The sequence below is a fragment of the Ipomoea nil genome, unplaced genomic scaffold, assembly GCF_001879475.1.
Source record: "Ipomoea nil cultivar Tokyo-kokei standard unplaced genomic scaffold, Asagao_1.1 scaffold0100, whole genome shotgun sequence".
NCBI classification, from domain to species: domain Eukaryota; kingdom Viridiplantae; phylum Streptophyta; class Magnoliopsida; order Solanales; family Convolvulaceae; genus Ipomoea; species Ipomoea nil.
Window position 1 is genome coordinate 527077 of NW_017616528.1, and position 133983 is coordinate 661059.

The window sequence follows — 133983 nt, forward strand, 5'->3', positions numbered from 1 at the left end:
GTGCGGTGCTCAAAGAGAGATTCTAAACATGCAACACATTAGAAACATTTGATATGGTTCAAAGATGATGTACGTAAAGTTTGGCTTGCATGCAAACGTGGGAACTATTAAACCCAGACAGATAAAGATATGTGATAAAACGTAATTGGGTTAGTTCGTAGTTAGAATAAGCATGCACAAAATATATGAGCAGTAAGTAAAGAGAGAGAGAGAGGGAGATTTATAGTGGTTCGGAGATGGTGTAATTCTCCTACTCCACTCCTCTCCTTTCACTTCAAGGAGGAAATTCACTATTCTTCGATCACCCGATACAATAGTGAATAAGTGTCCACCGACAATTCTCTGAGTGCTTCGCACAAAGCTACACTCCTCCAAGGATTTTCGCAAGCTCCTCTTGTTACTCCGCTTTCCCGAGTACTTCGCACCAAGCTGTACTCCTACACCACGAGAACTACGCACAAAGCTACGCTCTCATAGGGTTTTCACAAGCTCCCCTTGTTACTCTGCCCTTTACAACGAGTGCTACGCACAAAGCTACACTCAACCAGGGTTTTTCACTCTCTCTAGTTACTCCGCCCTCTTTCTACACTTAGTAGAGAAATTTACAAAGAGATAAAAATTTTCTCTCACTCAGACTTGAATTCTATCGTATATAGCTCAATATATCACTTCTTGACTGATTTGAATATTGCTTGCTTTTCTCTTACTTGTGTATCTTATTTGATCAGCCGTAATTCAAATCGTTGTTGTCTTCAAGTCTGCTTGGACAATTTATAGCCAATGAAAGCTATTTGCCCGTTGATCAACTTTCGATCTCGATCGTCCATCTTCGTATGTAGACGATCAAAATAAAATTGTCAACTTGATCTGAAATAATATGTAGAAGTCTTTTCACCTTTTGTCAGATGATTTGAATATTTTGCCCGTTGCCGTGTCTTGAATTTTGTAGCCTTCAAAATTTGAATATGTTCGGCGCGGCAAGCTTGACATTTCTTGTCATTCATAAATATTCTGACATGTCAAGTTGATCAAATAATTTATCTGCTGATTCTTGCTTGAGTATGAGGCAATATCTCCGTGAATCAGCCTTCTTCGAGCGTCTCCAGTTCCACCGTAAAAAGGTTGATGTTCAGAAGAAAATATATCTGTTTATTTTCTTCTTCATGATCCATGTAAAATGATATATTGGAACCTCTGTAAAAATTTCATTGTTGTTCATGGTGAGATGCTCTGTTTCGATTTTGAGTTTGGTCCACCTTACTTGGTGTGTTCCTTCATTAGGTGCATGGCTTTTGTGAGACTTATGCATTCAACTTGGTTAGTCTCCCTTTTTGCTTAGTCTCCACCTTGCATAGTCTCCTATTTTTGCTTAGTCTCCACCTTGCATAGTCTCCTATTTTTGCTTAGTCTCCCAAGCTGCTATAGTCTCCTATTTTTGCTTAGTCTCCCAAGCTGCTATTAAGCTGCTATTTTTGCTTAGTTTCCTATTCGCATGGTTGCTTAGTCTCCCATTCGAATTTTTGCTTTTTTTCTTAGTCTCCACCTTGCATAGTTTCCTATTTTTGCTTAGTCTCCCAATTTTTGCTTATTTTTGCTTAGTTTCCTATTCGCATGGTTGCTTAGTCTCCCATTGGAATTTTTGCTTAGTTTCCTATTCGCATGGTTGCTTAGTCTCCCATTGGAATTTTTGCTTAGTTTCCTATTCGCATGGTTGCTTAGTCTCCCATTCGCATGGTTGCTTAGTCTCCCATTGCTTAGTCTCCCATTCGCATGGTTGCTTTGTCTCCCATTCGCATGGTTGCTTTGTCTCCCAAGTAAGGTAAAAATGCTTAACTTGAGATTCAAACTTAGGATCATTTGGCATAGCTATCACGCGCATCATCCAACTCTTCGAACATGGTTCTTAGCGACTTATCCGCATCATAATTGTGTTAATCTATAATCCCGCTTAACTTCTTCAAATAAATTATGATCTTCCAGGCTTGTACATGGGTTGCATGATATGGGTGCACCATACTATGTAGACTCAAATTGACTCAAATAGAATAAAATTGGGGACTACTTGATTCTTTAAAAATTACATTCGGCTCATCAAAATTTACATTTTATTCCTAACAGTAAACTATCGCCTGTGATCGGAAGATAAGTTTACTTCTCGGTCATACCGTTGAGGGGCACACTTCTCGGTCAGAGATGAGCTTCTGGCACTTCTCAGAACCATGAAATGCGCTTCAGTTCTCGATCAGTGGCAAAATGTTGAAAAATAATTTTGAAAAGTTGGTTTAACTTAACCCGCAAGGCCATCAATTCCATTACAAAGTTAGTACAAACTATAGCTACCACTTTCAAATCCCTGGCTACCAAATAGTACATCATGCTAAAGGGAGTCTACAACTATGACTACCAATCTCAAATGTGTTAATGTACAAGTAAAACAATCCAAATGCTAAAGTAATTATTAGTATTATTGAGTGTTAATATTAGTATATATTTAATATTTTATTTCCTAATTTTATGCATAATATTTTATGCACCGTTAGTCCCACGACTATTATTGAGTGTATTAGGCACTAAATAGGAGAATGGGTCAAAATACCTTCCATTTTAACACTGAGTAACAGAATACCTAACGGAGGACTAAATTGGGTGAATTTTTAAAAGTTGAGGACCACATTTGATACAATTGAAAGTCAAAATGCAAAATTGAGAATAAACAATAGTTGAGGGACCATTTTGGAAAAAAAAAAACTCTTAAAAAGTGTAGAATACAAATACAAATAAAATAAAATATAATATAATTCAGAAAAAAATCTGCAAATACAATAAGAGCCAATAATGTCAGGCCCTTAACTGGAACAAAAAAATATCGGTGTAATAGTTTCTTAAAATGAATGGTTCATATTATTTTGATTTTAGTATTATTTAATGATTTTCCTTATTTACCCTCTATTATATTATTTTCTTCCATTAAATAACCCTAAATCCGTTAGTATAAACTTTAGTAACGGAATATTCCGTTAACTATTTATTATTCTTAACTTACTCATTAATTTCGATAAAAAGGTCTTTGGTTCGAACCTCATCCCAATTAGAATTAACATAATTGTTAAACATATACTACGAATATGTTAAAAGGTATTAAAAATACTAGTGTTTTACGTGCATTGCACGATTGGATAATGCCCAATGTTTTTTTTTTTTTTTTTTTTTTTTAAATAAGTACTTCAAAGTATATCAAGGAAAGATTATATTGGAATTGTTCATGCATAGATAATTGAATATTGATTTTGCGTATTTAAATAGGTAATTCTATGTTTACAAATGCAAGATAGTATAGTCAAGATTGATTATAATTGTCAATAAAATAATTGTATGAGTATGGTTGAAACCAAATACGGGACATAAGGGAGAGCAAATAAAAATTAGGGCATCAAATATTAAATATTAAATATATACTAATATTGTTTTAGGAGAGGATTTGTGGTTAGAGTTCTATTAAGACTTTAATATTAGAATTAGACTAACGGTGAATTAACGGTATTTAATGGATGAAAAAGTTAACGGATAATCATATAATTAAGGATAAATTAAGAAATCTCAAAGAAAAATTAAAATATGAACAATATGAACCATTCATTTGATTTAATAATTTGAAGGTCATTTTTTTCTACCCAATGTTTATAATTAAATAAATATTTCAAAGTATTTCAATGCAAGATTATATATGAGAAGTTCATACATAAGTAATTTAATATCGAATTTTTTTATTTAAATATGTAACTCATATTATATGAATACAATGTAATAAGGAAAATCATTAAATAATACTAAAATCAAAATAATATGAACCATTCATTTTAAGAAACAATTACACCGACATTTTTTTGTTCCAGTTAAGGGTCTAACATTATTAACTCTTATTGTATTTGCTGATTTTTTTCTGAATTATATTTTATTTTATTTAATTTGTATTCTACACTTTTTAAGAGTTTTTTTTTCCAAAATGGTCCCTCAACTATTGTTCATTCTCAATTTTACATTTTTACTTTCAATTGCATCAAATGTGGTCCCTCAACTTTCAAAATTCACCCAGTTTAGTCCTTCGTTAGGTATTCTGTTACTCGGTGTTAAAATGGAAGGCATTTTGACCCGTTCTCCTATTTAGTGCCTTTAGTGCCTAAAAATTAGGGCATAAAATATTAAATATATACTAATATTGTTTTAGGAGAGGATTTGTGGTTAGAGTTCTATTAAGACTTTAATATTCGAATTAGATTCATGGTGTAGTTATAATTTTATATTAGACTTTAATATTAGAATTAGACTAACTGTAAATTAACAGTATTTAACGGAAAAGTTAACGATAATCATATAATTAAGGATAAATTAGAAAATCTCAAAGAAAAATTAAAATCTGAACAATATGAACCATTCATTTAATTTAATAATTTTGACGGTCATTTTTTCTACCCAATGTTTATAATTAAATAAATATTTGAAAGTACATCAATGCAAGATTATATATGAGAAGTTCATAAATAAGTAATTTAATGTCGAATTTATTTATTTAAATATGTAACTCATAGTATATGAATACAATGAAATATAAGAGATTCATTATAATTGTTACTAAACTTTTTTTAAATAGTAACTAAATATTTCTGTTGCAAAGGGTTCTAATATATTTAACGAATGCACAAGGTCAATGAATGAATCAACGGTACCAGTCCTTTAGTTGTTTTGCTCAGTGTTCATTTAGTTCAACCATTATTGTTGAATAAATTATTATGGATAAAGAAATTCCTAATTTAAGGAATTTAGATGTAGTAAAAATTTAAAATCTTTAATTATAATGTATCCTAAAGATGTTGAACGATTGGCAATATGATTGTAACCCAAAAATCAAAATGCTAAAGAAAGTGTTTGGTTATTTAACAGTTTGAAGCAACAATTTGTTTCAAACCACTGAAAATACAAACATTGCAATTTACAATATTTTCACTTAGCGTTTTTGAGAATGATTTCCCCAAAACACCTCTATATTTTAAAAAAAAAAAAAAAATTACTGTAGAGTCATTTCGACATAACAAGAGCCAGTTTCGCTGGCTCACTGCTTGCCCATCATCGGATGGGCAAGTTTAATTTTTAAATTGGAGCCTTAAGGCTCCTTTTATAGGAGCCTCAAGGCTCCCATGCCACTTTTTCCACCAATGTGAAAAAAGTGACTCCCCTTATGTTTTATTTGTTTTATTTTTTTAATTTTATTTATTTTATTAAATTATTATTTTTTTATTCTTTTAAAACAATTATTATTATTATTGGCATATTGCATGATCATAGCTTATTTTCTTCTTCTAATCTCATCCTTAATGACATTAGAGATCTAGCTACTGTTTTTGTTAACGTTAGTTTTTTGTTTGTAAAACGGTTTGCGAATAGGGTTGCCCACTTCTTAGCACGGAAGGTCCTTTCTTTGTCTGACTATACGGATTACTCTTTGGTTCCCTTCCCTTTCATTGCTCGTGCTTTGAGCTTGGACCTTACATAATGAATTTCTCGCTTTTGATTTAAAAAAAAAAAACAATTATTATTATTATTATTATTATTATTATTATTATTATTATTATTATTATTATTATTATTATAGCCTTATGTCATTTTACATGTTAATCTAAACAGCTAATTTTTTCAAATATCTTTTTACTAACCATTGATATAATTCGCTGGTCAAATTCGCTAATATAATCCGCTAACGATAACCGCTAACTGCTGATTGTCAAACAAAGACATTGCGAGCTAGTTTCTCACTTCAATTTGTTGTGTGATTTAAATACTCTCTTTGTCAACAAATCCCTCAAGTGGATAATATGATTGGCTTTATTAATTAAAATTTTAAAAAAAAATTCATAGTATTAATAAAATAATTGGTAAATAAATATATAACATTATTTTGTATTATAACTTTGATATTTAATTAAAAAATAGTGCACAAAAAAAGATAATAGCCAATGTAGTGAATATAATCCATTGATGAATTTCAATGTAAGGAATTTTTACATTGGAGAAAAATAAAGAGAATATAACTAATGAAATTATTTCTCTTAATTAATTTATTGATAATGAATTTTGTTTTTTTTAATAAAGACATTGTAGGGACAATGTAGCGAATATAATCAATTGATGAATTTGAATGTAAAGAATTTTTATATTGGAGAAAAGTAAAGACAATATAACTAATGAAATTATTTCTCTTATTTAATAATTTATTGATAATGAATATTTTTTTTTTTTGAATAAAGACATTGTAGACACATAATTCTAAATTAAAGAAATGCATATGTATTTTTTTTTTTTTTGTATCTACTAAATTATTATTTAATTTAATAAGAGTAAAATAGAGTATTAATTATGCCAACTTTGATTGGGATGATGTTCGAACCTAAGACCTTTCTCATTGAAATCAATGAGTAAGTTAACGGTGAACTAACAGAAATTAACGGAAATGATAATATTTAAGGGGAAAGTTAACGGATAATCATATTCATTAAGAATAAATTAGAAAATCTCAAGAAAAAATTAAAATCTAATCAATCTGAGCCATTCATTTGATTAAAAATTTGACCATCATTTTTTCTACCCATTATAGGATGAGATAATTGTTTCTGATAATTCAACCCAATAGGATAGGAGTTACAATATAAAGCAAATAACAACTAACGTAATACTATCCTATCTAACAGGAAGACTATAACAAAATAATCCTATTACAAGACTAGTCAAATACAATAATAATAATAACTTATAATATGGTTAACACACCCCCTCAAGCACAAGGTAGGTGAGACACCACATTGAGCTTGTCACATAAAAGAGCGAACCGCGGGCCAGGAAGCAGTTTGGTGAAGATATCCACCAGCTGGTCCTTCGTTGACACAAAATTAACCACTAGATCCCGGAAGCAACCTTATCCCGAACAAAGTGAAAATCAATCTCGACGTGTTTAGTCCTCGCATGGAAAACAGGATTGGCACACAAATAAGTAGCTCCAAGATTGTCGCACCAGAGAGTCGACGGTTCACCAGAGTGCAGGCCAAGTTCCCGTAGAAGATAAGCAACCCATGTGACCTCGGCGGAGACATCAGCGAGAGCCTTGTACTCAGCCTCTGTAGAGGAGCGCGCCACTATCCGCTGCTTCCTGGATAACCACGAAATAAGATTTGCACCAATAAAAACAGCATAGTCACTCGTACTTTTTCGGTCTTGTGAGCAACCGGCCCAATCTGAATCTAAAAAGGCATGTATAGCAGAGGATGTGGAAGCAGTGATCCGTAACCCGTAATCCAATGTGCTCTTAATGTACCGCACGACCCGCTTTAAGAGAGCCCAGTGATCTACCGTGGGAGAGTGCATAAACTGGCACAGGCGATTGACCGCATAAGACAGATCCGATCGTGTAATAGTCAGGTACTGTAGCGCTCCAACAATGCGCCTGTATTGAGTGGGGTTATTAAAGAGTTCTTCAGATGGAGACACAGGTTGACTGACAGCAGCTGGGGTGGTCAACGGTTTGCAATCAGTCATGCTGGCGCGGGTTAGGATGTCTTTCATGTAACGCCGCTGGGTGAACATGATCCCTGTATCAGTCTTGAGAGTCTCAATCCCAAGGAAGAAGGTGGGTGTGCCAAGATCACGTATCTTGAAGGTTGCAGCCAGACAGTCAAGTAAAGTGGAGACTAGAGCCGGATCATCTCCCATCATAATAATGTCGTCAATGTATACTAATAAGTATACACGTGAAGTGCCGGCGGAGTAATGGAAGAGGGAGACATCAGTATTGGATGATAAGAAACCTGTAGTCAATAAGAAATCATGTAAATGCTTAAACCAGGCCCGGGGTGCCTGTTTAAGCCCGTATAACGACTGTTTCAGATGACACACGTGATCAGGGTGAGCGGGATCTTCGTACCCCGGTGGCTGTTTCATATAAACAGTCTCTGCCAGATGCTCGTTAAGAAAAGTATTGTAGACGTCTAGTTGGCGTAGAGTCCAGTGTTTCGTCACGGCCAGAGAGAGCAAGAGACGAACTGTAGTCGGTTTGACTACCGGACTGAAAGTATCGAAAAAATCTTCTCCGGCGACTTGATTGAACCCTTTGGCAACTAACCAGGCTTTATAGCGCTCTATCGAGCCGTCTGCAGTCCGCTTGGTTCTGAACACCCATTTACAACCGACAACATTCATGTGTGGTTCAGCCGGGACCAATGTCCATGTACTATTATGGACTAGAGCATTAAACTCTTGATCCATAGCGTCGCACCATTGTGGCATTCAGGGCTTGAAACTCCTCGGTCGTGCCCCGAGTCATGTGTCTAAGCCGCATTGTAAGCGGGTGCGATGGTTCTCGAGCCTTACGGCGTCGAGGCTGAACAGGCCCTTCAATGGCCAAAGCTGGGGGTTCTTGGGCCAGAGGCGTTGGATCGACTGGACCCGGTTGAATAACGGGCTGAACAGTGTCTGACTGGGTCACTATCGGCCCGGAGGCCCACGGGGCTGAACTTTGAATTACGGACCCATTAGCATGTTGATTTAAGCCTGTAAAAGGGAAAACAGTTTTATCAAAGCGCACGTGGCGGCAGATATAGATCTTTCCACTTGTTAGGTCCATACATCTGTAACCCCTATAGAACGTAGGATACCATAGGAAAACACAGGGTGCCGAGCGGTACTCTATCTTGTGCCGATTGTAGGGCCGAAGATAGGGGTAACACTGACACCCGAAGACTCGAAGGAAGGTGTATGGAGGTGGGTTTTGTGTAACAAAGTGTATGGAGTTTGAAATTTTAAGGCAGATGTGGGTAAGTAGTTTATTAGGCAAGTGGCTGTTTCGGAGGCATAATCTCAATATTGCTGTGGGACTGAACCTTCGGCCATTAAGGCTAATCTGGTTTCAACTATGTGCCTGTTTTTGCGCTTGACTCTCCCATTTTGTTCGTGCGTATATGCACAGGATTGTCGGTGAATAATACCAAGTTGAGTGAAAGTATGGTGCAACTTGCGATATTCGCCGCCTAGATCCGACTTAATAGACTTGATAGAACGCGAAAACTGGCGTTCTACCATGACACGAAACAACTCGAAGATTTTATATATATCAAATTTTACCCGTAAGGGATAAAACCAACAGAAACGCGAATAATCGTCAACAAATAATAAAAAATATCTAAACCCGCTAGCCGAGATTACAGGAGCTGGTCCCCATATATCGGTATAAAGCAAATCTAATACATTTTTGCTAGAATACGAAACTCTATCTAATGGAAATCTTGATACTTTCCCGAGGTGACATGACTTGCATGATCCTGTTGACTCGGCTTTATTTGGTGCAACTAGACAAGATATGAGAACACAGTTTTGGACATGTGAATGCGGATGACCCAGCCTGCGGTGCCAAATGATAGGTGACGCACGAGCAGAAATATAGGCAAAATGGGATTGCGAGACCGGAAGCCGGTATAGGACACCAAACGTGGGCCCTTTAAGCAGAACCTCCCTGGTTAATGAATCCTTCACAATAAAACAATCACGGTGAAATTCAAAGAAAACATTGTTTTCATTTGTAAACCGATTTACAGACAATAAGGGAACAGATAATTGCGGGACACAGAGTACATTAGACAGAACTAGAGATTTAGACTCGGAAGGTACAGATGCATAACCAACTCGTGAAATTCTCAAACCTGCGCCATTGCCAACACGGAGGACATCCCCGCCGGTATATTCGTCTGATTGCGTTAGCATGGACTGATCCGGTGTGGCGTGGGCCGTCGCGCCTGTATCCGGAAACCACCCGGAGGCCGAAGCTGTTGGGGTTGCCGCCTCATCACCTGAGACCACAAGATTGGCCTGTGCCGGCGGTGGACCGTACCTTTTGTAGCAATACAGCGCGGTGTGACCCTGTGCCCGGCAGATTTGGCATCGCGGGGCATTTCTGCGTCCACCTCGACCCCGACCGCCATTGTTCCGGCCACGACCGTCATTGTTGTTTCGGCCAGAATTGCCGAAGCCACCACGGTCGCCTTGACTGCCTCGGCCTCTTCCAGCGTACATGGCAGATGGCGCCGGCAGCAGTCCCCCATCGGCGGCAGTTGGGAAATCATCTGCATGTATGAATTCCTGTGCTTGTAAAAAATCAGAAATTTGGGGAATGGTTACCGGACGTCCAGCCGCTGTGACTCCTGTGAGAGAGGAAGCCATTGCGCGGAACTCCGGGCGTAGTCCGCGAAATACGAACAGATTTTGTTCGTCCAATGACACTGGCCGGCCAGCGTGTGCCAATGCCTCGACTAGAAGCTGGGCTCGCCCCAGGTACTCTATCGCGGTTGCATTACCTTGCCGGAGTGCGTGAAATTGTCCAAGCAAGCTTAGACATCGGGCCCTGGTCGAACCACCGAGAGCAGTTCCAATAGACTCCCAGACTTCCCTAGATGTAGTCTTGCCAACTGCTAGGTACATCACTTCATCAGATAATGAAGAGATTAACAGAGACAATAACGCTTGGTCCTGTTTAATCCACGCACGGTAGGCCGGATTCGGGGCGGAATTGACTGTTGTCGCGACGGAACCGGAACCGGATGGGGTGACCTCGATCGTGGGTGGCGGGCAAGGCGATTCTCCGTCAACAAATCCGAGAAGTTCTTGACCCCGGAGAAACGGGACCAATTGCGTTCGCCAGAATAATAAATTCCGAGATGTGAGCTTTATGGATACGAAGTGGTGCGCATGGGAAAGGGAGGGTTGGGCGACCGGCGGTGACTGTGCGCTCGAATGAATTGGAAGCACCGGACATGGTGGTCGCCGAAAGGGGTGAGAGGGGGTCGACGGATTTTTGGGGAGAGGAGAGAGAGAAAACTACCCGGTCTAACTGATACCAGATGAGATAATTGTTTCTGATAATTCAACCCAATAGGATAGGAGTTACAATATAAAGCAAATAACAACTAACGTAATACTATCCTATCTAACAGGAAGACTATAACAAAATAATCCTATTACAAGACTAGTCAAATACAATAATAATAATAACTTATAATATGGTTAACATATAGGCCTAACTCTCTTTGAATCTTATTAGTATATACTAGCTTTTACGCGCATTACGCGATTGGGATAATGCCCAATGGTTTTTTTTTTTTTTAAATAAGTACTTTAAAGTATATCAAGGCAAAATTATATTGAACTTGTTCATGCATAGATAATTGAATGTTGAACGTATTTAAATAGGTAATTCTATCTAAGTTTACAAATGCAAGATAATATAGTCAATATTGATTATAATTGTCAATAAAATAATTGTATAGGTATGGTTGAAACCAAATACGGGACATAAGGGAGAGCAAATAAAAATTAGGGCATAAAATATTAAATATATACTAATATTGAAGAAATAACTACTGATTGCGAAACAAGGACATTGCGAGGAAATTTCTCACTTCAATTTGTTGTGTGATTTGAATACTCTTTTTGTCAATAAATCCCCAAATAGTTAATATGATTGGCTTAATTATATTTTTTTTATTTTTTACTTTTTTTAAAACGATTATTATTATTATTATTATTATTATTATTATTATTATTATTATTATTATTATTATTATTATTATTATTATTATTATGTACACCTTTAGGTCATTTTACATGTTAATCGCTAATTTTTTCAAATATTTTTTTACCAACCATTGATATAATTCGCTGGTCAAATCTGCTAATATAATCCGCTAACTGTTGATTGTCAAACAAAGACATTGCGAGGTAGTTCTCACTTCAATTTTTTGTGTGATTTGAATACACTCTTTGTCAACAAATCCCTCAAGTAGTTAATATGATTGACTTTATTAATTATATTTTTTTAATTTTTCATGGTATTAATAAAATACTTGGTAAATAAATATATAGCATTATTTTGTATTATAACTTTGACATTTAATTAAAAAATAGTGCACAAAAAAGATAATAGACAATGTAGTGAATATAATCAATTGATAAATTTGAATGTAAAGAATTTTTACATTGGAGAAAAATAAAGATAATATAACTAATAAAATTATTTCTCTTAATTAATTTATTGATAATGAATATTTTTTTTTAATAAAGACATTGTAGGGACAATGTAGCGAATATAATCAATTGATGAATTTGAATGTAAATAATTTTTATATTGGAGAAAAATAAAGACAATATAACTAATGAAATTATTTCTCTTATTTAATTTATTGATAATGAATAATTTTTTTTGAATAAAGACATTGTAGACACATCATTCTAAATTAAAGAAATGCATATGTACTTTTTTTACCTAATAATTATTATTTAATTTAATAAGAGTAAATTAGAGTACTAATTATACCAACTTTGATTGTGATGGGGTTCGAACCTAAGACCTTTCTTATTGAAATCAATGAGTAAGTTAACCGTGAACTAACTGAAATTAACGAAAAAGATAATATTTAATGGAAAAGTTAACGGATAATCATATTCATTAAGGATAAATTAGGTAATCTTAAGGAAAAATTAAAATCTGATCAATCTGAGCCATTCATTTGATTAAAAAATTTGACCTCCATTTTTTCTTCCCATTATAGACCTAACTCTCTTGGGCTCTTATTAGTATAGTATCTATATATATATATATATATATATATATATATATATATATATATATATATATATATATATATATATATATCAAATGAATGGCTCAGATTGATCAGATTTTAATTTTTCCTTAAGATTACCTAATTTATCCTTAATGAATATGATTATCCGTTAAGTTTTCCGTTAAATATTATCTTTTCCGTTAAATTCGGTTAATTCACCGTTAACTTACTCATTGATTTCAATAAGAAAGGTCTTAGGTTCGAACTCTATCTCAATCAAAGTTGGCATAATTATTACTCTATTTTACTCTTATTAAATTAAATAATAATTATTAGGTAAAAAAAATACATATGCATTTCTTTAATTTAGAATGATGTATCTACAATGTCTTTATTCAAAAAAAAATTATTCATTATCAATAAATTATATAAGAATTAAGCTGAGATTTATTCTTAATTTTCTTCTAAAAACTTGTTCTCATATGATCCAATACCTATATATGTGTGTTTGTGTGTGTGTGTGTCTATGTCTAACTAATTCTAACAATAATATAATAATTTTTAGAGTTAATTCCACAAATGATCCATTGACTATTTGACATTTATCAATTTTTATCATATATTTTCAATTGGACCATAAATGGTTCATTGACTATTGATATTTACCAATTTTCATCCACAGCTTTCAATTTAACCATAAATAGTCCATTAACTATTGATTTTGTTCTAAATTTAGTCCTCCAATTAAATATCTACGGAGTATTTAGTAAACATTAAATCTAAGGGTAATTTTGTAAAAATTGGCTTGTCGTTAAGATTCACAAATTGAATTCATAAACTTAATACAGTAGGTTCATCATTAGTGAAATGTGAAAAATTAAAATTTTACATTATTACCTTTAAATTTAATATTTACTAAATAAATACTTAACTGGAGGATCAAATTTGAACAAAATCAATAGTCAAAGGATCATTTATGATCAAATTGAAAGTCGTGAATAAAATTGATAAATATGAATAGTCAAGAGACCATTTATGGTTCAATTGAAAGTCGTAAATGAGAATTTGTAAATATGATAGTGAAGGGACCATTTCTGGAATGAACTCTAATTTTTATTATAATGTTTCCTTAATTCTAGGGATTTCTAGCATTACAAAATTAATTCTTCCTGTAATTAATTATAGATGTCTAAGTATGTATTATATTCTCGGTTAGATATAGACTTGGGAATTATGGATATGACCCATTAACACGATACGAAACCGAACACGAAAATAACGGGTTAAATTAATGTTTAGTCTTAATGTGTCCGGGGTCATTAACGGGTTTTCCCGTTAAGGATTCGTTATGTTACGTGTCTTAATGGGTCAACCCGTTAAATCTATTAAGAACACGTTTATTTCGTTAATATTATCGTGTTAACCTGTTTACATGAATCCGTTTACACAAACTTGTTTATAACCCGCTAAGAACAATTGTCATTTAGGTAAGAGCCATTGTCATGAATGAGATTACAAACGATATCGTTAACATGACTAAGGATGAATTTACTATATCAAGATCCTACATCAATTATTGATGTTCAACAATCTGAAATTTGAATTTTTATTGTGTTCAATTTTATTCTAAAAATTAGTATGAACTTCTTTAATTATGATTTTTGGATGTTATTTTATAATTTTGTGAATGTTATAAATTGAATATATTTTATTTTTGTTTGATGGATTGAATTGTAGGCTTTATTTCTTTTTTATATAACTTTATATTTTAGTTTTTTTTTTTTTATAAATATATTAATAGGTTTAGCGGGTTTAAACGAATTTCGTGTCATGTCATGTCGATACGATCCAAAACTTGTTAACAAAACGTGTCTATCGTGTCAACCCGTTAAAAAATCGTGTTCGTGTTAAAAATTTAAACTCGTTAACCTTAACGTGTCGTGTCCGTGTTTAGCCTTATCGTGTCTGTGTCGTTATCGTGTTGACCCGTTAACGAACCGGTATACACGAATTGCCAGGTCTAGTTAGATACCAATAACATGAAATATTTACTATATTTCTATTTTAAAAAAAAAAAATTAACAGAGTTCCCACGTCGCATTATTGAATAGAATCTAGTCAATATACACACAAAATAATATGATTTACAAAACATAAATAGTATAATTTATATGTGTAAAACAACTAGCCACAACTGAAAATTAATTAAACTCTCAAAAATTTTACCAAAATAGAAAGCATGCCAGCACACCATTAGAACCTAAATTATTATCTCTTCTCTACTCACCAACCTCTCTTGACACCATATATACCTCTGCCCCTCGTTATTGGTTTTGATGGTTAAGACATAGTCTCCCATGTGCCTCTCTCATTTTCCCTAAATAATTTGGTATGCCATTTTATTCACACTTTTTTGTTTTTGTTTTTAATATTAATTACTAATTAAATCTAATCCGATCCCTTTTACTTTTGTGTAGCGTAAGATGAGGCAATCATATGAGCCGATAGAATCGCCGGCGTTAATGCTTACTCTTTATACTGATGGTCAGGCGCAATCATATGAGCCGATAGAATCACCGTCGTTAGTGCTTACTCTTTTTAGTGATGGTCAGGCTAGCAATGCTGCAACCACAGAGGTATGTGTGAATTATATGTCCCTTTTCAATAGTCGTGTAGCTAGATTTGGAGTATCAGAAATCAAATCTAATAAATTTATAACATATTTGAAAAGAAAAGGTTGGAGAGTATGAGAAATTGGTTAGATTGGATAGATTTATTACTAGTTTTTAATTAAAAAAAAATGATTTGAGTATGATATTTATTCAATCAAATTGATTTATGATGCACAAAAATTTGTAAGAATGAGTGATTTCGCATTTTGGACTCATTAGATCGGAAATTCGCCAGAAACTATTTCAAAATGTTCTGGGGTTGTTATTGTAATTAAAAATTAAAGTTTTAGGACATTGTATGTGTACTGGAACGGATGCGAGAGCCACCCCTGGTGCTTTGCCGGAAGCCCTTCATCGTTTTTTAGAATGAAAAATGTTTTGGGGTCTAATTGAAAAAGAAAAGTTTTAGTCAAAAGAAATGTGAATTTTTAATACTTACTAGAATTCCTATTCGGTTCATATGAGAACTACTCTGCAGGTCAGAACTTTTGGACAAATCTAAATCATCGATCTATAAGATTTGATGGATAGAAAATCAAGTAAAAAAAAAAGAACGAGGTTATTTTCATAAATATTACAAACTTTTGAAATTGGTACAGAGTAATATTTTTGAAAAAGATCCCATTTTTTTTTCATTTTTTCCTTTATTTTCAACCGTTAGATCTACTAGATCGATGGTTTGGATTTGTCCACATGTTCTCATGTAGGGCTTTGTTCCCATGAGAGCGGGACCTATATATATATATATATATATTGCATATTACCTATGTATAGTGTATTACTTTTAATTATAGAACTAATAAACAATTACGGAGTAATATTTATGCATGTTTAAAAAATATTAACAAGGAAGATTTACATTTTTGCTTTTCCAGTTATACTCGTGATACAGACTTAGTTCATTATCGAGTTATATGCGTGATCATCTTTAATCCCCATGGCGTATCTTATGCGTGAATTGGCAATTATAATTTATTAGAGACTATTTTTGCCACCAATATGTCACTTAATAATGTGTCAGATTTGGCCCTTCAAGGACAAAACTTTTCACTTTGTGCATAACTTAGGGGTTGAAGATGGTTACACATATAACTCAGAAACTAAGTTTGTATCACGGGTATAACTAGAGGACCAAAAATGCAATTTTTCTTATTTACAAATATACCACATTATGTTTTTAAAAAAATAATAATATAAGTTTTCTCATATTTCATGTATTACATTTAATTTTAAAATTATCATTGTTGACTTTAAGTACATAAATTTTTTTGATGAACTAATGTGAGTTAGGACATAAATAATTTGGGGGTAACCCAAACCGAGTTCGTTGAACAGTTGACTTAGTAACCACAGGGTTCCAACTATAACTCTCCGTGGAAGCTGTCTATTGACCTTGTTGATTTGAATTAGTTAGCTATGAGATATCTATGTTAATCCATGTGAAATGTTCTAAAAACCCTATCTTGTTTATTGCCCTATAATTGTTTAGTAAATGTGATGAAAGAAAATTGTAGGCTATCTATTTCGATCATCCTCATTTCTCCTGCTGAAACACTTGTCATGCCTAACTTAATGTAGAAAAGGAAAAAGGTTTATCATATGTTATTATATTTAGTTAATTTACTTTTGCATTTTTTTTAATATATAGTACTTTAGGTTTAATCAATAATTTTATTATGACAGGATGGGGCGATGGTTAACCTTGATGTGGTGCCACATAGACAGGAGCGACAACTGAAGAAGTCCACAATTACGGGAGTTTATGATATGAGAGTGAAATTTAATCCTTCTTTAGAAAATCCTGCCAATTATGAACTAGACTTAATCATGGTTAGTATTTTGTTACTAATTAAGATAATTGTAGACTAGCATTTCCTCAATTTATATATTCGAGATTTAATAGTAATAACAACAACAAAAACAATAATAATAAGTTATGTAAATTCTAGTCGTATGGTATTTTAACAAATGCATACAATTATAGGGGGAGAAAAACTTGGATGAAGATGAAGCAACTTTCCCTCCCCAATATAGAGAAAGGGCGTGCAAATGGAAGATCCAAACTAGAAAGCGTTTGCAAAACGGAAAAATTGAAAAGGTAATTTAACGGACAAGGATCCACGGTCTTAGACAAGCTTTTGTGTTTATAATTTATGTAGGAAGTGGGAGATTTTGTTAACTTTAAGAATGAAATATTCATATTTTTATTTCCCCTAAATTTAAATGTTTATAAGCTTATTTCATTAATCATATATATTTTGTTGGAGAACTAAAATTTATTACCTACATTGTGTAGTTTTATTTTCAAGAAGGTGTGAGAAAGATTTATAGATCAATGCAAGAAGTGAAGAGTTATATCTTGAAAGGAAAAATAATACGTACTCCACGCAAGGTATGTAACTACTAACTTGTGTTTTTAAATTAGATTAAATTAAATAAAACTTTTTAAAAATGAGTCATTTTTTTAAAAAATATTTTCATTTCTAGTATTTGGTTGCATTTCAGAACACACAATATCATTTATATATATATATATATATATATAAAAAAAAAAAAAAAAAAAAAAAAAAAAAAAAGGAATTTGAAAAAAGAGCAATGATTTCATACTAAAAAAAAAAACTGGTTTTCGAAATCGGAAACCAAAAAAACTTCTTGTTTCCAATATATATATATATATATATATATATATATATATATATATATATGTATGTATGTATGTATGTATGTATGTATGTATGTATGTATGTATGTATGTATGTATGTATGTATATGTCTAACTAATTTGAACAATATAATAATTTTTAGAGTTAATTCCATGAATAATCCATTGACTATTTGACATTTACCAATTTTTATCGTCGATTTTTAATTGGACCATAAATTGTTCTTCGATTATTGATATTTATCAATTTTTAATCCACAATTTTCAATTTAACCATAAATGGTCCATTAATTATTAATTTTTTTCCAAATTTAGTCCTCAAATTAAATATCTATTTATTAAACATTTTTTTTGGAAAATATTAAATATAAGGGTTATTTTATAAAAATTGGCTTGTCGTTAAGATGGACAAATTGGATTCATAAACTTAATACATTAGGTTCATCATTAGTGGGAATGTGAAAAATAAATTTTTTATATTATTACCTTTAAATTTAATATTTACTAAATAGATACTTAACGGGAGGACCAAATTTGGAACAAAATCAATAGTTAAGGAATCATTTATGGTCAAATTGAAAGTCGAGAATAAAAATTGATAAATGTCAATAGTCAATGGACTATTTATGGTCGAAGCCAATGAACCATTTTTAGAATTAACTCTCGTTTTTATTCTAATGCTTCCTTAATTCTAGCATTACAAAATAAATTCTTCCTATAACTAATTATAGATTTCTCAGTATGTATTATATTGTCGGTTAGATACCAATAAGTCAATAACATGAAATATTTACTATATTTATGTTTGTTAAAAAATTGACAAAGTTCCCACGTCGCATTATTGAATAGAATCTAGTCAATATACACAAAAAAAAAAAAAAAAAATGATTTACAAAACATAAATAGTATAATTTATATGTGTAAAATAACTAGCCACAATTGAAAATTAATTACACTCAAAAATTTTACGACAATAGAAAGCATGCCAGCACACCATTAGAACCTAAATTATTATCTCTTCTCTATTCACCAACCTCTCTTGACACCATATATACCTCTGCCCCTCGTTATTGGTTTTGATGGTCAAGACATAGTCTCCCATGTGCCTCTCTCATTTTCCCTAAATAATTTGGTATGCCATTTTATTTACACTTTTTTTGTTTTTGTTTTTGATATTAATTACTAATTAAATCTAATCGGATCCCTTTTACTTTTGTGTAGCGTAAGATGAGACAATCATATGAGCCGATAGAATCACCGGCGTTAATGCTTACTCTTTTTACTAATGGTCAGGCTAGTAATGCTGCAACTACTGAGGTATGTGTGAATTATATGCTACTTTTCAATACTCGTGTAGCTAGATTTGGAGTATCAGAAATCAAATCTAATAAATTTATAACATATTTAAATTTAAAATTTTGAGTATGATATTTATTCAATCAAATTGATTTATGATGCACACAAATTTGTAAGATAGAGTGATTTTGCCTTTTGGACTCATTAGATCATAGACTCGCCAGAAACTTTTTCAAAATGTTCTGTGTATTTGTATAGAAACGGGTGCAGGAGCTACTCCTAGTGTAGTGCTGCTTTGCCAGAAGCCCTTCATCGTTTCTTAAAATGAAAAATGTTTCAGGGTCTAATTGAAAAAAAAAAAACTTCTTAGGTTAAAAGAAATATGAATTTTTATTACTTACTAGAATTCTTATCCAGTGAGAACTTTTGGACAAATCCAAAATATTAATTTACAAGATCTGATGGATAGGAAATCAAGTAAAAAAAAAAAAAAAAAAAGCGGAAACATTTTCATAAATATTACAAATTTTTTAATACAGAGTGATATTTATGAAAAAAGACCCCATCTTTTTTTTTTTTTTCATTTTTTCCTTTATTTTCAACCGTTAAATCTACTAGATTGATGGTTTGGATTTTCTCACCTAAGGCTTGTTTTCATTGGAGCTAGACCCATATGTGTGTGTGTGTGTGTATAGTGTATTACTTTTAATTATAGAATTAATAAACAATTACGGAGTAATATTTATTCATGTTTAAAAAATATTAACAAGTAAAATTTACATTTTTTTGCTTTTCCAGTTATACCAGTGGTATAGACTTAGTTCATGAGTTATATGTGTGACCATCTTTAACCCATATGACCTATGTTATGCATGAATTGGCAATTATAGTCTATTAGGGACTATTTCTGCCACCAATATGCCACTTAATAAAGTGGTGGATTTGGTCCTTCAAGGACTAAACCTGCCACTTTGTGCATAACTTAGGGGTTAAAAGATGCTAACACATATAACTCACAGACTAAGTTTGTACTAAGACTCTAGGAGTATAACTGGAGGACCAAAAATGCCATATTTTCTATTTACAAATATACCATATTATGTTTTAAAAAAATAACGTAAGTTTTCTCATGTTTCATGTATTACCTTTAATTTTAAAATTATCATTGGAATTGATTATTGTTTTTTTTTTTTTTTTGATGAACTAATGTGAGTTAGGACATAAATAATTCTGATGTAATCCAATTCGATTTGGTTGAACAGTTGACTTAGTAATCACAAGGTTCCAACTACGACCCTCCATGAAAGCTGTCTATTGGCCTTCTTAATTTAAATCAGTTAACTATGAGCAACTAAGGTTAATCCATATGAAAGTGTTCTAAAAATCCTAACTTGTTTATTGCCCTATAATTGTTTAGTAAATGTGATGAAAGAAAATTGTAGGCTATCTTTTTCGATCATCCTCATTTCTTCTGCTGAAAAACTTCTCATGCCTTAAACTTCTCATGTTATTATATTTAGTCAATTTACTTTTTGCGATTTTTTAATATATAGTAATTTAGGTTTAATCAATAATTTTATTATGGCAGGATGGGGTGATGGTTAACCTTGATGTGGTGCCACATAGTCAGGAGCAACAACTAAAAAGGTCCATAACTACAGGAGTTTATGATATGAGGGTGAAATTCAATCCTTCTCCAGAAATTCATGCAAATTATGAAATAGACATAATCATGGTTAGTATTTGTTACTAATTAAGATAATTGTAGACTAGCATTTCCTCAATTTATATATTCGAGATTTAATAGTAATAACAACAACAAAAACAATAATAATAAGTTATGTAAATTCTAGTCGTATGGTATTTTAACAAATGCATACAATTATAGGGGGAGAAAAACTTGGATGAAGATGAAGCAACTTTCCCTCCCCAATATAGAGAAAGGGCGTGCAAATGGAAGATCCAAACTAGAAAGCGTTTGCAAAATGGAAAAATTGAAAAGGTAATCATTATTTTTGTTTTTGTTGAACAAAGCATTATAGTAGTACTACAAGTCTATGCTTTTAGTTGTTTAATACAAAAAGTTTAATGGTTTTTTTTTTTACAATTAAAATGTAGACTTTTGAAATTAATAATTCATTCATGCCCAACATCTATTTATAATCGAGCAACACTTATGAAGATCCGTGAGACAGTTTGAATCTAAGATATGTGCTTATTACTTATCATAAAAATCATAATATTTATTACAGAAAATTTAATACCAATTTGAAATAAATAAATTATTACTTATAATAAATATTGTAATATTTATATGCGAAATTGTGATACTCTTTAGGTTAAATGATTGTTATTAATGATAAATATTGTAATACATACAACTGAAATTGTGATACTTACAAAGTGTAATTCTAATGTAAATATTGTACGGAGTAATACTTATATGTGAAATGTTGCTTATAAATGAAATTGTAATATCTTTGGGGAAAATTTAATACCAATTTGAATTAAAAATAAATCGTTACTTATGATAGATATTGTAATACTTGGGGTAAAATTGATTGTTACTAATGATAAACATTGTAAAACATACTTATAACTGAAATTGTGATGATACTTTTTAGGGTAAAATTGATTGGTATTAATGATAAATATTGTAATACTTGTAACTGAATTGTGATACTTACAGCACCTAGTTGTCTACAACACGATCCGTCTCACTGATAAGGATTCATGGCACGGTCTTAATTACACCAGTTTTTGCCTTTATAATTTATGTATGAAGTGGGAGATTTTGTTGACTTTAAGAATGATATATTCATATTTTAATTTCCCCTAAATTTAAATGTTTATAAGCTTATTTCATTAATGGTATATATTCTATTGGAGAACTAAAATTTATTACCTACATTGTGTAGTTCTATTTTCAAGAAGGTGTGAAAAAGACTTATAGATCCATGCAAGAAGTGAAGATTTATATCTTGGAAGGAAGAATAATACGTACTCCACGCAAGGTATGTAACTTGTGATTTTAACTTAGATTAAATTAAATAAATCTTTTTAAAAAAAAATATTTTTAAAAAAATATATTTACATGGCTGCAGAGAAAAGGAGAAGCTTCAACTTCTAAAGATGGAAAGAAAGCAAAGGAGAAGGTAGTAGAGAAGTAGTACAATTTGATGAAGGAATTCTATGACAGATGTTATAATAGTCTCCAAAACTTTAACATCAAAGAATAAAACAATGCTTCAAACTCAATTACCAATAATATTGATGAGGAAAAGAAACCGCAGAGGGATGCACTTGAGGTGAAAGGTTTTTTTTTAGCTCAATCATACAATAATATCCTTCACTATTTTGACTAGAGGAGGACAAATCATATTAACAGTTGTGGTTGATCTTTCTTTCTTTAATTATGAAATCTTGAATTTTAAAATCATTTTTTTTTCATGAATGGTGATTGTTGGATGAAATTATGATGCTTTAATTAATTAGAAATTTTTTAAACTCACTCTAGCCCCCCTCCCCCCATCCACTTATACCATGGACCAAGGTTCATAGTGCACTATGGACCCTGATGCATGTGTATGTATCGTATGTTGTGAGTTTTTGTGTCTTGTGTTATGAAATTCTGTATCTTAAGAGTACGAATTTTGTACGTGAAACAAATTAGTAATTGTAGTGTGTCTTATGTTATGAATTTTTGTGTTTTATGTTCTGAAATTTTGTGCTTATGAACACAAATTATGTACCTAAATCATATTTGAAAAATAAGTAAATATATAACATCTGTGTGTCTTGTGTTGTGATTTTTTGTGTCTTGTGTTATGAAATTTTGTACCTCGTCGTTTCAATTTAGAGTCTATAAAACTATGTGAACTTTAATTTGGTCCATGATATAAATTGCACACTGGGAGCTGTAGAGCTATGTTATTAAGATATATATATATATATATATATATATAATGTCATCTAGGGTCTTTCGAGTATATTGGTTTTGTCACGTTTAGTCCTAAAGAAGTAAAATAAGGGCAACGTCGTCGTTTCACGACCAGTTAAAATTTAATTGAAAGATCACGGGTGATTAACTTGAAAGATAAAGGATCACGATGGTTAACTTGAAAGATTGAGACTAAACGTGACAAAATCATTATACTCGCAATATGTCAAATGGTATTAACTCTATGTTATTTAAAAGTGGGTCACCATTATTGTTTGTTGCTTAAATCTTCGACCAGCTTTTTTTTTTTTTTTTTTTAATTGACTAGCCACTACTTACAATGCAGCACTAGGGGATGTACATTATTTTTGTACTGAGTGTACATTATATTATATAATGTACATACAATACAAAAATAATGTATATTTAATATATTAAAAATGTACTTTTTGTTATGATTCACATAATAATTTGCCCACGATGGGATCTCCCTCCCTATGAGCCGATAACCACGCCCAAAGACAGTCAAGAGTTCGCTCCAATTCTCCGGCATAACACAAGCATTGAAAAGTAGCTAGAGGAAAATGAGGTTTGTGTGCAGTACGTCTAGGAACTGTTAATCAAAAACCAGTAGTATATTGTTGATCGAATTTTCAAAATGGATTCAAAGATTTATCAATTATAATCTCTCTTAAAGATCATAATGGGTACATAAAATTTCAAGGAAAGACGACAGTCCTACAGCTTTGAAAGTTGGCCCTTCATCCACCTCCTAATCATTTCCAGCGATGCTTTGGGCTGATCCATTGGAACCAAGTGGCCAGCATCATGAACCTTAAGGAAAGTGAGAGGTCCATAGCTCTTTTGTATCCCTTTCTCCTTTCCATCCACTGAAAATGTCACGTTCGGAGCTGCACCGAAGCCTCTCTTCCCAGACCACTGCAAAGCCTGAACCCATCTCCAGTTTCCTGTTTCACATCAACATATCACACAAGTTGCGCTATTCACTACCAGCTAGCTATAGCTTTTGGCATAGTGATAAATGCTTATAATTAATGATGAGACAAGTAACTTACCAAGCCAGTTGCAAATAAGGTCATATTTGCCCGCGTAAACCAGCAGATTGATACCATCCTCTAGCATAGATGGAATGCCCAGTGCAAGATTCTTGAACCAGTCCGATGCCATTGCCTCGTACACATCAGTGCTGCACGAAACAAACTCAATATCCTCGCCCACCCCGAGAGCATCCTTCACTGATTGTGTGTTGAGCAAAGTCTCTACATTTGAGAAGTCATAGCAGAGTGATGATCCCCCATCACATTTCTTCCGGATATCATAGTACTGTACATTATGTGAATTACAAGGAGCCTGCTTAGTGAATGGCATTCGGCAAAATATACATAAACAGAAGAGAATAATGGTGTACATTTATGTCCCCCATAGTATACACTATCTGTTCATAGATGGGCATGCAGCGGTTATTAGCCTCATTGCAAGCATGACCACCAACACTGTTACACTGCCTCACAGCTTCTTGACAATTTGGGACAAGCTGCATCAGGTTATCATGGTCAGATTTCGAGATCAAGTTGTTGTCCAAAGCGAAGTCTGGGTATGCTGGGTACTGTATTTCTGAATTGGTGAGTCCATTGCCGATGGCTATTCCCTGTTACAAAAACAGTTGAGTGGCATTATATATGTTCCAGAACTGTGACAGGAAATCAATTTGTCATTGACATACCTTAAGATTTATGGGAATTCCTTCTTTCTTCTTGTTTCCTCGGTTGATCCGTGAGCCCAATGCAGGAACATAATGCCCAGCATAGGATTCTCCGGTTACAAAGAAGTCATTCTTTGCATATTCTGGGTGAGCCTTGAAGAACTCCTGTATTATTTTAAGTGTAACCAGAGAGTGTTTTACTTCTAATTACTATGGAGATATATGGCACAAGGGAAAATATAAAATTTAGTTGAAGACCTGTAAGAAGGCATAGAGATCATTGCTGACACCATCTTCATCAGAGCGGATGTCTTTTTCACTAGAACTATAGCTGAACCCCGTTCCAATTGGTTGATCAACATATATAAGGTTAGAAGCCTGCGAAATAAAATTATATTTCCGATCCTTTGAATACCAATTCAGAAGTGCCATAATCGTTAAGATGAAAACATCCGTTAGAAGATTACCTTGTCCCATCCATAATCATTCCAAATGAGGGACTGATTGCCAGCAATGTGAAAAGGTCCATTCTCATAAAACAAAGCTAATGAACTACTGCACCCTGGCCCTCCAGTCAACCATATAACAACCGGGTCACTCTTGTTGCTTCTCGATTCAAAGAAGAAATAAAACATCCTGTACCAAACCAAAAAAAACATCGTTCATTCCAAAGATCGAGTACTAGGAAACCATAAAACCCAAAAAACGCACCTTGCATCTACTGTGTTTGGAAGCCTGTAGTAACCAGCATGATGACCCAAATCTTCAACAGTCGCCCCAGAATCACCAAGAAGGTTCAACCTGAACTTCTTCTCGACCAATCTGGGCGAATCCGCTTCCGCCGCCGGCGAGTGGCCGGCGGGACCCCTGTTGAGATCATGCAAGGGGAACAAATTGAGTTGCCTGATCATCTTCTCCGCTCGCCGCTTCGCCATGGATTTAGCCGCCCCATTTGCTTGTCCAGGCGAACAAACTAAAACGAGCACAAGCACAACAGACCAGATGGGATATAAAGTTTTAGCCATATTCCTCGTTGGGATGACAACAATCTGTTTGGACTGTGATTCTTGGTAAGGGCTGTTGGGTTTCCCCGTAAATCAATGGAGATGAGTTTTCATCAGTATTTATGTGCGTGTGAATACATATGGTTTAGGATTTAAGACGCGTATAGGAACTCATTTATTTTATTTTATATCAAATAACAATGTAATTATTTTTTACGACTGTATAAATTTTCATAACGGATTAATATATTTTCAAATAATTGCCGTTTTATATGGAATAAAGTCGATTAATATGTGGGTCGAGAGGTAACTTAGGTCAAGCAGTCAAGCCAGTTGTTAATTTGGTTTGAAATAATAATTTTGCTTTACGAGTTCAAGAATTTGAAAATTCAACTAATAATATTTATTACATAAAAGGGAAAAGTTGAATAATAAAAAAATATTGTATAACTTTGAAAATACTTTATTATTATACAATGAATAATTTTATTTTTTTTTTCGAAAACCATACAATGAATAAATTAATTGTCCGGAGACTAACATATTTTATATTGTTATTAGTACCTTAATAATATTGACTCTTGTACAATTTAGTAAATATATATGCTCATAACACATATTATAATTATCATGCAAATTGCATATCTATATGTTACAATATCAAATAGTTACTTGTAAAGGCACCTCCAAAAGGGAAGATTAGGGAGAAAGATAGGAGAAAGGGATGGAGGGAAGGTGGAAATATTCGACGTTAAAGAGAAAGTTCTATCCAAAGAAAAATAGAGAGGGAGATGGCATGCGTGCAAGCAAGCACCACTAGCGTGTGTGCCTGTTTGCAAGTACGCATGATGGTGGGGGACAGTTGTCCCCCAACGTCATTTTTTCAATATTTAAAAAATTCAAATTTCTCAATAGTTTTTTTATCGTTGATGTCAATTTTTTTTTGTTGTTTAAATATAATTTTTTTTAAAAAATTATTTAATTTTTTTTTTGTTTGTTTGTTTTTAACCATTATTGTTTGCCAAGCACTCTGTGCTCAGATAGCATCTCTATGGCTCCCCTTGAAGGAAGGTCACAAGATCGAACTCCGGTGGTGGGGTATTGACTCTTTGGGCTCTAGTATTTAGAGAAAGTATAGGACAGATATTACCTTGTAATAGAGTCAATAGTATTCAAAAAAAAAAAACCATCATTGTTTTTTTGTTTAATTTTCGAATTTATTTTTAAATTCAAAATTATTGCATTTATTTGTTTTTATTTATTTTAATTTAAAATCAAAATTTGAAATTAAAAATTTAGTAAAGTGAATAAAATAATAGATGATTACGACCATGAAGACTACAAAATTAAGAGAAAAATTGGAGAGAAAATAATAGAATGGATTAAATAGTGATGTAGAAGACTTGTGTCCACAAAATGGAGAGAAGGAATGAACATGCCCTAAATTGTTTAATTTACACATGCCAGCCAAATCACTTAATATTTATAGATAATTAATACAATAGGGTGGGATGACCAATGCTTGTTGCTAAAGGCTTGATTCTAAATTTTTACCCTCAATATATCACCTGAGTACCAACTTCTTTATCCTTCATAAAATACTTGTCTTTGTTGTGTGAGTTTTCTACCATAGTTAGAATTTTGAATTTTCACATAAAATATTACATTTTTAAAATTGGTTCGCTTATAAATATGCTCATAAGTCATAACACATGGTATAATTATCTTGCAAATTGCATATCTATTTAGTTACAATATCAAATAATTACTTGTAAAGGCACCTCCAAAAGGGAAGATTAGAGGAGAAAGAGATGAGAAAGGGATGGAGAGAAGGGAAGAAACATTCACCACAGAGAAAGTTCTATCTGAAGAAAGAAGGAAAGTGAGATTGCATGCTTGCAGCACGCACCACTAGCATGTGTGCCTGCCAGCAAGCACGTGTGATGGTGGGGATAGTTTTTCCTAACATCACTATTTCAATATTTAAAAAAAAAAAATCGTACTTTTGATCCCTCAATTAGTAGTCCATATGCATTGGCATCCCTACTTTTCAATTTGGACAGAATTGGCCCCTCAATTATTCGACTCTTAGTCAATTTAGTCCTTCTGTAAGTTAATCAGTTTAATTCCGTTTAAACCAGGGGTATACTTGGAATTTCACATAGCATTTTTTATAATAAGTGTATTTCCTTCCCTTCCTCCGCCCAGTCTGAAATTTCACCTAGTATGGTTTCTACTAGCAGTCCCATTCCCACGACCAACCGTAATAGTAACTGCAACAGAAACCATGGCCCTTTTACCAACACTTAGAGAATTATCAAAAACCTTGGCCCACGACAAAACCGGGGTTGATCGAGATGCATCACTGGCCTCATCCATGGCTTCCGATCGTCCATGCAATGACTCAAACACCGGAGAAGCCTCTAACGACGGGTTCTGGATCGCAACACGAGACTTCGTAGAAGGCCGTCGATCATGAAATTATTGATGGAGATCACGTTTATGAGGAGAGACGAGGCATTGGGAGGGTCGCATGATAGCATCGCCGGCCTGGAGGCGCTTGATCACTAAAGAAGACAAAGTGTAACTCTTGCGACGCAAGTCCGACAATATTTCGCGAACTCGCACCAGGTCTTGCTCCATCGATTTTGGAGGCAAACCACCACCCCCCGTTATCACCTCAAAGAGGCGAAGAGGAATGATCGGATAAGATCGCTGAGATGGATAACATCGGCGCCGGAATTTTGGTGGCGGAAATGGTAGACCAGGCGGAGGAAGGGGAGGAAATACACTTACAATGCTATGTGAAATAATTCCAAGTATATCCTTGGTTTAAACGGAGACAAACTGATTAACTCAAGAAGTACTAAATTGACTAAGGGCCGAATAATTGAGGGACCAATTCTGTAATTAGAAAGTAGGGATATCATTGCATATGAGCTACTAATTGAGGGACCAGAAGTGCGATTTCCCCTTTAAAAAAATTCAAATTCCTCAATGATTCCATGCGTGCGACACGCACCACTAGCATGTGTGCATACTTGCAAGCATGCGTGATGGTGTGGGATAGTTGTCCCCCAACATCACTATTTCAATATTTAAACAAATTCAAATTCCTCGACAGTCAAAACTATTCAGGCCAATTTAATTTAATTTTTGTAAATATTTAATTTGTTTGTTTGTTTGTTTTAAACAATCACTATTTTATTTGTTTAATTTTTGATTTTTTTTTAAATTCAAAATTTATTCATTTAATTGTTTTAATTTATTTTTATTTAAAATAAAAATTTAAAATTAAAAGTATAGTAAAGTGAATAAAGTAATAGATGATCGGGATGATTGGGGCCCATAAAATGAGAAGAAATAGGAGAAAGATTATGGATAAAATAAGATAAGAGATTAAATGGTGACGTGAAGAGTTACGTTGTGCCCACAAAATGAGCAGAAGGAATGAAGATGTCCTAAATTGTTTAATTTACACATTTCAGCACAATCACTTAATATTTATAGATAACTAAATACATTAAGGTGGGATGACCCATATCTGGTGCTAAAACTCGATTATATTTTGAGCCTTTATCCTAAATCTATCATCCAAGTACCAATTCTTTATCCTTAATAAAGTACTTGTCTTTGCTCTGTGAGTTTTCTACTGTAGTTAGAATTTTTACATAAAATATAACGAGTTATTGCCATTTTTTGGTCTTAGACTTATTGGGACATTGACATTTTTCATCCTTCATAATAAAAATTGTCAATTTGTAGCCACGCTTATTGGTCGTGGGACACTTTTAGTCCTCCGTCGCTTATGCCGTTTGTTGACCGTGAACTAGAAGGACTTTTTTGTCTTTTTATGTCTTCTTCTCCTAATCCTTTTATTCCTCCATTTTAGTGGGTGTTTTCATCGATTTAGAAGTAGAGTTTGAAGGCCCCAAGTCCAGGACTCAAAGTAATTAATAACGAAATTGCAACAACAAAAAGCAGAAATTTTGAATCAGACATTGCAAGATTAACCGGTCAATTCTGCGAGAGGGAGATTGAGGTTGAGATCGACATACATTGCAACAACCTTGCAAGATTAATCGCAGGGAGATCAATCAGACAATCATACATTGCAAGATCAATCTGACAATTCTGAAAATTTGAATCAGACATTGCAACAACCTGGAGTGCTGCAGCTCACTTTTCCCTTTGCCTTCCCTTTCTTTCCACTTCCACTACTGCAATGAGCTAAAGACGTCGTCGTTTTGAGCTTTTCCTTCAAGTCATCCACCACCGCCTCGTACGACGCCACCACTTCCTTGAGCGTCGCCGCCCCTACTTTCCGCCTCCCTCGTCCACTGTCGTCACTACCAACGCTTTTTCAACACCTCAATCCTCCACACTACCACGTCAGCCACACGCATCTTATCCGGATCCCATGGGTAGTGCGTGTTCTAGAGGCTAACGTACGCCCTCTTCCTCAGTTATTGACTCCTCCTTACCGCCGCCTCCTAGAAGCTTGAAATCGGCTTCCTCTTCGGCGTCTTCGTAATGTGTGTTCTCCTTCTCCGCCTTGCACTTGTCGTCATCGGAGTCCTCGCCGCCGTGACTAACCGAAACTTCATCGTCATCGTGGTTGGCGGTGACCAGTGGGTGGAGCAAGCAAGACGAGGTGACCGCTGAATCAGATCAGAGAAATTGGAGCCTGGTTCGCCATTCTCCTTATGCCTCTAGGTGGGGTAGGTGGGGCGTCGGGGAGGAGTGAGGTCATGGAGCTGGTGGACTAAAATGATTAAAAGAAGAAGACAAAATGACATAAAAGTCCTTCTAATTCACGGTCAACAAACGACACAAGTGACAGAGGACTAAAAATGACCAATAAGCGTGGTTACAAACTGACAATTTTTATTATGGAGGATGAAAAGTGTCTATGCCTCAATAAGTCTAGGACCAAAAATGGCAATAACTCAAATATAACATTTTAAAAATTGATTTGCATATAAATTATGAATTATCCAATTACTAACTTATACAAGCACCGACTTAATGCATCCCGAGATCATGTCCACAAAATCTGAGCTGAAGCCCATCTTTAGCATTCCCAGCATTCCAGATTTTCCTTGGCATTTCCTATTCAAATAATGTTGGGCTTCGTAGGCTATAAGGAGATTATCAGAAATCAAACGGTTGGGCACAAAAGCACATTGAGTTAGATATCAAAGAGTTGAGGAGGGGCTTGATTTCTATTAGCCAAAGCTTTAGCAAGAATTTTGTAGAGGACATTGCAAAGAGTTATAGGCCTCAAGTCAGCCATAGATTGTGGTTTGGACACTTTGGGGATCAAAACAATCTGGTTCTGGTTATATCCTATAGGAAGGGTTTTGGAAATTCTGAAACTCTCACAGAAGGAACAACCGAACAACCTCATCAGATCAGATCACCAACAATATCCCAAAAATGTTTTTAAAAGAACCAGGAGTTTTTTCAGGCTTCAAATCAAGGAGGGCATTTTTATCAAATTTTCTTACTAGAGTCCTATTTTGGATGGTTGAGATTTTCTCTTCCAGACAACTCACCAGGCCACCGCAGAGAAATCCCCATGATTATTCTGGAAAATTAAAGCTTTTGAAAGTAATTGAATATTAAATTTTGCAGCTCATTACCTCTTTCCAGCTAGACCCGGCCAGCATCATTTTTAAGCTTCTTGATCTGGTTCTGCTGCCTCCTTGAATTATGGAAGAATGTGGTGTTAGAGGACATCTTTGTGGAAAAGGACAGAAACTTGATTCGAAGCATAACAATCCCTTTGCACAACTACGAGGATAAGCTGCGCTGGTTTGGAGTGGAGAAGATAAAGACAATTATTATATATGTTAAAAGTTGTTACAAGATTCTCACTGGGAATCTGGCTATCATGAGACCATTGACATGAACACCACGCCGGAGCATGGGGCTGGGAAGCATTCTCCGGGGCTCCCAAGGCCAGTTTGTAGCTGTGTTGCAGATCAAGTGGAGAGCCTCTTATACTCTACTCCTAAACTAGCTGAAGCCATCCATGTGGACTCAGATGTTCTTTTAGTCATTTAAGGGCTTAGCAATTTTAACTGTAATTCCTCTTTTCATCTTTTAGCTAAAGATATTAGGAAATTAGCTGATGAATTTCAATCTATTAGCTTTGTGTTTGCTAAATAGTCCATGAACAAAGTTGTCCATTTGCGAGCTAGGGAAGCCCTGTTCATTGCCGTTAACGAGTGGAGGCCGGGAAGACCCACTGAAACTCCTTTTTGATGATCTTCATTAATGAAATTTCTTTGCTTTCAAAAAAATACGTTATTTGTGTATTGAATGTATATATTATTTGATAATATATAAAATAATGTATTTTCAGTACTCAAATAATGTATTTTAAGTACACAAATAATGTACTTTTTATTTATAGTCCACACAATAATGATTACTTTTGTATCCCTTTCTCCTTACCATGAAAATGTTGGGCTGATCCTTAAGAATTATTCAAGCTTGTCAATCTAAATCCTTCAAACAACCATTGCACTAAAGTATTTTTAAAATTAAAAAAAAAATAATAATGGAATAGGCTATAAAAGTATTACAGTTAAACTATAACTTTACTAAAAAAGTCCTCTGTATATGATCAAGAAGAAAAAAAATGCATGTTCACAGTCAATCTATTCATAATAAATTAATTTAATCACAATAAGCTAAGTATAAATATATCCGAGAATCGTTTGAGGATTGCACTACTTTAATTAGTGAGAAATATAGTTTGTAAAGGGTTTAAAACTAACAAGTTTCTAAAAGTATCAAATTTGGTTGATTTTGAAATGGTGACATTAATGTGAAAAGTGAAATACTTGAGGAACTAATTTAGGGGATAATTATATTGCGAATGACCTTGTAGTCTAGTGGCATGAAGTGACTATCTCAATGAAATGTTAAGGGGGCAGTATTTACTCTTTGTGGTAGTAAAAAAAAACAAAAAAAAAAAAAAACAAAAAAAACAAACAGATAATTTAATATTTACCTGATGAGGTGAGTTTGTTTTATCTCATGTCATTACAACTTCATGAGGGTGTTTGGCACCACAATTTTTGTGTGTTTTCTGACAGAAAGTTCAAAACTTTTTGCCCTCCTTTTATGGTCCAATTAACCTTATAAGCCATTTTCACCTATAAATTCAAACATAACTTTGCATCATCTCATCATAGTCATCAACAAAAAACCTTAAATTATTTCAACCATGACTACCTTGCTTCACAAGCCTGCAACATCAATGGCCTTGCTGGTGTTGGTGTTATGCAATGTGATGGTGCACCAAGCTGAAGGGGATCTAGGGCAATGCCTTACCACTTGTGGTGAAGATATCGTGATGTGCGTTGCCGAGTGCGGTTTGAAGGCTACCTCCACTGCTATTACATGTCCATCGTCGTGTGGAATCGACAATGTTAGTTGCGTCAGCGGTTGCCTCAAAATAACGTTGACGGCCGCAAGAGCTGGTTAACCTTGATGGACTTGTGTACATGCATGCATCATTTACTCTAACAATGCGCACACATATATACATATAGAACTTATAGAAGACATGTATTGATAAGCAAATACTATAGTTTATTTTAATAAATTATGAATTAATAATTACAAATTTATATCATAGTACCAAAAAAATTTGACTAGTTACGCTGTTTCTACATTTACAATCTACAAATCTAATAAGAGCCCATACAGTTAGGCCCTTAACCGGGGCAAGTTATGTTGTGCATCCGTATGCACCCTGATGGTGGTGCATACGGATGCAAAAACGACGTCATTTTGCATAAACGCGCGCCCTACTTTAAAAAAAAAAAATCAGTTTCGATTCCTAGCAACAACATTATGTTATTCATTTTTAGTTCATTCATTTTGGATTTTTTAGTTATGAAATTCTGGAAGTTTAGTTATGCAATTCTGGAAGTGTAGTTATGCAATTCTGGATGTGTAGTTATGAAGTTATATTGATGTGTAGTTATGCAATTCTGGAATTATAGTTATGCAATTCTGGAAGTGTAGTTATGCAATTCTGGAAGTGTAGTTATGCAATTCTGGAAATATAGTTATGAAATTATGGATGTGTAGTGAAATTATGGATGTGTAGTTACGCAATTCTGATTTTTTTTTTTTAAAGTTTAGACGCCAAAATGGCGTCGTTTTTGAATCCGTATGCACCATGCATGGTGCATACGGATGCACAGCATAACGCTCCCTTAACAGGAACTATAAAATATTGGTGTAATTGTTTATTGAAATGAATGGTTCATGTTATTTTTATTTTAGTATTTATTTTATTATTATTTTTCCTATTTTACCCTCTATTATACCATTTACTTTTCTTAAATATCCTTGTATTCCGTCAGTGTAAACTTTAGTAACGGAATATTCCGTTAACTATTTATTATTCATAACTTACTCATCGATTTTCATAAGGAGGGTCTTAGGTTCAAACCCATCTCATTCAAAATTGACATAATTGTTAAACATATACTATGAATATGCTATAATGTATTAAAAAAAACTAGTTACCACATGTGCATTACGCGAGGAGTCCAATGTCTAATATTTATTTTTTAAATAAGTGTTTAAGATTTATCAAAGTATCATTCGGTATCCTAACGTATATCAATGCTAGATTATCAAATTTTTCATAAAAGTAAGACAAAAACTTGTGTGAGACCGTCTCACGGGTCTCAATCCGTGAGACAGGTCGGATCTTTGATTAATGAGGTCAAATATCCGACCCATTAATCAATTATTTGATTCATTAATCAAAGATTCGACCCGTCTCACGGATTGAGATCCGTGAGACGGTCCCACACAATTGTTACCCTAAAAGTAAATATTTCAATAATGTATAACTATTACATGTGGCATAATTTTTCATAAAATTAATAGGTGCAATAACAGCTTTATAAGGAAACATCCTCAGTGGATAGTACCCAAGCATAATTTTTGTAACACAAAACCCTATTAATTGGCGTGATCCATGTTTCCTCTTGTTGCCACTTTCGCTAGAAATAAATTCTTGATTTAATCTAGTCTCCTGGTGTGTTTCATTGCAATATTAATTTTAGTGTCTTGGCGCGTAGCGGGCCTTCAAAAATAGTTCTTGATTTAATCTAGTCACCTAGTGTGCCTCACTGCAATTTTAGTGCCTTGACGCAGTGCACATTCAAAAACATAACTAAATCCTCCTTTCCCAAAAAGACAATGATAATAGGCATAGCTTCTCATCTGTGTTGAATATATACTGTAAATTAGATGTATCGTTTCATCAATGCATCAATGCATAATTCTAATTAAAAACATATAATTATCTAGCTTCCACTAATTAGTAGTCAATATACACTCATGAAGATTCATTATTGTCTCCTATATTTGTTATAAGTCAGTCACCTTTAAAAAAAAAAAAAAAAAAAAAAAAAAGACTAACAAAAAAACAACTTGATATTGTGATTAATTATGTGAATTATCCCTGTATTTTGATTATGTCTAGAGCCCTAGGGTTTAGGTTTAAATCATGAATTTCATATTATGATATTCTTGGTATATTTAGGTGGGATTGTGCATGATCGGGTGTTGAGTCTAGCCTAGGACTTGTGTTTAGGACTTTGCATATAGATTTCTTGGTATTTGTGTGGTTCCGGATGCTCCTGGACCGTTATATGATTAATGTGGAGTCTTGGCATGTTTAGGAGTCGTGTTAGAACGTAATTGATATGATTCTTGATTTATTTCCATTAAGTGAATACGTGGTGTTGTCGTTATGTGTTTAAATGTGTCTGGACATGGTTTCGGGTTTCACGAGTGATCCCGGAACCAAAAAGTTGCTTGTGTACCAGTGGAGGGTAGGTGGGGGGGTGACCACCCGCCACCTACTGCCCGAAGGCACTGTTCTAGCGGGCAGCAGGCGGGCGGTGGTCTGCCCACCGCCACCCACTAGAATGGCAAGTGGCCGTCGACGGGTGGTCACCCACTTGCCACCTACCCGCTGGAAAGGGGGTGTGGTTCATGATATTTTTCCCCGTTTGATGTTTTCCCGTGTCCCGTTGTGTCCCGTTTGTCGTGTATGAGTCTCGTTTGGTGTTTTAGGCATCGTTCTAGGAATTTATGTGTAATACGTGCCGTTGTTGTTGTGTTTTGATTGTTATTTGATTATGTGTTGATTGATTGAATGGTGATGAGTATCGTGGTCATTGCGCAATGGCCGGTGTGAATGATGATGATGATGATGATGAGATTGTGATTGATGGAAATGAATTGTTAGAGATTGGCACCACTTGTGCCCGGTCATTGTACTAAAGGTACAGGCCATAGCGGTAACTGTGCTGAAGGCACAAACCCACCTTAGACTTGCTTGTCGTTGAGCATGGGTCTGGTTATAAGTGTTGCAGTGTCATGTTAGAGCCATATGCGCTAACCCCTTGATATTGGCACTAGAGGTGCGGATCATGTGAATGGCACTGCGGCACCATCTTGATATGTTGGTGGTTGATAGGTGGTTTGTCGGTGGGGGCATATAGTTGCCCAGAGGGATAAGGGGTGGTGATATAAGGGTGGCCTGGAGATATAGGTTGGAACTGATATAAGAACGGAGGGGAGCTACAAGGTTGGAACTTGGTATAAGGTTGGAGGATGAATTGTGTGCTTTGATGACTACTTGCTATTTGATTGTCTTCGTTGCCTCTAATTGTTATTTGTATGCTTACTTGCCTGTTATGTCTTGTATTGCGTTCCTAGGATTGCATGTTAGTCTTTATGATTATTCTATACTGTTGAGTCTGTTAATGTGCCTTGAGTCTTGATCTTGTATTTAAACTAGAGTCTCGTAAGTATATATGTATTCCAGTTTCAAAATGAGTTTCTTATATCTACCTATATTGTACTTAACGCGTTGGAGAGGGTTACCAGCATTATTTGCTGACGGTTGTTACATTGAATGTTTTTCAGGGACAATTGAGTAGCTCGGAGCGCGCTAACTGGATTCGTGGATTTAGCTTAGATAGTCCTAACCCTGATGAGATGGCCTGGGTGCCTTGATTTGTACTTAGATATCAATTGCGGTTTATGCTTTGTTAGATAGTTTAGCCTGTGCATCTGAGTTTTCTAGCTCAGATGTGGCATAGCACCCCGACTATTATGTTTAGCTTATACTCTGTTTGGGAAAAAAATAATAGATCAGCCTTTATTTTATAGGTTTTAAATATCTTAAAATTTAACGGTGTTACAATTATATTAGGCAATCTAATTAATAATTTACTTTTTAAATTATATTCATTTTTAATAATGAATATTTTCCTAAAGTATATACACAAATTATGGTTATCAATATAGAATTAAATGTGTGTATATATTAATATTATCGCGTAATAATTATTTATTGTAATTCTCTTCACCCTTTTTAGTGTAATTATTATGATAATTTTATGATAATTTATACATATAATTTCTATACTTAAGGTATAATACTATTGGCACAATATAAATTATACTTACCTTAATATATATTTTTTTGAAAGGACCTTAATATATAATTAATTTTATATAATTTCTTAATATTTATTAATGACAATTATTCTGGTAATTTTCATTTCCTTCTTTCATGTAATTATTATGGTAATATATTTCAAAATTGTGGCAATTTCATTAGTTATTATGGTAATTATTATGGTAATTTTATGATAATTTATATACATATAATTTTTATACTTAAGGTATAATATTATTGGCACAAAATAAATTATGCTTACCTTAATATATAATTTTTTTTGAAAGGACCTTAATATATAATTAATTTTATATAATTTCCTAAAATTTATTAATGGTAATTATTCTGGTAAATTTTATTTCATTCTTTCATGTAATTATTATAGTAATATATTTCAAAATTGTGACAATTTCATTAGTTTTATGGTAATATATTTCAATATTGGAAGAGAACAAATAATATAATTAATGAAATTATTATGGTAATTGCGATATTATTTGGTAATATTTTTTGAAAGCCAAATGAATCAGATTGCATTAGCCATATCAGGCTCAATAAAAGGAGGAGGTATATCCCTCCAAATAGAGCATGCAGAGATCGCACTAATATGTTTTGCTAGAGAATAAGCCGCCTGATTAGCGTCCCTACTTACGTAACTAACCAACGAATCAGGCAGGGAAGATACTAAATATTTACAAGAGAGCAAAATAAAACCAACATAAGTACAAAAAAAAAAAAAAATAACAAACAAAAAAAAAACGAGCATGACTAAGACTCGAGACCAAAACTTAGCTATCTGTGTAAACTCTTACTGTAGAGTAGCCATTATCCTTCAACCACGAGAGTGCTTCACACATCGCCACTGCTTCTGCCAAGATGGGTTATACGGGCAAGTCAACGGGTCATTTGCCACTGCCACGAAGGTGCCATCCGCCTCCCGCACAATAAAACCATACGCAGCTGCGTGCGGCGGACCATGAAACCCTGCATCCACATGGCAATAGATCCCAGCAGCAGTCGGTGGCACTAGACTCGGCATGGACACGATATGCCGTATACCGGAGGAGGTGCGTCGCTGCTCGCTGTTCGTCCATGCCATCCACTTTGCCGAGAAGTCGTGGAGCAGTGTGAGAGGAGTAGGCAGTCGGCACTCCCACACCGCCATGTTCCTAGCAGCCCAGATATCATGAAGCAAGCCACAAATCCTCCCCTAAGTATCACGATTGTAGCCAGCTGAACCACCAAGCCACGACTCTGTCCATTGCACAAAATTCCTGCCGTTAAAAGAGGGGATTGGCAGTTGAGAAGAAATCCAAACATGACTAGCATATGAACACGAACATAAAACATGCATGACATTTTCCTCATTCATCCCGCATGACGGGCATACATTTAAGAGCTCCACCCTTCTTTTAATCAAATTATCTAGAGTAGGCAAAATGTTGAGACGGCTCTCCATAAGAAAATTCTCCATTTGGGGGGAACCTGAAGTTTCCAGATATTATTCCAAACTAAAGAGCATGGAGCATTAATTTCACCCAACCTCCTATAGCCATCCTTGACTGAGTAGCATCCCCTTAAATCCCCTTCCCAAAACCACATATCCTCAAAATCCACATTGATAGGCAGCTACTACGTTATTAGAGATGCTTCCCGTGGGCCAAAATGCTGCTGAATTAAATCACCATTCCACCAACTAGTGGAGCTATCAAATAGATCAGAAACCAGTAGTCCCTGGTTGGAACTAGCCTAATTCGGACTCACAAAGGGATCCCGAGGATCAGGAAGCCAAGGATGAGACCAAACCTGAGTCGTTCTGCCATTACCAATTCTACGCCTGCTCCCGGATCTGGCCAATTCCTGACTAGCCATAATGCTCCGCCACACATAACTCGGATTACCACCCAACGAAGCTTCATAAAAGGTAGATGCAGGGAAGTACCTTGCTTTAAAAACTCAAGCCATAAGCGAATCCGGGCTAGTAAGCAAACGCCACCCCTGCTTGCCTAACAGTGCCAGATTAAATTCATGCAGGCGTTTAAATCCCAAACCACCAAACTTCTTGGGAGTACACATTTTGTCCCAGGCAAACCAATGAATACTGCCCTCCGAACCATTCCGCCCCCACCAATACCTGTTCATCAATCTTTCAAGCGAGACACACAAGGATTTAGGGAGCAAGAAAATACTCATCGTATAGGTAGGTATAGCCTATGCTACACTTTTCAAAAGAACCTCCTTCCCTTCCCTGGATAGCAACCTCTTATTCCACGAACCAAATCTTTACTTCAGTTTTTGCTCAACATAGGTAAAGACCGCATTTCTGTTTCTGCCAATAACAGATGGCAAACCCAGATATTTGCCAAAATCATCAGCCTGGCCAACCCCAAAGCACCTGAAACATGTTCCCTAATATCCACCTGGGTGTTACGGCTAAACGTAATACTGGACTTGTGAAAATTTACCGCTTACCCAGAAAAAGTCTCATAGATACCCAGGCATTTCTTAACCTCCATAGTCTCCTGCAGATTAGCTTTAAAGAAAAGCAGACTGTCATCTGCAAAAAACAAATGTGAGATAGGAGGAGCCCCCCAGGCCACTCTACAACCATTAATAAGACCTTTCGCCTGAGAGTTCTGTAAAAGCAGAGATAAACCTTCCGTACAGATAATAAATAAATAAGGAGGCAAAGGATCTCCCTGTCTAAGCCCCCTGGTTGGGATTATCTTCTCACTAGGCCTACCATTGACCAGCGCCTTATATCGCACCGTCTGGACACACATCATCACGAGCTGTACCCATCTCTCATCAAAGCCCAACCCTCATCAAAGCCCAACCCTATCAGCATTTATCTCACAAAAGGCCACTCTATCTTGTCGTACGCCTTCGCCATATCCAGTTCTAAAGCCGCCCACCCTACCTGCCCCAATTGTTTCCTCCTCAAATAATGACCAACCTCGGATGCAATCAGAATATTATCCGAGATCAATCTGCCCGGGAGGAAGGCACTCTGGGAATCTGAAATAATACCTTCTAAAAGCAGCTTCATGCAATTAGCAATCATTTTGGCCATTATCTTATACAGCACATTACATAAGGCTATTGGCCTCAAATCAGACACAAACTCAGGGACACATTTCTTTGGCATCAAGACAATATTGGCATCATTCAAACTAGCAGGAAAAAATGACTGGGATAGATAATTAAGAATAAAATCAGTGACATCCTTACCAGTGACGTCCTAGAAAGACTGGTAGAAGCCCGGATTCATGCCATCCGGACTTGGCGATTTATCCTTGCCCATAGAAAACAAGGCACACCGCACCTCCTCAGGCTCAGACGAACATAGTAGTTCCTCGTTCTGAGCACTGGTCACGCGTGTCTGCATGGTATCCACACTGAAAGCACCTGGATTCCCACCTGAAGCAAAAATCAGCTTATAATAAGATGTGACCAAAGTGTCCAAAGCGTGACCCTCTCTCCAGACACCATTATCATCCTTCAACTTCAGAATAACATTCTTCTTTCTCCGATGCGAGGAGTACTTGTGAAAGAACATGGTATTCCGGTCAGCCCCCTGAAGCCAGTGCTGCTTAACACGTTGCCTCCAGAAAGCTTCCTCCTGGGAGAGAACAAAACTCAAACGATCATCAAGGTGCCTAAACCGAGCCAAGGAAGCAAGGTCATGGTAACCCCGTAGGGCATTCATTTCCTTCTTAATATCGTCAATCCGTTTCCCAAACTTCTGATAATGGTCACCGCCCCACCTTTTCAGACCCCATCCACATAAGTCAAGCCTTGCCTGTAGAGCCAAACCAGGGGAAATGAAATTGAGGAATATAATATTTCTTCCGTGGCAATATTTGAGGCAATTTCATTAAATTATAATTAATAAAATATGAAATATAATTAAGGAAATGAAATTATAAAATTAACATAATATGTGTTCATAAATATTTACAAATTTTTTTAAATACATACATACATACATACATACATACACTTATGCACTATATTAATCATACAAAATTTAAATGCTAAATTTTCAATTTCCAAATGTAATTTTTAGAATTATAAATCTATCAATATAAATTATAATTAATGAAATTGTATTATAGAGTTTTCCTATATACATATTAATAAATATTATGTATATATACAATGTATTATACAATCATATAAGGAAATACATCCGATTAGAGTTTAAAGTTATACAAAATTTAAAATTTACATTTTTAATTGATTTCTAGGTATAATTCTCTTAGTTTTTTCATATTTTTAGAATTATAATATATAAACAAATACAATTAGGAATAAATCAACTTAATTATGTGTATTTTTTCTATAAATTTATCTAAATATATACATGATTAATTAGAGATTACATTAACCATACAAAATTTTAATTTTAATTTTGTATGTTATGAAAATAGATACGTGACCAATTATATAAAATTCCAACTATAATATTAAGATATTATATTGTACATTTTAACATTTTTTTATTTTTTATTTTTAAATTTAAATTCATAATAAAAAAAATTCCGTACAACGCACGGGTAAAACACTAGTATGGTATATAGCAAAACGTTGGAGGTTCTAATTGATAGAAAAATTTAGAGTTAATTACCAAAATGATCCCTTGACTATAGCGAAATTACTAATTTGGTCCTCGACTATTTTTGTTACCCAATTAAGTCCTCCAACTATGAAAATGTTAACCAATTTGGTCCTTTGTTCGGGCAGTCGTCTAACATACGGTAAATGTGAGGGTAGTGTAGGAATTTCTCTTTGCCTCATCCATTTATTCACTCGGCAGAGAATGCTCGCCGTTGAAACCGACGACTCTTCCCTAGGCGATTGGCAGAGGCTGAACGGCCACGGAGGGCGGCAGTGCCTCCTCAAGCTCCAGGAACTCGGATAGCTCAACTGTCCGCAGTGGCTTGAACTCCAGAGGCGGAGAGGAGAGGGAGGAGCTTTTGCGGAAGCCGAGGTAGGAGAGGACCTGAGTGAGCGATGACATGCCTCTAACGATCTGAACGAGGATCTGTAAGAAGAAACACAGCCAGTACGTGATCGGAGACTTGGGCTCTGCAAAGACGATCTGAGACCACGAAACAAATAAACCCAAAACCCCACCCTCACATTCTTGCCGAAAAACGTGGTCAGAGACTTGGGCTCTGCAAAGCGGGCACGTAGAGTGGTTCTGCAGCCACGCATCAACGCAGTCGACGTGGAAACAATGTTCACACTCGCTGACTCGCTCAACTTCCGACATGTGACACCCCGTAAATCCAAACACTAATCGAGGATTAATTGAAGAATAAATCCAAGTTTCCTTGCTAATCTATTTCTAAAATCCTGAAATTCAATAGTCGAGGGACTAGATTCTTGACTAGTCACTTAAGTCAAAGGGTTGTACCTTGTGCTTCTTGGGTTGTGCCCTTGTTCCCTTGTCTTTCCAACATTAGTAAGGGTAGGAATATCTTTCTACCTAAGGATTTTGATTCAAGCTAACCTAGCAAGACTCTTTCATTTCATTCACCCTTCAACCTAGAACACAAAAACTCTAGCCACTCTCTAAAATGGTTTAGCTTCTTCTCCAAGCTAGAATTTGAGCATCCAAGCCTTGCAAGTTTTTCTTCCAAGATTCCTACTTTCTTCATCTTTAGCATAGGAAAGGGTAAGATCCTTAGCTTTTTGGTGTTTTTAACCTTCTTTTAGGTGTCTTTTTCTAAAGTTAGGATCTTTGTTGTGTTTTGTTGTGTGTAAGAAGTTTGTGTGGAAGAGGAGCTCTAGGAAAGGCTTTTAAGGGTGAAAAGAGGAAGTTGTTAGTCTACAAAGGTAACCCATGCTTTACAAAACCTATTTTCTTATTTATATGATGATTCTTGGCTTCTACTTGTGATTCTTGTGTTGATTTGTGAGATTTGATGCATTATCTTGTGGTGATGCATGTTTAGAGCTTGTTCTTAGGGTTCTTGAATGCCATTGCTTGGCTATTTCTTGGGTTCAAGTCATATTATTGTTGTGTGTGAGATTTTGGGTGTTTTGGACTTGAACTTGGCCTTGTTGTTGAAAATCCCCAAAGGAATTATTGTGTACAGGAGGGTGTACCCGCAGGCGGAACAGCGGGTGGAGGCCTACCCGTCGCCCCACCCGCGGGGTACGTGGCTGCCTCAGGTATGTACCCGCGGGCGGAACCACGGGTGGAGGCCCACCCGTGGCCCCACCCGCGGGGAAAGTTGATGGTTGTTGTCGGGTATTTGTTCCCCGTGATTCTTTTATCTCGGTATTGATGTTTTGACCTCCCGATGTTGTTTTATTGGAATATTTGTGAGTCTTCTTGATGTTTCGTATGTCTAGAACCGTATGTTAGGAATCCATGTAGGATTTGGTGTCTTGAATCGTGCTAAGGGTCCGACTTTGTGATTCGTTGGGCTATTGTGAGTCTTGAATGTTCTTTGGAACTACTTTTGGTTTACCCGTTTGTTAAGCATGCTAGTTTGATGTTGAAATGCTAGTATGTGTGGTTTGTTCCTTCTTATTGGGATTTGCAACTTGTGTTGACAATCATTTGGTGTTGGATTGCGATCCTTTGTTGTTGAGTATGGTCTCATGTCTTTATTGTGATCTCTTGATTGATTCTTATGATATGAACGTATGCAAATCGGTGTACCCTTTGATTGATACTTGATTGAGGTTATTGTTGAACCTTAGTCTTCTTGGTAATGATGATGACCTTGTGTGACTATGATTGAGATTGGTGGTGTGTTATCTGAGCTTTGGTCACATGTTGGAGGCTGTGTGAATGAAATTAATGGTACCCTCGTGTACTGAGAGTTCGGCGCTATGTTAGAGGTTGTTGGAGGGGGACGACGGTCCCTGGCGGTATAAGGTTGGGCTCAGAAGTACAGGGTGGCACTAGGAGGTAACGGTTGGAACTGTTATAAGGCCGGGGGTAGCATAAGGTTGGAATAGGGCATAAGGTTGGAACTATGATACTTGTGACATGTAGTTGTCACCGTGTGATTGTGAATTCTTTGCATATGAGCATGTCTTGATGTATTCTACTTTGTGATCAGTAGAATGCATCTTGAGTTGTGTTGTCTTTTATGTTGCGGTCTTGTTGTTGTTGTTGTGAGGTGGAGAGCTGTCGTAAGCTCCCAAATTAAAACCTTACAAACATAGTAGCGGGATTAAGGGTCGATCCCACGAGGAATAACTAGTTTAATGTATGTGCTCAAATTAAAGGAAAGGGGAGTTTGGTATGAAAGTGATAATCAAAGTAAATAAACGAATAAAGCAATGAAAATAATATATTAAAAGCACTTATAATAGAAAACCTTGGTTAGTAAAGATCCACCACCAGAATTTAACAGTGATCATTGATTCAAAAAGTAATTAATATGCAATTGAATATTTATCGTGAAATTATTTCATTTCCGTTTTCCCTTAGTTGTAGGTAACTAAAGCACACGCGATTTAATTACCCCTAACTACTAAATAATCTAAGACAAGCGCTATAGATTTAATTTAATAGCAGCAATAGGAACTAGGAAAACCAACAAACTAAATAATACAAGCACAAGCGGTTGCATTTAATTTAGAAAAATATTCTACCTGAGACCAATTATCACTAAGCCGTCAATAATTAACCTCAGTTGCTACTAAATATTAGAATAATTTGTAGCACAACATTATCTAATATAGCAAAAAATTATATCAAATAAATTAGAAGAATATTTAATACCCAAATGCATAAAAATTATATAATAACAATAAATAAATAATCTTACAGCATAATCAATTCCGAACTTCAATTCACTAAATCAAGTTAAAGAAATTTGCCACGAATAGATATTGATAACAACTTTAAAGAATAATCTAGGGAGAAAGAATGAACGTGAAATTGTGTCCCAACAACATAATTCATCTTACTATTTATACATGTTTCTAATCATTTTCCACCATCCAATTTTGCTAATTTCTCGTCGCACGAAAATGTCTTCCGCAGATGCCGTAGCATGTTGAAGACTTTGTCCGTTCTACACGTGAAAGAAAAAGAAGCAAAGAAAACAATGGATAAGAATTGGACCAACAATCATCTTAGTTTTGAGGATTCATAAAATATAAATATATACACAAACTAGTACGTAATAATATATATATATATATATATATATATATATATATATATATATTAGTAGTATGTAATTTAAATTCGTAGGTATTCTTATATATTATTTATTATATATTATATTTAGTTCATTAATTATTAAACTCTAAAAAAATTAATTATTAAATAATATTAAATAATTAATACAAAATTATTATAAAGATGTACTAAAATATGAGTGTAAAATATGCATATCATGAGGTTGATGATCATCGTTTCTTTTGAGAGTGTTTGATGAGTCTTTGAGGTTGATTTCTCTCTTTGGTTTTAAAATGATATATATGGTATTCCCGTTCCAAATGGTTTTGTTTATATCTATCTATATAAGTTATTTAACGCGTATTGATGGGTTACCAACAATATTTGCTGACCGGGTGTTGTCCCCATGTTTTACAGGTTTTGAGTATGTGCCGAGCGCGCTAGATGTGGACGCTAGATAGAGTAGTTTCCATGTTACCTTTTGTTAGCCTGTGAACCTAGTTTCGCGGCCTGTGTGCCTAGACGTTTCTGTTTTGTTGACTTGATAGTTTTCCGCCTGTGCACCTATGTTTGAGATAGGTGTGGCATAACATCTCTCCGGTTTTTAATTAAGCTTCCGTTGTTGTTTATCTTGATGATTAGATGCTTGCCTTTGATTTTAAGTTTTAAAAGTTGTTGAAAAATCGGGGGTGTTACAGTTGGTATCAGAGCCTAGGTTTCAGGCTAGGGTGTTAGGATTTTGACTTTAAGAAGTTAAGTGTGGTTTGAGACCATAAGATGAGCCTTAAGTACCTAAGTGTTTAGGACTTAGGACTTCTAAGACGCGTGGTGAGATGTGAGTTGTTTGTTGTTGTTGTGTTTGTTCAGTTGCTTCTGTTTAGTTTTAGCGTTCTCGTCTTTAGCGCCGGGTGCGTTGTTCGTTTGTGCCTACCGTAACCGTGTTGTTTCTGTAGAAGTCTCGCCATGGCTTCGCCTCTTCATCGTTCCCGTACACATGAGACGCCGACTAACGAGCAGCTGGCTCAGAACCTACAGCATCTGACCCAAACGATGTAGACGCTGAGCGATGTCCTCTTGCACAACAACCCTCCTCCTCCGCCGCCGCCTGCTGGGAATCGGGACGTGGGACGCTTAGTTTCGGGGCATAGGCCGCTAGTTTTCGCCGGAGAGGAAGATCCGGTGTTGCTTGAAGAGTGGATCCGGTCCCTCGACAAGATCTTCGCCGTTGTGGGTTGCCTAGAAGATCCCCGTGTGGAGTTGGCATCTTTCTACTTCAGCCACGAGGCCGACCTCTGGTGGGTGCACGAAGGCCTCGCGTGCCAAGAAGAGCCTGGTTTTGGTTGGTCAGCTCTGAAGGACAAGTTAAGGGAAAAGTTCTACCCATCTCACGTTAGAACGACCATGTACGAAGAATTCTTGCATCTTCAGCAGGGGTCGTCATCTGTGGTGGAATACCACAAGTGTTTCCTTGAGCTCGCCCATTTTGCTCGGATGTTGGTTCCCACCGAGTTAGCAAAGGTGGAGAAGTTCGTGGCGGGGCTCAACTATGAATCCCGGAAGGCGTTGACTGTGAGTAAGCCTAGGACGCTAAATGAAGCCTATCTGAGTGCAGCCGATCTGTATCAAGTGCAGCAGCTTCAGTGGGGGTCGTTTGAGTTGGTCAAGAAGAGAAGTGAAGGAAGTGGGTCCCACAGTTTCAAGAAGCCGAGACAAGATTTCAGAACCAGACCCGCGCCCCCTCCGTCTCAAAGATCGACTCGGGCCGAGAGTGGTGCACAAGTGAGGACTTTTGGGTGCAAGAAATGTGGGAAGGACCACGTTGGGAAGGATTACCAAGGGCTTGCGCTTCGATGTTTCAAGTGTGGGGAACGAGGCCACAAAGCTTTCGAGTGCCACCTCCAATCTAACCAGGGAGCCTTGCCGTCCAATGCGAGACCTAGCGAATCTTCGGGAGGGAGTTCCGGTCGAGGTGTTACAGGGACGAGGCCTTCGGGCAGAGTGTTCGTGATGGGTCGGTCGCAGGCCGAGACTGAGGGTTTGGTGGAGGAAGAGTCTGCAGGTAACCTTTCCCTTTCTTGAGCCTACCTCTTACCTTGAGAGTGTGCCTTTTCTGGTGATTCCCGTATCTCTTCTTGTGTGATTCTCTTGTATCTTTCGAGTGAGCTTTCCCTTGTGATTTGATTGTCCATTCGGAGTGGTTAATGTTAGTTCTAATTCCAAAGTTTTATGAGTGTGCATTTAATTAGGAAACCTCTAGATGTTAAGCCTAAAAAGCTAAAAAAAGAGTTTAATTTATAACTAGTGAGTTTCAAACTCTGGTTTTTTTGTTTCCAACCCAAACCTTAAACCATCTAAACTAATTGTGTTTCTTGAACTGTATTCCACATAAATCCCTTTTAACCTATAATTTCCAACTTACCCCAAAAATCCCCAAATTAAAATCTTCTTTTCCCCAAATTTCCCCCCTCCCCTCTTTTCTTTCTCCCACCCGCAATTTGCACCAGCCGAACCTGCCCCACCCGTCGATCCTCCCTACCCGCCGGTCACCGCCAGCCGACGCCAGCTGCCGCCGGAGTTCGCCACCGACCGCCGCTGCTCCGCCACACCGTCGCCCAGTCGAGAAGCCGAGAAGAAAGAGGAGAAAAAGGAAAAAAAAAAGGAAGAAGAAATTTTGGGTCTACCTTGGTCTTTGGACATCTCGGAATCATGCCTAGGAGGTCTAGATCTGCGAGGAGAGTGGAATGGGTGGATGCTCATTACCTAGTCTTGGAAGGTAAAGCTTTTGATCCCGACTCTTTTTCGAATTCTTTGTTGGAGTTGTTGAATTACCAAGGTTTGTTGGATGGGTATCTCGCAATTAGGACCGAGACTTACCCGAGTTTGGTAAAGGAGTTTTACCGTAACATGGGTGTGACCAAAGATGGTGGAAAATTGGAAATTACCTCAAAGGTAGAAGGTGTGAAGATTGTCTTGATCGAAAAGCGGTTGGCTCAACTTTTGAGTTTGACAGTTACGGGAGTCTCGCAGTACAGTGGTGACTCCTGGACTGAGATAAGCAGCATGAGTTATCGGAGTTACCTGAGTTATCTGTTGGGAAGAACTAGTGGGTTCACCCAGGCCACGAGGCCGGAGAGGAGTTTTCTACCAAGTAAAAGATTTTGGTAATGCTCATTTTGGATTGTTTGTTGCCTAACAACAATAAGTGTCGTTTCTTGGGTAAGCTGGAGTGCACTTTTGCTTTCAGTCTGAAATACAATGTCAAGTTCAACTTGCCTTCATTGATGTTGCAACGTATGGTCTATTGTAGAGATCATAACCGAAAGAATTTGCCTTATGGCATGGTTTTAAGCTGGATCTTTGTTAAGAAGGGGGTGAGTGTTGAAGGTTTTGTGCCCAAGCCGGTGGGCAAGATGGTTCTAGATGCCACAATTCTCCGCAGTTGCAATCTGTTTCAGTTAGATGATGGTGACTACATCACTCTTGAAGAGGTCGCAAGGAAAGCCCATGCCGAGAGGAGTTCGTTAGTGGAAGAGCTTGAGATTCCGGTTGGAAAGTTAAAACTAGCAATGCAGAGCTTGGGTGGAGATGTTGAGAACGAAGGCGAGGAAGAGAGAAAAGAGGAAGAAGAAGGAGGAGAAGCAGGGGAGGTCGAAGAGAGCGACTCCGAGAGCGAAGAGAACGTAAGGAGGAAAGAGGCGAGGACCAAGAGAAAGCATGATGCCATGACACACGAGGAACGTGTGGTGACCCTCCTTCGACAGCAAAATCGGATGATTGAGGAAGGCTTCTCTTTCATGAAGGCTCAGTTTGTTACCGTCAATCAGAGGTTAGATAGGCTGGAGGCCGGGTCTAGCCGTGGTGGAGCTGAGGAGGATTCAGATGAGGATGCCGAGGATTCGGATGATGATTCCTCCTAGGCCGGAGTTTGGGGTAAGCTCGTTTCTTCTCTCATTTGTTGGTTGTCGTTTAGTAGTTGTTGCTTGTTGGCTGTGTTTAGTTATTCTCTTGTTTGCCTTGGGTGTTAGCTTGTTGTTTGGGTAGTTGGTTTAGTTGTTTTGCTTTGTTAGAATCTAGTTGTTCTGAGTATAGAAGTTGGCGTAGTAGGATCCTAGCGGTCCTTAAGGTGGTGTTAGTTTTTGCGTTGCTTGAGAAGTATCTTTTGTGTCTTTTGGAAACCTTGTTTTCTTGATTCTTGAAAATCTTACACCCTTGGATCCCCGAAGTCTTGTTTAATGGTATTTTTCTTCCCTTTTGTCACATTGTTGATTCGTTGCTACCCGTTTGATTGAACTCGTCGTGCCCAAGCTTCGGAGATGAAGCTTCTTGTTAGGGGGAGAGGACGTGACACCCCATAAATCCAAACGCTAATCGAGGATTAATTGAAGAATTAATCCAAGTTTCCTTGCTAATCTATTTCTAAAATCCTGAAATTTAATAGTCGAGGGACTAGATTCTTGACTAGTCACTTAAGTCAAAGGGTTGTACCTTGTGCTTCTTGGGTTGTGCCCTTGTTCCCTTGTCTTTCCAACATTAGTAAGGGTAGAAATGTCTTTCTATCTAAGGATTTTGATTCAAGCTAACCTAGCAAGACTCTTTCATTTCATTCACCCTTCAACCTAAAACACAAAAACTATAGCCTCTCTCTAAAATGTTTAGCTTCTTCTCCAAGTTAGAATTTGAGCATCCAAGCCTTGCAAGTTTTTCTTCCAAGATTCCTACTTTCTTCATCTTTAGCATAGGAAAGGGTAAGATCCTTAGCTTTTTGGTGTTTTTAACCTTCTTTTAGGTGTCTTTTTTAAAGTTAGGATCTTTGTTGTGTTTTATTGTGTGTAAGAAGTTGGTGTGGAAGAGGAGTTCCAGGAAAGGCTTTTAAGGGTGAAAAGAGGAAGTTGTTAGTCTACAAAGGTAACTCATGCTTTACAAAACCTATTTTCTTACTTATATGATGATTCTTGGCTTCTACTTGTGATTCTTGTGTTGATTTGTGAGATTTGATGCATTATCTTGTGGTGATGCATGTTTAGAGCTTGTTTTTAGGGTTCTTGAATGCCATTGCTTGGCTATTTCTTGGGTTCAAGCCATATTATTGTTGTGTGTGAGATTTTGGGTGTTTTGGACTCGAACTTGGCCTTGTTGTTGAAAATCCCCGAAGGGATTATTGTGTATAGGAGGGTGTACCCGCGGGCGGAACGGCGGGTGGAGGCCTACCCGCCGCCCCACCCGCGGGGTACGTGGCTGCCTCGGGTATGTACCCGCGGGGAACGTTGATGGTTGTTGTCGGGGATTTGTTCCCCGTGATTCTTTTGTCTCGGTATTGATGTTTTGACCTCCCGATGTTGTTTTATGGGAAAATTGTAAAAAATGCCCCTCTATAATATGTCAATTATCAATGTCACCCCTGAATTATGAGTGGTGTAAATGTTGCCCCTCAATTATCAAAACGGTGCACATATAGCCCCTCTCGTAACGAAAATGTGGTTCCCTGTTAGTGTAGAACACCATGTAGTCGGAGTAAATATGTAATTTAGTTGTTTTTTCTCTCCCTCGATTCGAAGTACCAGCGATGGACAGCGACGGGGAACCACAAGTACGCTACGGGAGGGGCTATATGTGCACCATTTTAATAATTGAGGGGCAACATTTACACCACTCATAATTCAGGGATGACATTGATAATTGACATATTATAGAGGGACATTTTTTACAATTTTCCCTTGTTTTATTGTGTAACACCCCCCAAACATGCTATATAAAAAGCCTTAACACATGCAGATAACACAACAAAACACTAGCACAACGGAAGATAAAAAGGTAACTGGATAAAAGTAAATCCAAAACAGGGGTGTTATGCCACGTTTACCAACAATGATAAACGCTACGGCGGTCAAATCTGCATTGTGTACACAACTATCCCAAACTCATAAGTCTATCTCTACATCGGCTCACAGGCCATAAAGCAAAGGAAAGGTACTAAACTATCGGGCACTAGACATCGCGCTCGTCTAAACATCACCTGAAAGAACACAAAGATAAACATGGGACGACGCCGGTCAGCGAATAATGCTGGTAACCCACCAACACGCGTTTAGTATCATAATATACATAGATATAATCAAAACCATTTGGAACTGGGAATACAGTATATATCATTTAAAGCCGAGAGAGGAAACATCAATAGACTTATCAATCACTCACAACAAAGGTCAAAGACCAACATACTCAACAAGACAACAGAACCACAAGCAACAAGCTCAACAACAAGGTACGACATACGATACACAACGAAGGACTCACAATAGACATGTTCTTAAGCAATGGAAGGCCAGATTCACACCATAACGAGTTCTATGTCCACATCGCCATCACACCAAGTCATATACCGTGGAGTCAGCACCACGGCTCGATTCATAGTAGATCAGTGTGGAGGGCTCCAAATCATCAACAATCATGCTTCACGTGGTCATCACAACGACCCGGATCACATGCAAGTGTCATCGCAATGACAAGGACCGCAGCCCAATGGAAACAGAGCTAGCAACTTTAAGTGTATACACCCCCTATTGAGATTCCAAGCTCAACGGGTTAGTTACCATCTCTGGCAACGGGGATAAGTTTCCCATGTTGCCCACAAGTAAAGTATCCAACGGCCATCCGGAGCTACACTACCGGTCTGTTCACACATAAGTCCCCACACTGTCCACTTTACCAGCTCAAACATCTCATCACATCAATCCATGGCCACCACGAGGACCACATCTATACCTTGGTGATTAATGTCCCATACCATTAACCGTGCAATCAAGGTACAGCCAGACACACAACACCATCATAGGAATCAATCAACGGATCACAACGAAGATATGAAACCATACTCAACAAGGAAGGATTACAATCTGACACCAACGATGGTCAACACAAGTTTCCACCCTCAATAGGAAAGAACAAACCACACACACTAGCATTACAACATCAAACTAGCATGCATATCAAACGGGTAAACCAAAATAGTTCCAATGAACCACAAAGACTCAACATCAATCCAACGAATCACAAGGTTGGATCGTAAGCACGATTCAAGACACCAAATCCTAACATGGATACTTAAGACATCGCTCTAGACATACGTAACAACAAGGAGACACACAAAAGCTCAACAATCCAATCAAACGGGGGCCAAAGAATCACACACGAATGGGCGAAAGGGTGGGAAAACAACCCCAAACCATTTCTCAAACATGTTCCCCGCGGGGGTGGGGGGGGGGGGGGTGAGGGGACCACCGGTAGGGCTCCACCCACGGGTACATCCTGCACCCAAAAATCAGCATTCGTGAAAAATCACTTTTTAGGCCAAGTTCAAGTCCAAATGACCCCAAATCTTCCACACAACAAAGATATGACTTGAACCTATGAATAACTCATAAAATAGAATTCAAGAACCCTAAATACAAGCTCTAAAAATGCATCATCACAAGATCATGCATCAATCACTCAAACACATCAAGAATATCACATAGAAGCCAACAATTATTATTATCAAGTGAAAATAGGTTTTGTGTCACATGGGTTACCTCTGTAGACCAAGAACACCTTCTTCAACCTCAAAGCAAGACCAAAGCTCCTCTAGACCAAAGCTCCTTTAGAACACCTTCTTCAACGGACTAATAAAGTAGTTTGATCTTATTATTATTATTATTATTATTATTATTATTATTATTATTATATATATATATATATATATATATATATATATATATACATGCTCATATGTGGTTGTGCTCTTAGGTGAGGTGGTGTGGTCATATCACTGTCGTTGATCAATTCTAATCTAACGGCAGCGGCACATTATTTGAATTAAGTAAATTTTATCGCGCTTTTGGTAAGTGGGGGCGTTTTAGTAATTTCATTGGATGGGGACGTGCATGTATATAAGCTGTTTTATTTTGTCTAATTTTAAGCGCTGAGAGAGAGATCAAGACCGCGATCGTGATCGCGTCGTAATTGGGAAAAGATCAAGATCGCGATTGTGATCGTGATCGCGTCGCAATTGGGAGAATATCGCTGGAGATCACAGTCAGAAGTTGGACGAGATATCAGTTGCGATTGCAATTAGAGAAGATCGCAGTTTGGAGAATATTGGAATTGGGCGATGAAGCCTGGTATGTTTGACTTGCTTATGTTTGTAGTTTTAATTTGCCTTTTATTATTATGTGTTTGTTCTGATTTGGAAGTTTATCGCCTGTTTTTATCTGGTTTTGCGGGGTCTCGGTGTTGACTATGTTGTTGTGTGTTGTTTTGTGATTACGGTGTACTTTTTGTCTGCTCGTGGTGCATATATTGTTTGTTGGTGTGACTGGCCGTATTAGAATTTATGCATGTGTCATGTGCATGTAGGTAGGGTTATTCATGTGTTATTGGATAAGGTGTGGTGCTTTATTAGTTAACATGTAGTGTGCAACTGTTGATTTGGAATCTTTTGGTATTTGTGATAAAGATAATTCAACTTATGTTTGTGGAGAAGGCAGTGGTGGTGTTTGTGATGAAGGTAATCCCACTGATGTTGGTGTAGAATGCAATGGTGATGGTTGCAATGAAGGTAATGCGACTGATGTTGGTGTATGAGGCAGTGGTGTGGGTTGTGATGAAGATTATTTGACCGATGTGGGTACACAAGGCAGCTCATGTGAGTTGGAAATTTCTCCTGGGTTGACTAAGTATTGGCACTCAGTTTGCGTTGACAGTTTGAAGCCTCTCGTTGGGCAACAGTTTGTTTCATTGGATGGTGCTATTGTTTTTTATAAACAATATGTTGGGACTGTTGGGTTTGATTGTAGGCAGCACTCAATTCGGAAGAGTAGGGATGGTGTTGTTGTGGAGAAGCATGTAGTATGTGATCGTCAGGGTTTTAAGCAGAGGGTTTCTAGTTTTGCTAAAACTACTTTGGCGAGGAGACGGAGGGTGACAAATAGGGTTGGTTGTAAGGCTAAGGTTGTGGTAAAGCTTAAGTCTAATGGTTTGTATTTTGTGCATTCTTTTGAGGAATGCCACACCCATTCGATGTGTTCAATTATTGCTAGGCAATTTTTAAAGGTGAATCGTAGCCTTGATGCTGGGCACCAAATGTTTATTGCGAGTTGCACGTGCTCGGGTAAATATTGGCTCTATTCGATCATATAGGTTGTTTAAGGAGATTGTTGGTGAGTATTCCAATGTTGGGGCTACAGGTGTGGATTTTAAGAATTTCAAGCGTGACCTGATGGCGTACATTCTAAATGGTGATGCTCAATTATTCATAGATACGCTTTTCAAGAGGCGTGAATTGTGTGAGGCTTTTGATTTTGAATATGATGTTGATGAAGTTGATCAGCTTTCAAGGGTTTTTTGGGCGGATGCAGTATCTAGGAAGAATTTTGCTTTGTTTGGTGATGTTGTTTCATTCGATGCTACATACCGTACTAACATGTTAGTATTTATTTTTATTGTGCATGTTGTGTATTTATGTGGTGCATGATTCCATGCCTTATGGTGTGTTTTGTTAGAAGTATAGTGTTAACTGATTGTTTTGTTGTAGGTATAAGTTGGTTTTTGTTCCGTTTACTAGAATTGATAACCATAAGAGATCCATCACCTTTGGTGCTGGTTTGCTTACGAGGGAAGACGTAGACTCATATGTGTGGCTTTTGCATAAATTTAAGAAAACTATGTGTCATGACCCTATTTGTGTTGTTACTGATCAAGATACAGCTCTCAAAGTTGCTGTTGCTCGTGTGTTTGGTACATCAAAACATAGATTTTGCATGTGGCATATAATGTGCAAGGTTGGTGAGAAGGTTGGGCCGGTTTTGTCTAAAGATGAAGTGTTTAGGAGGAAGTTGAATGGAATTGTTTAGAACAAATCTATGGACTCCAAGTCTTTTGAGGATGCATGGAGTTGTATTATGGAGGAATATGGTTTGGGTGACAATGGTTGGTTTCGTTACTTGTTTGATTCTCGTACATTTTGGGCATCCCCATATTTTCATGACGAGTTTATGTCAGGTTTGGTTAGGACAACGTCTCGATCAGAGTCTAAAAATAGTTTTTTTGGTACGTTTTGTAATGGTCATTCTAGTTTGGTTGAGTTCTTGGTGCATTTTGGAAGTGCTATTGGTGCGCAGCGTCATGCACAAGCAAAATTGAATGCTGATTGTGAATCTTGTTTTCCTGTTTTGAAGACACCATTGGCGTTGGAGAAGCATGCAATGGATGTTTACACCATTTTTGTATTTTATGATGTTCAAGTAGAGATTTATGCAACTTGTTATTCGTGTCAAGTGGCGTCTTTGTGCGATTGTGATGGTCATGTGTCCTATGGGATAAAAGATGGTGCCCAACGGGCATGGTATGTGGAGCTAGTCTTGCCTGATTACACTGCTACTTGTTCTTGCAAGATGTTTAAGCGGATGGGGTTGTTGTGTACGCATATTTTTTTTAAAGATCGTGGGCTTGAGAGTATTCCTTCTAGGTATTTTGTGTCTCGGTGGACAAAGGGTGCTTGTTTGAAGCCAATATTTCATATTGATGATACAATTGTTGATGAATCTTCTAAAGTGGAGAACGTTAGGGTTTTTACTAATCTATTGTGGTCTGACATCTATGCTTGTGTGAGATTGGCTGATAGTAATATAGAACGTTTGTCATAGCTACGACGTGTTCTTTGTGAGCAAAGGCAATTATTTCTTCAAGATGGGAGTGAGAATAGCAGTGGGGTGGTGGCTGGTGGCAGCAAACAAAGTGTGATCAATTCATTTTGTGGAGCTGTGTCACAGGGGTCAATAGTGGAGGTGCGTGATCCTATTCAAGCTAACAACAAGGGTAACGGTAAGTGGTTGAAGAGTACAAGGGAGAAAACTGCTAGTAAGTGCATGTGTAAAGCAATCAAGGAAATGTCATACTTGTGATGAATATGGTCATAATAGTAGGACATGCCCTTTAAATGGTTAGATACAGTTGTGCAGTTGATTTTGGACCTATATGTTTTCACAGTTGCGCACACTTCTTATAACATGCAGTTGTGCATTTTATTACAGTACTTTGTGCGTTTTAATACATAATGTGGTGCATTTAAGTACACCGAATGTTTTTTATGTTTTGAATGATGTGTTTTATTCCGTATTGTGGTGCATTTTTATATGTAAAATTATGTTGGTTGTTAATTATTGTGTGGTGCTTTTTATTTCTTATGTTGGTAAATTTTGCATGTAACAAGTGTAATGGTGCATGTTATTTTTTATAATGGTGTTTTTTGGTGGGGTCTTTTAAAAATGAAGTTTACGCATGATAATATTGCATTTATAGCGCTGCAAATGGTCTAGGCCATCACAAGTATCTATCACAAAATATCGATTGTCTAGTAGTCATATGAACTATGCCATGCCATCACAAAAATATTTACATGTTTGAAAGTCTGCTTAAACCCCAAACTCTGCTGTCTTCTGTATGTTTATTTCTCTCAGTTCGTTCACATCTAAGGTGATCAAGGAAACCAAGTATCTCACTCTTAGCTTGTTCAATTGTTCTTTGTTTTTTTTATGCAATCCACAATCCCATTCTTCAGCTGTCTGTCCACGGAAGGTTTCCAAGCGGCAGTCCCAATGTCACAGCAACATCTTCTTCTGTGATTTGTAGTCTTTGGCCATTTTGTAGATTCAATGTGTTGCTCCTTGCGTCATAGTTTTCAACCAGTCACATCCCCAATTTCCTTGGAAGGTTTGTGATTTTGAGGTCAAGAATCCTTCCCAGCCCAATGTCTTTTAAACTCTGGCGTTGTTGATTTGTTAGGGCTTTAATGGGTTTTGTTAGCTGTGTTGGAAGGGGCCTTATCTTTAGGTCAGTCTCTTCATTCTCTTGCTCCAATGTGTCTATCTCATCATCTGAGCTATCATCAACTGCTTGTTCATGCGCTTCTTCATCCGGTTCTGTATCATCTTCCATTCTATCAAAGAATGACATTGCTTCCTATTTTCTTTACTGTTTTGGCATTGATGAGTCTCCTTGTTCTAATGCTTTTCTTTTGTTGTTTGCATGAAATAATTGAAATTATTCTATATATGCACTGCTTACAAATTCCAGAAAACACCAACAACAAAAGAAATATAGACTACATTCATGTTGATCCCGTACAAAAACAACATGCAATGAGGTGCACTAGTCTGAAATGCTTAAAAATACACAGATGGTAGGATAAACATACACTATGTGCAAAAATTAAACACACAACAACCTTTTTCCCCAATATTCAAGTTCCAAATTCCAGAAAACAACAATAATAAACGAAATATACACTACATTGATGTTTATCATAAATAAACAACACGCAATGAGAAGCCCTAGCCTGAAATGGTAAAAAATACACCGACGCTAGGATAAACATGCACTGTGTACAAAAATTAAACACAAAACAACTTTTTCCCCAATATTCAATTAAGTTCCAAATTCCAGAAAACAACAATAATAAACGAAATATACACTACATTCATGTTCATCATAAACAAACAACACGCAATGAGATGCCCTAACCTGAAATGCTCAAAAATACACGGACGGTAGGATAAACATGCACTGTGTACAAAAATTAAACATACAACAACTTTTTCCTCAATATTCAAGTTCCAAATTGCAGAAAACACCAATAATAAACGAAATATACACTACATTGATGTTCATCATACACAAACAACACGTAGTGAGATGCCCTAGCATGAAATGCTCAAAAATACACCGACAGTAGGATAAACATGCCCAGTTTACAAAAATAAAACACACAACAACTTTTTTTTTCCCATATTGAAGTTACAAATTCCAGAAAATAGAAATAATAAACGAAATATACACTACATTAATGTTCATCATGCAGAAAGAACATGCAATGAGCTGAGGTGCCCTAGTCTGAAATGCTAAAAAAAATACACAGATGGTAGGGTAAAGATGTTATTTGCCACATTCAAGTTAAATATTCAAGAATACACTAATAATAAACAAAATATACCATTGCATTCTCGTTGTTTGCCTTTGTTCACCATTTTTGTGGTTTGTACTGGAGCGGTGTTGTAGTATAGGCTTTGTGTTCCTCTCAGAATGTTGTGGTGCGTTCGCCTCTAGCGTTTTCTCTGTTCGTCGTTGCAGTCGTTCGTCTAGCCTTCGTCGCTGGAGCGGGAGTAAGTTGGAGAGGTTTCACACTTTGGGATTGTGAATATGTAGATGAGACGGGTGTTACTTGCAGAAGTGGAGAATAGATGATTTTGAATTAAATTAATGGACGAGTTTGCCCTCCTATGCCGCGGTGATGTCTAAGTGTAGGGCGCAATCAGGAACAAGTATAGTGCGTTAGATTAGAATTGATCAACGGCAGAGATATAACCTCACCGCCTCACCTAAGCACATAGCCGCATCTTATCTTGCCTATATATATATATATATATATATATATATATATACACACACACACACATACATACTAGTTGTAAATACATACCATGTACAATTGGATAATATTCAATAAATATATAATTATTCCTCTTATAAAAGAAATAGATTATTTTCAGAAATATTATGTTTCGAAAAAATAATAGAATAAGTCTATTTACAAGAATGTTATTCCATTCATTATATTCTATGAACCAAACATATTCTTAATACTATTTGTTAACTTCATTTTGGGTCCATTTGAAAATCAAGAAAATGACTTTGGGAGTCATTTTCTAAATTTATTAAAGGCATAAGTGTCAAATAGACCCATCTACTATTGCGAAGTGCTCAATTCCCACCACGAACTAAATTAAGTGTCAAATAGGCCTATCTACCAGCTAAATTTGTTCAATTGACATTTTTTACAGGTTGCTAGCAGGTTGCCTATCTAATTATTAAAAATAAATAAATAAATAGAATAAAAAATTTTTAAAAAAATATAATAACCCAATCGAACCTTCAGATCTCTCCAAACAAATATATATATATATATATATATATATATATATAATAACCCAATATATATAATTTGCGTATCCAAAGTTCCATATAGTTTAACCTCAATTGAAACGGAAGAAGATTACTAAATACTAACCCAATCGAACCTTCAGATCTCTCCAATTCCTGTTTCAGTTCTTCAACTCGTCGCTTTCTTAGCAAACCAAAACTTGAGAGATTAAGCAAGAGCAACAAATTTATTATTGCACAACACAAAACATAACAAAAATGCCAAACCCTTATAGATCAATTAAACTACGCTTTCACTGAATTTTCCAGTTCTCTGACAAATCAATCTTCAGTTACAGAGGCAAAGACATAATGCATACAAACGATTGAACCAACCTAAGCAAATGCGAAAGGGCAGACGGCGGTGACTGATATTCTATTTTCTTTTTTAATTTTTTATTCTATTTATTTATTTATTTATTTTTAATAATTAGATAGGCAACCTACTAGCAACCTGTAAAAAATGCTAATTGAACAATTTAATTGGTAGATGGGCCTATTTGACACATAATTTAGTTCGTGGTGCGAATTGAGCACTTCGCAGTAGTAAATGGGTCTATTTGACACTTGTGCCTTTATTAAATGAAACAGAAATTATATTGTAGTTGACCCATGCACCTAATTGGGGATTTGTCCCATAGAATGGGCTGGCAATCTTTCATATTCAATCAACCCTTGACTCATCAATTAATTTAAGAGGAAGACTTGGTCACCTTTAAAAAGAGCCAAATTCGCCAATAAGAATATTTTTATTTTTGTAAAATGTATTAAATTCTTATTCTTATATATAATAACTAACAAAGGCATTTATAATTATATAAATTAAAATATAAAGTATTAAATTATTATTTCAATTATCAAATTTTTAAAGTCATAAAATAAAATTATTATTTAAAACCAAATTAGCAACTTGATTTAGCTTGACTGCTTGAGCTAGGTCACCTCTCGACCCTAACATCAATTTTAATACAAAAGTAATTGACTCTAAACTAATACAGCTAATAAGTATCTAATAATATGACAAGTGATACTCTTCCTAATAAAATCACAATAAAATAAATTCAGAGAAGGCGACCAGTCCTTTCGCGGCCGAAGGCGACGAGTTGGTCACCTTCTATCGGGGAAGGCGGTCAGTTGGTCGCCTTCCATCGAAGAAGACGACTGAGCCGTCGCTGATCGCCGGAGTCAAAATGATTTGTAATAGTAGGTCATTCACCGGTTCTAGCTTGGACTCCATTGTCTCAATATGACATATTAAAGGATGTAATTATACTTTTTAAAAATATTATTATTGTCCGAAAAGGGTGAGTGACTAAGTAGAATGTAATTCTCATATTTAATGGTCATAATTCAATTCTTGTTAACACAATCTCGACGATATATGATCTTTATACATGAGATAGTATACACCTCATCGGATAGTGGTTGTGATTTCAGATTTCTAATCTCAAAAAAAAAAAAAAAAACACACAAAAAATTCTTACTTCAATTATCAAATGCTTGGCTGGTTGACCTAAGTCACCTCTCGACCCTAACAACAATAGAATACTAAAGTAGTTGAATTCAAACTAATACAGCTAATAATTATCTTCTTCTCTCCAAAGGTTGAATCCGCAACCTAGACAGTAGACACGACAGAATATTTGGAAGAATGTAAATTAAGGTGACTCAATGGTTTAACAGACAAGGTCAAATACCAGTGCGCACAAGGAGTATGTTCATTTTGAGCATGATCCTCACACTGCCGCTGAAAATAATGTCAGATGCTGGTGCGCCCAAGAGATCTACCCACTTTGGGCATAATCTCCACACTGCCGCTGCCGAGGTTCGAACTTTAATACTGCCTACTAAATCAATGAGCTAAGCTCATGCAGGCAACTAATAATTATCTAATGATATGACATATGTCATTTTTCCTAATAAAATCCGAATAAAATAAAAGTAATTATTTTCGTTAACTTCCTATATATGCATTATTAATCGTTTTTATTTCACTTAAATAAATACATGTAATGATCAAATTAAATAAATATTTTTAAAAAGCTAAATTTAAATTTAAACTTGATTGTAAAAATGAATTATTTCTATTTAGGAATTAATACGGGAATTAACATTTATTTACGTAATTTCATAGCTTAATATATCCGTTTTAGAAGATTTATACAATCCTCATCATAAAATAAAATTACCGTAATACTGAATAGAAGGGGAAGAAGATTACATTCAATGAGTTTCCACTTTCCATCATTAATACTCCGTAATATCGAAACTTTCCGTGATTACTGATTACGCGTCTTAAATAGGACAAAAATCCTAAAACCAAATTGCCGGTTTAACTCTTCCGTTTTCACACCCTCGTGTCGTTTGCGCTTTAGCGTTCACTCCATCTCCTTATAAAAATATCAAACACCACACATATTCTTGTCATCCCAACAAGGAATATGGCGACAACGTTATACCCCATGTGGTTTTTTGTGCTTGTGCTCGTTTTGGTTTGGTCGCCTGGGCAAGCAAATGGGGCGGATAATTCCATGGCGGCGAAGCGGCGGGCGGAGAAGATGATCAGACAACTGAATTTATTCCCCTTGCATGATCTGAACAGGGGTCCCGCCGGCCACTCGCCGGCGGCGGAAGCGGATTCGCCCAGATTGGTGGAGAAGAAGTTCAAGTTGAACCTTCTTGGTGATTCTGGGTCGACTGTTGAGGATTTGGGTCATCATGCTGGGTACTACAGGCTTCCAAACACAGTAGATGCAAGGTGTGTTACTTTTTTGGGTTTTATGGTTTCCTAGTACTCGATCTTTGTAATGAACGATGTGTTTTTTGGGTTTGGTGCAGGATGTTTTATTTCTTCTTTGAATCGAGAAGCAACAAGAGTGACCCTGTTGTTATATGGTTGACTGGAGGGCCAGGGTGCAGTAGTTCATTGGCTTTGTTTTATGAGAATGGACCTTTTTACATTGCTGACAACCAGTCCCTCTTTTGGAATGATTATGGTTGGGACAAGGTAATCTTTTAACGGTATTGTCCTAGGATGTTTTCATCTGAATTGGTATTCAAAGGCAATATAATTTTATTTCACAGGCTTCTAACCTTATATATGTTGACCAACCGACTGGAACGGGGTTCAGCTATAGTTCTAGTGAAGAAGACTTCCGTACTGACGAAGATGGTGTCAGCAATGATCTTTATGCCTTCTTACAGGTCGATCTTCAGCTAAATTTTATTTTTCCCTTGTGCTATCTCCATAATTAATTGTGGTTAGAAGTTAAACTCCCTCTGATTACATTGAAATACTATACAGGAGTTCTTCAAGGCTCACCCAGAATATGCAAAGAATGACTTCTTTATAACGGGAGAATCCTATGCTGGACATTATATTCCTGCATTGGGCTCACGGGTCAACCAAGGAAACAAGAAGAAAGAAGGAGTTCCCATAAATCTTAAGGTATGACAATTGACAACCTTTGATTTTCTGTCACAGTTGTGGAATATAATCTGGGTTTAGAACATGATAGATGCTTTGTAACAGGGATTAGCTATCGGCAATGGACTCACCAATTCAGAAATACAGTATCCAGCATACCCAGACTTTGCTTTGGACAACAAATTAATCTCAAAATCTGATCATGATGACCTGATGCAACTTGTCCCAGATTGTCAAGAAGCTGTGAGGCAGTGTAACAGTGCTGGTGGATCTTGCGGCGAGGCTAATAGCCGTTGCGAAATCATCTTCAACCAGATATTGGGGATAGCAGGGAACATAAATGTACAGAATAATGTGTTTCTTTAAGTACTCTCTTTTCTTGAGGTATATTTTGCCATATGCCATTCACTAATGATTCACATAATGTACACAGTACTATGATATCCGGAAGAAATGTGATGGGGGATCACTCTGCTATGACTTCTCAAATGTAGAGACTTTACTCAACACACAATCGGTGAAGGATGATCTCGGGGTGGGCGACATTGATTGGGTTTCGTGCAGCTCTGAAGTGTACCAGGATATGTCATCGGACTGGTTCAAGAATCTTGCAGTGGGCATTCCATCAATGCTGGAGGATGGTATCAATCTGCTGGTTTATGCGGGCGAATATGATCTTATCTGCAACTGGCTTGGTAAGTTACTTGTTCTCTTCATCATAACAACAACTCTGTTGGGTCGAGGCCAGTAAGGGCCAAGTCGAGCTAGCACCATTTGGCTAGGGTAAAGAGCCAAGTCCAGCATTCTACTTTCGAAAATGTGATGACAGTCTATAAAGAAATAAATTTGCACCTAACTCCATACATATATAGTGTGATAACTCAACTAAAAGTCCACTTTGATATGAAACAGGGAACTGGAGATGGGTTGAAGCTTTGAAGTGGTCTGGGCAGGGGGGCTATGGTGCAGCTCCAAACGTGACATTTTTACTGGATGGAAAGGAAAAAGGGATACAAAAGAGGTATGGACCTCTCACGTTCCTTAAGGTTCATGATGCTGGACACATGGTTCCAATGGATCAGCCCAAAGCAGCGCTGGAAATGATTCGGAGGTGGATGCATGGTCAACTTTCAAAGCCATAGGACTGTCATCTTTCCTTAAACTTTTATGTATACATTGTTTTCCTTAAAGAAAATTATAATTGATAAAGCTTTGAATCCTTTTGGAAAATTTAATACATATACTACTGGTTTCTGATTAAGGCCAGGTGACTGCAGCACATAACTTAAATTGCAGACAAATCTCATTTTCCTCTAGTTTCCATGTTTTTCCAATATAATTCGAATGAAATAGGCTCTTTAAGAAGATTAAATTAGGCATTTTGAATTCGAATATTTATTTCAGTCGAATCAAATATATTCAAATAAACTAGTCGAATCGAATACAAATCAAATTTGAGATTTGAATATTAAACAAATACGAATACGAATATTTAAATATATAGTCAAATTCGAATCTAATACTGAAATATTTGACTCGATTCAATTCGTTTACACCTTAGTCGATATCAACTCAAATTAATAAGGACCTCAATTAAAGCACTATGAATTGCATCCATAGCTCAATTGTTGTTGACGCCTTGTCCTTTTCATCAATTGTCCACTAGCTAAGAGGTTTTTTCCTTTTCTTCATCTAGGACCATCATCATTGGTTGAGTCCAATCACTATCCATGGAGTCCCAACACTCTTCACATAAAGACTTAATGAAAGCCTTCACTATCCTAGCCTTTCCACTATCCATGTAGTTGTTCACTCCTCGTAGCAAAGGCGGTCTTGAGATTAACGCACATTCTTCCACCCTGCAAAGAAAACTCGAATACGCTTAGAATCTCACTATCAAACTGCAATTAGGTCATTGAATTCAAAAAAAATATGCAATTGAGCCATTGAACAACACAAAAACATGCAGTTTAACCTAAAATGACTTGTTTACCTGATGTAGCAAGTTACCCATTTTAAAAATATTTCTTAAAAATATTTTTAATAATTAATTAATTAAAATAAAATAAAATTAAATTAAATTTAAAAAAAAAAATTGCCGGCTGGAGACGAACATGGAGACAAAGACCTTCGTCTCCGGCTATGGAGACGAAGATCTTCGTCTCCATAGCCGGATGGCCATAGAGACAAAGACCTTGGTCTTCGGCTATGGAGACGAAGGTCTTTGTCTCCATGGCTGGGGACGGAGGTTCGTCTCCGGCCATGGAGACGAAGCCCGCCGGAGACGAATCTTTTTTTTTTTTTAAATAATTTATTTATATTAAAAATTATTTTAAAAAATTAATTTTAAAATCGGTAACTTACTACATCAGGTAAACAGGTTATTTTGGGCTAAATTGCATGTTTTTGTGTTATTCAATGGCTCAATTGCATTCTTTTTTAGTTCAATAGCCTAATTGCAGTTTGGTGTGCAGTTGAGTAACCTATTTGATTCGTATTCCTATATTATATAACCTGGATTTCATCAGATCAGACAATTGTACTAGTGTTCATTGGAGTGGAAATTTCTTCATGTCTTGTTTGAAATTTCTTCATTTTTTTTTTTGCAAGAATTAATCCCTAATTAAAATACAACCCAACCCAACCCAATACAGGGCCGGTCACATCAGGAAGTAAAATTGAGGGAATCAGATTTGGGAGTACATATAGAACTTTTTCAAAAATGTTATTTCATTCATAACTTATTCGAAAACCAAACGTAAGGTTAGGGCTAGAACGCACTTCCTGTGGATTGCGCCTTTGCGCTCACATGCACAGAAATATTGACGACAATGCACAAATATCACTCTTATCTCCTTAAGAATATCCACGACCAAACACATTCTTGTCATCCCAACAAAGAATGTGGCCTTTTCTGCTTGTGCTGGTTACTACAATACAGGCTCCCAGACACCGTAGATACAAGCTAAGGTGGGAATGCAAACAAAACACATTAGTATATGGTTGGTTTTATGAATTTTGAGTATAGTTAACGGTGGGCTAACACAATCGTTAGAATATAGAGAATTTAGAGTAGAGGGGATATGGGTATTGTTTTTTGCTAGAATTAATCCCTAATTAAAATACATTTGAAACTTCAAAATTCTTCTCTTACAAAAACCCCAATACAAACAGTACACCTCATTTGAGAAGACTTCAACAACGTACCATAAATTAAAACTTAACATTCTACATACCCACACTAAAATCTTATAAACCAACATATGCCAATTATAATTAATAAAATAAGTACTACAATTAATATTATAAAATATTTTGTACCATATAAGTAGTAATCATATTTATCTTTCATAAAATGTTGGAGGGGCGACTAAGGGTACGGTGTGTAATAATTATACATACTCCGTATTATATTAATACATATAATCATGCATGCTAAACTCATTTTCAATCTTGATCATTTTTCTTTGGAATAATAAGGGTTAAATAGGCCACTCAATTGCACACCAAATTACAATTAATCTATCAAACTAAAAATAATGCAATTGGATTCTTGAATAACATAAGCTCATGCAATTAGACCCAAAATGACTTATTTACCTGAAAGGAGGTTAAATAAAAATAAAAATTAAATAATTAAATAATTAATTAAAAAAAAAAAAACTAAAACTAAAACTGCCGGAGACAAATCGTCTTCAGTTGGCTTCGTCTTCATGGCCAGGAAACAAAGATTCCTTAATTCATCTCCATGGCTAGGAGACGAAGGTCTTTGGGAGACGGGCCGGCCGAGACGAAACTGACCCAGTTAATGTTTTTATTTTATTTTATTTTTATTTTAATTATTTAACATTTTTCATTTAGTGAGTATTTTTAATATTATAATATCAATAAGATATTTTAAGAGTTGATAAAAAAACATGTGCTGAAATAAATAGTATTACAAAAATGTGGTGAAATCTTGTCGCTTGCGTTCACATGCAAATAAATATGGACGACAATGCACATATCTCATTCTATCCCCTTCAGAATTGCCACAACCAAACACTACACATTCTTGTCATCCCAACAAAGAATAATGTGGCCTTTTCTGCTTGTACTGGTTTTGGTTTCCTCTCCTGCAGGACAAGCAAATGGGGAGGATAATTCCATGGCGAATTCGAAGCGGCGAGCCGAGAAGATGATCAGACAACTCAACTTATTCCCCTTGCATGATCTCAACAGGGGTTCTGGCCACTCTCCGGTGGAAGCAGATACGCCGAGATTGGTCGAGAAGAAGTTGAAGTTGAACCTTCTTGGAGATTCTGGGGCGACTGTTGAAGATTTGGGTCAGCATGCTGGTTACTACAGGCTCCCAAACACTGTAGACGCAAGGTGAGAATACAAATAAAACACTGTATTTTATGGGTTTTATGGTTTCCTAGTACTCTGATCTTTGGAATGATAATGTTTTTTGGTTTGGCGCAGGATGTTTTATTTCTTCTTTGAATCTAGAAGCAACAAAAGTGACCCGGTTGTTCTGTGGTTGAGTGGAGGGCCAGGATGCAGCGGTTCATTAGCTTTGTTTTATGAGAATGGTCCTTTTTATATTGCCGACAATCAGTCCCTCATTTGGAATGATTATGGCTGGGACAAGGTAATCATAAAACTTAAAACTCATGACAACTCTATTTGTATATGTCGTAATCACAATCACCGGTACCAAAAAATAAAATTTTCTTCTTGTAATAATTGCAAGAGCTTTTACTATTCTAAATAGAACCATCAAAACAAGCGAGTTGGACCGATTAACTTGCATTTTAACTTTTAAGTAAGTTTTAGTCACAACCCAAATATCAAATTTCACTAATTCAAATACTAAATTAATAGGGTCCCAGACACCAATTCTTATGCCGTGAAATCGTGTCCACCTTGCAAGATGGACACGATTTTATTTTTATAATTATATTATAAGGGAAAAGGGTCAAATAGGCCTTCGAATTTTAACTTAAAAGTCAATTAGGCCCTTAAACTTTTTAAAGGTGCAATTACACTCATTAATAATTCATTTAGGTGCAATGAAGTCCAAAAACAAGTTAATGACCTACTATCACAGGTCATTAGGGTTCAGGCCACCTTCTGGCGAAATTTCCAACAAAAAAAAAGTGACTGGCGAAATTTCCGGCAAAAAAGTGACCGGAAGGTGGTCTGAACCCTAATGACCTGTGGTAGCAGGTCATTAACTTGTTTTTGGGCTTCATTGCACCTAAATGAATTGTTGATGGGTGTAATTGCACCTTTTAAAAGTTTAGGGGTCTAATTGATTTTTAAGCTAAAGTTCGAGGGCCTATTTGACCATTTTCTCTAATTATAAAACTCTATATATGTTCATAATTCTTGAACTTTATACTCACAGTTATTGAACTCTATATTCACAATTACAGAACTCTATATTCATAATTACTGAACTCTATGTTCATAATTTTTTAACTTCATATTCACAATTATTGAACTCTACATTCACAATTACAGAACTTTATGTTCATAATTATAGAACTCTATGTTCATAACTCTATGTTCATAATTATAGAACTCTATATTCATAATTTTTGAACTCTATATTTATAATTATTACAGTTTTGAAACCGTATTCACCTTGCAAGGTGGTTCCACAACATAATATGCCCCAAGACACTTGAAATACTTTTAATGGGCTACAAGAATTTGAAGTGAATAAAATGACAAACTAGGCCCAAGTAACTCAACCTAGCTACAAGCCCAATACTGATGAGCTATTAATGATTAGCTGACTCGTAGGTGCTAATGGCAGACTACTTAGTTGACTAAGAGAGAAGTCAAAGAAAAGAAGCGGAAAGCTTCACTAGTACAAATTTGACAAAAAAAAAAAAAAAAAACTTTAATGACTATTCTGTATTATTAGTGCTTAATGATGGTCTAAACTGGACATATCACTCTAGCACCAAACAACCAATCCGTATTACATATTATATTATGTGTTGCACGAGTATCTAGAATTCAAATATTCGCCGACATGAAGAGTACACCAAATCTTAGGGTTAGATAATCGCTCCCGAAGACTTCTGATGTACATGTACCAAAAAAAAAAAAGAATTCAAATATTCTTGCATCATCTTTGTGAGAATGAAATGACTTATCTAATTGAGCTAAGAGAATCCTAGGATGTTTCCATCTTGAAGACTATGGCACAGATATACTACTGAATTGGTCATCATCGCATTTTACCTAAATCAAATCATTTTATATGAATTTAATTTGATTAATTTTAAAAGGCATGACCATTTGACAATTTTGTTTGACAGGTTTCTAACCTTATATATGTTGATCAACCAACTGGAACGGGTTTCAGCTATAGTTCAAGTAAAGACGACATTCGCTATGATGAAAATGGTGTCAGCAATGATCTTTATGCCTTCTTACAGGTCTTCCACAAAATTTGATTTTACCATCAATTCTATAAATTAGTTACAGAGTAGAAGTTGATTTTATTAATAAATTCATCTCTGGATACAATGAAATACAGGAATTTTTCAAGGCACACCCAAAATATGCAAAGAGTGAGTTCTTTGTAACTGGAGAATCCTACGCTGGGCACTATATTCCTGCATTGGGCACACGGATTAACCAAGGAAACAAGAAGAAAGAAGGAATTCACATAAACCTTAAGGTATAACAATCATCACAGTAAGTTCTAAAATCTAGAATTTGGAACATGATGGATCTAATCCATTCAATTGTTATTGAAACAGGGATTAGCCATTGGCAATGGACTCACCGATCCGGGAATACAGTATCCAGCATACCCAGATTTTGCTTTGGACAATAACTTGATCTCAAAATCTTTCCATGATGAATTGACGCAGCTTATCCCGGGCTGTCAAGAAGCTGTGAGGCAGTGTAATAGTAATGGTGGATCTGCTTGTAGTGATTTGGTGAATAGCCGCTGCCAACCCCTCTATGATCGGATAATGGAGAAACTTGTGGACCTAAACGTAAAACATCGAATGTGTTTCTGTAATTTACCCTCTTTTAGATCTTGGCAATCACCAAAAGCATTTACCTTGTAATTCACATGTATGCAGTACTATGATATCCGGAAGAAATGCGTTGGGGGATCACTCTGCTATGACTTCTCAAATGCAGAGACTTTCCTCAACACGAAGTCAGTTAAGGATGCTCTCGGGGTGGGTGACATTGATTGGGTTTCATGCAGCACCACAGTGTACGAGGTAATGTCATCTGACATTTTCAAGAATCTGGCACCAGGCATTCCATCTCTCCTGCAGGATGGTATCAATCTTCTGGTTTACGTCGGCGAATATGACCTAATTTGCAACTGGCTTGGTAAGTTAGTTAGTTACGTTCTTCTCATCATCATAACAACATAACTGTTAGGATTAGGGTGCTGGACTTGACCCTTCACCCACCTCCCCCAATAATATTCCTAATCACCAATTGTTGGATTTGACCCTTTACTGGCCTCTGCTTAACAATAACTCCATGTAGCACTGAATCATATATGTTTTATTGTGATAACTCATCCAAAAATCCACTTTGATATGAAACAGGAAACTTGAGATGGGTTCAAGCTTTGCAGTGGTATGGGCAAAAAGGATTTGGAGCAGCTCCAAACGTGACATTTTCAGTGGGTGGAAAGGAGAAAGGGATACAAAAGAGCTATGGACCTCTCACTTTCCTTAAGGTTCATGATGCTGGCCACTTGGTTCCAATGGATCAGCCCAAAGCATCGCTGGAAATGCTTAGGAGGTGGATGCATGGCCAACTTTAAAAGCTTTAGGATTGTTATCTCCTTAAAAATATAGTATTGGTTTCTAATTTGGGTGAGAAATAAGGTGACTGCCTCTCTGTCACGAGCAGGGCATGTGACCACGTGATTCTAATAATTCAAACGATGTCTTTTATTATCCATGTTTACTTATTATCTATGTTCAAAATAAACGTCTTATCCCGTCTTATCTATGTTAGTTGTGCTGAGATATTACCTGCAGGCTAAAAGGGAAATGGTGTACCTAGACTGAATCTGAATCTAGGGATTAGCCAGAACAATGGAAATGTTAATGATATGCTTAACTATGCCTAAATTTGAGTTTCCTAAGTTTGATGAATGCAACCCTAGAAGTTGGATTAGAAGATGCTGCTGTTGGAAAAAAAAATAGCAAAAATGACATTGTAAGTAGCTAGTTTAATTTGTAGTATAAATATATGTCGGTCCACTTCTGATTTGGATCGGGTCAAAATAAATTTGAGTTCTTCGAGATGAACCACTAGTCTACTTCGCAATCTGGATGGTCTGCATGCTACATCTTACGCATGGAGTCCACCGCCTCATGCATGGTATGATAAACTGTAATGTTGATGCAGCTTTATTAAACGATGTAGTAGGGTTTAGGGCTATTCTTCGGAACCATAATGGCAAATTCATTTGAGCTTATGTGGGCATCTACACTACTGCGACCGGAATCCCTATGCTGCTAAGTCGATGGCCGTGAAAGAAGCATTAACATGGTTCAAGGGACGTCATGATAACAACATTATTGTTGAGTCAGACGGTTTAAATTTTAATTCTAGTAGTCAGGACTTTTCTTATATTGGTATTATTATTAAGCAATGCCGTTTACTTGCTAATGACATCCAGAACATTATTGTTCGCCATGTCAAAAGATCAGCGAATCATATATGTAGCTCATGTGCTTGCACGGGCGACTGGTTCTCCTTCTGTCCTTGGGGTCTAAGAGTCTTCCCCGCCCGATTGTATTTCGAAATCTTTTGATGATTTAATATAAATTTGGTTGGTTTTCAAGAGAATCAAAACACAAAGTAAATTGCAAGAAATGTAAATGTAGAACAACTTTTATAAAATTGAAATCTTCAATTCTTTGATCCAATGATGCAATTGAAAATAAATCTAAGTATTGATTGTTAATTGAAATTTAAATTGAAATAGAATTGTTTTAAAAGTGCCCAAAAAAGTAAAAGGGAAAAAGTACTCCCAAACTAGTATAAAGAGAAAACCTAAGAAAAGAAAAAGCTCCTCTAAAATTCCTAACTTCTCCCTTTATAACACCCAGAAACGCTTGCGTTACGATGCCCATTACGAGTGTAGTGGTCATTGTAATAGCATAACTGACTTTCTAAAGCTAGCTCTCCGCTACGAAGCTCTGTTACGAGCATAATGGCAAGAATGACCTTTATGATTTTGAGTTTTACGAGCCTTGTTAAGAGCGTAACTCAGCTTGTGACATAAGACTTTTGCTTTCATCATATTTTTGCTCCATTAAACGTAACTAGTACTCCACCCGTGCGATGCACGACTTATATATATATATATATATATATATATATATATATATATATATATATATATATATATGAGAAGAATAGTATAGTTATTTACAGCATCCAAACTATAAAATCAAATATTATTAATATTTTGTAAATAGTAAACAGTTAATAATATACAGAGTAAAAATTTTATATACAACATCTGACGTTGAAGAAACATACTCTCCATTGTCATTGCAAATAAGTAACTTAAGACCATTTGGATTCCTAACTCTAGACAAAGCAGCATATAACTCTGATTTTTTCAACAATAGTCCTATTGTAGAAAGCGTCTGGCCTTGACTCTTGTTTATTGTCATAGCATAAGACAACATTAGTAAGAATTGTCTTCGTTGAAACTTAAATAGTAACCTTAGGTCTAAAACGATGTAAGCGACAATCGCGGGATCAAGACCTTTGTATCTACGTTAGTTCCAACTGATATAATTAAAATAACATACCATTCTTATTTTACATTTTCACTATAAACCCAACAAAAATTATTAAAAATCATAGAACAATATAATATATTGAATTAAATAAATAAACTGGTATCTTCCATGTTGGATGGAAATAAATATCATCAGTAGGCGAGAGCGACGAGAGTAGCTCTCTCTTTGAAGAACAAGTTTGGCTTTGTCAATGGCGCAATCAAGATGCCAAGTAGAGACGATCGGAAGTATTTTTTCTGGGAACGTTGCAACAATTTGGTGGTGGCTTGGATAGTCCGCGTGTTATCACCAACGATCGCAAGGAGCGTCATATGGATCGATACAGTAGAAGGGGGTATGGATGGACCTAAAGAAGAAGCTTAGAAAACATGTAGGATGTGTTTAGAATAGCTAAGATTCAAGCAGAGATTTACCAGACCAGGTAAGGTAGTAGTAGTGTGATTGAATATTTCACCAAATTGAAGCTGTTGTGGGACAAATTTCTCATTCTGAGACTTACACCTACCTGTATTTGCATTCAGAAGTGCAGGTATAGTGATAATTTTCTGAACAAGGCTGTGACCAATTTTGAAAATGATATGAAGTGTGCCTTCCTCATTGGGCTTGATCAAGGAATCAAATAATGCCAATGAGACCCTTGCCAGATGTAGGTGAAGCCTTTTCCATGATCTCTCAATAGGAAAGGCAGTTTTCTGTTGGGTTTAACAACCCTATCAACCAATTTGCACATTCAGCTGAAAATTTATCAAGTAGTGCAATGCTTGCCAAAGAAAACAAACACTATTCCAATAATAAATCAAAGTTGGTGTGTAGTTATTGTAGATTCACAGGGCACGCCATTGAGAAATGCTACAAAAAGCATGGATACCCTCGAGATAGAAACCTAGAGGGAAGAATGTTGGGTCAGCTAATCAGGTTCAAGGTAATACAACTAATGCACAGGAGAATTGCATTTCTGACAATCAAGATGGGTACAAGAAATATCTTGAGTTTCTTGAGTATGTGAAAAGGGAAAGGAGCACCCTACTGGACACATGCTGCAATGGAACAGCACCTCAAGCTAACATCATAACAGCCAATTTTGTGCCAAATGCAGAATTAGAAGGTAAACCTACTATGAATAGTCAATACTACCAATGAGTATAAGAATATGTGGATCCTTGACAGTGGTGCTACACACCACATAGCGTGTAATAGAAACCTCATCACTAACCTAGAAAGATCAATGGAAAATATGTGGCCTTACCAAATGGAAATAAGGTTACAATCACACACATTGGATCTGTACATTTGTCCAATATGATTGTATTGCAGGGTGTTCTATATGTTCCAATGTTCTACTATAACTTGATCACTATAGTTGAGCTGATTAAGTCATTAGGCTATCATGTATTGATGCACTCTAACAAGTGTATGATACATGATCCACACCTTGGGAAGATGATTAGTACAGCTGAACTAAGAGATACCCTGTATCACCTTGTTATACCAGCACATTCCACCTTACATTGTATTCCTGTAGTGAATTCTGTTGCTAGTAATATTTGGCATGTCAGATTAGGGCATGCATCTCATGCCAAAATAAGATTCCTGCAATCCTTAATTGTAAATATAGTTGTTGGAAAAGATAGTGTTTGTGATTGTTGCCATTTGGCCAAACAGAAAAGACTACCTTTCTCTCCTAGTAAATCTTCTACTACGAATTTCTTTCATCTAGTACATATGGATATTTGGGAACCATATCATGTTAAGACTTTGCTTAGACATCAATATTTCCTCACCATTGTAGATGATTTTAACATGACTACATGGGTTTACCTTATGAGGGGTAAGGATGGGGTAAGGCAACTTGTGCAGCGCTTTTGTGCTATGGTTCACACTCAATTTGGAAAGGCAGTCAAGTGTATTAGAAATAGACAATGGGAAAGAATCCTCAATGCCATATTATTACCTGTAAAAAGGCATAGTGTACCAGACTTCATGTGTATGCACTCCTCAATAGAACAGTGTAGTTGAGAGGAAGCATGGCCACATTTTGTCTGTAGCAAGGGCCTTAAAATTTCAAGCTGAGATACCTAATTAATTTTTGGGAGAATGTATCTTGCATGATGTTTACATAATCAACAGATTACCTTCAGCAGCACTAGATAATAAGATACCTTATCAGCTCCTATTTAACAAACTGTCCCAGTATCAGCACCTTAAGGATTTTGGGTGCCTTGCCTATGCTGCACTGCATGGTGGTCATAGGACAAAGTTCTCACAAAGGGCAAGGAGATGTATATTCATTGGATATACCAATGGAGTAAAAGGCTACAAACTTTATGACATTCAAACTAAAGAAATCATTGTCTCAAGGGATGTGGTGTTCTATGACGACTCTTTTCCTTTCCAGACCAATGAAGTGACTGTAAAGGGACAAGACTAGCCAGTCTTGCCTACTGAGCATGCTACTAGTGTTGACTGTGAATCTAAAGCCATCCAACCTAGTCAAGGGCAGTCAACTGAACCTGACACCATCCCTGAGGTTCTTACATAATCTCCATCTCTAGATCTGAGGAGGTCAACCAGACAAAGGATTGTTCCATCTTACTTAGCAGACTATGACTGTCAGGATGGCTGAGTCTCTCCTCACAGCTTAGCCACAATCATGACTCATGACAAGTTATCTCTTACTTATCAAACGTTTGTCATGAGAAAATCCTGCATTAAAGAGCCTAAGACATATAATGAAGCTATACAACATGATTGTTGGAAACAAGTCATGGCTGCTAAAATTGAAGCATTGCAGGCAAACAGAACGTGGGAACTCATTGATTTAATCTCTACCAAACAAGCTATTGGATTTAAATGGGTGTACAAAGTCAAATACATGTCTAATGGGAGTATTGAGATATATAAAGCTAGATTGGTGGCTAAGAGCTACACACAAACAGCTGGATTGGATTACTTAGATATCTTTAGCCTAGTGGCTAAAGTCACAACCATCAGGACTCTCCTAGCTATTGTAGATGTTAAGTGGTGGAATTTACACCAATTGGATGTGAATAATGTCTTCCTCCATGGAGACCTCTATGAAGAAGTATACATGACCCTATCACCAAGACTTGTTGCCCTAAAGCTAGAATGGTTTGCAGATTAACAAAATCCCTTTATGGTCTAAAGCAAGCCAATAGACAGTGTAATGCTAAGCTCACTATAGAACTCCTCAAACTTGGCTTTAAACATACCATTGCAAATCTTTCATTGTTCATCAGAGGGACATGTCAAACCTTTATTTCCCTTTTAGTATATGTGGATGATGTGGTGTAACACCCATAAAATTTAAAACTTTGAATGCTTATGAAATAAAGGTAATACTATCATTAAATCCCAAAACAGAGCATAACTAAACATAATTGTTGGGGTGCTATGCCACGTTTGAGCTGGAGAACATAGACGCATAGGCTAAACTATCTAAACATCATAAATCCTCAAGTCAATGTTAAGTACATCATCATGGCACGCAAGCTGATAAAGAACTAACTAGATAAGCCTCGGGTCCTCTAGCGCGCTCCGGAGCTACACATCTGTGCCTGAAAGCCAAATATATTTGTTCAGCGAATAATGCTGGTAACCCACTCCAACGCGTTAAAATACAATATAGATATATACTTATGAAACTCTAATTTAAAATCGAGAATAGACTCAACAGATAAGGGTATGCACATTCATCAGATATAATCACGCATATAAAGATATTATCATACACCTTAAGGTCACAAGACTATTTCACATCATTCATGTCAGTATTCAATCATTATCTCAACACGTAAGCACATTTGGTGGTGCCACAGGACCCTTCACGCGCCCATACACGAAGCGCCAGCGCATATAGCTCTGGCATGGCCCCGAAGCACCCTGCCTGTACTGCAGCACAAGGAGATTGATCGCAACCAATCGATGAACCGCAGCTTATTTATAACGTTTGATCGCAACCAAACGGTGGACCACAGCCCGAATAATATGTATATCTGATCGCAATCATATTATGGACCGCAGCCCTATATATATTTATATACACGTCCGATCGCAACCGGTCGGGTTAACAGCCGATGGTTCTCAACCCATCCAACTTCCTGTATATATAGCCAATTTATCGCAACCAATTGGGGTATCATGCACAAATAACACATAGCCAAGCACATGCAACCCACATTAACACATAAGGAGGGGAAATCATACATATATAACCTATGCGTGGTTAGCCACATAACTAGAGATACGCCTAAGGGGTTCATGCTCCTTTCTCCTAGGTCCACGGGATACCAATTCGACTAGCATGCAATATACAAGACTCTCTTATCCTGCGAACGGTACCCGAAACATCAAACTAGACTCAGGCACGACAAACGGGGTCCAATGGGACACCACGGGACACGGGGAAACATCAAACGGGGAAAACAACCACGTTCCACACTGGAATTCCAATGGGTGGCCGGCAGGTGGAGGGCCAACCGCCGGCTGCCTGCCGGCGGCACAACACGGCATAGCGGGTGCCCGGCGGGCAGTTGCCTGCCCGCCGGCTGCCGGGCGGCCTTCATGGGGCAACGGGTAGGTGGCGGGTACCCCTGCCCCCACCTACCCCCACTGACTCTTATGTAATGATTCGGTCCCGGGATCCCTCGTGGAACCCGAAACCATGTCCAAACACATTTAAACACAAACGACGACACCACGTAATCAAGTAATGGATTAAAACCAAGAATCACATTAAATACATCCTAACATGACTTCTAAACATATTAAGACTCAATACCCGAACATGCAAAATCCCACCCAAACATACCAAGAATATCACAATACGAAATCCACGATTTTAACCCTAGGGTTTTAGTCATATTTAAAGCACAAGACCATCATTTATCTTAAAATCAAGAACATCAAGATTATCACATAAGCATCAAGATCATCACATAAATATCAAGATCATCCCATAAACATCAAGATTATCTCATAATCATCATACCAATCTCAAGAAAAGCCTTATCAAGATATAAACACAGAATCATATATCGAAGGAGCCAATGAAGGAGATTATAGCAAGGAAAATAGATTTTGTTGACACATGGGTTACCTCTTAGCCTTAATTAGAATCCTTGGCTACTAAGGTTCTTTCTCTAAGATCTCCTCTTCGTGATTTCTCCTATGTTTGGTGATAGGGGAATTCTTGGGAATTCTTGTATGGTGGAATCTATTGTGGTGTGAATTCTAGGTGTCTCCTATGTCTTTATATATATCTAAAAGTCCCAACTGGGGTCTGAATGATAGGTAATTAAATAATTAGTTTGGGTTAGTGACCGTAACATGGGGTGTTACACCCCCCCCCCCTTACAAGAGGCTTCGTCCCCGAAGCCCGTGCCTGGATCCATTCTTTCACCCCTGGATGTCACGTATTTGGCCTCCTGAATTTAGGAAATGTGGCTCCACGTGTCGTTTGCTGGGGGTAGAGTGGAGCTTGGTGAGGTGGTGTTTGGAAAGTTTGGGTCTACCTTGGTTTCCTGCTCCCGAGCTAGACGCCCCGCGCATGTCCAACATGGCCTCGATTGCTGCCACTCTCTGATCTAATGAGTGTGTTGCGAGGATTAGGGATGAGAACCCTTCATCCATGATTCGGTTTTGCCGGGTGAGTTGCGCGAGGATGCGCTCATTGACGGACCTTTCATCTTGGCCTTCCGTGTTCCCTGTTTCTTGTGCGGGTGTAGGTGGGTTAGGCTCGCTGTCTTCTTCTTGTTCCTCTTGTTCCCCACATTCTTGCATTGCCCGTCTCAGTTTCTTGTTGGAGATTTCCAATTGGTCAACCAACTCCCGTCGTTCTTCCGTGGGTTTCAGGCAAACCTCCTCGAGGGTGATGTATTGTCCCTCTCCGACATGATAGATGTCATTGCGACGGAGGTTCTGGGCATTGAAAACCATCCCACTCACGGGTTTGGCTTCCGTGTGGCTTAGGTCCACCCCTTTTCTTTCCATGATCCAACTTAGGATCATCCCGTAGGGCAAACTGAGCCGGTTGCTAGATTTGCAGAATTCCATGTGTTTCAACATAAGGGCGAGCAAATTGAACTTGAACTTATGCTTAAGGAAATAGGCAAAGGTGCACTCTAAGCTCCCCACGTCCTTGCTCTTGTTGTTCATGGGCAACAAGCTGTCAGTTACAATTATGACTAGCAACATTTGTTCGGCGGTTAGTCATTTCCTGTTTGGCCGGGTGGCCGAAGTGAAGCCATCTTCCTTTCCTAGTAGGTACCCGAGGTAATCCTTGTAACCCGTGTCTTGGGTACCGATCCACGCTTTTCGGTCATAGTCTGACACACCCGTGGTGGTCAGTTTCAGGAGTTCGGCCAAGCGGCCCTCGGAGAACACTATTTCTTTGCCCCGGACTTTAGAGGTGACTTCCAGCTCGTCCCCTCGTTTGGTGGCTATGAAGTGGCAATATAACTCCTTTACCAACTCGGGGTACGTATCTCCCTTAATCGTGAGATAGGTATCCAAAAGCCCTTGGAATTTAAGCATATCGACCACCTCCCGTCGTTCTTCTGTGGGTTTCAGGCAAACCTCCTCGAGGGTGATGTATTGTCCCTCTCCGACATGATAGATGTCATTGCGACGGAGGTTCTGGGCATTGAAAACCATCCCACTCACGGGTTTGGCTTCCGTGTGGCTTAGGTCCACCCTTTTTCTTTCCATGATCCAACTTAGGATCATCCCGTAGGGCAAACTGAGCCGGCTGCTAGATTTGCAGAATTCCATGTGTTTCAACATAAGGGTGGACAAATTGAACTTTAACTAATGCTTAAGGAAATAGGCAAAGGTGCACTCTAAGCTCTCCACGTCCTTGCTCTTGTTGTTCATGGGCAACAAGCTGTCAGTTACAATTATGACTAGCAACTTTTGTTCGGTGGTTAGTCATTTCCTGTTTGGCCGGGTGGCCGAAGTGAAGCCATCTTCCTTTCCTAGTAGGTACCCGAGGTAATCCTTGTAACCCATGCCTTGGGTACCGATCCACGCTTTTCGGTCATAGTCTGACACACCCGTGGTGGTCAGTTTCAGGAGTTTGGCCAAGCGGCCCTCGGAGAACACTATTTCTTTGCCCCGGACTTTAGAGGTGACTTCCAGCTGGTCCCCTCGTTTGGTGGCTATGAAGTGGCAATAGAACTCCTTTACCAACTCGGGGTACGTATCTCCCTTAATCGTGAGATAGGCATCCAAAAGCCCTTGGAATTTAAGCATATCGACCAACTCCGGAGAGAATTGGTCGGGTTCGAGGGCTTTACCTCCGATCACCGTGTAGTCGGCGTTATTCCATTCCGGGGTTCGGGTACCAATGGGTTTTTTCGGCATTGTGTAGAGTGGTTGTGGTTCGGAGGGCCCCCGGTGACTTTCCGGCGAGGAATTTTTCCGGTGGGAGATTTTCCGGCGAGGCTCAGGTGGAGAGGGTGGCGGCGTGGCTTGGCTTCGGTGGGAGGCTGCGTGCGGCAGTGGGGACTGACCGGTCGAGTGACGGGGAGGCGAGCGCCGGTCGTTGGTGGCGTGTGGAGGAGGACGGCGTCGCGTTGGGGAGTCGCGGTGCTGCGTCGAAGTCGAGGCGGCAGCGGTCCTGCTGGCGTGATGGCGGTGACGGGTCTCCGGCGGGAGCTGGGCAGTCGGTTGTCGGGCGGTCGACGGTGGTGAGGCGGTAGGCTGTTGGTGGTGTGCGACGGGGGTTTCTCGGGGAGATGTCGGCGGCGTGGAGGGGAAGAGAGGGGAAGAGAGGGAGAGGAGGCCGTTTCTACTTGGTGGTTTTTCGGGCATCCTGTTGCTCTGAATATTTTGTCAAATGTTCCGATCTATTCTTCGAGAATTGTGCGGTTTTCATCCCCCGAGAAGGTAGGCGGTCGGTGTTCTGAGATTTGGTGTTGGATTTCCAAGTTTCTATTTGGTGGTGAAGGTTGGAAGACTGTGTTGCTTAGTGTCCAGGCAACTTGGGTCAGACGTTGTAGATTCTGAATCAAGGATTCTTGTGTGGGTAGTCCCGATGCTTTTGCCTGTTTCCTTGTCGGTGCCATCTTGAGGGTTCATAGGCCGATATTATTTTGCATCCTTACCTTATGCTTATGAGTATAAGGGGGTTCTTTTAGATTGAGTGTGAATTAGGGTGTGGGAAAGTTTAGGGGTTTCACAATCTCACTGCGCGTCCTATGATTCCTAAATCCTATGTTCCTGAACTCCTAGAGTTTAAGCTTAATGTCCTAAAATCTGGTCTTAAGAGTCTTATCCTAGGGTCAACTTAGGCTCTGATATCAACTGTAACACCCCGAAATTTTTAAACTTTTAAAACTTATATAATAAAGGTGAATTCTCATTAAATCCCAAAATCAACATAAGAGTGCGGGGTGCTATGCCACATCTGAGCTGGAGAACTCAGATGCACATGCTAACTAACTAAAATCCTCAATACAAATGTCAATACATAATCATGGCACGCAGACCGAGGTGAAACTAACTAATCTATGCTTCGGATCTCTAGCGCGCTCCGGGTCTACGCATCGGTGCCTGAAAGCCAAATATATTTGTTCAGCGAATGATGCTGGTAACCCACTCCAACACGTTGAAATACAATATAGATAGATATATATAGATATATGAAAACCATTTTGAAGCAGGAAGATATATACTTAAGAGACTCTAGTTTTAAAACCAGGAATAGACTCAGCAAATAGGGGCAAGCACCATAATCAATGATAACAGTTAAGTAGAAACAACCATCATAAAGAATACGCAACTAAGGTCACAGATTACTTTCAAATCAACCATATCATCATCCAATCATCATTTGTGACACACAATCACACTGTGGTGGCGCCACGGGACCAATCACATGCCCCGAACATGAGGGTTAGTGCATATAGCACTAACACGGCCCCGCAGCACCCTACCTCATACCGCAGCATGAAGGGAGTTGATCGCAACCAACCCTATAGACCGCTGACGAACTCAGCGGCGGATCACAGTCCTACACACCGCTGACGCGCTCAGTCGGTGGACTGTGATCCACTTTACAAGGGGGGACTTACGATCCTACACAACGTTGACGGGCACAGTCAGTGGGTCATAGCGGATCAAGCCCTACACACCGCTGAGGAACTCAGTCGATGGGCGATGATCCTCGGAGACTACGACCCTACACACCGTTGGCCCATCACTCGGTGGATCGCAGCCAGCCGTAGCCCTACACACCGCCTGATTACTCAGGTCGGTGGACTACAGCCTTCATCGGGCTTATTGGCCCTACACACCGCCTGGCACGTCCAGGTCGGTGGGTCATAGCACCCAAGGCCCATGTGGACCGCAGCCCAAGAAGTGAATCACTGACTGCAGCCAGGGGAATGAACCACAACTCATAAGTAACCAAACAGTGGACTGCAACCCTATATAATATTTATATACCTGACCGATCGCAACCGGCCTGGTTAACAGTTGGGATGGTTCTCAACCCATCCAACTGCCCGTACAGCCAATTTGATCGCAACCAAATTGGGGAATCATGCATCACATAACACATAATAGCACACAATAGCATGTTGGGAAGGGGGAGGCATATAAATAAGCTTACGTGTGATCATTCACATAATAAGAATAGTCTTAAGGGGTCCATATGACTTCCACCTAGGCTAACGGGTTACCGATTCGACTAGCATGCAATTCCTAGACTCTTTTATCCTACGAACGACACCCGAAACATCAAACTAGACTCAAGCACGACAAACGGGGTCCGTTGGGACACCACGGGGAATGGGGAACATCAAACGGGGAAGCCAAAGACCCGGGGTGGGTGACAAACCAGCGGGTAGCCGGTGGGTGGAGTGCCACCCGCCGGCGATAACTTCCGGGCAGCGGGTGCCCGGCGGGCAGACGACTGCCCGCCGGCTGCCCGCTGCCCGGCGGTCTTACTTTGGGCAGCGGGCAGGTGGCGGGTACCGCTACCCCCCACTGACTCTTTTATCAAACACGCGTTCCGGGATCCTTCGTGGAACCCGAAACCATGCTTGGACACTTTTAAACGCAATTAACGACACCACATAGGCATTTAATGGATCGAAAGTAAGAATCATATTGAACACATCCTAACATGACTTCTAGACACGAACAACACCCGAACATGCAAATTCCCACCCAAATATAAATCAAGAACATCACAATATCAATTCCCAATCCAACTTAGGGCTCTAATCCCACCCAAATCATCAAAATCATATTTTACTTTCATTATCAAGAACCGTCAAGATTTATCAAGAATCATCACATAAATATCAAGAACCTCTTTTTAACATCAAGATCATCAATATCCCTCATAAAATCATCACATCAATCAATCAAGATTATATCACAATATCATAAAGAAATTCATCAAGACACAAGTATATAGAGGGAGCCAAAGAAGGAGATTATAGCAAGGAAAATAGTTTTTGTTGAGACATGGGTTACCTCTTAGCCTTAATTAATTTCCTTGGCTATGAAGGGTCTTTCTTTAAGATTTCTTCTTTCTTGATTTCTCCTATGGGAATTCTTGGGGAATTCTTGTGTGGTGAAAGTTATTGTGGTGTGAGTTCTAGGTGCCTCTTAAGTCCCTATATATATATATATATATATATATATATATATATATATATATATATATATATATATATATATATATATATATAGGGTTGAGTTCAAATGAGGACAACAATATATAGAGGACTGTGAGGACAAATAATGGGCACACAACAAATTTATACCTGGCACACAAGAATAAATGTAAACATCAGGTTTCGAACCCAGGCTCTATAAATTAACAAATCTAGCGCGCGACATACAAACTGTGGCACACGACTACATTCGGTCATGCACACGACATACCTGCTAATGGCACACACTACATCTGTCCTCACAGTCCTCTATAATATACTTGTCCTCATTTGAATACACATCTATATATATATATATATATATATATATATATATACATATATATATATACATATATATATATATACATATATATATATATATATATATACATATATATATATACATATATATATATACATATATATATATATATACATATATATATATATACATATATATATATATATATATATATATATATATATATATATATATATATATATATATATCTAAGAGTCCCAATTAGGGTCTAAGTGGTATGGCTTTGCTAATTCCATTTCCTATAGGACTAAGGGATTGGCTTTAGGGATAAGGGCCCATGGACTATGGTGGGCCTTTCCTGATTAATTAATGAAGTTTAATTCTTTCTCTTGAGTAAATGATTAAATAATTAAATGGTTTTAAAGGCCATAACACGGGGTGTTACATTAGTGGTTAAGGCTTTGTCTTGTAAGTGAGAGATCCAAGGTTTAATTCCCATTAGTTGCATTAGTCTTTTTTGTTGTGCATCCCTTGGGTTTTCCTATCCTTCTTTTGGCTCGATGTGGCAAGTAGCTTGACCGGATCCCCTTGTCAAACTTTTGCCTTTGCCGTGTGTTGGGTCTTGTGACTCGTGGATCAATGGGGGATGTTAGTTCTCCTCTTTACGTTAATTTAATTGACTTTGTCTTTTATTTATAAAAATTCCTAAATAGCTAAACTAAACAAGCGATTCTACTAAAAAGGGTGGTTCACAGGGGTTCACAGATCAACCTAAGCAGAATTCTTCTCCCTGATTTTCTTCTGATTGATTAGCGGGATCCTCGTCCCCTAGGGCCACGTTTTCCGTGTCGAAGTTAACCTCGTTTCCAAGATCAGCCTGGGTGCGACTTATGACGAATACCTTTCCGGGAGTACCGTAACTCCCTTGGTTGTTTGCGCCTCCTTGTTAGCCCATGATTGTAGGGCGTGAGTTTGGGGGTTGAGTGCACTGGAAGGACTCTTGTCCTTCTCCCCCGCAGTTGAAGCATCGCTAGGGGTTCCCTAGGCAGTCCTTGCCTCTATGGTCCTTGTTGCATCTTCGGCAAAGGAATGACCTTGTATTTGCTTCGTTGTTTCTCATGGGCGGCCCTTGGCTAGTTGGGTTGACCAGCCTCATGTTAGAGTCGGTTCTAGTCCTTTTTACAGGTGGCGCTCCGCCTCCTGTGTTTCTTTTACAGATCTGTTCCTGGACTCCCCGTTGTAGTAATTGGATTCGATAGAGGTCGGCGGCGCTGGTGTAGGCTTCGTTAGGGGTTCGGGGTCTGCTTACGATTAGGGCCTTTCGGGCTTCGAAGTTGAGGCCTGACACAAACTTCTCTATCTTGGTTGTCTCTATTGGAACTAATTCGGGCGCGAAACGAGCCAGCTCAAGGAATCGTTTGTGGTATTCCATGACGGTGGCCATCCGTTGTTTTAGGTGGAGAAATTCCTCGTACATGGTTGCCCTTACGTGCGCGGGGTAGAACCGTTCTCGTAGCCGTGTCTTCAGGCATTCCCAGTTGAACCTAGGTTCTTGCCTATAAGTGGGTCCCTCGTGGATCCACCAAAGATTTGCTTTGTGTCTGAAGTAGAATGAGACTATCTCTACGCGGAGTTCCTCTGGGCATTCCACTAACCCGAGGATTTTGTCGAAGGTTTGGATCCATTCTTCGAGGATTGTGGGGTCATCTTCCCCTGAGAAGGTGGGTGGCCGATGGTTCGAAACTTGTTGAGTGACATCTGAGTTTTCATTTGGTGGTGGTGGTGGTCAGTTGTTATTACGGAGGACTGCGTCGCTTAGAGCCTGGGCGACCTGAGTCAGTTGTTGTAGATTCTGAGCTAGAGATTCGTGAGCGGAGGGTTCGAGGGTCCTTGATTGACTTCTGGTCGGTGCCATGCTGATGGTGTACAGGGCCAATGTTTGTCGTAATGGTGAGTTAGTGTGTTGCACCCTTACCTTGATGCGATAAGCGTAGGGGGGATTCTTAAATTAAGTGCAGAATAGAGTGAGGGGAACGATATGCATGTAATGATAGGTAAACCTACAATCTCACCACGCGTCCAAGATTTCCTGAATCCTATGTACCTAGATACCTAGAGTTCAAGCTTAATGTCCTAAAGTCTTATCTTAAGAGTCTTTATCCTAGGGTCAATCCTATTTGAGTAATTAATTCCAATCCATGGATTAATTGAGTAATTAATCCTATTTCTATTTGAGGAATTAATTCCTAAAATCCTGATTTTTAATACTCAAGGACTAGAATTTGACTAGTCAACCTTTAAGTTGTGTTGTACCTTGTGCTTTGAGGGGAGTTCCCTTGTTCCTTACACTTTCTAAGGGTTAGTAAGGGTATCCTTGTCTTTTCACCAAGAGTTAGTATTGTAACCTAACCTAGAAGACTTCTTCATTTCATTCCTTACAATTTCTAGAAAAATATCTCTACCTTCTCTCTAGAAAAGAAGTGTAGCTTATTCTCCAAGCCAAGTTGAGACCCTTGTCAAGATTCCAAGTTTTGCTTCCAAGATTCAACCTTTCACTTATTTGGGCATCTAGGAGGGTAAGATCTAAGCTTGTCTAGTCTTTTTGGTTCCATATTAGTTGTCTTTTTCTTAAAGGTAGGATCTTTATGATCTTTTGGTTTGATCTTGAAGTGGGTTTGAGAAGTGAGCCTAGTGGAGAGCTTGTTGTGGTGTAAAGAGAAGTCTTTTGGTCTTCAAGAGGTAACCCATGCTCTGCAAAACCTATTTTGCTTACCTATATGTGATTTCTTGGATTCTACATGTGTTTTGCTATGAAATGTGAGGGTTTATGCATTTATCTTGTGATATTGCATATCTAGAGCTTGTGTTTAGGGTTCCTTTGTGCCATTGCTTGGCATTTTCCATGGTTCAAGTCATTTTGTTGTGTTTGGTGAGATTTGGCATGTTTTGGACTTGAATTTGTGTTTGGAGAAGAAAAATCCCCGAAGGGATTAGTTGTGGAACAGGAGTGTTCCCGCGGGCGGAACGGCGGGCGGGGCACCACCCGCCGGCCTACCCGCGGGTACACAGCCTCGTGGGAAGTGTTCCCGCGGGCGGAACCACGGGTGGGGCACAACCCGTGGGTCCACCCGCGGGTACACGGTGGTGTGTCGTTCGGGATTTGTTCCCCGTGATTTGTTTGTCTTGGTATTTGATCTTTTCGCTTCCCGTTGTTCTTTTGTGGAACTATTTGAGTGTCTTCTTGATGTTTCATAGGTCTAGAACTATATGGTAGGTATCCATGTAGGACTTTGGTGTCTTGAATCGTGCTAAGTGTTCAACATTGTGTTTCGTTGGACCAAGAGGTGTCTTGTGTGTTCCTCGGAACTATCTTAAGTTTCCCCATTGTTAAGCATGCTAGTTCATTGTCTTAATTCTAGCGTGTGTGTGCTTTGTACCTTCCGTTTGGTTGATGATAACTTGTGTTATTCATCGTTGATGTTGTTGGGTTGTGACCCGTTCCTTGATTGAGTATGTTTCATACCTTCATTGCAATCCTTTGATTGATTTCTGTTGAGGTGTGGTGTGTGTGGCTTTACCTGGATTGCACGATTAGTGGTATGGGACACTAGTCACCAAGGTATTGCAGCGGTCCTCGTGGTGGCCGTGACGTTATTATAGAGTTGTGGCCTGAGTGATGGGTCCACGTGATTGGGGGATAACATGTGTTATCCGGGCATGTGTTGCCGTGATTGGTGGTGGTTCGTTGGTGGTTATAGGTGGGGGACGACGGTCCCGGCAGAATAAGGTTGGACTTGGCTGTACAGGGGATCCTGGAGGTAATGGTTAGAAAGAAGATACAAGGTTGGGGGTAGCCATAAGGTTGGAACAGGGCATAAGGAAGGCATACCAACTCGCGATGGGTGATGTTGCGAGGGCTTGTAAAGCCGGCGTTGTGTGATTTTCTCTCGTGACGCGTGTAGTCACGGAGGCTTGCGTTGTTTTGGCATGTGTTGCCGTTGGGTGAGTCTTTATCCTTGTGTGTGGTTAACCTTTGTGGTTTGGGATGTGTTCCCGTGTGGTCTTGAGAGTGATGAGTCTTGTGTTGACTGGTGATCTTGGCCTTTGACTTATATATATGTATTCCGTTTCGAAAATGGTTTTTATATCTTATATCTACCTATTTATGATACTTAACGGTATTGGTGGGTTACCAGCATTATTCGCTGACCGGGCGTCGTCCCATGTTTATCTTTGTATCTTTCAGGTGATGTTTAGACGAGAGCGATGTCTAGAGCCTGGTAGCTTAGCACTTTTGTGTCCTTGTGGCCTGTGCGGTAATGTTTTTAGACTGTTTTAGATTGATGTATTGGGATAGTATTATACACTTGCATATTGTTGCCTTAGCGTTACCTAGTGTGGTATACGTGGCATAACACCCCTTTTTGGATTTCTTTTATCCAGTTTCTGTTTACCTTCCGCTGTGCTAGTTTTGTTGTTAATCTGTTTGTGTTAGGGCTTCAATTGGGCCTTGTTTTTGGGGGGTGTTACAGTTGGTATCAGAGCCTAGGTTTGAACCTAGGAAGAGTTAAGTCTAGACTTTCTAAGTGGTTAAGTGTGCTTTGAGACCTCTAAGCGACCTTAAGAAGCTAAGTGTTAGGCTTAGGAATCTAGGTTGCGCGGTGAGATGTGTGTTGCTTTCTGTCTTGCCTGTTTGCTCTTTTTGGTAATCTTGTTGTTGTTGTAGAAGTTTGCGATGCCTCCTCGTCCCCGCGCTCGCACCCCAGAGACCCCGACCAATGAGCAGCTCGCTCAGAATATCCATCAGCTGACGCAGACGATGCAGTTGCTCAGTGAAGCCTTGCTGAACAACAATCAAGCTGTGCCTCCTCCTCCTCCTGCTGGGCATCGCGATGTAGGTCGTTTGGTGTCAGGGCATCGGCCGCCAACCTTCGCTGGCGAGGAAGACCCTGTAGTCCTAGAAGAGTGGCTACGGGTGTTTGATAAGATCTTCACCGTGGTGGGCTGCCCCGAAGAAAGAAGAGTAGAACTGGCAACGTTCTACTTCTGCCAGGAAGCGGATTTGTGGTGGGTCCACGAAGGTCCGACCTTCCTTGAAGAGCCTGGGTTTGATTGGACCGCGCTCAAGGACAGAATGCGCGAAAGGTTCTACCCAGCGCATGTGCGAGCCGCCTTGTTTGATGAGTTCCTTCATCTGCAGCAAGGATCTTTATCTGTGGTTGAGTACCACAAGAAGTTCTTAGAGATGGTGCGCTTCACGAGGATGCTGGTGCCTACAGAGCTTGCTAAGGTTGAGCGTTTCGTTGCCGGTCTGAATTATGAGGCACGAAAAGAGTTGACGGTGAGTAGGCCCAGTTCTCTTAAGGATGCGTATCTGTGTGCCGCGGATCTGTTTCGTGTTCAGCAGCTTCATAGGGGTTCGTTGGAGTTGGCTAGGAAGAGAGTTGAGAGTGGGGGTTCTTCCATCTTCAAGAAGTCCCGACCGAGTTTCCCGGCTAGAGTTGCGTCATCTTCTTCTCAAGGACCTATCAGAATGGAGCCTCAGGTTCAAGCTAAGTCGGTTGGTTGTCGTAGGTGTGGGAAGGTGCACGCGGGCCAAGATTGTTACGGCCAGGCGTTTAGGTGTTTTCATTGTGGAGTTGCTGGTCACAGAGTCGCGAAGTGTCCCCAGCTTGCCGATCAGAGAGCGTTGCCGCCACCCCCGAGAGCCGGAGGAGCACCCGGAGGGAGTTCAGGTCGCGGAGCTGTCGGAGCTAGGCCGTCGGGAAGAGTCTTCGTGATGGCGCGTTCGCAGGCAGAGTCGGAGGGTCTGGTGGAGGAAGAGTTAGCAGGTAACCCTTGTTTTCGAGCCTATCCTTGTTTCCCGAGAGTGTTGTGCTCTTTGTTGCCTTGAGTGTTCCCTTGTGTTTCGTAGTTGTCTTTGTTTGGCAAACCTTGGCATGTTTTCCTTGTTAGTAATTCGTTGGATGCTTAGTTAGACTCTTCTTGCTAAGTGACTTCTTTAGTTGGCATCTAAATCTTGTTGTGTGGTAGCCATCTATCCTTGAGTTATCTTGTGCTTAGCCTAATCATTCCTTGTGCATTTCTTAAATTTTTCCAAGTGTTCTTTGATTTGGGAGAATAGCAAAATCCATACCAAAAACCTCTCCTTGTGTAGTTTTATTTTAAAAGCCAAGCCTAAAGTTTGAATGTAGTCTTTGAGTTTCGAACCTTAGCCTATTTCTTTCCTACCCAACCCTTAAACCACTTAAGCTAATTATCTTCCTTGGAACCTACCCAATTCTAATTCCTTTTCATCCATATTTTTCCTCTTTATCCAAAATCCCCAAATTTAATCATCTTTTTCCCCAATTTCACCTAAATCCCTAAATCCCCAAAATTTTTCTCCTCTTCTCCTTTTTCCTTCTCCCTACCCGTGAACCACCCTAGCCCCATCCCCAACCCGTAACATCCCTTCCACCCGTCGCCGTTCGCCGGAGCTTCGCCGCACCGCCGCCGCTGCCGAGCCGCTGTTGTTGTGTCGCCGAGAGGGAGCGCGAGAGAGAGAGAGAGCGTGCGAGAGAGAGAGAGGAGCAGTGAGAGTGTGGGTGTGAAGAAGAAGTTGTGGGCTTTGTTTGTTGAGCTTTGGATCATCTCCTACCATGCCTAGAAGGTCAAGTTTGGCTAGGAAAGCGGAATGGGTGGATGCCCATTACCTTGTTCTTGAAGGTAAAGCTTTTGATCCGGAATATTTTCCTAGTTCCTTGTTGGATTTGCTTAGGTATCAAGGTTTGTTGGATGGGTTTCTCGCCATAAGGGCCGAGACTTACCCAAGCTTGGTGAAAGAGTTTTATCGTCACATGGTTGTGACAAAGGAGGGCGATAAGTTGGAGATCACCTCTAAGGTGAGAGGTGTGAAGGTTGTGTTGTCTGAGAAGAGGTTGGCTCAGTTGTTGAGATTGTCTGCTACCGGAGTGGCTCAGTACAGTGGTCATTCTTGGATTAGTACGGATACCATGGGGTACCGTGACTATTTGAGCTATCTTTTGGGCCGTACGAGTGGTTTCACTCAAGCCTCTAGGCCGGAAAAGAAGTGGTTGTCTGCGGAACAAAGGATCTTGGTGATGTTGGTGTCCGATTCTTTGTTGCCCAATAACAACAAGAGTAGTTTGTTGGGTAAGTTGGAGTGCACCTTTGCTTTCTGTCTGAAGAATATGGTTAAGTTCAACCTGCCTGCTTTGATGTGGCAACACATGGTGTTTTGCCTGGATCACAACCGGAAGAGTTTGCCGTATGGAATGGTGCTGAGTTGGATCTTGGTTAAGAAGGGTGTTAGTGTGGACGGTTGTCTCCCGAAGGCTGTGGGAAAGATGGTGTTGGATACCGCCAATCTCCGGAGTTGTAATCTGTTTCAGTTGGATGATGGTGAGTACATCACGCTTGAAGAGGTTGCAAGGAAAGCACCTGTTGAACGGGCAGAGTTAGCTGCTGAGCTTGGAGTCCATGCCGGGAAGTTGAGCCTTGCAGTCCAGAGTTTGGGTGGTGACGAAGAAGCTGAGGATGAAGCAGATCAAGAAGAAGAAGTAGGAGCACCGGATACCGCCGAAGCTGAAGAAAGTGAATCAGACAGTGAGGAAAGCCAGAGAAGGAAGGAAGCTCGCACCAAGAGAGAGCAGGACGTCGTCTCTTTGCTTCGTCAGCAGAATAGTCTGATCGCCGAGGGCTTTGCGTTTGTGAAGGCGCAGTTCGTCGCAGTGCATCAGAGGCTGGACCAGATTGAAGCCAGTTCTAGCCACAGGGACGAAGACGAAGAGGAGTCCGAAGAGGCCGAGGAGTCGGAGAGCAAGGAGTTTTAGTTTGTTTTGCGGTAACCCCGTTCGCTTTTCCCTTGTTGTTTCCTTCTTAATTGTTGCTAGCTTGGTGATAGGTTGCTGTTTGCCTTGCGTGCTTGTTTGTTTTGCTTGTTGTCTTGTTGTTTAGCTAGCTTAGTAAGTCGGTGTTTGGAGTTGGTTGATTAGTTATTGGTTGTTGTCTAGAAGTTGGTGGTTGTGTTGAGGGTAGAGTTCTTGATGCTCAATCTATTCGTTTGCTTAACTCTTGACTGATCCTTGAATTCGAAATGCCTTCTTCTTTGCTTTGGAACCCTTGTGAGTACTTTTGGAGTTTTTGACCAAAAGGACTATTCTTGAATTTCTTGTCACAATTTCGTTTCCTTGTTACCGTTCGCTTTTAATTCGTTGTACCCAAGTTTCGGGGACGAAACTTCTTTGAAGGGGGAGAGGATGTGACACCCCAAAAATCCACATTTCAATCCATGGATTAATTGAGTAATTAATCCTATTTCAATTTGAGGAATTAATTCCTAAAATCCTGATTCTTAATACTCAAGGACTAGAATTTGACTAGTCAACCTTTAAGTTGTGTTGTACCTTGTGCTTTGAGGGGAGTTCCCTTGTTCCTTACACTTTCTAAGGGTTAGTAAGGGTATCCTTGTCTTTTCACCAAGAGTTAGTATTGTAACCTAACCTAGAAGACTTCTTCATTTCATTCCTTACAATTTCTAGAAAAATATCTCTACCTTCTCTCTAGAAAAGAAGTGTAGCTTATTCTCCAAGCCAAGTTGAGACCCTTGTCAAGATTCCAAGTTTTGCTTCCAAGATTCAACCTTTCACCTATTTGGGCATCTAGGAGGGTAAGATCTAAGCTTGTCTAGTCTTTTTGGTTCCATCTTAGTTGTCTTTTTCTTAAAGGTAGGATCTTTATGATCTTTTGGTTTGATCTTGAAGTGGGTTTGAGAAGTGAGCCTAGTGGAGAACTTGTTGTGGTGTAAAGAGAAGTCTTTTGGTCTTCAAGAGGTAACCCATGCTCTACAAAACCTATTTTGTTTACCTATATGTGATTTCTTGGATTCTACATGTGTTTTGCTATGAAATGTGAGGGTTTATGCATTTATCTTGTGATATTGCATATCTAGAGCTTGTGTTTAGGGTTCCTTTGTGCCATTGCTTGGCATTTTCCATGGTTCAAGTCATTTTGTTGTGTTTGGTGAGATTTGGCATGTTTTGGACTTGAATTTGTGTTTGGAGAAGAAAAATCCCCGAAGGGATTAGTTGTGGAACAGGAGTGCTCCCGCGGGTGGAACGGCGGGCGGGGCACCACCCGTCGGTCTACCCGCGGGTACACAGCCTCGTGGGAAGTGTTTCCGCGGGCGGAACCACGGGTGGGGCACTACCCGTGGGTCCACCCGCGAGTACACGGTGGTGTGTCGTTTGGGATTTGTTCCCCGTGATTTGTTTGTCTTGGTATTTGATCTTTTGGCTTCCCGTTGTTCTTTTGTGGAACTATTTGAGTGTCTTCTTGATGTTTCGTAGGTCTAGAACTATATGGTAGGTATCCATGTAGGACTTTGGTGTTTTGAATCGTGCTAAGTGTTCAACATTGTGTTTCGTTGGACCAAGAGGTGTCTTGTGTGTTCCTCGGAACTATCTTGAGTTTCCCCGTTGTTAAGCATGCTAGTTCGTTGTCTTAATACTAGCGTGTGTGTGCTTTGTACCTTCCGTTTGGTTGATGATAACTTGTGTTATTCATCGTTGATGTTATTGGGTTGTGACCCGTTCCTTGATTGAGTATGTTTCATACCTTCATTGCAATCCTTTGATTGATTTCTGTTGAGGTGTGGTGTGTGTGGCTTTACCTGGATTGCACAATTAGTGGTATGGGACACTAGTCACCAAGGTATTGCAGCGGTCCTCGTGGTGGCCGTGACGTTATTATAGAGTTGTGGCCTGAGTGATGGGTCCACGTGATTGGGGGATAACATGTGTTATCCGGGCATGTGTTGCCGTGATTGGTGGTGGTTCGTTGGTGGTTATAGGTGGGGGACGACGGTCCCGGCAGAATAAGGTTGGACTTGGCTGTACAGGGGATCCTGGAGGTAATGGTTAGAAAGAAGATACAAGGTTGGGGGTAGCCATAAGGTTGGAACAGGGCATAAGGAAGGCATACCAACTCGCGATGGGTGATGTTGCGAGGGCTTGTAAAGCCGGCGTTGTGTGATTTTCTCTCGTGACGCGTGTAGTCACGGAGGCTTGCGTTGTTTTGGCATGTGTTGCCGTTGGGTGAGTCTTTATCCTTGTGTGTGGTTAACCTTTGTGGTTTGGGATGTGTTCCCGTGTGGTCTTGAGAGTGATGAGTCTTGTGTTGACTGGTGATCTTGGCCTTTGACTTATATATATGTATTCCGTTTCGAAAATGGTTTTTATATCTTATATCTACCTATTTATGATACTTAACGGTATTGGTGGGTTACCAGCATTATTCGCTGACCGGGCGTCGTCCCATGTTTATCTTTGTATCTTTCTGGTCATGTTTAGACGAGAGCGATGTCTAGAGCCTGGTAGCTTAGCACCTTTGTGTCCTTGTGGCCTGTGCGGCAATGTTTTTAGACTGTTTTAGATTGATGTATTGGGATAGTATTATACACTTGCAGATTGTTGCCTTAGCGTTACCTAGTGTGGTATACGTGGCATAACACCCCTTTTTGGATTTCTTTTATCCAGTTTCCGTTTATCTTCCGCTGTGCTAGTTTTGTTGTTAATCTGCTTGTGTTAGGGCTTCAATTGGGCCTTGTTTTTGGGGGGTGTTACAATACCAATTCGACTAGCATGCAATATACAAGACTCTCTTATCCTGCGAACGGTACCCGAAACATAAAACTAGACTCAGGCACGACAAACGGGGTCCAATGGGACACCATGGGACACGGGGAACATCAAACAGGGAAAACCACCATGTTCCACACTGGAATTCCAGCGGGTGGCCGGCGGGTGGAGGGCCACCCGCCGGCTGCACAACACGGGACAGCGGGTGCCCGGCGGGCAGTCGCATGCCCGTCGGCTGCCCGCTGCCGGGCGGCCTTCATGGGGCAGCGGGTAGGTGGCGGGTACCCCTGCCCCCACCTACCCCCCACTGACTCTTATGTAATAATTCGGTCCCAAGATCCCTCGTGGAACCCGAAACCATGTCCAAACACATTTAAACACAAACGACGACACCACGTAATCAAGTAATGGATTAAAACCAAGAATCACATTAAATACATCCTAACATGACTTCTAAACATATCAAGACTCAATACCCGAACATACAAAATCCCACCCAGACATACCAAAAATATCACAATACGAAATCCACGATTTTAACCCTAGGGCTCTAGTCATATTTAAAGCACAAGATCATCATTTATCTTAAACTCAAGAACATCAAGATTATCACATAAGCATCAAGATCAACACATAAATATCAAGATCATCCCATAAACATCAAGATTATCTCATAATCATCATATCAATCTCAAGAAAAGCCTTATCAAGATATAAACACAGAATCATATATCGAAGGAGCCAATGAAGGAGATTATAGCAAGAAAAATAGATTTTGTTGAGACATGGGTCACCTCTTAGCCTTAATTAGAATCCTTGGCTACTAAGGTTCTTTCTCTAAGATCTCCTCTTAGTGATTTCTCCTACGTTTGGTGATAGGGGAATTCTTGTGTGGTGGAATCTATTGTGGTGTGAATTCTAGGTGCCTCCTATGTCCTTATATATATATATATATATATATATATATATATATATATATATATATATATATATATATATATAAATATATATATATATCTAAGAGTCCCAATTAGGGTCTGAATGGTAGGGATTTACTTATTCTATTCCTTATAGGACTAAGGGTTTGGTTTAGGGATAAGGGTCCATGATCCATGGTGGACCTTCTTAATTAATTAAGGGAATTCTATTCTCTTTTAACGGTAAGTAATTAAATAATTAGTTTGGGTTAGCGGCCATAACACGGGGTGTTACATGCGGTCCTGGCCAGTCCAGACAAGATACAGATTTAGAAGATGAAGGAGCATCTTCACAGTGCCTTTTAGATTAAAGACCTTTGTCCGCTCAAATTTTTCTTGGGATTGGAGATTGATATAAGGAAGAAAGGAATTTTTGTTAATCAAAGGAAATATGCCTTGGAGTTGTTAGACAGTACTGGTTTTACGCATAGTAAACCAGTCAAGTCTCCCGTGATTCCTTCAACAAAGCTGAGCAAAGAAAGTGGTATTTCCCTGGCTGATATCACTCAATACAGGAGACTAGTGGGAAAGTTGCTATACCTCACTATCACTATACCAAATATCAGCTTCACCACACAGAAGTTATCACAATTTTTAGACTATCCTACAGACATTCACCTACAGGCTGCTCATAGAGTTTTGAGATACATCAAAGGTGTTCCTACTCAAGGCATGTTCTTTCCAGCAACCAACCAACTCCACCTGAAGGGGTTTTTCGATTCAGATTGGGCTGCGTGTCCGGATACCAAGCGATCAGTATTTGGTTTCTGTATGTTCTTGGGATCAGCTCAAATCTCCTGGAAATCCAAGAAACAGTTGACTGTATCTCGGTCTTCCTCAAAAGCTGAATATAGAGCCATTGTTGCGGCCTCTTGTGAGATACAATGGTTGTGCTATCTCCTTGAGTCCTTAGAAGTTAATCTTGATTCACTTGCTACCCTATTCACTGACAATAAATCCTGTTTTTCATGAAAGGACTAATCACATTGAGTTAGACTATCACATTATAAGGGAAACGTTGCGGAATGGAGTCCTCAAACTGATACATGTTCCCACTGCCAGCCATCTAGCTGATGTTTTTACTAATCCACATGCTCCTACTACCTTCAATGGTTTCATGTCCAAGCTCGGTCTATATAATATATACGATCCAGCTTGCAGGGGTAGTAGGAGATGGCAGTTAGGATTGCCAAATCAGCGACATAAGAACAAAGTGGATTTTCTAAACATGGGTAGTAAGCATAAGGAAATGAAAAACAACAAAGATTAAAACATTCATTAAGGACCGAAGTTGTGTTATAAAAACAAAAAATGCATAAACTAAATAGTCTAAAGCATACTAGTTAATTCAAGTCTATATCAAAGCACAAACACAAAAAAAAAAAAAAGGAGAAAAATACATTGAATACTTAAAAAGAATTGCAAAGAAAATGAAAGGAGGAGATATCAGCTCAGGTTTCACACTGGTTGAACTGGGAAAGTTGGAGAGAAAATGTGAGTGTGTGTGGCGTGAAAGAAGGGAGAAAAGAAAGGAAGAGAGGAGGCTTAGGGAATGGAGAAGATTCAGGGAATATTGGAAGATTGGTACAGAATATTTTGCAGATAAAAGGGGGGGTCACGGGAAAGGGAAAATGAAACAAAAAAGCTGCTACAAAAGAAAAAATTTGATTTTTTTTTTTTAATTTTTAGAGAAAGTTACGTACTGGCCAAGGGATGGCCGTACGCCAGCCCGTCCGCTACCTGCTTCATCTTTATAGACACGGATGGCCTTAGGGAAGGGCGTACGAGTAGCAGTACCATATTTTTTGGTGCCTTTCCAGTGAGCACTGGTTTTGGGCAGAAATTTCGTACTCCCTGTGGGACGGGCGTACCAGTAGCAGTACGCTACCTGCTTCAAAGTTATAGACAAGGATGGTCTCAGGGATGGGCATACCAGTAGCAGTACGATTTTTTGTGGCTTTCCAGTGAGCGCTGGTTTTGGGAGAAAAAAAAAAACGTACGCCCCATGGGATGGGCGTACCAGTAGCAGTACCAACAAGCTCAGATTTTAATAGCTTGCAAATCACTCAACAACTAAGGCTCTAAAAGATAAAAACTTAACCAAAATATCACCATGCAAACTTAAACCATTCCCAACACCTTCCTAAACAATTAAGATCAATGCTCACACAATTACTCCTCAACTAAATCCACTTAAAACCAATAAATCCATCCCACATATGCAAGCAAAATTGACACAATAAAGGATCAAGGGACTCACAAAAACACAAGAGACACACTTCTAACTCTAATTAAAACACATCAAAAACATATAAGGAATTAAAGATTACGATAAAGAAAAATACAAGAATTTAAAAGATAACATGGGGTGCCTCCCATGAAGCGTTACGTTTAACGTCGCTAGCTCGACTTGACCTTTCATATTCAAGTGTAGGTGGGATAGAAGAGATCCCAAACCGCATTGGCCTCCTTTTCTTTGAATTTCGGCTCATTAAAGAGCTTCAATCTTTGCCCATTCACCATAAAAGGATCTCCCGACTTAGCCACAATTGAAACAGCGCCCGATGGGTAATGTTCCACTACTCGGAAAGGGCCCGACCATCTTGATTTGAGTTTACCGGGAAACAACTTGAGCCTTGAATTGTAGAGTAACACTTGGTTCCCCGGTTCAAAGTTCCTTCTCAAAATTCTCTTATCATGAAATTACTTGGTCCTTTCCTTGTAGATCCTTGCATTTTCATAGGCATCCATTCGGAACTCTTCAAGCTCATTCAATTGTAACAACCTCTTTTCTCTCGCTGAGTCCTCATCCAAATTTAACCTTGAAACTGCCTAATATGCCTTGTGTTCATACTCAACCGGCAAATGACATGACTTCCCAAACACAAGTTTAAACGGAGAAACACCAATTGGAGTCTTGAATGCGGTCCTTAGGGCCCATAATGCATCATCTAGCTTCAAATACCAATCCCTTCTTGTTGGACTCACAACCTTTTCAAGAATATATTTGATTTCCCTATTGGCCAACTCTACTTGCCCACAAGTTTGTGAATGGTAGGGCGTAGAGAGCCGGTGATGAATACCACACTTGAGAAGAAGTTTCTCCAAAAGCTTGTTGCAAAAACGTGTGCCATTGTCGGTTATTAAAGCTCTTGGCATGCCAAACCGGGAGAATATATTCTTCTTGACAAACTTGAGCATGGTCTTTGAGTCATTCTTCGGAGTTGCAATTGCTTCTACCCACTTTGACACATAATCCACCGCTACAAGGATATACTCATTCCCAAAAGAAAGAGGAAATGGACCCATGAAGTCCATCCCCCACACATCAAACAACTCCACTTTAAGTATACCCTTTTGAGGCATCTCATGTCTTCTTCCAATGTTGCCGGTCCTTTGGCAATTGTCACACTTACGCACAAATTCTCTAGCGGTAGCAAACAAAGTAGGCCAAAATAAACCGGATTATAGCACTTTTAGAGCCGTGCGGTCGGCACTCATGTGTCCTCCATATGATGAAGAGTGCAATGACTCAAAACACTTAGAAATTCCTCCTCCGGTATGCACCTTCTCACAATTCCATCAGCACATCTCTTAAACAATAGGGACTCATCCCAAAAGTAATCTCTCACATCATGCAAAAATCTCTTTTTCTTGTTGAAATTGAAATCCTTTGGGATATACCCGCTCACAATGTAATTCACAATGTCCGCGGACCAAGACACATAGTTTCTTCCCAATTCACTCAAAATGAAAAGTGTTTCTCCCTTGAATGAGTCATCAATGGGCAACTCATTTTCCTTGTGGCCTTCAAGTCTTGAAAAGTGGTCCGCCGCAACATTCTCGGAGCCTTTTTTGTCTCTTATTTCCAAATCAAACTCTTGAAGAAGAAGAACCAACGGATCAACCTCGGCTTAGCATCTTCTTTTTGGAACAAGTACTTCAAAGCCGCATGATCGGTGTGAATTATCACCTTGTTTCCCATGAGATAAGACCGGAATTTGTCCATGGCAAACACCACCTCTAGGAGCTCCTTCTCGGTTGTTGCATAATTCACTTGGGCTTCATCAAGCGTATGGTTTGCATAGTGGATCACATGGTAGCTCTGGTTCCTCTTTTGGCACAACACCGCCCCAATCGCATAGTCGCTTGCATCACACATTAACTCAAACGGAAGACTCCAATCGGGGGGTTGAATGATGGGAGCATGGCATAGGGCCTCCTTCAACTTTTCAAATGCTACAAGGCAAGACTCATCAAAATGAAAATCAACATCTTTGGCAAGCAAATGAGTAAGGGGTTTTGCAAGCTTGGGAAAGTCTTTTATGAATCTTCTATAGAACCCGGCATGCCCAAGAAAACTTCTCACTCCCTTAACGGTGGTCGGCGGTGGCAATTTTGATATGACTTTTATCTTTGCCGGGTCCACCTCAATTCTTCTTGCCGAGACCTTGTGCCCAAGAACTATTCCTTCGGTTGCCATGAAGTGGCACTTCTCCCAATTTAGCACGAGATTCACCTCTTGGCACCTACACAAAACTTTGTCAAGATTGATTAAACATTCATCAAATGACTTCCCATAAACGGAGAAGTCATCCATGAACACCTCCATGATCTCCACCACCAACTCGAAGAAAATAGCCATAATGCATCTTTGAAAAGTGGCCGGCGCGTTACACAAACCAAATGACATCCTTTTAAAGGCCAAAGGTGCCATATTGGCATGTGAACGTGGTCATCTCTTGGTCCTCGGGGTGGATAGAAATCTGAAAATATCCTGAAAATCCATATAAGAAGCAAAAATATTCGTTTTTGGACATTCTTTCAAGCAATTGGTCAATAAATGGGAGGGGGAAGTGATCCTTCCTAGTAGACTTGTTCAATTTTCTATAATCAATCCACATTCGGTGCCCGGTAACAAGTCTAGTAGGAATCAACTCATTATTCTCATTTTCAATGACCGTTATACCGCCCTTTTTCAGAACAACATGTATGGGACTAACCCACTTGCTATCCGAAATAGGGTATATAATGTCGGCCTCAAGCAACTTTAGAATCTCTTTGTTTACCACATCTTTCAAGTTAGGATTCAACCTCCTAAGTGGCTCCACAATGGGCTTGGCATTGTCCTCTAAATAGATTTTATGCATGCAATACTTAGGATCAATGCCAATAAAATCCCCAATTGTGTACCCAATTACCCTCCTATGTTTTCTAAGCACATTAAGCAAGTTATCAATTTCATCATTGTGCAAAGAAGAATTAATAATCACCGGGTAAGAAGAGTTAGAGCCAAGAAAAGCATACCGGAGATTTGGAGGTAAAGGTTTTAATTCTACCTTTGGGGCATGCTCCTCTCCAAGGGGTTCAAGAATGGCAAGAGCTCCCGTCATGTTTTCAAAGTTGCTTCTCCACTCTTGCATGCCAAGATCCACCTTGATTTGGGTGCACTCTCCCAACTTTTCAAAGAAATTTCCCACAAGAGAGCTTCCTTGGTTATCTCCTCCAATCCCAAGTACCTCTCCAACACATTCTTCTATGGCTTCCACCATGTTGCACTCATCAATGTAAGAAGGTTGGTGTTTGGCCATCTTGAAGATGTCAAACTCAATTTTATGGCCGGCTACCTCCATCACAAGCTTCCCTCTTTTGACATCTATGATTGCCCCGGCGGTGGCTAGAAATTTCCTACCAAGGATTATTGGAACCTTGGCATCCTCCTCTATGTCAAGAATCACGAAATCTCCCGGGATGTAGTATTGATCAATCATGACCGGGATATCTTCAAGTACTCCCACCGGGCGCTTGATGGAACGGTCCGCCATTTGGAGTGTCATGGTAGTAGGCTTGGGCTCTCTAAGATTGAGCCTCTTGCATAGAGAGTATGGCAAAAGGCTCACACTAGCCCTAAGATCACACAAACCACGGCTCACCACAAATCCTCCAACAATGCAAGGGATAGAAAAACTTCCCGGATCTTTCAATTTAGGAGGCAAATGCTTTTGGAGAACGGCACATGTCAAAGCTCCCTCACTAAGGTCCACCACCGCACTCTTCTCTAATCTCTTCTTGTTACTCAAAATATCCTTCAAGAATTTTTTGTATGAAGGTATTTGAGTAATGGCTTCCACAAAGGGCATAGAAATATCCAACTTATCAAGCATTGTTTTAAACTTGTTTTCTCTATCGGTTTCTTTTGTTTTCCACAACCTTTGTGGAAATGGCAATAAGTTGCAAGGAATCACCGAGTCATCTATTTGATTTCCCTTGTTCACATTCTTCTTACTTGAGTTGTTTCCTTCTTGAATTGGCTCCTTCCCTTTTGACTTGTTTCTTTGAATTAGAGGCTCATCATCATTTTCACTTTCAAGAATTTTTTCAATTTCCTCTTCATTTGGCCTTTCTTCATCTTCATATTTCTGAACATATTCTTCAAATGTAAGATCATTAGAAGAAAAATGTGGATTTTTCAAAGATTTTCCACTTCTAGTGGTGATGGTGTTGACATGATTTCTAGGATTTTTGGAGTTAGCCGGAAGTCTACCACTAGAAGATGAGGCTTGTGTAGACCCTTGAGTGCCTCCTCCTTGATTTTGGGCTTGTAGATTCTCCACTTGAGATTGCAACTTGCTAATTTGAGACATTTGAGACATCATCATGTTCATTAATGTCTTCATGTCCACATCTTGAGAAGGTTGAGAGGATCCTTGTTGATTTTGATTGTTTCCATGTCCTTGATTTCCTCTCCATTGTTGATTCAATTGATTTCCACCTCTATTTTCTTGATTTCCTTGAAAACCCAGAGGTGGATTCCTTCCTTGCACACCTTGATTGTTCCAAGAAGATCCAAATTGATTCCTCCCTTGTTGACCATAATTTCCATATCCTTGCCCTTGGTTTTGGGGTCTAGAATACCCAATCATATCCACTTGCTCCATGTTTGATAAAGAGCCCTGGCCACTAGGATCTAACAATTGACAAGCTTGAGAAGCATGAGCTCCTCCACATATGGCACAACAAGCTACTAGTGCCATACTTTGAGAACCGGGAGAATTGCAAGTAGCTTGTGGCAAGGAATACGAAGTAGACATGTAAGATACTTGAGGAGTTTGAGTCACCGCTTGCCGCTTGCACATTTTGCTTCGCAGCTTGCATCATATTCTTGAGCATGTGTTGAATTGAATCCAATTGAGCTTGCATAGCCATCTTTTCTTCAACCTCAAACATCCTGGCAGTTTTTTCTTTCTTGGGTGGGTCACTTCTTTCATTATACCAATATGCCATGTTAGAAGTGATCCTCTCAATCAATTGTTCACCATACTCCGGACCCATATCAATAAAAATGCCTCCAAATGAAGATGTGTCAAGAATGGTTTTTGAGCTATCCAACAATCCCTCATAAAAGGATGAGATGAAATCCCCCGGAGTAAGCAAATTCTTTGGACATTGTCTTCTCAACTCCTTAAATCTTTTCCAAGCTTCATACAAATTCTCATTTCCAAATTGTTGGAAATTTTGAATTTGTTTCTTCAATTTGGCGGCCTTGGAAGGAGGGTAATACTATTGCATAAAGGCCTTGTAAAGTTGTTCCCATGTTGTGAAATGGTTAGCTGGAAAGGAATTGAGCCAACTCAATGCTTGGTCTCTCAATGAAAAAGGGAATAGCCTCAACTTGATTGCATCACTAGGAATCCCATTCATCTTGATTGTTTGGCAAATCCGATCAAAGTGGACAACATGAGCCTTAGGATCCTCAACCCTTGAACCTCCAAATTGATTGGCTTGAACCATTTGGATAAGAGAAGTCTTGAGTTCAAAATTGTTGGCATCCACCCCCGAGTAAACAATGCAATCCTCTTCTTCAAACTCCGTAGCTAGATGGGCCGCCATGGGTTGTCTTTGTGGAACACCTTGATAAAAAATAGGAGGAACTCCTTGTGGAAAGTTTTGAGGCATGTTGAACATAGGATTGGTAAAGTTGGGGTGCATTTGGTGAAGAAGATTTTGCATACCAATCCCTTTGACCTTGTTGTTATTGAGGTTGCCCATACCCTTGAGGAATTCCCCCTTGATTCATGTTAGGATAAAATGGGTATTGAGCTTGTGGAAACCCCATTCCTCCTCCAACATAAGGATTGACATTAGGATTTGCCATGAAGTCTTGTGCCGGTATTTGAACGGGAGTAATTGGCACTTGAGAGACATTAGCATGAGCTTCATTGAATTCCCCTTGTCTCGGGCTATGTTGGGTGCTTGTATCATTGGGTGAGATTTGACCGGGATTGCTAGTATCATCCGTCTCCATGTTTATCTAATTATCTCCAATGATTCAAACTCCTTCAACCAACCGAGCAAGTCTCTTCTTTGTCTCCTTAGCTCCCTAGAGAGTTCTTGGATGAAAGGGTGAAGGTCTTGGCTCCCTTTAAACCTAGTTTGCATGCACCAAGAGAATTACCTAAAACCAAACTCAAGCAAAGACAACTTTGGAAACACTTAGTCACAATTTAAAACAAACGAACAAAGGAAAATAAAAGAAAATAAAAACTTGATCTCCTTAGAGTTCACTAACTCTAATGCTAGAAAGAAAAAGCAATCACACAATGCAACCAAATAAACCAATCCCCGGCAACGGCGCCAAAAAGTTGATGTACGGGAAAGAGATGGTGAGTAAACGAGTGTAAATTGTCGTTCCGCAAGGGATTGGGACTATGGCACGTACTTGAGTGACAACTAAAATTCTAGGCACCAAAGTGTTGGAACCCACAAGAATCCAAGCAAATCCAAATTCATGGTTGGGTAATGTGAACAATTAAAGGCTAAAAATCTAGTTAAGACAATGCAATTTAAACACAAGTAAAGACAATGATAAAAGATGGGCTCAAATTAGGGGATGTTGCCTTCTAGATGCTTTAACAACTTAGGGATTAGGGGAGAACATCAACCAAGGGAACATAAGGGCATAGCACATAAAAATCCTAGCTTAAAGCCATTTTCATAAGCTAAAGAACAAGATTAGGGCAAGGATTGCCCCACTTTCATGATGTATCAATTCCTAGCTCTTAAAGCACATAAGCATTTAGGCCCCCAATTCTTCCCTATTTTCATAGAAAGAAAATGGGTTTAGAGAAAGGAGAGGCTTAAGTTTTTCCCCCAACTTTCATTGTGGAGAAAAACTATCCAAAAGCAAGTTAATAAGAGTTACGTACCAAATATTAACAAGATTCAACATAAATCCTTCACAAACAAATGAACCCTAGGTTAGATATCTTCCCCCTTATGCAATAATCACCTATTTAGCATCTAGGTTGGCAATATCACCCTAATCTGAGCCCAAAAATGGACTACTCACACTTCATAAACATAAATAACAACAAAGCACAAGAAAATATCATAAACATTGCACAAAAGCTTTAAAAGAAGAGTAATAAGCTTCTCTATTGAAGATAAAGATTTTGTGGTTGAATCCCACTCCAATCCACGTTTACAAGCTTGCTAGATGAGTTAGAGATGTAATACTAGACTAATCTAAGCTAAGAAAGTCTAAGGAAATGAAGAGAAATGAGTTCTAGCTATTTAGGGTTCTAACTTCCCCCAAAAATCCAAGAAATCGCATAAATATTAACAGAGCACAGAGGTACTGCCTTAGGGACGGCCATCCCTGAGGCAATACGATTTACTCTTGGTTCATTGGAAAGGGCGTACGGGCGTACGGCAGGGCTTTTTTGAGATCTTGGACGGGCTGACGGATGGGCGTACGGGAGGCAGTACGATGCTCCTGAAAATTCCTAAATGCATTCCAAATTCTTTGGTTGATCTCTTGGTCCCAAAATTGCTCGTATCTTCCCACAAATCATTGAATTCCTCACTTGTTGTGAATGATTGCACCTTGAATAAAACCAACATAACGTAGTCACAATTCACACAAGTTTTTAGGCAATTCACAAATTAAAAGGGTTCAAGAAGGGGAAAAAATATAGACAAAAATACACTTATGGTAATGGTGGATCTGCTTGTGGTGATGTCGTGTTTAGACGCTGCCAACCCCTCTATGACCGGATAATGCAGAAAGTTGGGAACATAAATGTAACTTACTATCTTTTCTTGAAGCATATACTGAATCTGCTGGTATCAATCTGTTGGTTTACGTGGGCGAATATGATCTTATCTGCAACTGGCTTGGTAAGGTTTTCTCATATTCAAAACAACGTACACAAAGTAACACTCTATCATGTTTAACTGATAATTAATCCAAATGCACCTATGTTGAGATTAACAAGAACAAGAAACAATAATAATGGCAGAAAGGGAAAGAAGGCAAGATTTACGTGGTTCGGCAATGTGCCTACATCCACTGGAGTGAAACGATTCTTTTATTCATAGTGATGGTAATAGTGGTGACACACTCCTTAGGGATACAACCAATATATTTATAGGCATCTAATCCCTATACAATGGGTCTACCCGTTTCAATCCTATTCCTAGTATGAGACAAACTCATATTCCTAATTCCCATATGAGACAAACTCAACAATCTCCACCTTGGCGAATATGCTCTTTAGGAGAAAATGATAACTCAACAAATCTCCACCTTGACGAATATGCTCTTTAGGAGAAAAGACTTATCTCACCATCTCCACCTTCACATATATGCCCCTTTAGGAGAAAAGACTATCTCCACCTTCGCAAATATGGCCGTTAGGAGAAAAAGATAACTCAACAAATCTCCACCTTAGAAAATATGTCCCTTAGGAGAAAAGACTTATCTCACCATCTCCACCTTCACATATATGCCCCTTTAGGAGAAAAGTGTAACACCCCGTGTTACGACCCCTAAAACCATTTAATTAATTAATCAATAACCCAAGAGAAAGAATAAATTATAATGATTAATTAGGGAAAAAGGCCCACCATAGTCCATGGGCCCTCATATATAAACCCAACCCCTAAACCCGATCCTTAGTTCCAAAAGGAATAGAATTAGCAAGCCTATAATATTAGTTCCTAATTAGGACTCCTAAATATATAAATAGGGGACTTAAGAGGCACCTAGAACCTCCCCACAAGAATAACGCCCCACCACCCCAAAAGAGCTCCAAGAATCCCCGTAGAAGAAATCAAGAAAGCAAGAAAGCTTAAAGAAAGACCCTTCATAGCCAAGGAATTAATTAAGGCTAAGAGGTAACCCATGTCTCAACAAAACCTATTTTCATAGTTATGATTCCCCCTTAGGGTTTCCCCATATTATTGTGTATTAATGACTTGTGATGATTATTATGGATGATTGATGTGATGATCCCATGAGGGATCTTGATAATCTTGATATTGGGAGATTCTTGATAATTATGATGTTCTTGATGATTATATGGAGTTCTTGATGATTATGTGTTGTTCTTGATAATTGTGTGATACCCTTGACGCTTACGTGTTATTCTTACCGAATCTTGCAATTAGAAGGCAAATCGTATTCTTGTTGATATAAAAGTGATTAGAACCCTAGGTTATATCGTATGATGTTATTCTTGGGTTATCGGGTGGGGTAATCGCATGCTTGGGTGTTGATTATGTTTAGAAAAGCATGATAGGTTATGTGCCGTTCGTTCCTCGTGTTTGATCCGTTAATTGTCTACGTGTTGTCGTTAATTGCGTTGTAAAGTGTCTAAGCATGGTTTCGGGTTCCACAATGGTTCCCGGGGCGAAATTGTGTGATAAGAGTCAGTGGGGGGTAGGTGGGGGGTAGGGGACCCGCCACCTACCCACGGCCGGAAAACACATCTCCGGCAGCGGGCGGCCGACGGGCGGGCAGCTGCCCGCCGGCGACCCGCTGCCCGGAACAGTAATACCCGGCGGGCAGCCGGCGGGTGGCCCCCCACCCACCGGCTACCCGCTGGAAAATCATCCCCCTCGGGATCTCGGCTTCCCCGTTTGATGTTTCCCCGTCCCCCGTGGTGTCCCAACGGACTCCGTTAATCGTGCCTTTGTCTAGTTTGATATTTCGGGTACCGTTCATAGGTTTATGAGTCTATTATATTGCATGCTAGTTGAATTGGTATCCCGTTGACCTAGGTAGAAGCAGTATGAACCCCCTAGGACTATTCTTAGTATGTGATGGATCACGCATAGGTTTTGTTATACGTTTTCTCCCCCTTCCCAATGTGTTAATATGGGTTGCATGTACTTGCTATGTGTTATGTGTGCATGTAACCCGAGTTGGTTAAGATCAATCGGGCTATACAGGTAGTCGGGTGGGCTGAGAACCATACCGGCTGTTAACCAGGCTGGTAGAGACCGGTCAGGTATATAAATATTATATAGGACTAAGTCCCACTATACGGGCAGTCGGGTGGGCTGAGAACCATACCGGCTGTTAACCAGGCTGGTAGAGACCGGTCAGATATATAAATATTATATAGGACAAAGGTCCACTATACGGGCAGTTGAATGGGCTGAGAACCATCTCAACTGTTAACCAGACTGGTAAAGACCGGTCAGGTATATAAATATTATGTAGGACAAAGGTCCATCAGCCGATTACGATCGGCTCCTCCGTAATGTGAGACGGGGCAGGGTGCTGCGGGGCCGTGTCAGAGCTATATGCGCTGACCCTCATGTATGGGCATGCGATTGGTCCTGTGGCGCCAACAAAGTGTGCCATTTGAGGAGATATGGATGAGTTGTATTTATGAGTATATTGGGGGATTTGACTATGGGATTTATGCTAGGGATTGTGTATGTTGGGTTATGATTATTATTCGTGATCAGCTTTATCTGTCTTGCCTGTTGTGGATTGTATACGCTTGATTATAACTGTTGCTTGTGTCTAGCCTTATCTGTCGAGTCATTCCCGGTTTTAAAAGCTAGAGTCTCGTAGGATATATCTTCATGCTTCAAAATGGTTTTCGTATATCTATATATATCTCTATATGTATTGTATTTCAACGCGTTGGAGTGGGTTACCAGCATCTCTCGCTGAACAGATATATTTGGCTTTCAGGCACAGAAGAATAAGTCACTGGAGCGCGCTAGAACCTGGGGTGGATTGGTTCTGGCATGGTATACTTGATTTTTAGCTAAGAAAATGGCACTTTGATTGTCACAGTGTAATTGAACTCCATCTTGCTCAATACCCAACTCCTTAATCAAACCTGAAAGCCACAAAGCTTCTTTAGCTGCCTCAGTCACAGCCATGTATTCTGCTTCAGTTGTAGACAAAGCTACAATAGACTGAACTGATGATCTCCAGCAAATAGGACCACCCCCAAGAGTAAAAACATACCCTGTTGTAGAACGTCTATTATCCATGTCACCAGCATAATCAGAATCCACATATCCCATGAGTACATGCTCATTCTGTTGACTCCCAAATACAATACCATGCTTCATAGTGCCCCTTAAGTACCGAAGAATCCATTTAACTGCTTCCCAATGTTGCTTCCCAGGTTTAGACATGAACTTACTAACTTGGCTAACAGCATGAGCCAAATCAGGTCGAGTACAAACCATTGCATAAATTAAACAGCCAACTGGACTAGCATAAGGAACCTTTGCCATATTTTCAATCTCACTAACTGTTTGGGGACACTGACTGGATGAGAGTTTAAAATGATTAGCCGAAGGGGTACTAACCGGTTTAGACTTACTCATCCCAAACCTGTCAAGAATTTTCTCTATATAACTCTGTTGAGTTAGCCACAACTTTCTTGCACCTCTATCCCTGTGAATTTCCATGCCAAGAATTTTCTGTGCAACTCCTAAATCTTTCATATCAAATTCCTAACCCAACAAAACTTTCAATGCAGTAATATCATTCATACTCTTAGCAGCGATCAACATATCATCCACATACAGTAACAGAAAAATAAAAGAACCATCAGCAAGGCTTTTAACATAGACACAACAATCATACTCACAACGTGTATAACCAATTTGAATCATGTAAGCATCGAACCGCTTGTACCATTGCCGTGGAGCCTATTTCAGCCCATACAAAGACCTCTTGAGTCGACAAACCAGATGCTCACCTCCGGGTTTAACAAACCCTTCAGGTTGCTTCATGTAAATTTGCTCATATAGATCACCATGTAAAAAAGTAGTTTTCACATCCATTTGTTCCAAATGCAAATCCCAAATGGCTACCAAAGCAAGTACTAATCTGATAGAAGTATGTCTAACAACAGGAGAGAAAACCTCATCATAATCTATCCCCTTCTATTGAGAAAACCCCTTCGCAACTAACCTAGCCTTAAACCTTTCCCCTTTTTTTTCTGATACTGGTGGCTTCTTCCTATAGACCCACTTGCACCCTATAGCCTTCTTTCCTTGAGGAAGTTGAGCTAACTCCCAAGTATGATTCTGATGTAAAGACTCCATCTCCTCAATCATACCTGCCATCCATTTATCTTTCTCCTGGCTAGAAATAGCCTCTTGAAAGGTAACTGGATCCTTATTAGAAACAAGAAGTGCAAAAGAAACCATATCCTCAAACCCATACCTACTAGGTGGTTTGACATTGGTGCGTCTTGGTCTATCTCTAGCCAAACTGTAATCTTGTAAATTTTCTGAACTCGAACCTGCTACAGATGTAGGATCTGCAACTTCTTGAGTCTCAATCGTAGGTGGATTAACTACTTTCGCACTCAAAGGTACACGATCCATATCCACTTCTACTGTGCTAGAACCATCAACTAGTGTATCTTCTTTCTTTGGCTGGAGCATGAAATTCTCATCAAACACTGCATCTCTGCTAATCACCACCTTTTTGGTTGCAGGATCCCAAAACTTATATCCTTTTACACCTTTCTTGTAACCCAAAAAGATGCACTTCTTCGACTTGGGATCTAACTTTGACCTCTCATCACCTGGAATAAGAACATAGCTAGGACAACCAAAAACTTGTAAGTGATCAAAACTTACAGGATTACCTAACCAAACCTCCTCAGGAACCTTGCCACCAAGTGATGTCCGTGGTGATCTATTGATCAAGTAACATGCCATGTTCACTGCTTCTGCCCAAAAACACTTAGAGAGCCCAGCATTAAATCTGAGACACCTTGCTCTCTCAGCAATGGTTCTATTCAGCCGCTCAGCAACACCATTCTGTTGTGGTGTCTTACGCACTGTATAGTGCCTTTGAATTCCATGTTCTGCACAGAATTTCTGAAATTCTTTCTCAGTATATTCCGTCCCGTTGTCAGACCTCAGGTACTTGATTTTTCTTCCAGTCTGGTTCTCAACCTCAGCTTTCCACAACTTAAATTTCTCAAACACTTCAGATTTATGTTTCAAGAAATACACCCAGACTTTCCTAGAAAAATCGTCAGTAAATGTAACATAATATCGAGAGCCACCCATTGAAGGTTCCCTGGTAGGTCCCCAAACATCAGAATGCACATAATCCAGAATCCCTTTAGTTTTATGCTGCCCAGTAGAAAAACTGACTCTAGTCTGTTTCCCAAGGACACAGAACTCACAGAAATCTAGCTTACAACATTTAACTCCTTTTAACAAATTCCTTTTTTGCAAATCAGACAGACCACGTTCACCAAGGTGACCCAAACGTAAATGCCACAACCTAGTAGTATCATCACTAGACTCAACAGAATGTGCTCCACCTACAACAGTATTACCCAACAACCTATAAATGTTCCCTGTGGTCCTTTTCCCTTTCATCACAGTTAAAGCACCCTTACTAATTTTAATGGTTTCCTTATCACTCTCAGACTTATGAATAAAACCATTAGCATGCAAACTGCCAAGAGAAATCAGGTTCTTAGTTAATCCCGGTATATGTCTGACATCATGCAAAGTTCTGACAATACCATCATACATCTGGATGTTAACATCACCAATACCTATGATATTATGACATCTATCATCACCCAGAAAAACAGAACCGAAAGTACCTGACTTATAGGTTGTGAACCACTCCCTGTTAGGTGTAATATGATAAGAGCATCCTGAGTCTAGAATCCAAGCATCTGACAACTTACTCGATGAAACTGCTAGAACATCACCTTCACTATAATCTGAGTCATCAGCATGCACCACGTTCGTCGCCTCTTGTTGTTTTTTCAACTTTGGACAATCTCTCTTTATGTGCCCAATCTCATAACACTTGTAAAACCGGATTTTCCTGCTATTTCTGGACTTAGACCTAGAGTTTCTCCTCCCAGAATTACCCTTCTCTTGTTTCCTTCCACGATCCTGACCCTCTTTAGCATACAAACTTTCACCAACAGACGATCCACTCTGCAAGCGCTTATTATGAGCCTGCAGGGCCGCAGAGATCTCGCTGTATTTAATCGTGCTTTTCCCGTATGTTAGAGTAGTCACCAGATGTTCAAAGGAAAAAGGTAATGAACATAGCAAGATCATCGCCTTGTCTTCATCTTCAATCTTGACATCAAGCCTGGCCAGATCTGAGATTATCTGGTTGAAGACATTAATATGATACACCAAGTCTGAACCCTCCTCCATCTTAAGCCCATAAAGCCTTTGCTTTAGATACAGTTTGTTCGTTAGAGATTTTTCCATGAACTGAGTTTCCAATTTATCCCAAATTTCTTTTGGGGCTTCCAGGGCCATAACGTGATACACAATTCCATCGTCTAGGCATAACCGAATGGTTCCTGCCGCACGCTCCTTCAAATCTTCCCAATCTTCCTCTTCCAGATTAGCTGGCTTATCCGCCTTCAAAATTTTCAGAAGACCCTGTTGTGCCAACAAATCCTTTACCCTAGATTGCCATAACCCAAAATTCCCTGTACCATCAAATTTTGATACCTCGAATTTTGTACTTGAACTGGTCATCTCAACAGAGCTCTGATACCAATTTGTTGAGATTAACAAGAACAAGAAACAATAATAATGGCAGAAAGGGAAAGAAGGCAAGATTTACGTGGTTCGGCAATGTGCCTACATCCACTGGAGTGAAACGATTCTTTTATTCATAGTGATGGTAATAGTGGTGACACACTCCTTAGGGATACAACCAATATATTTATAGGCATCTAATCCCTATACAATGGGTCTACCCGTTTCAATCCTATTCCTAGTATGAGACAAACTCATATTCCTAATTCCCATATGAGACAAACTCAACAACCTACCTTGATATGAAACAGGCAACTCGAGATGGGTTGGAGCCTTGCAGTGGTCTGGCCACAAAGGATTTGGTGCAGCTCCAAACGTGACATTTTTAGTGGATGGAAAGGAGAAAGTGATACAAAAGAGCTATGGACCTCTCACTTTCCTTAAGGTTCATGATGCTGGTCACTTGGTTCCAATGGATCAGCCCAAGGCATCGCTGGAAATGATTCGGAGGTGGATGCTTGGCCAACTTTCAAAGCTATAGGACTGTCATCTTCCTTAAAATGTTATCCGTTCTTTAAAAAATATTGATTTCCGATCGAATTGGGTGAGAAATAAGGTGACTGCATCTCTATCATAGTGAATGTTATGTCCTCGATCTTCTTATGTCTTGCTTTCCTTTATATATATTCCCAGAATGTTGCTCAGTGAAGCATGCATATATAATGAAGATATTTAATTTCTGTCGCAATAAAAATCTCTCTTTCATTTCTTCTGCATATTTCTCTCCTTTCTTTTGAAATTTTCTTTCCCTCTCGTCCCAAAATTACTTCAATCACCTTGTGAAGTTCCATTTTTGCACTATAAAAAGCTTGGGGCTATAGGATAATTATCTGATTGATCATAGGGCATATGGGGAAATGGACTCAATTTTCGTGGATGTAGTGTATAGAAGGTTTGGAATTACAATTGGTTTGAGTCATGAAGAAGAGTTTACTAATCTCAAATAATGTATTAGTGTGCTAGTTTATACGGGAAGCCTTTGAATAGGTTAGGATTTCTATTTCTCTTGCACAACCCACCGTTACTAAATCATTTTTCGTAGCTACATAGCTGGATTGAAAAAAGTATATTATGTTAAGTTGGCTGATAGATACCCCAAATCAGACAATCGGTCAGAGGTGCCCGGCTAGTCGGTCAGATTCAAGATGGCCTGAAGCTTAGCAAATGAGCATATGTGATTACCGTTCGTCAGGGAAGGTGCCTGGGGACCAGAGTCAACCATCTTCAAGCGACCTGTCATCTAGGAGGGCAGGTGCCTACTCAGTCGGAGATCGGCTGGCTCAGGTAGAACGACTAGGCCCGGCAGCCGGCGTGTCCTCGGCTGAGCTCATATATGGGGCGCGGACGAGCGACCAGTCTCGGTAGTCAATGTGTCTCCGACTGAATGCCCTACGAGATTCGGACGAACGACCAGGCTCCGTGGGCGGTGTGTCCTCGACCGGGTACCGCTCGGAAACTCAGTCAAGCGACTAGGCTCCGCGGTCAGAGTGTCCTCGCCTGAGTACCGTGACCCCTCAAAACATCTTCTTGGCGGTCAAGGCGTCCCCGGCTGGGTGCTCACCTAGAGGCGGTAACAGGCAGATTCTGCGGAGATCTTCATATTTATTTAAGTAGCTTCCTTTATTAGCTTAAACAGTTATGGTAGTAAGTAGGTCGGATTCCTTAACCGGATTGGCTCTACGTCAACCCTACTTTCCTGGTAGGAATCTTGTACTCTAGAATAAATATCCTCCGGGATCACTGTGTAAAGGGACGGCAACTTTGGCACTCTAGCGGCCGAAACTCTAGAATAATAAACACCATATTATTCTCTCCACTATTCTAATCTATATTTATCTAAATCCTTATTCAAGTATTTTACAGTAGTGTTGGCCCACCAAGCGGCATCCCAAAGCCGTAAAATCAACATTGGCTAACCTTATGAAAATGCCACCGTCTTTATCTCTAATTTTCAGCCTTGTTCGTCCAATCATTTCATATGGATGGTTACAGTTATTCCATATTTTTTTATTGAAAAAAAAGTTTTCACTTGAACATGGAATATATGTGTGTGTAATATACAGTTTTGTTATATTTAAATAATAGAATGTAGATAAGTATTTATTTATTTAAAACTGTTTAATTTTTTTTTAATTTTTTCTCATGCAGGGCACAAGTAAATTATTAATTTATACTCCGTAATTATTTATTTATCAAATTAAAATATAGAAAGAGTATACTGTATACCCTATTATAATTAAATTGTAATATAAAGAAAAAAATAAAGAAGATCCAAGTTTTGATGAACATAAGAAATATTAAAGCAATACGTTGTACTGTTCATGTTAGACGGTTAGACCCATGATATACCATGTATTTTACTGTGGATCATACTCCATGTAGCTGCACCGTTGATCATGAATTATGTATCATTCTAATTACAGTTTAGTTTCATTTAACAAAATTGTTATATTTTTTAGTTTCATTTTTCACACACTAGTTTCATTATAACAATTCAAATTTAACTATCTTCGAACTTGTGTTCAGGGACGGAGCCAGAAATTATGTTGAGGGGGGGCAAAGAAGTAGGGCTGGATTCAGTGGTGAATCCGGGAATTTTTTCGGTGGGAGCAAAAAATTAAAAGAAAAGAGAAATTTTGAAAAAAAAAATGAAACACTTAAGTATAACAATAAATATTGTTGGATATAGCGAAAATAAAACATATTAAAATTTTATAAAAATATTTATAACAAAATATGAAACATAATTAATTTGATAAAACAATTCGAATATAAAACACATTATAAATTACACATCTCATTATTAATATAAAGAAAGTTATATATACATCCCATTATTAATATAAAAAAAGTGATATATACATCTCATTATTATTATAAAAAAGAATGACATCTCATTATATTAATATATATGTATGGATGCCAAAATTTAATTGTGTTGAAGCAAAGATGTAGAAGATTGTGACCTTGTATTAATATAAAAAAAAAAAAGTGATATATACATCTCATTATTATTATAAAAAAGAAAGACATCTCATTATTAATATATATGGATGCCAAAATTTAATTGTGTTGAAGCAAAGATGTAGAAGATTTTGACAGTGCTATTGCAAGGACTAGAACCTAAGCCATTTCTAATCTAAATTCAAATGCACCTCTTACCACCTTGTCTACTAAAGCTTTTAATTACATAATCTGTTCTGTAATAGTTATACTAATAATGTACTGTGTGTGTGTGTATATATATATATATATATATATATATATATATATACAAAGGCTATATATAGGGTAGGGGTAGTGGTAGGGGTGGAGGTGGGGTGAGGGGGGGGCAGCTGCCCCCCTACCCCCCCTTTGCCTCCGTCCCTGCTTGTGTTGAAAAAATTGTTAAGCGCCCAATTAATATATATATACTAGTTCTGGGGACTTCCGGCAACCATACGGCAGCACGAGAAAAGAAAAAGGGAGAATACTTATGACAGCAGCGACTTTGAGTAGAGAGGACGACGAGCAACGAGGACGACGACGACAATCAGCGACAAAGACGACGACGACAATCAGCGACGAAAACGACGACTTTGCGAGGCAATTTGCAATTTGCAAGCAGGGAGGAGGGAGTACCGGAGCAACGATATGATTTGGCTTATTTTAGGCTATTACGCCATTTTAGGGCTTTTTAACTGATTTTTTTAAAAGGAAAATCGCTATTTGTCTGATGACCGCAAAGAACGACGATTCTGTTGAAAGTCTAAGCGGTCGGTCGCCGTCTAGTGCCTAATAGCTGATTTTTCTTTGAACTTGTGTCACAAGACGCTTTTCAACCACATAAAAAATTTACGTAACCGCTACAAACTTTCTCAAAAATTTTAAAAAATATATTATTACTTCAAATATCAAATTCTTATAAATATATTATCATTTTAAACACAATAATTAGCAACATGATCCAGTCCACAATGACTGCTTGACCAAACTTTCTCAAAAAAAAATAAAAATAAAACATATTATTACTTCAAATATCAAAATCTTATAGTCATAAAAATATTATTATTTTAAACACAATAATTAGCAACATCATCCAGTCCACAATGACTGCTTGACCAAAGCTAGTCACGCCATGATCCTAACAATACCTTTTTTTTTTTAATAAGATCCTAACAATACTTTAAGGCATCTCATCAATGTATTTTGATGTGATTTTTGAGGAGGCAAAACTTATGTAGAGGAGAGAAAAAAGAATAAAAAATTGATTTTTGCAGGAAAAGTGAAACGCCTGGCACAGTGGCACGCGCCAGGCGCATCCAGTCGAGCGCGTGCACTCCACGCGCCTGTTGGACGCACTAATATATATATATATATATATATATATATATATATATATATATATACATACATACATACATACATACATACTAATTTTTCACGCAGATTGCACGAATAAGATAATGCCCAAATATAATAAATATTAATATTTTATTCAATATTTTCACACGAAACATGTAGGGAAAAAAACTATCACGGAAAAATATCAACAGACGCTTGCAAGATCAACTAAGAAAGACAAATATACAACTTTCTACACCATAATTTCATTGAATGATGTTGTCATCTATACTAGCACCAGTAACCCAATTGCAAATGAAACACTACCAACAAAAAAGGAGAGGACAAATAGTCAAGATGAAAACAATGACAATACTACCCCTAAAGATAATTAAGAAGACAGAGAAATTCAAACTTTGTAGTATTTTACAAAGTTGCAAACATTTATTTTAGCAATAATTATAATGAATCTCCTATATTATTTTGCATTCATATACATTGAATTACCTATTTAACTAAATAAATTCGACATTCAATTACCTATGTATGAATTTCTCCTATATAATTTTGTATTTATATACATACTTTGAAATTCTTATTTAAATATAAACATTGGGCATTAACCCATTTGCACAATGCGCGTGTAAAACTAGGGGGCCTTTTACTAACTGAAAATTTCTGGAAACTGAAAAATAAAAAACAGAAAACATGTTTACTAGCACAGTTTTCTATTTTGAAAACTGAAAATAATTTTCCAGTTTTCGAAAACTGAAACACTCTTAAAAACTGTTTTCTAAATGGAAAACATAATCATCTATCATCTATTTAGTTATATGTCACCATAACCACATTACTATGATTACATTCATTATCGTCTTATTTTACTTATCACTATCTTCTATCTTTTCTACTTACTTTACTTATCTAAACATAACTTATTTGCTTACACTTTAAAGTAAGACATTATTTACATTATCAAAATTAAGAATTAAACTCTATATAATGTTTTAGATTTTGATTGAACTCAATAGATTATTAGTTCGAATATTTTTAATTATGTTACATCGTAAAACAAGTTCGGTCCAGATATCGGATATTGAAATCTCACATATATTAGAATTCAAAGTAAAAGTTATATATTCATATACATGTCATTCAAATGAATATATCTAAAAAAATATTTAAATATTAGCTCAAAAAATATTAATATTATCAAAGCTAAATTTTAGGTGAACTTAGTAGGTTCGGATATATTTTTTAGTTATTATGTTATATACAAATATAAATTTTGTTCAGTTATGAAATGTAAAAATCTGACATATATTAGACTTAAAAATAAAAAAAAATTAAATTTATTTCATATAAACCAAACATATGTAAAAATATTTTAAATATAAGATCAAAAATCACTCGAAATTAAACTTGCCTTAATTTTATAACGTTAATCTAAAAAATAAATTTGAAAAAATAAGTGTTGCTAAACAAGTTTTCTAAATAGAAAACGGAGAATGAAAATGAAAAATTAGAAAACAGAAAAGAGAGAACAGTTTTCTGTTAGTAAACGGATCCTAGTTTTTCTAATACACTCTAACTCTGATTGAGATGAGTTTCGAACATAAGACCTTTCTAATAGAAATCAATGAGTAAGTTAAAAATAATAAATAGTTCACGGAATATTCTGTTACTAAAGTTTATACTAACGACATGCGGGGTATTTAAGGGAAAAAATATAAAATAGAGGGTAAAGTAAGAAATTTAAAAAAAAAAAAAAACTAAAATCAAATTCATCTAAACCATTCATTTCATCAAATAATTGGACGGACATTTTTTAGTTTGCGTTATTAACTTAACTTTATTGACTCATATATATATATATATATATATATATATATATATATATATATATAGAGAGAGAGAGAGAGAGAGAGAGAGAGAGAGATGAAGGTTCAAGTGCGGCGGTGGCTTACGGTGTGGCGGTGCGGCGTCACCAATAGTTCATCAAATATACACCATCAACGTTAGGAAAATACACCACAAAAACACACACAAATTAAGCACGCATCACCAAAAACACACCATTAGGTATGATTAAAAACACCATACAGTGTTCGAAAAAAAAAACATTTGGAGATGGTGAGTTATATGGTGTATTTTTTAGGTCTGTTGTGTATTTTTTGGTGTTTTTTTACAGTTCATTGTGGTGTGTTTCCCTTACACTATTGGTGCATGTTGTTAACACACACAACACTGTGGCGGGTTCAGGTGCGACAGTGTCTTACGGTGCGGTTATTTCTTACAGTGCGGCAACACCAATAGTTCACCAAATATGCACCATCAACGTTAGGAAATACACCACACAAAACAGAGTAAACAGAGCCCTGCATCACCAAACACACACCATTAGGTGTGAGTAAAAACACCATACACTGTTCGGAAATACACCATTGGGGGTGGTGAGTTATATGGTGTGTTTTTTTGAGTCTGTGGTGTATTTTGTGATGTTTTATTACATTTCATTGGGGTGTGTTTTTATTACACTGTTGGTGCATATTGTTAACACTATTGGTGTATTCTGGAATTTGACCGCACCGCCGCACCGTAAGACCCCACCGCATATGAGCGCTCTTCTATATATATATATATATATATATATATATATATATATATATATATATATATATATATATATATATATATATATATATATATATATATATATAGAAGGGTTCATGTGCGGGTATAGCTTCCCGTGCGGTTAGATTTGAGTCGTTGATCAAATCTAGATCAACGGCTCAAATCAATGAAAATTTTAAAAAAAAAAAAACGCGTGTCTGGAAGAAAGCCACGCACCTTGAAGTGTTAGATCTTAAGCACAAACTCACGCACATTAAGTACAAAACACACGCACATTAAGCACAAAACCCACGCATTTAAGTATTAACTCACAGACCTTAAGTTTCAACAACTACTGACATTAAGCACAAACTCACGCACATTAAATACAAAACCCGCGCACATTAAGCACGATCTCACGCACATTAAGCACAAAACACACGCACTTTAAGTATTAACTCACAGACTTTAAGTTTCAACAATTACTGACATTAATCACTAACCTTACACACATTAAGCACAAACCCTATGCAAATTAAGCACAAACTCCCCTCACATTAAGAACAAATCTCACGCACCTTAAACACAAAAGCCCACACTTTAAGTTTTACGAACTACTCGCATTAAGCACAACACCACGCACATTAATTAAGCACAAAACTCATGCACCTTATGCACAAGACTCACGCATCTTATATACAAAACTCACGCACATTAATCAAAGAACCGCTCACATTAATTTTGACCTAGATTCAAAAATTACAGAATTGCCACCCTATTTTTTAAAAAAATTTTGATAATCCTGGACGTTGATTTAAGTGAGATGAATGACCCAGATTAAACCGTACAACCGCACCTGAGCACTCTAACTGCACCAGAACCTAATTCTATATATATATATATATATATATATATATTACTTTTCAGATTATATTTTTCATTCTTTTTTTTTTTTTTTGGTTTTTTCCCTTCACTCTCATCTTCTCTTTCCTAGTCACACCTGCAAAAACTTCTCAAAAACATCAATTATGGGTGGTACTCTTTTATCAGCCTTAGATTTTATACAATTTTTTAGGTACCACTAGGAGAGAGATGAGAGTTTGAGAAGAAGGAAAAATAAAAATAAAAAAAATCTGACGCAGCAGGCCAGCAGACGCGCCAGCTGGTGCGCTGCATCTCCAGCACGCGACTACCTATGTATTGCTTTGCTTTCCTTTCTCAATTAGTGAGACCCAGTAAAAATTTATTTTTGCAGGAGTTAAATGTTATAAAAAAAACTACCTCCCACATCAATAAAAATCACCCCTTATTTTTTTGCATTGTATTAAAAACTCCTAAAAATTTATTAGTGTAGATGCTCTTATGGCAAAAGTTTGTTCTCTCTAAAGTATTACACTTCATAATTATCTGATATGGAAAGTGACATTTTTCTTTTTCTAATAGTTTAGAAGTTTTAATTCAAATTATATTTTGCAATTATTTTAGTCACGTCATGCCGTCATGATCATAATAATACTTTTTAAGTTTTTTTTCGTGTCTTTTCTTTTTACTGTGTCTCTCTTCTCGATCTCTCATCTCTCTTCTAGCTAACCATCACCACCACCACCACTACTTATTATTATTATAAATTTTTCACGCGTATTGCACACATGAGATATGTTCAATATTTATTTTTAAATAAGTACTTCAAAGTATATCAATGCAAGACTAATAAGTGATGTTCATGCATATGTAATTGAATGTTGAATTTGTTTATTTAAATCGGTAATTCAAAGTATATGAATGCAAGCTAATATATGAGGGATTGATTATAATTGTCACTAAAATAATTGTTTGCAATTTTGTAAAAACGGTAGTCTAAAAATGATAGTATAAATAAATATTACTTTTGGTTTGAATTTCTCAAAGTCTTTTTAATTCTCTTTCGGATAGCATTGTCATTGTCTTCATCTTTAGTACTTATTTTTTTTTATTATTGGTAATGTGTCATGTGCAATTGGGTTACTGGTGGTAGTATAGAGGGCAGCGCCATGCAATGAGATTATGGTGAATTTGTGTAAGATATATTAAATATAATATATCTACAATATAATTTGTAAGAGAAAGAGAGGAATAATAATATTTATTGCACATCAAAGGCTGGTGTGATACACACTATATATTTATAAGAGTTAATTCCATAAAGGTAATCTGATTATGTAACCCACTAAGCCATAAGAATAAAAAGTCTAATATATCATAAGAAGTAATAAAAGATATGGCTTATGTTTTGTCTTAACTCAATTAGAATATTTAATATCATAAGAATAATAAGTGTAATATATACATGTATTCTTAAAATTTCTCTATTTTATATGATTGTCTTGTATTTTCATGTATGTTCAATATATTTCTCTAGTTTATATGATTTTTAAAACAACAAACAATATGAATTGTCCTTTTTGCCCTTTATTTTAACACCCACTTAACACCAAAGCTAATGGATGATCATTTTGACTTAAAATTCAATAGTCGGAGGATCACTTTGGGTGTAATTAAAATTCAAGGAATCAATTTGAGTAAAGATCATAGTCGGGGGACCATTTTGGGAATTAACTCCGAGCATATTTTTAACAAAGAGAAATAACTAAAATGCTAAGATTAAGGAATTAATGCTCCATGTTGCACTTCCCATGTACTACTAAAATCAAATACATGCTACACGTTGCCACTTGCCACATTCACATCTCATGTTGCCACATTCACATCCCATTTACTTGGTTTAACCATTTATAATAATATTATTATTATAACATTGCCTCCTTTAAACCAAGTAGGATATATTGGTCATCCTAATTTCCTTCTTCAATTTGAGAAATGTCTTCGTCTTTAACGGCTTCGTAAAGATATCTGCAACTTGACATTCACTTGAAAAATACTCAATGTTGATTTGTTTTTCAACAACCAACTCTCTGATTTTGATTTTGTGATACTTGATATCAATATGTTTGATGCGACCATGAAAGACAGGATTCTTGGACAACGAAATTGCAGAACTTGTTGTCACAGAAAATAGTTGTAGGTGTTTCCTGCTTGTGTTGTAAAAACTCCAAAATTCTCCTTAACCAAACTGCCTGAGTAGCACAATTTGCTACTGCAATATAATCTGCTTCTGCGGTTGAAAGTGCTATAATCTGCTGCTTCTTTGACGACCAAGAAAATATGGCTGAACCAAGATAGAAGGCATATCCTACGTGCTTTTTCTAGTCTCAACATCTCCAGCCCAATCATTGTCTGTATATCCAACAAGTTCCACTACTTCATTAGTAGAGTAAAAAATTCTATCATTACTCGTACATTTAACATATCTCAGAATTCGCTTTGCTGAAGCCCAATGTGATTCTTTTGGTTCCTCTATGAATCTGCTAAGTATTCCAACTCCAAATTAAAAGAAATATCCAGCCTTGTTGCCACCAGATATCTCAAACTCCCAATTAAGCTTTTATAAGCTGGAACATTCACATTTTTACCACACTCATCTTGGACACCTTTAACTTTTCAGCTAACGGAGTTGAAACTAGTTTGGAGTTTTCCATTTTGAACTTTTTCAAAATATCAGCAGCATATTTCTTTTGTGATATAAAGATTCCACCATCCATATGAACAACCTCAAGGCCAAGAAAGTAAGACATAAGACCCATATCAATCATTTCAAATCTCTTAATGAGTGCCTCCCTGAATTATGAGATTAGCTTCAAGTTATTTCCAATAAAATCCAAATCATCAACATATAGACAGATTATAACAATATCACCAAAATCAGTGCATTTGACATACAAAGTATGTTCATGAGGGCATCTCATATAACCACTTTCAACAAAATATGAGTCAATGCAACCATACCACGCCCTAGGCACCTGCTTTAAGCCATATAAGGCTTTTCTCAACCTGTACACTTTATGTTCCTCCCCTTTCTTCACAAACCCTGCAGGTTGCTCAACATATATTTCTTCTTCAAGAAAACCATTCAAAAAGGTAGACTTCACATCCATTTGATGCAATTTCGAATTATTTTGCGCAGCGAGAGAAATAACCATTTGAATTGTATCCAGTCTACTTACTGGAGCAAAAACCTCAAAATAATCCATACCTTGTTTCTGCTTGTAACCCTTTGCTAGCAACCATGCCTTAAAACGGTCAATTTCTTCATTTGACTTGTATTTAGTTCTGTAAACCTGATGAATGCCTTCTCGGTATTCATTTTACGTCGAGGGTGTTTTCTAGGGGTTGTGATGAAAACGAAGTGGGAATGAAGATTCCCGGATTGTCGTACTCAAGGAATGATAACTTAGAAGCGTTGGGAAAGGGTCACGGTAAGGTTGGTCATACTCCGAGCTTCTTGGTCAAGGACGTATATGGTTTGGTTGATGGTTTGGCAAGGAAAAAGTGGAACACGTATGCTTAGAAAGAGGTTGAAACAATAAAGGGGAAAACAAATTATGATTTTCATGCCGATTGTAGTGTGTGATTGTCTTATTCCTGTAAGTTGGGAGGTCGTGACGATTGAAAGGTGGGTGATGAGCATATTTTATACCTTGATTTAAATAAGATTTTAAAAGTTAATTTTACTATTTATATTTTATATTTTATCAATTTAGTTTATTTTTTTATATTAGGATTATATAACTTAGTTAATAAATTTAAAGAGTAATTAAGTTTATTAGTTCATTCAAAAAAAAAAATTAAGTTTATTAGTTATTAAATTAAATAATTAGGTTTAGTGGGTCCCACGTGATTAGTGATTTTACCTGATCTGCTTTTCTTTCTTTTCTTTCTCACGGTAATTATCATTAGGATTATAAATTATTACTTTTATTTCTTTTACTAGGTACGCAAGTTGCAGACGCGGGGCGTAGTAGGCGCAGGGAAGAGATTCGAGCGGCAAATTCGACTGGTTTCAGCGCGATTCTTGAAGGAATTAATTAATCTTTCGAAGTTGAAGATGAGGCTGGTAGAGAAAGATGTGGTAAGAGCAGTAAGTTTAGGTAAGATTGTTGATTTGAAACCCTATAAAAGGAGAGCTATTCTGATGTATTTTGGCAGATTGTTCCTTTCATATTCTTATATTTTAGATTAGTTTTCTCTATGTCTAGTTAGATTTTCTTAATCTGATTCAAGTGATTGAAGTTCTAGTTGTGATTTTAGGGAGGTTTTATTTTATTTGAATTGTTGGATTCTTGTTTTTCCTGTTCTTTTGAAGTTAAAATTCTCAGGGAATGTTTATAATGAATTAAATTGACAACTTAATTTGTTATTGATTTTCCTACTACTATCTATGAATTTATGATCCGTAATTGTCATAAACAATTAGACCCAGTAGCTAATAAAGGACAGGAAGACTAAGTTGCAGGTTGTAGCTATCTCAATCTGTGATTTTGGCTTAGTTATTTTCCATTAAAGTGTAATGATGTTATTGGGTGAATATGGAACGCTATCGTCCCCAGTTTATTCAATAACAGATGTTGGTTTGAACGCTTGGTTTGAATCAATTAATTCAGGGAGATCAAATCCTAGTTATGGCTATCCTAATTAGTCTTTGGCTAAGTACTTGAATCTGAACTTTACTTGTAAGAGCCGATGATCTGAGTCACATCTTCGACATTCATTCTTCCTTGAATCAGAATTCTATATCTCTGAACTCGTTATTAATTATTGTCTATTTTATTTATTCTTCTCAAATCCCCCAATTTTCCCTATTTTGAGTCATTTTATTTTAACTTAAGAAACGAAACTTATTAGTTCTCTTGGGATTCGACCTGGTCTTGCCACTACTATAAATTAGTGGAGTGAGCCAGTATTAAATTTGTAGGGCTTCGACAACCCTGCCAGTGGGTTACAAGTCAAGAGGAATGTTGTTAGTATGTTGCCATTCCGGTCTAAACGCCTCCCATAGAGGAATATGACACCCAGGTGCTCATATTTTCTACGGGGCAATTTCACAAACACCTTGCCTACGCTCCTTCCCGAACCATGTCCTCTCAGACCTAGGGCGGGGAAAGTAGGAGGATCAAGAGGCCTACCTAGGTTTAGAAATCACTTGCCTAAACCTAGGAATCCAACATCATCCAAGGGGTTGGGCCCCACTCCAAGGAAGCTACAAAGATCATCCTCCACAACAAGACATACATAACCACAACAATCAATCATCAAAATATAGAGATTCAAAGCAAGCCAATCATCACATAAGCAATCTACACTACAATCCTAATCTCTAGAATTATAGCCACTCATAGTCAAGATCAACAATCTACACATTTGCAAAAATAGGCAACCAAGAGATTTAGGAAAGAAAGAGTATAGATCAAGGGTTTATCCAAAATTGCAAAGCTAGAAAATCAATCCAATGGAGTAGAAGATGAAGATCTTGCAAAGGAAGTGCTTGAGTCCTCTCTTCTCTTTACAAATTTGAGTGTTCTAGGGCTAAATTCTAGTGAGAGAAATTCTGGAAACTAACATAGACCTAGAATTATGAAAAACTCTCTAAAATGTGTCCAAAAAGCTCTCTTCCAAATGAACTAAAAAATGGCTTAAATCTCAGCAACCTCCATTCCGCTACCCATTTATGTTGTCGTCACTGTGTGACGCCGGCGTAAATGAGAAATAACTCACATCAGCGCATGCTGTTGCTTCAGCTTGATTACGCCGTCCTCACGGCTCGTAGCTTGCGACGTGATTAGTTTGTCGTCTTTACGTCTCCATCACGCCGTGACTCGGGCGTGACCAGTGCCTTGGTGCGCGCTCTTATAGATTTTGCATTTTTTTTTATCCTTCTTCGCCACTTTTCTCGTCCAAGAATACCTAAAAACATAAAAAGTACAATTGGGAAGGTTTCTTTGTGCGACAACGCATTTTTAGGGTAAAACTCTATAAAGTGCACGACTTTAAGGCTAAACGACGCTTAAAACACCTATGAAAAGTCCTTAAAAACTAGCATCTTTTGACGCTTATCAAAACCAGTTTACTCCAATTGGCTTCTTCCAGGAGGTAAATCCGTTAACTTCCATGTACCATTCTTTTTAATTGCACGTATCTCCTCATACATCGCCTTAAGCCAATGAGTTTCTGTAGCAACTTCCACAAATGATAGAGGGTCACAAAAAGAGCAAATTTAACAATCTCTTCATCATATAGGTCATTATCATGACCCAAAACATAATCCTGTAAGCGAGTTGATAAGTGGCACTCGTGTTGAGATCGTCGAACGACTCTGGTTGTGAAGGAGACTGGACATTATCTGGAATCAGTTACTCTTCAACAATATTTTAAACAACAGGAATAACAACTGACCTTTCATCTTTATCTGACCAATCCCAAGCACCATATTCATCAAAAGTGACATCACAGCTTATAACAACCTTTTTAGTTTCAGGATTGTATAGTTTATAAGTCTTTGAAGCGTCACTATAACCAATAAATATGCATTTCTCACCTTTATCAACCAACTTCTTTCTCAATTGATCTGGCACATGGGGATGCCAAAAATCCAAAAATCTTGAGATCTCTTATAGAGGGTTTTTTCCCACTCCAAGCTTCCTCAAGTATCTTATCACGGACACTCTTAGTTGGAAACCTATTCAACACATAGACAGCACAAGCAACTGCTTCTGCCAAAAAAAAAAAAACTTAGGCAGCCTTTTAGATTTCAACGTGCACCTCACCATATTCATGATAGATCTATTATTTCTCTCAGAGTCTCAGTCACTCCATTTTGTTGTGGAGTGTATCTGGCTGTCATCTGGTGCTGAATACCTTCTCTTTCAGAAAATTATCACAAGCAATATATTCTGTACCTCTATCATTTCTCGAGATTTTAATTTCATAACCACTCTGCTTTTCAACAAAAGTCTTAAATTGTTTGAAATGATCACATGCATCAGACTTTTGCTTCAGAAAGAAAACCCATGTTTTCCTACTGAAATCATCAATGAAAGTAATAAAGTACTTACAACCTCCATGTGAGGGAACCTCCAACGAACACAGGTCTGATGAAAAATCTCCAACTGTTTTGTGGTTCTCCTTGACTTGCCCACGGGGAAGGGATCTGTATGTTTCTTCCCAATTACACAAATCTCACAGATACGATCAGGTACAATCACAATATGTACGTAAATCAGAAACAAGCTCCTTTCTCGCGAGATAGTTTAATCCATAGAAATGAAAATGCCCAAATCGCATATGCCATAACCAATTATCATCACAAATTTCATAATTAAAGCAAGCAAGAAGTGTATGCTTAATTTTCAAAGGAAATATTCAATTGTGGGACATATTTACCTTTGCAATCAAAACTCCCTTAGCATGTGCAATGGTATAACACCCCTGACTTATATTTATCTTATATCCGTTTTCTGACAACTGTTCCATACTCAACAAATTTTGGTGTAGTTCAGGAACATAGAACACATCGGATATAAAATTGTGAGTACTATCCTTCAACTGAATAGAGATTTTACCTTTTTCCGAAATTGGCACATTTGACTTATTGCTAAATGTTACTTCAGACCGGACTAATTCATCTAGTTCAGAAAAGAATTTTTTCTTCCCACACATATGGTTACTACACCCAGTATCCAAGAACCATATGTTTTTATCTGCAGAGAAACTATTACTGGCCAAAAGTAAAGTTTCAGAACTCTCACCAGACTTTTCAGCAATGTTTGCTTGATTTCCACAATTGTTCTCATTATACCAGCAATCTGCAATATTGTGCCCATACTTGCCACAATTGTAGCAATGAAATGGAAATTTACCTTGTTTGGTATTCCCTCCACCTCTTCCTTGGTTGGAGTTACCATGTCCTCCTCCTTGGTTGAAGTTACCACGACCTCTTCCACTAGATCATCATCTTCCTCTTCCACGACCTCTACCAGATCCTCCACATCTTTGATTAGTGTCAGTCACATGAAGGGTGACTTGGAGATTCAAAGCTTCTTTTGCTAGTGGTTCCAATTTTGACGCAATCCTATCAATATTACTTTCTACCATACCTTTCAGCTCTGCAATTGATAAGAGTTCGGTATTGTGTGACTCTGTTATTGAAGCCACCACACATGGTCATACTTCATCAACATAGTCCGAAGAACTTTTTCAACCACTGCCATCTTCAATCGTATCTCCATATAACCTCATATTATTCACCATATCAATAAGATGAGTGAAATACGTATCTGCTATTTCTGTAGAGGTCATCTCACAATTATCATACAACCTTCTCAACGACTACAACTTAGACTTATGTCCGATCGACTCCTTTATATGACACATTTAAGATATCCCAAGCTTGCTTTGCTGTTTGAGCATGAGCTAATTGCCCAAAAATGGAGTAATGAAAACCTTGGTGAATCTGTCCCAAGGCCAATTGATCTCTCCGTATAGCGGTTGCATCAGCTCCTTCGAGTAGATAGGGATCAACAAAGCTCTAAAATTTTGAGCTTTCAAATGTGTGGTCATCATAATTTGCGAATAATTGTAATCGAGTTTCCCATCCAATTTGGGACCCAACCATACAATATTTGAATTTGCTGTCATATTTCACTACGGGAAAATATCTCGTGGTTGAAAGGTTGTCTGGCTCTGATACCAAATGTAAGATATATTAAATATAATATATCTATAATATAATTTGAAAGAGAAGAATAGGAAATAATAATATTTATTGCACATCAAAGGGTTGTGTGATACACACTATTTATAAGAAAGAGAAATAACTAAAATGCTAAGATTAAGAAATTAATGCTCCTTGTTTCACTTCCCACGTAGTGCTAAAATCCAATACTATGCAGTATTTGTTACTTTCCCAACTTACTGAAGCACAGAGAGTCAATAGCGCCTCCACTGAAGCTTGAGGCTCGAACGCACAACCTCCCATTTGGGAGCTCAACTTGGTACCATTGGACCACAAAGTCCTTGGTCGCATCTCATTTACTTGGTTTAACCATTTATAATAATAATATTATTATTATTATTATTATAACAATTTGTCTCGTTGTGTTTGTGTATATGACCGGGATCTTAATTGAACTATGAACTCTTGATCTTGCAATCGCATGTTGATATTTGGAAGTGGTAGTTTTCCTCAACAAGTTTCATGTGTTGTGGGATGTGTATCGTACATTCTCATGTGAAATTATTGAACAAAATATTAATATTTATTATATTTGTAAAAGGTTAATAAATAGTACCTTTTGTTCTAGTTTCATAACTTGTTTACTTGATAGTAACAACAATGACTTTGCAAGTAGTCCGAATACTGATGCCGCGATATGTCCAGTTTCATCAACAGTTTCTACATCCATTTTGCACATGTTCATTTTAAAGTTCATATTTTTAGAATTAGTATAAATGAGTGTGGGACTTGATTTTGGGTGTGCATATGTGTGTGTGTGTGTGTGTGTGTGTTTTTTTTTTTGTTGAATTGATACTAATCTTTGATCGAAGTACCCACTGTTGCATTTTCACCACAATGCATGCAGTTAAATAGTTTGCCACTTTGTGCATAAATATTTTTAAACAATGGCTACATCCTATACACCAATTATTTTTATTGTCAAGATCGATTTTACCTTTAATCCAAGCAGGTTGAGTGTAGAAAATGAAATGAATTGTAAATTTATATTAGTTATAATATATTTAAAGGATGCACAATAAGTATTTTACATACAGGATTAATGAATGCTGCAACGGTAGCTATTTTTGAAATTTCTTCATTTTCTGGATTTGAAAGATTGATTCCAGCAATGTTGTAGTCTCAACATCTTTTCAATGCATCAAGTGTGTCACAATGTTTTATTGTCATACATTCATTTTTAATAATGAGTTTTAAATATAGCTACGTAAGATAATGATCTAATTACCATTTACATATTATTATCAGCATAAAAGCATACTAGTCCTTTAGGTGTTTTGCTCGAGATACTTTTGGTTCAACCATTATGGTTGAATGAATTCTTGTGGATAGAGAAATTCCTAGTTTATTTAAGGAATATGATTAGATAAGGTAGTAAAAATCTATACATTTTAAATCATATTAATAAAAAAAATACGATTACCTTTAAAGTGAACAACTGTGATGTAGTCCAAATATATTACGGTGTTGTTTCCCGCTTCAATTTATTGGGTTATTTGAATGTCTTCTTTGTCAATAAATCCTCTCCCAAGTAGTTTATATGATTGGTTTAAAACTATTTTTTTTAATAAAAAAATCTATGCTATTAATATAATACTTGGTAAATAAATATATAACATCATTTTGTATTATAACTTTGATATTTAAGTTGAAGATAGTGTAAAAAGAATACAATGAACAATGTAGAAAATATAATTAATTAATGAATTTGAAGGTAAAGAACCTTTCATATCGAATTCTAAATTAAAGAAATGCATATGTATTATTTTTTAGGCAAAAGTGTCAAATCGCACCATGAACCAATTGCGATTCTTCATGCCGCACCCTGACCTTTCATATATGCTGTTTCGATGCACAAACCATCAAATTTTGTTCGTCTAGACTTTTTAGCAGGTTGCCATCAAGTTACCCATTATAATATGCTGATGTGGAGGTATTTTTTTATTGACTTATTTAAATATGTATTAAAAATATGACATGGCATTTTTTTTTACTTTCTCAATATATTTTTTTTCTCTCCAATGTTCTCCAGCTGATATGTTTTCGTGTCTCATCTCGGACTCCAGTTCCCTCTTGACGGCGACGTCGAGGGAGGGCAGACCTCTTTTGCCGATGAAACTGGGGTTTTCAACTCGTCGGAAGTTGGATGGTCGCGGCAGTTTCCGGCGTTCCCGGTGGGTTTTACGTCGCCACTAAGGTTTTTCCTGTATTTGGTGTCTGAACGACAGTTACGGCGTTACTTGTTTCTTGAAATGCTTTTACCGGTGGTCATCTGAGATTATGAACGAAGGAAGTCCGACGGTCACCTCTGTTGGAAAAAGTTCTTCGACGTTTTCAATCGTGATTTGCCGTGCGTAAGGTTAGCGTTGACTTCGCTACTCCCTTGGTGGTTAACCTGGGTTATCTGACCCCCCCCCCCCTACGTGGCTTTGGATTCCGACGTCGTGTAAGGTTAGTAATCGCCATTATCTCTTCCTCTTACTACGTTTCTCAATCACCCACAACAGGAGAAAAACCAGTCGCAAGAAGAAGAGTAGGCTGTGGGTCACTGCCGCTGCTCCTTCGCTTAAAGAATCATCGTCAACGTCCAATGCGAAGGTAGGGACACTACAAGCGTCGCTGCCTCCAGCCGAAAAAGAACCCAAGGCGGATGAAAATTTGTAACAGGTTTCAGCTTTCGACGTCGGACGGCCAGCAAGAGACGACGACGGAGTGTTACCTGAGTGAACCCGAGAAATGGGTTTACCACCACGCCGGAGATTTTGTCGTGTCGGATTCTTGGAAAAAGATAGATGAAACTAAAAATTTCCATGACTCAGATTGATTGCACGCACACGAAAGGAAGCCTTTGTGTAGACTCTCTTCTTGTTTGCCCTGCCGAGTATAAACCCAGGTTAAATTAAAGCGTTTGTAAAGTTTGAGGTTAGCATTTCTTTTATGTGTGCCATGGCCTAAACCTGTGTATTTTATGGGACTTCTCGATTGTTTGGTTCAGTTTTCTATTCTCAGAATAGTAGAATAGTTTCTGAAAATCATGAAGAACAATTAACTTTAAGTAACATAAAAACAGTACTATGTAATGTTGTCTCTGTCATTCTGGTAACGCTAGGGCGGTACCTCTGGGTTGTGAGATTGGTCGGCCGGCTGCATAATGAAGGTGGCGAAACTTCGGGGCGATTTACAGAGGAGCTCAGCGTTGAAGATCAGTTGGATAGCCTTCAGTCCACATCAGCACATAGACCTTGAAATGAGTGTTGAATCTTAAAAATAAGTCCACATCAACACATAATTGTTGCCATGTCATCAAGGTAACCTGGAAACCTGCTAAAAATTCTAGACGAACAAAATTTGATGGTTTGTGCATCGAAACAGCATATATCAAAGGTCAGGGTGCGGCATGAAGAATCGCAATTGGTTCATGGTGCGATTTGACACTTTTGCCTATTTTTTATTGTTGTAGCTAGTAATTTATTTAATTTAATAAGAGTAATAGTGTGATACTTACTTTTCAATAATATACTCTAACATATTCGTAGTATATATGTTCAACAATTATGCCAACTCTGATTGGGATGAGTTCGAACCTAAAACTTTTCTTATAAAAATTAATGGGTAAGTTAAAAGCTAACAGAATATTCTGTTACTAAAGTTTATACTAACGGAATGTGGGATTATTTAAGGAAAGTAAATAATATAATAGAGGGTAAAGAAAGAAAATCATAAAAAATACTAAAGTCAAAATAATCTGAGACATTATTTTATCAAATAATTTGACGGACATTTTTTAGTTCACATTATAGACCTAACTTTATTGGAAATTATTAGTATAGTAGATGATTATTATTATTATTATTATTATTATTATTATTATTATTATTATTATAACAAATAATATATTTATTTTCAGGAAAAAATGAATCCAACTAAAAATAATGCAATTTCTTAACTTTCAACCAAAGTGAAAAAGATAATTTTTTTAAATAATTAATTTCAAATATATTAATAAAATAATATATGACTTGACATGTAAATATGATGACATGACAGAGATGATGTCAGTGCCAACACATCAACTATTGTCCTTAATTGTTTCACTTTTTAAAGTATATGGACTAAATTGAACAAAAATTAAAGTAGAAGAACTAAATTGAATAAAACACTATACTACAGGGACCTCATAGGTACTTTGACCAATAATTACCAACTTACTTGGAGAGAAAGAGAGGGGAAACTTGGTTAAACTTGATTGGTGACCGAAGAAAAAACTAGGTCGTTGATGAAGAAGAAGACATATTTTTTTTTCCTATGGTGATTTCAGCCAATTGAGGGGGATATGAGGAGAATGAAGACTCTAAATGGTCAATAATAAAGAAGGGAAAGTAAGACAAATTAGAGGAGAAATAATGGTGATTAGGATGATTTAGGAGAAATTTAGGAAGATTGATAGTGATGGCCAGATGGGGAAATGATTGATTGTAATATGTGAGAAATTATGACACACACACACACACACACACACACACACACACACATATATATATATATATATATATATAGGGTTAGGTTCCTGTGAGAACAAGTCTTCCCGTGCGGTCAATGCGGCATACACCATTAGGTATGCATAAATGCACCACACAGTATTTGAAAATACACCATTATGTGTGGTGTTTTTTTTTTTTTTGTGGTGCATTTTTTGGCATTTCATTCTAGTGTATTCTCACACACTGTATGGTGCATTTATGCATACCTAATGGTGTATGCCGCACTCACCGCATGAGAAGACCTGTTCTCACAGGAACCAAAATATATATATATATATATATATATATATATATATATATATATATATATATTTGGTATAAAATAAATGTTAATAAAATTTTCGAATGTTACAAACGCATCGAGCATAGATTAGGTTGTCACTTCTTAATTAATTGTGACTCAATCATGTTGATCAACATATCACATCAAGTATCATCTTTCCTACTCAAATAATTTAAGATCACATCTCCAAAAACTTAATCTACATGTCTATCAACCTCCTAAGGAATCTACTCACTCATATTGGAAAGGAA

General features: G+C 37.8%; 8 protein-coding genes and 2 long non-coding RNA genes across 10 annotated transcripts; 7 read left to right on the plus strand and 3 right to left on the minus strand.

The window, feature by feature from the left end:
- Positions 1-23864: 23864 nt before the first annotated feature.
- Positions 23865-26028, minus strand: LOC109182249 (serine carboxypeptidase-like). Its single transcript, XM_019332405.1, has 7 exons — positions 25658-26028; positions 25414-25582; positions 25205-25324; positions 24968-25111; positions 24653-24892; positions 24300-24567; positions 23865-24191 (listed from the first exon to the last, which is right to left on the minus strand). Exons 1-7 carry the CDS (start codon positions 25969-25971, stop codon positions 23962-23964), a joined length of 1485 nt encoding a protein of 494 aa, XP_019187950.1. The 5' UTR covers positions 25972-26028; the 3' UTR covers positions 23865-23961.
- A 19793-nt stretch (positions 26029-45821) lies between these two features.
- LOC109184207 lies at positions 45822-47705 on the plus strand. The gene is made up of 2 exons (XM_019334274.1): positions 45822-45848; positions 46683-47705. Exons 1-2 carry the CDS (start codon positions 45822-45824, stop codon positions 47703-47705), a joined length of 1050 nt encoding a protein of 349 aa, XP_019189819.1.
- Positions 47706-53772: 6067 nt separating this feature from the next.
- On the plus strand, positions 53773-55513 carry LOC109184324 (protein FAR1-RELATED SEQUENCE 5-like). The gene is made up of 5 exons (XM_019334337.1): positions 53773-53782; positions 54118-54219; positions 54352-54636; positions 54725-55085; positions 55195-55513. Exons 1-5 carry the CDS (start codon positions 53773-53775, stop codon positions 55511-55513), a joined length of 1077 nt encoding a protein of 358 aa, XP_019189882.1.
- Positions 55514-55522: 9 nt separating this feature from the next.
- On the plus strand, positions 55523-56563 carry LOC109184392 (protein FAR1-RELATED SEQUENCE 5-like). The gene is made up of 2 exons (XM_019334423.1): positions 55523-56221; positions 56306-56563. The coding sequence occupies exons 1-2, from the start codon at positions 55523-55525 to the stop codon at positions 56561-56563; spliced, it is 957 nt and encodes a 318-aa protein (XP_019189968.1).
- A 5482-nt stretch (positions 56564-62045) lies between these two features.
- On the plus strand, positions 62046-64324 carry LOC109182332 (serine carboxypeptidase-like). Its single transcript, XM_019332520.1, has 7 exons — positions 62046-62394; positions 62475-62643; positions 62721-62840; positions 62941-63084; positions 63169-63405; positions 63497-63758; positions 63976-64324. The coding sequence occupies exons 1-7, from the start codon at positions 62078-62080 to the stop codon at positions 64203-64205; spliced, it is 1479 nt and encodes a 492-aa protein (XP_019188065.1). The 5' UTR covers positions 62046-62077; the 3' UTR covers positions 64206-64324.
- Positions 64325-67081: 2757 nt separating this feature from the next.
- LOC109182529 (serine carboxypeptidase-like) lies at positions 67082-71058 on the plus strand. The gene is made up of 7 exons (XM_019332706.1): positions 67082-67434; positions 67528-67696; positions 69381-69500; positions 69602-69745; positions 69828-70070; positions 70161-70422; positions 70647-71058. The coding sequence occupies exons 1-7, from the start codon at positions 67139-67141 to the stop codon at positions 70865-70867; spliced, it is 1455 nt and encodes a 484-aa protein (XP_019188251.1). The 5' UTR covers positions 67082-67138; the 3' UTR covers positions 70868-71058.
- On the minus strand, positions 67376-80694 carry LOC109182666. Its single transcript, XR_002054399.1, has 4 exons — positions 80684-80694; positions 75315-75322; positions 71362-71363; positions 67376-67454 (listed from the first exon to the last, which is right to left on the minus strand). It is a non-coding gene; the product is annotated as an uncharacterized LOC109182666 (long non-coding RNA).
- An 8373-nt stretch (positions 80695-89067) lies between these two features.
- Positions 89068-96709, plus strand: LOC109184467 (uncharacterized mitochondrial protein AtMg00810-like). The gene is made up of 4 exons (XM_019334490.1): positions 89068-89112; positions 89230-89367; positions 95746-96326; positions 96415-96709. Exons 1-4 carry the CDS (start codon positions 89068-89070, stop codon positions 96707-96709), a joined length of 1059 nt encoding a protein of 352 aa, XP_019190035.1.
- An 8727-nt stretch (positions 96710-105436) lies between these two features.
- On the plus strand, positions 105437-112964 carry LOC109184550 (serine carboxypeptidase-like). The gene is made up of 3 exons (XM_019334592.1): positions 105437-105464; positions 105547-105618; positions 112560-112964. The coding sequence occupies exons 1-3, from the start codon at positions 105437-105439 to the stop codon at positions 112787-112789; spliced, it is 330 nt and encodes a 109-aa protein (XP_019190137.1). The 3' UTR covers positions 112790-112964.
- A 6998-nt stretch (positions 112965-119962) lies between these two features.
- Positions 119963-131676, minus strand: LOC109182727. Its single transcript, XR_002054405.1, has 3 exons — positions 131574-131676; positions 122478-122480; positions 119963-119973 (listed from the first exon to the last, which is right to left on the minus strand). It is a non-coding gene; the product is annotated as an uncharacterized LOC109182727 (long non-coding RNA).
- Positions 131677-133983: the final 2307 nt, after the last annotated feature.

Excerpts from the sequence above, each read along its gene's own strand:
- LOC109182249 (XM_019332405.1), bottom strand. The coding sequence starts at position 25,971 with ATGGCTAAAACTTTATATCCCATCTGGTCTGTTGTGCTTGTGCTCGTT. Across the intron at positions 25,583-25,657 it reads CCAAACACAGTAGATGCAAG|GATGTTTTATTTCTTCTTTG; the intron begins GTGCGTTTTTTG and ends GGTTTGGTACAG. Across the intron at positions 24,192-24,299 it reads CCTTATTTGCAACTGGCTTG|GAAACTGGAGATGGGTTCAG; the intron begins GTAAGTTACTTG and ends GATGTGAAACAG.
- LOC109184392 (XM_019334423.1), top strand. The coding sequence starts at position 55,523 with ATGGACTCCAAGTCTTTTGAGGATGCATGGAGTTGTATTATGGAGGAA. Across the intron at positions 56,222-56,305 it reads AATCTTCTAAAGTGGAGAAC|CTACGACGTGTTCTTTGTGA; the intron begins GTTAGGGTTTTT and ends CGTTTGTCATAG.
- LOC109184550 (XM_019334592.1), top strand. The coding sequence starts at position 105,437 with ATGGTGGATCTGCTTGTGGTGATGTCGT. Across the intron at positions 105,465-105,546 it reads TCTGCTTGTGGTGATGTCGT|CATATACTGAATCTGCTGGT; the intron begins GTTTAGACGCTG and ends CTTTTCTTGAAG. Across the intron at positions 105,619-112,559 it reads TCTTATCTGCAACTGGCTTG|GCAACTCGAGATGGGTTGGA; the intron begins GTAAGGTTTTCT and ends GATATGAAACAG.
- LOC109184324 (XM_019334337.1), top strand. Across the intron at positions 54,220-54,351 it reads TGGTGATGGTTGCAATGAAG|TTTGCGTTGACAGTTTGAAG; the intron begins GTAATGCGACTG and ends ATTGGCACTCAG. Across the intron at positions 54,637-54,724 it reads GGTAAAGCTTAAGTCTAATG|CCTTGATGCTGGGCACCAAA; the intron begins GTTTGTATTTTG and ends GGTGAATCGTAG.
- LOC109182332 (XM_019332520.1), top strand. The coding sequence starts at position 62,078 with ATGGCGACAACGTTATACCCCATGTGGTTTTTTGTGCTTGTGCTCGTT. Across the intron at positions 62,395-62,474 it reads CCAAACACAGTAGATGCAAG|GATGTTTTATTTCTTCTTTG; the intron begins GTGTGTTACTTT and ends GGTTTGGTGCAG. Across the intron at positions 63,406-63,496 it reads GGATAGCAGGGAACATAAAT|TACTATGATATCCGGAAGAA; the intron begins GTACAGAATAAT and ends TAATGTACACAG.
- LOC109184467 (XM_019334490.1), top strand. The coding sequence starts at position 89,068 with ATGGTGCGCTTCACGAGGATGCTGGTGCCTACAGAGCTTGCTAAG. Across the intron at positions 89,113-89,229 it reads TGCCTACAGAGCTTGCTAAG|CTTCATAGGGGTTCGTTGGA; the intron begins GTTGAGCGTTTC and ends CGTGTTCAGCAG. Across the intron at positions 96,327-96,414 it reads GCCTCTTGTGAGATACAATG|GACTAATCACATTGAGTTAG; the intron begins GTTGTGCTATCT and ends TTTTCATGAAAG.
- LOC109182529 (XM_019332706.1), top strand. The coding sequence starts at position 67,139 with ATGTGGCCTTTTCTGCTTGTACTGGTTTTGGTTTCCTCTCCTGCAGGA. Across the intron at positions 67,435-67,527 it reads CCAAACACTGTAGACGCAAG|GATGTTTTATTTCTTCTTTG; the intron begins GTGAGAATACAA and ends GGTTTGGCGCAG. Across the intron at positions 69,501-69,601 it reads ATCTTTATGCCTTCTTACAG|GAATTTTTCAAGGCACACCC; the intron begins GTCTTCCACAAA and ends AATGAAATACAG.
- LOC109184207 (XM_019334274.1), top strand. The coding sequence starts at position 45,822 with ATGAGTGTAAAATATGCATATCATGAG. Across the intron at positions 45,849-46,682 it reads TAAAATATGCATATCATGAG|ACGCTGAGCGATGTCCTCTT; the intron begins GTTGATGATCAT and ends CAAACGATGTAG.